Source organism: Gymnoscopelus microlampas, assembly GCF_963454915.1.
Source record: "Gymnoscopelus microlampas genome assembly, chromosome: 7".
Taxonomy (NCBI): domain Eukaryota; kingdom Metazoa; phylum Chordata; class Actinopteri; order Myctophiformes; family Myctophidae; genus Gymnoscopelus; species Gymnoscopelus microlampas.
In genome coordinates, this window is record NC_139944.1 from 22,549,971 (window position 1) to 22,694,149 (window position 144,179).

The following is a 144,179-nucleotide window of genomic DNA, read 5'->3' on the forward strand; positions in this document are numbered from 1 at the left end:
CAGAAATAGCCTACTACAGTATCTACAAACACAACACGTGATACATTGTGAGTTTGTAGATTGGCTATTTTCTGTGACTTATGACTTATATTTTATTGATGATAAAGTCATGTAAACCAGCAGATATTACTGTCTTGGATTGGCAATTTTCTAATATATAAATATAAATCTGTAATTAGTAACTAAAGTTTTCAAATAATTGTAGTGGCTAAAAAAAATACTATATTTGCCTCTGAAATGTAGTAGAGTACATATACCGTACGTATACAGCATCGAAAAATGTAAACACCTAAGTAAAGTAAAAGTAAAAATTGTAGTATACTGTAGTAGTAACGTGAGTAACTGTACTTTTTATTTTCCACCTCTGTATCCCAGTCTTCTACATCCCATTCCCACTGCTGGGTCTATACTGTATCTGTGACCTCATACCCCCCCAGCCCCAACGCCCCAAATTTCACAAGGTCCTAGTTTCTTAAATTATGGGTTGGGAACCCAATATGGGTCGCATGTCTCCTTCTGGCGGGTCTCTCCGAGAGAGAAGCAATATTTTTTGATAAGCCTGCATCTTGCGGTGAGAGACTTCTACTCGCTTGGTTCTTGGACTGATAATTAGTGTTAGACTATCCAATCATCTCAGAGTCTTCCCTCCACACATTCACATCCTCCTGTCTGCTTTCCCAGACAGTCTTGTTAACATGTCTACCACACTCACAGCCTCAGCCAGTGGGGGAAATAATAAACACATTACTGCCTCCAGTTGCATTCAATCATAGCTGCTTTGTGGCATGCTGCTTGTTGTTGACTTCAATGACTCTCATCAAGTAATTATTTACTTTCTTACTATACTTTTTTCTTTATCCCTTTACACTTTATTGGACATCTGACAAAATTCTGAGAGTAGTTTTGGGGGTCTAATGGGGGTAATGGGGAGAACAACACATGGTTGCTGAATAGCTGAGGGCCTTTCTAGTTTGTTTGGCAAAACAAGCTGGTAATTAAGTCTAACCTGCAAATTGCTCCGTTTTCAAAATAGCATGGCTTAGTCAAGAGTTACTTTCTAGGTAACAGATCACAGGCGCACACAAAGAAAGGAGGGAAAATGCAGGAGTTAGATTTCCATTTGCTGATATAGATTGCATGTATCGATAGATAGACCTTTATTGACCCCTGTGGGGAAATTCAAGTGTCATACAGTAGCAGTACCACAGTAGACAACACAGGACAGGTACAGGTAAGAACTAAGAAAAACAATAAAAGTAAAAATGCAATAAAGATCAAAATACAAATAGACTTTAAGTCTGATCGAGCCAACTGCATTGGAACTGACTGGGTTAGCTTAATGAATAAACGTTTAATGAATACAAAATAGGCGTACTGTTAATAGCAAAGCATTTACAGCCATTATCTTTAATAAACAAAACATTACTGGAATAAATGTATGGAGTATGTTGTTAATACACTATAACTAGCACATGTGCATTGGTTGGAGGTGGCCTCCCTACTCTTCCACAGAGACATTAAAGGAGTAGTTCACCCAAAACATTACTCATTTTCTATCAATTACACACCCCATGAAGCCTTGAATTCATGGAGATTTTTTATGTTTTTGTCACATTCCTGAGCCAATAATTTGATGACCGGCAGAGACTCAAAGAGTCTCCTATTGGCCGATGACCCAATCATCAAATTATTGCCTCAAAAAACAAAAAAATATCCATAAATTCAAGGCTTCATGGGGTGTGTAATTGTTAGAAAATAAGTCTTGGGTGAAGTTTTTGAGTGAACTACTCCTTTAAGACCATGGTGTCAGGTAGGACACATTGGCTGACAAGTAGTACTGCCTGAAGCTCATAAGTGCAACATATCCCCTGGCCAAGAAGGAATTGCCTTTTATCTGAGTGGTAGAAATGTGGTCTGCCATGCAGGGGAGACCCGGGTTCGAATCCTGATTTAAATGTTACAGTTTGTAGCAGGCACTGTCATAATACAGTACAGTAGGCTATCACAACCGTGCAACCAGTAGATTTATTATAATATTGTATTGTATGATATTCTCTTCCCAACTGGCTACTGTATGTTAGTCACAGACTTGTCACTTGGTGATTTAAGTGAGCTTAGGATCTTTAGCACAGCATGAGCACCATAAATCTGTCATTCTAAAGTTGTGTGACTGAAATCTTCATGCGCTGAGCAGCACTGCCACCGGTTGGTAAAGGATGACATCTTGTGGCCAAAGAGAGCATAGCGGCTAACATTGTCGTCTCCTAAAGCAGTTTCTCAAACCTTTTCACGGGAAGGACCCCCAAATTAGTATTTGGCCACGGACCCCCATCTGAAAATATTGTATACCAGGGACCCAATACAAGATTAGTGTTGTCAAAAAATATTCCAAGTTTAAAAAAATAAATACAGTACTTGCTGAAAATAGCAGATCTACAAGCTCACAATGCGTTGCATCGCGCCGCGTTGTATATCTTTTGTTGAACGCTATTTTCAAATAGCTGATATTCTTTTAAAGATCGTCTATTTTCAAATAGCCAATGTATGTATAGGCCTACTGTAGGGTTGAAGTGTTTTTTTACGCTATATTAACTAACTTGCTGGGGAGCCCCTGGACCCACTCAAGGACCCCTGGGGGTCCCCGGACCCTACTTTGAGAACTACTAAGTCACGAGACACCTGCTGCTTGCAACTAAGTAAATGTGGGTTTAGTCATTCATAAACCTTCCCTCTCTCCCACAGCGCTGTCCAATCAATATCATAATGTGCATTCCCAACCTCCTGTGCACGAAAAGTCAATCAAAGCCCATTATGCATCAAAACGCCAAATCAAAATATTTGACCAAATGCTGTAGTGACCAGTGGTGCAACACATACTATGAATTTGGCAGGCTAAAATGAACATTTCTATTATTATAATATATTCTAATAAGTGACGTTAATGTCTCCCTTCCAATGTCCTTTCAGAAGTATTGCTTATTTATCCTGCGTTCATAAAATCGCTCAAATCTAAAAATTTCAAACATGCATACACAAATCTTGTATACTGTATGCCAGTGGTTCTCAACCCTTTCTAGATCAGGGCTCACTTGAAAATCTCAAAGGTGTTCATGGCCCACCCACCCCAGATGTGTGGACTGTGTGCATTTTCAGAGCATTTTTAGTTTCTTTAATGCTCAAACAATCGATTCTTGTGTTCTGGCTTGGATCAATAGAGCTAATGTAGTATACTTTACGTTCCTAGGTATCACAAAGAAAAACAAAATGTTCAAGTTTTTTTTTAACATTATCTTTTTCATATCAATTTCATAAATAAAGTGTTTTGACAATTATTTGGGGGCCCACTTGCAATATCCTCACGGCCCACCGGTTGGGAATCGCTGAACCTAAACTAACTTTATAAAGAAAAAAGAAAAAGAAACCCAAACTCCACCTCCAACCACCAGCCACCATGTGACCCAGACAGGGTGGGGCTGTGGGTGCACTTGTTCCTGAGTGTCCAACTTCTCTACTCTCTGGACCAGGAGGCCAAGGTTCGAGAGGAGGGAGAGGTGTTTAACCTGTCCACAGTCATGGCATACCAACACAAACTGGCAGAGAAACTCACTATCCTCAATGACCGAGGCAAAGGGGTGCTGATACGCATGAACTACATAAAGAAGGTGAGGGAGAAAAGAGGTTTTCTTTTTTTTTACAAAGACAACTGACGCTAGAAAGACAGAGGAGAAATAAGGAACTGAATGTGTGTTGACTGTGTCATGTGTCTTCATCTGACACTGTTTCTGGTTCATATCCTTGCGGAAGCCATGTACCTCCATATTTCAACTTTCTTTATATATATATTCTTTCCTAAACGAATGCCATATTTCACCAAGAGTGTCACACAAACGTAGTGAAAATTGCAGATCTACAAGCTCACAATGTGTCACAGGCTATTTTTACTGTTTTGAAATGCTTTAAAATAATAGGTTTCCACCTGACAGCAACATGGATAGGCCAGGAGATTTCAATGGCTATGATATATAAGATAAGATAATGAAGATAAAAAAAGTACAACGATTTTAAGGAATCACTATTTCAAAACTATGAGCTGCTGGAAGACCTGTGCAGATGTAACTGAAAGAAAACAAGTTTGTTCCACCTGTACAGTACTGTAATGCTGAGAGCAATGCCAGGACAATGGCCAACAAATTAAAACAGTCCTTGAAAGGCATGAATACGAACCGCCTCAGAACTGCATACAAATAATACAAACACACACTAATAGGCTTGAGACAAAATATGTTCCCTTCGGGTCAGCTACTGATATCCCCATGTCTTTTCATTATGAGACAACAGAACAAAGAATTGAAACTTTCTGTCACGTATACTTTTAGACAGTGGTGGAAAAAGTACTCAAATGTTTTACTTATTATTAAAAGTAGCAATACTGCAATGTAGAAGTACTTTGTTACAAACAAAAGTATTGCTATCAAAATGTACTTAAAGTCCCAAAAGTAAAAGTACTAAAATGTTTGAAAATAGCAGATCTAACGTTGCGATGGGAACGATGTACAAAAACGAATTTCACCCACTTTTTTACCTTTTAAACCTGTGATGTGACAATAAACCTGATTCTGATTCTGATTCTGATTCACAACAACGCGATGCAACGCGTTGTGAGCTATTTTCAAATAGCCTAGGTATAAAATAGGGCTAAAGTAGTTAATGTATGTTTTATAATGTAATAATTTATATATACAAAGTAACTAGTAACTAAAGTTTTAAAATCATTTTAGTGGAGTAGAAGTAAAAGTATAGACAATTGGAAATACTCCAGTAAAGTAAAAGTACCTCAACATTGTACACAAGTACAGTAATTGAGTAAATGTACTTAGTTACTTTACACCATTGCTTTTAGAATTTATTGTTCTGTATACTTTGTAAATTTCCATGTGGTTAGTGCAGTAATGCCTCCCCTCTCCATCTTAGCTCAGTTCACAACCAAAGAGGAAGTGCATACAGGAAGTCAGCCTGAACCGTCAGTCTATTTCAAAGATCATTTTGTCTGACATAACTGCTGTAGCACACTCATTGAGATGGGCAGGAAAATGTTTTCAGTTAATTTAACAGTGGAATTTGCAATTCATCTATTTGACTGTCAGTGGAGAGGGCAACATTGATAAGTGAGCAGGATTGATTTAGTGTGACATGCCATCCAATTCAGGAATTTATCTGCAGTAAGAGAGATGATGATGATGAAGAAAATAATTTAAAAACATAACCCCTCACCTCCCTATTCTGGGTATATTGGGGAACATTTGGTGAAAACTGGCCGACGCTTGGCGAAAATAGCCGATCTCCAAGATCGCAATGCGTCGCAAAGTGAGGTGTTGTGAGCTTGTAGATCTGCTATTTTTGGCAAAGAGATTTGGTAGAGGGAAAAAGGAGTACCAAGTTCAATGAAGTGTTATGTGGTTAAAATATAACGATTCCTGACATTTCATCTCCCCCTTTTCTTCATCTCTCAGACATGTACACACCCCAAGCTGCGTCCGTCCTTTCTGACAGACAAGACCCTGGAACCAGCTATCAAATATATCAACAAAAAATTCCCCACTGTCGATTACAGGGGAAACAGTGTAAGTATAGATAGAGCCAGCACAAAAGTTCTACTTTTTGAAAACCTGTTCAGCAAGTGCTCACTGTTCTCCCATGTTAAAGCTACAATCCGTTAGTTTTATGTCCGTTGTCTCCCTCTCCCAGTGGAGAGAGGTAAATGTAAAAGCAAAATTGCAATTGAGGTAATCTGAACTACTACAAGAATGATAGAGGTGCGTAAATGACACTGTCAAACAGTAGGTGCCCTACACTACACCAGGGTCTACATTTCTCAATGGAAGAGCTGGCAGACCACCTCCAGCCACTGCAGATGCACTAGGTATATTGCATTAACATACGCTACCATACAGATTGGTCAAAATAATATTTTATTCTTAAGTGAAAATATTCCATTGTATGTTACAGCAAGTGACAGTAAACAGTAGAAAGGTAGAAACATGTGAGAAGTCTGAGAACACTATCTTCAGCAATGTTGCAGGCACGTTCTACTTACAAAATATACTGCGGCACAGCACTCCGTTTATCATACCGCTATGTGAACTGTACTGTGCTGACCTTAACAGCAAAGCAATGCAGCGGGTCGTGCGGACAGCCAAGTGCATCAGTGGATGTGAGCTTACCTCCATCCAGGATACATACAGAAGTACTCAAATGTTTTACCTAAAGCCTCACTATGTAATTGACCATCAGGTCATTTTTTACCTGATGGTCAAGATTCAATTTATCCCCTATCACCCATTAATTTATTACATCTATGTGAAATGTACTTAGGTAGGATACTTTCCGCCGCTGGACTTATACGATGGACGTTGTGTCAGCAAAGCTTGCAGGCTTATCAAAGATCAGAGCCATAGAACCAAGGGCAGCAGATTGCTAAACAGCTACTTCCCCTGCAGGCAATCAGGCTTATGAACCAACAAGTCAGGAAAAAGAGAAGTAACCTAGGGAAACACTAATCCCTCCTGCCAAGGAAACTTGCACAGATACATGTTTATAACCGGCACACAGCACCTTCAAGTAGGCCTGTCACAATTATTACATAATCGTCTAATCGCAATTATTTGAGATAATCACAATTATTTTTGCATAATCGTCATAATAGTTCCCATGTTGAAAACATTTTACACATTTTTTAATATAAAAAAGAAGATCTACAAGCTTACACCGATGAATGAAGAAACCTGGGGCACTGATGGCCCAGTGGTTAAGGAGCATACCACAAATACATCTAATGCAGCCTGACAGCGAGAGTTCGATTCCTGAGTCAGATGACCTTTGCTGCGTGTCACTCCCTGTCTCTCTCTTCCTGTTTCCTAAATAAAGAAACCTTGAACCTTTGTTTGTGTTTATGAAATGTTTAGTAAAAGAAAGATCCTAAGTGATAACCTCCTGCCACATTGACTTAGTTATTACAGTAATGCAAAGCATGGTAGCTGCTTATCATAAAACCATCTGCCAGTGCAAATGGGACATGAAGTCATCTCCATGGTAAATAATAATGATTCATTATTCTGGATTATTGCAGCAACATCTGACCGGCATCCAGAGACAGAAGGCTGATGTGATGACAGCCACCACAAGCTACTATCAGTCTTTCCTGGATGTCATGGAGTTCAGAGTAATTATCATACATACTGCATAGTAAATACACATTCACAGTTTTCACACCTTATTTGAGCATGAAGCCTAATTTATACTTAGATTTGGCTTCCCGAAAACAACAGATCTACAAGCTTGTATATAATGCTACAGCGAATCTACAGGCTTGTATATCTGCTATTTTCGGTGTGCGACAGGATGCACAAGTAAGGATAAGGCATAAGACTCTGTGAATTCATTCATAGACACTCATTATCCATCCAGTTTCCCAAACGACATTTACATATAGAGTGGTTTATGCTAGTATTGGAAGATAATAGACTTGCGAACCACACCTCAACATCAGCTCAGGTATTGTGTTACACACTACATTCTGCATTTTCTGTCAGATGGAGTTCAAATAATTGGCCGAGACAGAATTGTTGTTGTGAGATAGAAACAAATATACAAGTGTTGGGAATCGATTATATGTTGAATAATAAGAATGCTAAAACTGTTAAAGTATAAGAATGCAGAGCCCAAACTTTTTTTTTTGTCACACGTTTCTGCAAATGCTTAATGCTATCTGTATTCTAATTGGCTTATCTACTGACTTCCCCTTCAGGACCATGTGTATGAGTTGCTCAATACCATAGATGCCTGCCAGTGCTTCTTTGACATCGTAAGTATATTATTATTATTGATCGGCTACTTTTCCGTGGCAATGTTTTGCTGTCATAGCATACATTTATACTCATATTTATATAAATACTCATATATAAATACCCACTGATGTCAGGACAGCAGAGTCACTGCCCATCTTTCGCCGCAGGCTGAAAACCCACCTCTTCAGGAAACACTACCCTTCCTCTTTGCCTGGCCTACTTGTTGTTAACTAGTTGTAGGAACTATTGTTGTATTGTTGTATTGGATCTATTAGCTCGTGCTCATTTGATTTGGCTATTTTATCTCATGTGTTTATGAAAGTAGATAGCTGATATATTGCACTTTTACCTTAGCGCTAGGTATACTCTTGGTTGCTTGTTTTTACAGGAAATGCACTTAAGACCTCTGGTGATTAGTAGTTTCGTTCCCTACCTATGTTGAATGCACTTATTGTAAGTCGCTTTGGATAAAAGCGTCTGCTAAATGACTGTAATGTAATGTAATGTAATATAAGTCTACAACTTTCACCTGAGGCTGTTTTGAAATATTGATTCTGATCACTGCCATGCAAATGGTTTATTCAATATTTAATAATAATTCAATTACATAGGCCTATACTTTACACTTCATAACCCACATAACAGCATTTCTAAAGGTAGGGTTCTGGACACAAAATGGCTCACACAAATACAGCATACACTACTTCTTGTTGTTCCTCAAAAGACAATAGTGTGTTTTAAACTACTACTACTAACCACAAGATCACAGATCTACAAACTCACAGTGCGTCACCAATGCGATGCGGTGCAAGCTTATATATCAGCTATTTTTGCTATTTTTTAAAATGACTGAACGTTTTTCACCTCTGACATGCCCATAATAGGGATCCCAGGGTTAAAGCAGCACTATGTAACTTTCCTCTTCTACCCCGGATTTGAACCTGGTTTCCTGCTTAAATGCAGTCATTTTTTTTTTTTACATAAATTGAATCTTGACCATGAGGTCAAACTTTGTGTCAGATCCTGTGTCTACACGAGACATGACCTTTGACACAATCTAAATGTCTCAATGGATGGACCAGTGGAAGGGAGACAAAATACAACCACCCCATTTGTATAAGTTATATTAACGTACTCTATCATACAGATTGGACAAAATGACATTAAAAAAAGTATGTACTGAACTGCACTATGTAAAAAAAGTTACATAGTGAGGCTTTAACGTGGTTAACAGACCTGGTTACCTGGGAGTAGGTCTGTCACAATTATTACATAATTATTACATAATTATGAGATCATCACAATTATTTTGCATAATCGTCTGTATGGTACTGGTCTTTGTCAGTCATTTCATTGTATATTGAAGTTATTTGTCACATCTGTGGATTTTTTGTTTAAAAAGCCTAAAAGGCATTAATTTGTATTTATACTGTATGTTCCAAATTTGTAAAGCCAAAAACACACAATTATTTGTATGACAATTAATCGTCAACAAAAATGTTCTACCTGAGATTAAAAATAAGGCCAAGACTGTTTGTCAAACCTCTGATCAAAATGCCAAAAGTGCATCTGCTTTTTAAATGTTGTCGTCAGACCGTCAACTTTGACTTCACCAAGAGCTACCTGGACCTGATCACCACCTACACCAGTGTGATCATCCTGCTGTCCCGCATCGATGACAGGAGGGCCCTGGTGGGCATGTACAACTGTGCCCACGAGATGACCAGTGGCAGCAGGTCAGCGAACAACACATTCTATTTCAGTGGTTCTCAAACTAGAAAAGTTTTAAAAAAGAAACTCTGAGAGTGTAAAAAAATTACCAAATGGACCCGTAAGGTAGTGGTTCTCAAACTTTTTCATGTCAAGGACCCCCAAATTGATATGTATTTGGCCGCGGACCCCCATCTTAAAATATTTTGGAAGCGTTTCAAAAAGCGTTCTTTTTGTTGTTTTATACTATCTGCGGATCGTTTCTCTTGGAATCAATGGAGCTTTTGTTACCCTGAGCTGTGTTTTCTTTTGCTGTTGTTTTTCCATCTTCAAATCCTATAATGCCATAAAAACAGCGCAGAATTCCTTTTTGTTACTGGCGCGGTACAGTAGTTCCGGGACAAACAGGAAACCGGTGCATTTCCGTCTCCATTTCCGTCCGGATGACGTAATTTTCAATAGAAAATATGTTTATAAAAGGCTTTCTGGGGTGAAATTCATGGAATGGGTGTTGTGAACCATTTGCCACTCACAAAAGATATACAATTTAACTTTATTTTTTTTGGAAAAGTTACCTAGTATTACTTAATTTTTTTTGCAATTATATATATTTTTTACAGCAGATCTACAAGCTCACAACACGTTGCTTTTAGATCGGCTATTTTCAAATAGTCAATGAATATCGGGCTCAAGTGGTTGAACTGAATTGAATTCAAAATTAACTCATTTTGCTGGGAATCCCCTGGTGCTCCCCCAAGGACCCCTAGGGGTTCCCGGACCCCACTTTGAGAACCAATGCCGTAAGGGATGAACCCTAACGGGGCCATTTGGTTACATTTGTACACTCTCAGACGTGTGAGGGTCCATTTTGGAAACCCCCTCAATGGACCCCACTTTGAGCCACTGAAAAAGAAGTATTCCATTTACATGACTGAAAACTGTTGACTGGATGACACAAGCCATCTTTTTCCTATTGACTGACTCTAATGTTTAATGTCTGTCGTATGAAGGTGTCGCTCACCAAAAATAGCCCATCTATATGCTCACAACGTATCTACGAGCTTGTAGATCGGCACTATCAGAAAACAAAGTATAAATCAGGCTTTAACCATAAAATTCCCCATCAATGAATAAGGGATGACATTTGATAAGCACAGCTGCCCAGCTTTGACAAGCATGTCATTCATCTGTCACAACCATAAAAGTTATGTCATCTGTCAATATGGCCAGTGATATTACTCCTGATTCGACACAGCTGTCTTCCAAAAATAATTAGAGTCCAATTGCAAAAGTGTCCTCACATTGCCTCGAGTCCTGCCACTCGTACCCTGTTTATTTATACTGCCCACTTCAATTTGACACGCAGTCAAAATATTTAGACATGAGTTTAAAAGTGTGTGACCAAGTGTCTCAGCTCTTGAGATGCTCTTAAGACTCAAGAAAAAACGTTTAAAGTCTCCAATAGGCACAGCAGCCATATTGGAAATATACTTCCTTCATAGGTGTTACAGTACCAATGATACTAATGAAGGTTCCATTCTGGTCAAACAGAGTCAGGGTGTCACACTTACAGTATAACAGTTTTTGTAAATACAATTCTATATATTGTATATATATATATTATATACTAACATGTACATGTGTCGAATCCAGTGATCCATCCTACCCACGGTTAGGCCAGATGTTTGTTGAGTATGAACACCCCTGGAAGAAACTCACTGAGGAGTATGGCCCTCACACAAGGGTGAGCCCAATTTACAATCTGTGTGTGTGCGTGCGTGTGTGCGTGAGTGCGTGCGTGTGTACTTCACGATGGGTGAGAGGAAGCTATTTTCCAAAAATGATGAACATTTTTGACACATCTTGAACAATCGTTAACATTCAGAAAGACTGATAAAAATAGGGACGGCAGGGTTAATGTGGTTAAGCAATTGATGCCGTTTCAATTACGGTGTTCTAAAATCCTTCTAAACATGTAGGATGTTCTCTGCTTTCATGACACCTCATACCGCACCGCACATATACTACTAGTAAAGACCACAGGACAATGAATAAATAAGTAAGTAGGGGTGCAACAGTTAATCGAACTAATCGGTTGAATGGATAAAAAAAAAGATTGGTAAAGACTAGCAGATCTATAGCTCACAATGCGTCAAATTACGATGTGTTGTGAGCCAGAGTTGTAGATTGCTTCTTTTTCTCTATTTTTGCACGACACTGTTAGCGTATAAAATAGAGCCTGCTAAGTGGTTAACTCATTCCCTGCCTAGAACGACTAAAACGACTTCTGTCCATAAGCCATGCCTGCCTAGAACGACTAAAACGACTTTTTAAATTTTTTAAAAAATAATATATATATATATATATTTTTTTTTTTTTTAAGTTTTTTTTTTTTTTTTTGACCCAAAGACCAAGGAGATATGATTTTTCGAAGATATAGACTCCCATCCACTTCCTTGTTAACTTAAAACTTAAAAATTCTGTATCTCGGCTCCTGAGTACTTTTTTTTTTCAATGAAAAATATGGCAGTGTTCAAACGCGGCCAGAAATAATTCTGGCAGTGAATGAGTTAATACACAAATCTGATGGGATTTTTTTGTGTAGATTCATTACTACAAAAAACATCAATAAAAATCAATTCAATAAATGTTTTGATTAATCAAAAAGTAATGGACAGAATAATCGCTAAGATAATCAATAGTTGCACCCTATACAGTATAAGTCATGCAGAATTTTACCTCCTGGATCATCACTATAATATAATGTCCCCCACACTTGTTGCACACCTATTCCCTCCACCTTCCCCCACCCCTCTCTGTCATCTATCCACTTACACTTACTGTACTGTCCACTTTTATCTTCATTACTGACCCCCCCCCCCCCCCCCCCACCTCTGTCAGTCAGTGACGGAGGCACTGCTCTCGCTGCTTAAGGTCTACCCACGCAGGAACCTGCCACCAGAGAACTGGCGCAACGCCCAGCTCCTCAGCCTGATGAGTGCCCCCGCCACCATGCTGGACCCCCTCCGCTGTGACACAGTGAGTGACCCACCCCACACATGCACGCGCACACATGCATGCATGCGCACACATGCATGCATGCGCACACATGTATGTATGCACACACACACACACACACACACACACACACACACACACACACACACACACACACACACACACACACACACACACACACACACACACACACACACACACACACACACACACACACACACACACACACACTTCTTTTTTAAGAAGCATATTTGTTATTTTTCCACAATAAAAATCGTCAGAGAAAAGGAACAGAGATGAGTGTGACTAGATTGAAGTTGTGTTTGAAGGCTGACAGTGACACAGTTTCCCATGGCCCAGTGCAGTGAATAGATTTAACTGCAGTCAGCAGTGCTGTCTTATTTATTTATCTCTACATCCTGTGCTGTGCTCCCAGTATTGTAATTTACAGCAGCAGACTGACAAACGGACCCATTTCTGCTCCTCGGGCCATCATCAAATGCTGATAAGAATCGTAAATTAAACAAGAACAAATGACATAAGTAATGTCATTGTGACTGGGATACCAAACCAGAATTGGCCATTGAGTAGAATGTAGCAAAGAGAGGCCATCAAAACACGCTGGTACAGATGAGATGACAGAAAATACGAAAGAGTGAAAAACAGTTAATGCAAAATATGGCAAAACCCAGCAAGTAAAAGTCCTAAGCTGAGCTCAACATCCGCTTGAAGGAGTGGCACTAATATGAATATCGAAATCTGTGACCGGCCCTCCAGAGCATGGAAAAGCAATAGTGGACGATGGGAATGGAAAGAAGCCCGTCCTTCAACCATTTGAACCAATCATCAAAAAGTAACGTGAAATACCCACATTCCAACGGGTAGATATAGGACTCGGGTTACCACAGGTATCCCAGTCAAAAAGCTAAAATGTCTTCTGTGAGTTTCTTAAGACTGTTTGCGGCGAGTCTGCACCCGTCCTTAGTAATGTTTGAAACTCACATGTTGCATTTCATACTCGTGATCACTTTCATGTTATTTAGGTTTGGACCCAAATGGACCCTTACGGATCCATTTGATTAAATGGAGCCAAATGGAACCATAATTCCTTAATTTAATTAACACTTTGGATTTTACTGTGTACAGGAGGGACGCACAGGGGAATGTCTCTCTCCGAGACCATGACTCCGACTCCGGCAAAAATAAATGTATTATTCACAGCTTAAAGAAGTACTCTTCATGTCGCACGGTGCCATGATTGCATCTTGAGTGATTATAAAACAAAGCTAATTTTAGTCTGATCTTGTTTCATGTTAGGTCAGACTTTGTGATAAGTCACTCACTCCGAGTCACAGCAAAGTGCAGCAAATGTAAAAGGCATGACAGAATGGACCGTAATGTATTATTATGGCTATATGATGTGGATTGACTTGTCACAAAAGCTAAGTTAATAAGTCTTACAGTATATCACTGATCCTTACTGTAGAATGGGTTAAATAAAGCGGACAAATACATTGGGCCGCTTTGGTTTTATAAAATTTGGCCAATTTTATTTCATTATTTAGGGTCAATGTGTCTAATGTTCTCCACAGATAGGCTGTGAATATCTGTCTATTGAGGTGATGGAACGCTGGATCATCTGTGAGTATCACCATTCACTTCACAAGCTAAATCATACGTTTTGAAAAATGTAAACCTTGTGTCCTTGTATCTGAACATACAGTAAGGACTGATAGTCTTCAATCCAACTTCAGTCAGACAACTCTATACTTTAGATAAATATATTTATTGAGCATACATATCTATAAGCATATTTTTGGGTCAAGGCTCTGTCTCAATTCATTCATTCCCTGTAAACATGAAGATAGAATAAATAAATGATCTGCAAAATATATATTAAAGGGAATGAAATAGCAAGATTCTCCCTAAGAGTCTGGGAATCATATAGAAAAAAGAGCCTACAGGTGGATGCTGGGGTGGTGGTAGGAGAGCAAAAAACTTAATATCCCACTCCAACCAGATGAAGTATGCATTTGACCTGATCAGGAGGTGGCACTGCTCTGAGTTGTCTGCCTGGTCTAGCTCTGCAGGCTTCGCATCATAAAATCACTATATTGAAACAAAGCCAGTTGAATTATTGACTGCGACAATACAGTATATTATATTGTCGCAGTCGGGTGTCCAAAACCTTACTTTTCAGGAAATGTAATACAAAATAAATCCACTGCATCCAATTCCAATGGATCCAACAAACTCTTGCTAATATCTTTGGTAAAATATTTACAAAACCCACAAACAGACTTTCACACTTTCAATCTGGCACTCCTATTTTGGGTGTGTCATTATAGGTGAAAACCTTCAAAAACTTGAAATATGTTTCTAGTTCTGGATGTGGCTTTTTGTTCCTTTCTGTCATTATTATTACTATTGTTGTTGTTGTACTTTTATATATATTTTTTATGTTGTATGGTGTCTATGTACAGAGAACCACAATCAATCAATCAATCAATCAATCAATCAATCACTTTGTGCAGTGGGATTCCTGCTGTGTCACAGCAGTCTAAATAGCAACTCAGCTGCCCAGGAGCTGTGGAAGATGGGTCTGAGGAGCGGTCTGTACCTCACCCTCATCAGGGACGAATTCCTCAACATACACAAGGCCACTGAGGATGTCTTTGATAACATGAAAGGGTATGTATGACATCAAACTGCTAATTGGACTAATCAATTTAGAAGATTATGAATACATAATAAATCATTTGATAATATCAATTAATCATCAATCCTCATGTCATCATAGGTGAAAAGCTTAAAAAGAAATAGTTAAAAGATCTACATTCTACAAGCTCACAAAGTGTCGCAAAGCAACCCGTTGTGAGGTTGTAGATCTACTATTTTAACTATTAGCATGACAACGAATTATGTAACAAAGTATAAAATAACGCTTAAGTGGTTAATTTATTGATATACTGTATACAAAAATATAAAAACAGGCTTCTCGATTAATCGAAAAGTAATCGATAGAATAATTGCTAAGAAATTAATTGATAGTTCCAGGCTGCAGCGCTAATGAGTTATAATGTATTACTATACCTACAGTACATGACAGTTCTGTTCAATATTAATTAACAACATTAACTACTTAAACCCTATATGGTTGAGTCCCTCAGGGCTTTATACTAGTGTCTTTTCTGTTTTCGCTCTACATTAAATATTCTACATTAAATAAAATAGCCAATCTACAAGCTCTCAACGTAGAGCTTGAAGATCTGCTATTTCCTGCAAAGGTTTTTCCAAGAATACGGATGCTGGGTTTTAAGTGGTAAAGACTGGGGTCCATATTTTGGGCATGTGGTTGTAGGTGAACATAAAAAACAACTTCAAAACAAATCATAAAAAAAAAAAAAAAGAATTTCAACATTTTCAAAAACAGCCGATCTCCAAGCTCACAAGGTGTCTCATTGTGAGCTTGTAAATCGCCAATTTTCGCTGTATGCAAGCGATTAGCAATTGCATACCCAGCACTCTGCACTGTAACGCTGTGACTTATTTCTACATTTGCATCAGATATGGAAAGCGAATAGCCGACATCAAGGAATGCAGGGAGTATGCCATAATCAACTGGTGAGTCTGGCAGAACATCCAGGAATCATTTGTGTGAGAAATAATTCCTGTTGAATATTTGCCTTGAAATGAGGTCTTTGAAGCACTTCAATCATGTCATTAACAGCGGGGCGACTCACAGAGACCGGAGACAGTATCTGAGAGGAGCCTTGACAGAGTTAGCTAAAGTTCTGGAGGATGAACCTGGCCTGCTGGGACCCAAGGTGATACAGAGAGGCCACAGAATTATAATTATAATAACAGTTTGGCTCTTTCATATCATGGCAAGGTACTGTACAACATTTCTGAGTAATGCCTAATTTCATGGCGAGATGTGAGTTGTTGTGAGCTTATAGACAGTTTTCCCCATGTGACAACATTGTACGAAGCAATTCCTTTGACTCAGTATGACCATTGATAGTAATCGTTTTACTTTGTTGTGAAGTAATTGTGATTGTACTAAAGTTGCAGAACATTTCTCTTTCCTTTTTGATCTGTGTGCCAACCCAATCCCTCCCAGGCCCTGTTTGTCCTCATGGCTCTGTCATTTTCCCGTGACGAAGTTCTATGGCTTGCCAGGCACTCCGAAAACATCCCCAAGACCAAGACCCCCGAGGACTACGTTGACAAGTAGGTCATAGGTGGGGAAACAGAACATCTGCCAACCGTAAGGCCCCTGACAGATAGCGTCATTGACACTCGTGTCATGCAAGGCCATAATTGCGCCGCAATTATTAATAATTTGAACCACGCTGCTCTGACCAGAATGGAACAAGGGAGGCACCATAACACACGCTATCGCAGGGGTTCCCAAACCTTTTAGCTTGAGAACCCAAAAGAGAAATGCGTTTTTTTTCCCGGGACCCAAACTTACAAAAATACATTCTGAATTAACCACTTAAGCCCTAATAAATAGTAAAAATAGCCACTATTTTCACTATTTTGTTTGTTTAAATGTATGGATTTTTAAAATATTTTAATATAATATTCTAGATTATTCGATTAATTGAAAAAGTCATTGATAGAATAATTGCTAAGAAGATAATTGCCGCCTTACAATACACCTCAAACTGTTTTAATGCAGCAACATCTAACAATGTGGTATCAATAAACCAAATACACAATGAGGCTTTATCGTACTTCAGCATGTACAGTGTGTATAATTGGAAGAGGATCGGTGAGGGTTGGTGGTGTTTCTGGTGTTTATTTGTTGATGATGTCATTTACCAGTCAGCTGGCAGAGCTGCTCTTCAACATGGTGAAGCTAAGTGGTCTGATGACCAAGCACCACTATGTGTTACAGCGTTACCACGTCCAGTACCTGGCCCAGTTTGATGCCTTGGTACTTAAAGACACCATCCAGGTAAGAGCAGATAACACAGTGTGTGTGTGTGTGGGTGTGTGCGCGCGTGCATGTGCGCGCGTGTGCGTGTGTGCGTGTGTGTGTGTGTGTGTGTGTGTGTGTACTTTTACCCTCACTGCTATCTGGTTTGTCTTTTTGTCACAGTTTTATGTGTTGTGAAACCTTTCAGGAAAAGTGGACAATGGTCCCTAGATCACTGGTTCTCAAAGTTGGGTCCGGGAACTACCAGGGGTCCTTGAGGCGGTTTCCAGGGGTACATTTAAGCCCTATAATATTTTTTGGCTATTCAAAAGATAACCGATCTACAAGCTAAAAACGTGCCGCGATGCGATGTGAGCTTGTTGACCTTGATTTGGTTGATTTATAAAAAACTTTTTTAAAGGTCTTCTCTTATGGCGGTCCCAGAAAAAAAATATTTATTGGAAGCTTTTCAGAGCCAAGTTCATTGGTCATAATTACATAAATTATTACATAAATTTATTACATAAAAAAACGGTTCAAGATAGAGACATGCTTACTAAATTATTATCGACAAACATAAAGTCACATAATCTTCCATTTGGCAACATGAACCTTGACCTTTGTGAAGTCAAGTTCAACACCAAGTACAACATTAATTGTGTGTGTGTGTGTGTGTGTGTGTGTGTGTGTGTGTGTGTGTGTGTGTGTGTGTGTGTATATTTGAGTGAGCGAGAGAGAGATGATGTTGACCATAGAGAAACAGATGTTAGTTATTCTAGATTCCTCTGTATTAATCAGCATATGAGTTTCGTCAGTCTTTCCCGGATAAAGACAGAACTTCAACAATTTAATTAGATACAGGAACTATGGCAACAGTTTATTTTATTGGATTTTTTTAATTGAATCTTTTCCTTGAAGAACATGCACGTCTGCCCGGAGGAAGAGTCCATCCTGACTAGTTCATTTGTCTCAACTATGTCTGCTCTCTCCATCAAGCAAGGTAAAACAACCACTAAGATGCTCTACACTCAGGGCCATATCTTGCACTATGCCTTGGCATTACCCGCTATCCATTAATTATGCACAAGGCAGCTGGCACTGTCCCCAAACGGTATCTTACAGCCGTGCTACCCACTATACATTATGCCAACTATACATTATTTGCGCCTGGAGATGTGGCCGTGGACGTGTTGTTGCGCTATCCCTAAAATTGCTATCTTGCCCATACACGTATGGGAAAGCCCATATAGCGTTTTTTCACACCACCCCGCTATTCCTTATCATCCGTTTGGTTGTTTACAAGAGCGCCCGCCTGCAATGGAAATGTCCAGGCGCACATTGGGCATGCATGATCCCAGAGCCAATCTGAAAGACAAATTATGTGGCATTTCAAATACATTATTCCTTCAATAAACCTATGAAATAAAATACTAGTTTACCGCAGTGTCTTAGAAATGCGGTAAAATAGTCTCTGGGAATCTCTGTGATTAAAATGTTCCTATAATCAGCAGAAGTGAGTGTCAATTCCTTGTGTTAATTGTGTTTATATTTCAGTCTATTCGAGACAATGATTTATGCTGCGCAATGCCATTCGCTCCAAAGCACAAACTTCAGTTTGATTAATCCATTACACAGGAAATAAAGAACGGATTGCAATAAAATAACATTCTCTATAATCAGTAACATGTGGGTGATACTTATGTGTAACACATATGGTTGCATTCAAAGGCAATCAAAGGCTAGAGCTTATGATGCAAACGTTAGGATTTGTCCGGTATCTCATTGTGGCTGAAGAGTTTTCACACTGCGGCACTTCTGAATTAAGTGAATGTGAATGCGATTGTCATTACAATTTTACTGCAATCCAAAGTGTATGACTGTGTTTTTATCAGCAGTTGCCAGTTAAGCTTATCAAAGACAAATAAAATGTGGTTTGATCTGCGTTTGCTATAACCACACCAGACCATTCAGTTTAATTAAACCAGTACACAAGCGATTGCTGTAATTTAAAAATAACCAGCAATGTGAGTGATAATTCTGTGTATCAAATAATATTTTATTCCAAGGCAATCAATGGCAGACTGCCTCTTCCATGGGCAGAAAGGCAGAGAGCGTAAGATAGTCCTCGCTGATTGGTTGTATTAATGGATCACCCAAACCACACCTACGCATGTAAGGTGTAGCGCAGCCTGCGCAGGTGTTTTAGGGATAAGGCTGGAGTCGCAAGACAGCAACTCGGCCACGGGAACGCCCCTTGTGCAATGCTAAATCCCCAAAATAATAGTGGGTAGCACTGGGGGCAAAATAGGGCCCTCAGTGTACATCCATTGTTTTCTTTTCTGTCAAACAAGCAAAATACAGTACAACATGTTGAATAAATATGAGTTGCAATGCAGTCTGTAACATTCATTTCAATAACATGGATGGCTTTACATTTCTCACCACAGTTGAAAGAAAGGAGGTGTTTGACTTCTCTGCACTTAGATTGGATTGGCTGAGATTACAGGTACAGTTTATTGTACAGTATAAAAGTGTCACTAAATAGTTAGCAATGTTCATTTTCTTAAATTGTCACCATTCATTCAGAGTGGGTTATGACAATGGCATTATTATTAAGACAGGGGAAAGCAAATAACAGGATGTATCATCAAAATGCACAGTAAAATCCCCAAAGTGTATTTATGTATTTGTATCTCTTAGACTGCACAAATGGAACCAAATGGAAACGTAGGTCCATTTGGTTCCATTTGTACACAGAGTTAAATCATTTTCACAGTGTCATTGTTTGTCACCTTGTACCAGGCTTACACAAGCATAAACAAGGCTCCTCTGGCGCTGAAAGAGTACCCTGACCTGGCCAAGGTGATGAACCTGACTCAGTTTCACACCAGGATGGTGGACAATGTGGAAGAGATGCTGGCAGAGGTCTCAGACCTATCCATACTGTGGTCAGTTCTCCTTCTGGTCTATTTAGAGATGATCCTCTGTACGTTATTGTACTGTACAGTACTGCAATGCATTGGTTCTCAACGTGTGTGGGATCTGGGAACCCCAGGGGTCCTTGAGGGGTTTCCAGGGGGTCCCCAGCTAAATGATAGATTGTTAGGATTCAAATCGAGACGAAAAAGGCTGAGATCACTGCTATATTGTACTGTGCTGTACTGTACTGTACTGTACTGTACTGTTCTTTGACTGATTGATTTAATATTGTATTAGACAGAAATGCAAACAAGACAAGTACAGTCAAACACTTACTGTAGTCTAAAAGGATCACACAAAAAAGTCCAGTGGACTTGTTTCCATTGAAAATAACCTCCTAGAATATCATGTCATCTAGTATGCCGCTGCGTATGAAGTTGACTTGAACTGTTTACTCCTCCATCTTAGTTTCTACCCACGGGTGTTTGAGAAGATGTTCATGCTCTGTAACGGCGAGGCCAGCATGAAACGCTACCTCATGGCCTTTCCAATGGTCTGCTCCCACTTCAACCGCAGCGGACACCCTCTCTGCCCAGAGGAGGTCAGTATTGAGACACCACACATACATTTGTGGAAATAGGAGGGTCCCTCCTGGCAGCACTTCTGCCTCACAATCTGGTTTATAACACATTCCTGTCAACTGAATGAGCATGTCACAACAGCTGCACAGCACATTAATAGGTTTTAATACGTTTTTGAGCAAGTCACTCGCTTGTTTACAGCTTAAAGCAAGGACCTTAGTAGAATTACATGATTATTGCTGTCATATAGTATATGATCTATCTCTCTTTGTGCAGTGCTGTCATACAGTATAATAGCAGAGATTTGGGAGTTGATCAGTTGAGTATTTAAAATGTTTTGCCAAGCTTTGTGAAAAGCAGCTGTACTCATCACGGGTATGGGAGTCTTACAAAGACATGTCCCCTCAATAACCATGGGAATAGTAAGACACCGATAACTAAAAAATAATTCACATGAAGTGGAGTAGCTCACAGAAGGAAAAACAATTTGAAAACGTCTAAATTTAACTAATGTGGGAGACATCTCTCTGCGTGTTGTCTCACTGTGTGTGTGTGTGTGTGTGTGTGTGTGTGTGTGTGTGTGTGTGTGTGTGTGTGTGTGTGTGTGTGTGTGTGCGTGCGTGCGCGCACACGTGAGTGCATGCGAGTGCGTGTGTGTGTGTTTCTACAGTACATACACACATTTATGTCTACATACTTGCGCGTGCGTATATGTACACACGTGGAGTCACAAACACAATCTCATATACAGTGTGTATATATGTATTTATGTGTCCAGAAAGAGGCCATTCAGAAGAAGAGTCTGCGTCTGTGTGTGACATTCCTGGAGCACATCGCCAAGGTGACCTGCAGTGTCATCTTAGAGATATGTGCTGAGCAGTGCAACCTCAATGACCAGGTGAAGTTTGACTCCATCACTATTACGGCTGCCAGACCCATATATCGTTTGGGCCGATATTATTGTTATTGTTTTTACAACATCAGTAATAAGTATCGGCAACTATGCAGCCGGTGTATCCCTACATTTTATCCACTTTCACCCCGACACCCCTACAGTATTTTGGGCATGTCATTATAGCCAAATTCTTTCAAAAGTTTTTAAAGATTTTCAAAAATGGCAGGTCTACAAGCTCACAACCTGTTTGTGACGTGTTATGACCTTTTTTATAGGTTTATTTGCTTATAAATTAACTACTTGAACCCCAGCATCCAACTTGTGGGGGAACATTGGCCAAAAATAGCCACAACTTGTCACAACACAAGCTTTATTTTTTGTGAAAACTAAAGATATTTGGTGTAGACAGAAAGAAGTGGTCCAAGTAGTGCCAAGTCAGGATTACTACTAGAGTACTAGGTCTAGAGGGTTTAAATGGTCAAATAATCAAATGTAGTTTCTCAAATTGAAAAGAAAAGTGCACTTTTTGCCAAAAATATAATTCGATACATCAGTAGTCTAGGTAACTTGGGAACGGCATCGGATCAAAAAATCTAATTACTGTCAGATTGAGACTGACTCTGCCAAGAAGAACCCTACCTCCAATTAACTAGTCACAGCTTGGCTCCATTACCTTTAGACATACTGTAGCAGAAAGTTTGAATCAAATGATGTTAAGGCTTATAATCACGAGGGCGGTACAACAAGCTGTTGTTTTTTCCAATTCCCAGTGGAAAGTATGACTAGTGGTTTACTTTTGAAGTGTCAAAGAAAAACTCCCAACCGTTGTCTTTCAACATCTTACCAAATATTTACTCCCACTTGAACTAATTCATTCTCGCTCTCTCTCGCAAAGCAAAAGAACAAACATGTGTGCTTTTGCTGTTAGAAAACATAAGAATATAAAAAACTAGCAGCAATTTATCAAATGTATTTTACGGTATCTGCTCTTCTCTGTCTATCTCTGCCGCCGTCCCTCTCTGCGTGACAACCCATTAGTTGCTTCCCAAACACTGTGCCGAGACCATCAGCAGGGCCCGCAATAAGAAGCAAAAGAAGCCAGTACCTAAGAAAGGGGAGGTGCAGAAAGAGAAGCCAGGAGCCGAGAGCCTGAGGAAAGACCGAGCTGTTGTCACCAAGTCAGTTTTCATTGATTCTTCTCTCCTTGATTTATGCTTTGTATGCCACACGTTGTGAGCTTGAAGATAAGCTATTTTCGTCACCGCTGCAAAACGAAGTTAAGCATTTTAGTTCAGAATTAAGCATTTCACGATCACCATCTCTTTCTCTTCTTGTCCCTCTATCTTAACATAGTATTACATAACACAGCCTGTTCTTGCCACGTGCTCATGTTCACTTTGGTGGATTAATCTGCAATTCGGGTGGCAAGATCAAGACAATTATTGTTTGGTGGCTGTCTTTTTGTGAACTTCTTGACATAAGTTTAATCTTGTTAAAGGATACATTTGTTATTTTTAAAGCTATTCCATACATATCAAGTGTTTGCTATAATTATGAAAAATAACTGTGTAGGCTAGGGCATAATTTCATTTATTGACTGTACTGAACATATTTACTAGCATAATATATGATATTGAGATCAATATCAGCCTCCAATGCAATCGTTTAATTGCTTAGAAGTGCCAGAAATAGTCAGATCCCCAGCAATTTTTCTGTGCAATCTCCTTCAAACCATTATGGATTTCAGGTCCCTCTGGTAACAAAGTCATCCAGGATGATAATACCTTCATCTATCAGGTACAAAGTGTTTCAAACGGCATCTGAAATAGCCTCATAAAACTGGAGCAGATCACTTCAACGTATGGGCTAGTATATGCTGAAGTGATATGCCTTCTAGGAATTGAGAAAGCTAAAATGTCTCCTGGGACCTACTGTAAGTGGGTGGGGGTGGGAAATCGTGTCAGAAGCCAGTGCTCGAAAAATCCTCACATAAAAGAGGTCCTGTGCCTGGGGGAAGATTTTACAGTACAGTATGTTGGTGTTCCTCTTATTTTGGGTGTGCCCTGAATATAACTGTGTAGCTCCTTAATTAGCTTTGATCCTCGTTCCCGTCTCTCTTAATTCCTGTCGCCAGGCTCATTTAAGACTCTTTAAGATGTTTTTCTGTTACTCGTCAAAATGTTTGTGACACAATTTGTCTGAGAACAGTGCAGTCACTGTCAATGTCAAAATATTTGTTCCCAGTTCCGAAAGAGTCTTATTCTCTCTCTCCCCCCTCTCCCTCTCTCCCCCTCTCTTTCTCTCGTGTCCCAGTATGGACAAGATGCATCATAACCTGACAGAGATGTGCACCGCCTTCAGCTTCTGCAGTGACTTCATCGTTTTTGATCACATCGTTGTTCCCACTGAATTCCTGATATCTCATCTGGAGTTGCGCCTTTCTGAGTAGGTGCTATATGTTCAAGAAACGGCCAACAGTTTGAGGAGGTGGCCATTGAGCAGGGATGGGGGTTACTAAACCAGAATTCAAAGTTGAAAATACTGTTTTGTAAGGAAGTGGAAAAGTAACAGAAAAGTAACTGTTAAAGTGCATTGTCCAAAATGGAACACTCCATGTTAGTAGTACGCATAACTGTCCTTCCATACATACATGTATGTTGGTGTACTGTATGTGTATGGGTGTATATACACAAGCTGACAACTTTCAACGCGTCAAGCAACTTGTCGGATCGTTATACCTATTGTCAGAAGTATGGCACTTGGAGGCCAGACTATGACATCAGTAGTACTGTGAGGCCAGCATGGTGTGTGTATGTCTGTATAAGTGCCCATTGCCAGACATTGCACGTGCAAAATATGGCATAACGTACTTGGAGGACAGTCTATAAGGTCAGCACTGTGCTCGGTACCCAGTGCTGCTCAGGTTATTGCGTGATAGTTTAAAGCCAGTCTATGATGACTCACCTATGACATCCATCAGTACTGTGACTTATGTGTGCGTCTGTCTATCACAACCCGTTGCCCGGCAATGTGCAGGCGAAATAGGCACAAAGTACATTGAGGTCGCTCTGTGGGGGGTTATCACACTGAGGCATTGTTGCTAAAGGCGCCGACACTTCAGAAACGCCTGGCGAAACAACACATCAGGAAAAACAGCATGGTGCGCCTGTGGAGCGGGCCTGCGTGCATAACCGGGTGATCAAATGATTAATCACCTTGAAACAAAAATTGTTTCAAGCAGATGTCTTGCTGTTGCTGTGCTACTGTGGGATGGATAAGTATTTGAATAATAATGGGGTGACCTTGAATTATACAATGATAGTTCATCATAATTAAATGCCGCTAATATTAACTAGCTTTTGTCTGCACCAGTTCTTACCACATCTACCAGCATCAAAACAGAAAGGACCGCTACATACAGACATGCACTCTGTCTGTCTGTCTGTCTGTCTGTCTGTCTGACCGTCCATCGAATTCCTCAGCACAATTTCTTAACAAGCCTGTCTGCTTGAGAAACGTGTGAACACTACTTTGGCGTCCGATTGCCCGGTTGTTTTGCAGCCACTCAGAAAACGAGAGGAGATCTGCCATGTCACGCCACTGCTCTGCGTCATCTCAATTGTATTTAGATTAGGGGCTTGGTACCAGGGCAACTTAATGTTTCCGTGCACATGTGCTCTGCGTAGGCTCCGTGTCTCAGTTGATGATTATCTCCCCAGTCCCCCTTAAATTAGGGCCCCTGAGTGGCAGACAACTTACTATAATGGTTCCCTTCCCAGACACATTTGTAAATACAGTTAGAAAGACAACTGTAGGTCAGAAGAACGACAGTGAGAGAGAGACAGAGACAGAGACAGAGAGTGTGTGTGTGGGTGTGTGTGTGTGTGTGTGTGTGTGTGTGTGTGTGTGTGTGTGTGTGTGTGTGTGTGTGTGTGTGTGTGTGTGTGTGTGTGTGTGTGTGTGTGTGTGTGTGTGTGTGGGATATAAAACACAGTGAGTCCCCTACAGCAGTGAATGTGACGAATGCCACCACGCTACGATGGCTCGTTTAGCCCCGTTTTAAGGCAGCAACATCTGTCCGGGCCAATTTGCCCCCGAGCCGTGAGCTAAGCAGAAGTGACGTGGTTTGAATGTCATTCCTAGGATCATCGTGAGAATGGCCAAGATCAGCCAGACCACCCAGGAGATAAAGCGTCCTTCAGACCTCCTGGCGGCGGTCAGGGCCTACATGAGCAGCCTACAGAGCCTGTCCAGCTACATGAACGTAGACGTCAGCAGGCTGCTGAGGAGCGTCCTTCTGCAGCAGACCCAGCCGCTGGACTCGCAGGGAGCAGTGACCATCACAACCCTCTACACCAACTGGTGCGTGCATTATGTCAAGGTTTTCCCAAACTTTTCTGGCCGCGACCCCCCAAAAATAATCATATTTGAACTGAAGACCCCCCCACCCTTGAAAGTGTAGGTTTCATAGATAAATATTGTGAAAACAACTGATCTACAAGCTCATAAAGCCTCGCTGTGCGAGGTGTTGTGAGCTTGTAGATCAGCTGTTTTCACAATGTTTGCCTCTTTCTTACGTAATATTTGACAATTTGGCCAATTTGGTATTAAAAAGGTCTTAAAAGTCATTAAAAACTTAAGAAATGTGCAGATACCCTGTATGCATTTGTACTGTATGTTGGTTTGTTTACTGTTGAGTGAGAAAACAATGTTGCACATTAAGCTAATCATCATGGGACCCCCCAAAATAATTTGGGGACCACCAGTTTGGGAACCACTGCATTATGTGATGCATACTTACTGTATGAGATCTTTACTGGCATATGCTCGCTGTCAGGTGGAAACCTTGCTGTCACTAAGTCAGTCCAAAACCGATACTTTTCAGGAAATGGAAAAATCTATAAGCTCACAATGCATTGCATGCCGATGCATTGTGAACTTGATGGACAAAGATGGAATATAGACTGGCCGACAGTGACGATATACGGTACACATGTTCTCTGAAGGTTAAGCATGTATTGTACCTCCCCAGGTACCTGGAGGGGCTTCTGCGTCAGGCTAGCACTTCCCTCATCGCCCACTGTCCCAGCAGGCACTGCTTCGTCAACCACACTACCGAAAATGAGCAGAACTTCAGTGCAGAAGAGTACTCCGACATAACAGGTCAGCATTGGCGGAGTGCCAATTATCCATCATTTACCAAGTGTCACTTGGTTAATGTGAAAACAACCCCTGCTTTGTAAAAATACAACCCATTACAATCACAGTTAATTGCAATAGAGATAATTATTTCCCTCTCATCGTCACCTTTGTCTTTCTCTTTCCTGCAGTATAGAGCATGGCCAGTTTGTGGTGCCACAAATAGAAAGCCCATACATTTTTCCCATAGATTCACGAAAATATTTATATTAATTATTTTAAGCCTGAACCATGACCATAAAACATTTGATTCTGTGTCAAAAAAATATTTGAATATTTAATGATATTATATACTATATTTAATAAATACCCTTTTTGGGCTTTCTATCTGTGGAACCACAAAATGGCCACCACTGCTATGCTCTATACGACACAACGATTAATTCCACACACAGTATGTCACTAGTGATTGCCCCACGTTCCCCAAGTAGGTCGGCAACTGCGTCAGATAACAGTCATCAAAGATATGCAAAGCCTAGTGTCCATAGCAACAGCTGTAATCTTTGGAATTTTGATGTTGCCACGCACACTAGCTAGCAATGTTTTTGACTTGATGTCCAATGCTATTGTAGTATTGAGTTACAGGGTATGACCATATAAAGTATCAAAGAACTTTGGCTGGTTGTACATACTATAGATCATCAGAGCAGTGCTGTTATGGAGAAAATATGTACCTGCAACTTTTTCTTTAGATATTTTTGGGGCTTTTTTTGATCATGCCCAGTGAAGAGAGACAGGAAACAGGGAGAGAGAGAGTCTCCAACTTTGGTTGTTTTATCTTCTTTTTCTTTTAAAAAATATATATTTTGGGGCCTTTATTGATATAATAGTGCACAGTGAAGAGAGACAGGAGACAGAGAGAGAGAGAGAGAGAGAGTTGAGGAGTGAGAGCAAGGGTCCGCCAGGCTCGGGAATTGAATCCGGGACTCGTCAGGCATCAGAGCCTATGTGGCTCTGATGTGGCTCCTCAAATTAACCCATTCAATCCGAGAACGCATCTCTGTCATTTTAGATTTCTTTGGCTATTCAAAAATAGCAGATATACAAGCTCATAACGTGACCCTATGAGCTTGTAGATCTGCTATTTTTGAAAAAGAAATTGTGAAAATGTGTGCAAATCTTTGAATATATATTTGTAACTCAAATCTTTGCATGTGGGGGTCCCTGGAACAACATATTTTGAGATGGGGGGCTCCGTGGACAAATATCATTTTGGGTGGTCCTTGACATGAAAAAGTTTGAGAACCACTGGTATTACAGCAACATAAGTAAAAAATAAATTAAAAAAACCTGTTAGGATTCAGAAGACATTTGTAGAATCCCCAGAAGCAAAGATTTGAGTAAAAAAAATATATACATGCAAAGATTTGCACTACTAGTATGAGCTTAAATATCTGCTATTTTTGGATAGCCCAAAGTATAAAATAATGGCAAAAAAATGACAGTATGCGTTCCCGGATTGAATGGGTTAACAGAATATTTCATGAATTCTAGGACTTTTCAGTTTGAAAAGTTTGAAAACTAAATTTGAAACGGCATGGGTGTCAAATCAAAAGAGAAAATGTATCATTCTAGTCGTGCATGAAAAGGAGTTATTTGCAGACACTTAGTTTTCAAGTAACAGTAGCAACAATAGTACTCCAATGATAATTCGCAAGCTTCGTAGCTATACCAGAGCAGTGGTTCTCAAACGTTTTTGTGCCAAGGACCCCCAAATTGATATACATTTGGCCGCGGACCCCCATCTGAAAATGTTTTGTGCCAGGGAGGGACCCCCAGAAGAGAAGATTTACCATTTTAAAAAATGCATATCTATTTTTGAATAGCCAACGTATAAATGGATAAAGAGTTAAAAAAAAAAATGATTGTGATGCTATGTTAACTACTTTGGCTGGGGACCCCCTGGAACCCCCCTGGGGGTCCCCAGACCCCACTTTGAGAACCACCGTACTAGAGCACTCATGCAGTTTCAGTTCACTAGTTTGACGACACACGACGAGGACCATTATCACTCATGGGAAAGTTGAGGTCATTATCGTTCTTCATTCTACCCACAGCTATGACAATGTTTGGGAGAATGTAAACTTCGTCTCATCACATCCTTATACTCCACCTCCTATTATTTCATCACCATTAGTTATTGTTTCTCACCACCTACACTCTTCCGCTTGCGGGAACTGGTGACCTCCAGCTGTATAACTGTAGCTAACAATGTTGTACTATTGAGTCACTCGCACACAGACGTTGGTATTACTTGCGAGGACAGTAGCTATTTCTAGTTATAAATGGGTTAGGGGCTTCTTTTTTTTACTTAACACTAACCCTAACCCCAACCCCTAAGCCTAAATCTAACCACAAACCTCATCCTAACCCCACCCCCTAAACCTAGCCCCTAAATGCCTAATCCTCACCCTGAGCCCAACCTGAATTTCAGCCTAATTGTAATAAGCATTGGCTCAAAGAAAACTTTGTTGCAAACATGGTCCTTTAAAGTTTGATTTGTCAAGTTCCATTATTATATACTTGTCATCTGGCCCTCATGAGTATAGCAACACTACGCACGCACACACAGTCACACACACACACACACACACACACACACACACACACACACACACACACACACACACACACACACACACACACACACACACACACACACACACACACACACACACACACACACACACACACACACACACACACACACACACACACACAGAGAGAGAGTCATACTTTTAAGTATTCATAGACATGCAGGGTACCTTAGGGATCATTCCACCTCCATGGACTCCCACAGATTTTCAACATCATTGTCTCTATTTATTTCAATGTTCTCTGTCCCTCCCTCCTTCACGATGACTCACTCTTAGGTCCACCGTATCCAATTTTAACCACTTAAGCCTCTACACTTTAGTAAACTCTGATTTGGCTCTGTACTTGGACTGCTTTTTACGTCTATGCCAAATCTCTTCGCCAAAAATAGCCGATCTACAGTTGCGTTGTGAGCTTGTAGATCGGCTATTTTTGGCTAATCTCCCAGAATACGGATGCTGGGGTTCAAGTGGTTAAACACGCACACTCATAACCCATACCAGGGTTCCATTTGCCTCTGCTTTTGATAGCCCCCCCCTGGTCATTAATTGTTATCAACGGTAGGGACATACCATTAAATACATGCATTTCCTTTTGGGAAATGTAGATTATTTGATATGTAGGCTGTGTTTGATAATAATTGAAATATATGTTAACCGCATTAACCCTGGTATCCATATGATTTTTTAAATTAAAAAAGCAGATCTACAAGCTCACAGTGCATCACAATGCTAGCTTCTCAAGTTCTGTACTTAAGTACAATTATGAGGTACTGGAGTATTTCCAATTTGCAATACTTTTACTTCTACGCCATTACATCTCTATTGGACTTTTACTCCACTACAATTATTTGAAAACTTTAGTTACTATTTGCTTTGTAGATTTTGATTATTATTACAAACCACTTCAGCCCTACAGTATATACATTTCGTCCATTTGAAAATAGCCGATCTACAAGCTCTCAATGCATCGCGATGCGACGCATTGTGAGCTTGTAGATCTGCAATTTTCAAAAGCTTTTTAGACATGTCATACATTTGAAAAATTGTGAAATGGGACATTCTGTATAATTAGTACTTTCTACTTTTGGTACTTTAAGTACATTTTGATTCCAATACTTTTGTACTTTTACTCAAGTAAATTTAGAATTCCGGACTTTTACCTGTAACAGAGTACTTCTACATTGCAGTATTGATACTTTTACTTAAGTAAAACATTTGAGTATTTTTTTCCACCACTGATTGTGTGACATGTTACTGTGTTGTGAACAGAGCTCCAGGCCCTGGCTGAGCTCATTGGTCCATACGGGCTGAAGTTTCTGAGTGAGAACCTCATGTGGCACATCACCTCTCAAGTCAGCGAGTTGAAGGTATGACGCAATGCACTGTTTCTCAATGTCTGGATCGGAGCCCACCAGGTGTCCAAACGGACCCTTGCAGGTCTGTAACCCTTGAGTGTATAAACGGAACCATATTTTTTATCTTTGGGACCCCAAATCGAAATGATCGGTGTTTACTTAACTCTGAGCGTTACAGGCCCATAAGGGTCTATTTGGACAATTTAAAAACCTTAACATGGGAGGGCCGTTAGCAGCACAGACGAACGTAGGACCAATTAGTCTCGCCCGGACCACCAGAGGGACAATAAGTTCCAGATTGCGGCTTTAAATGCACACTACATATTTTGCTGTGTAGATTAATTCACCTCCAGAAAGGAGATCTATTCATCCAGAATAACATGAAGACAGACACACACCGGTCACTTCTCTAATATCCCTCCATTAGTGCTTCCAAATGTGGCGATTCTTTCATCTATCTCTCTCTTCTGCTTGGACCATCAGAAACTGGTGAGTGAGAACATGGATGTGTTGGTGCAGATGAAAAGCAACTTTGATAAGCCAGCAGAGATGGCCAACCTTAAAAGAAGACTACCAGGTAAGAGATGATGGGAGAGGGGGAGGTAGGTTTAAGGAGTACGAGTTGATAAAAAAAAAGGGGAAAAGGGAAAAAAAGAGTTTTCATTGTGATACCAATAAATAACAACTTAATAACAACTTACTACGTTAGTTCCACTGATCCAAGCCAGAACACAATCGATTGATCATTCAAATAAACATGCTCTGAAAAATGCACGCAGCCCACCCACCCGACCACTTAACATGGCAGCCATCCGAATGGTTGCCGTCTTTAGTGGTCAGATGGGTGGGCCGCAAAGGCTTTCAAGATTTTCAAGTGGGCCTCGCCTCATCCAGACAAGGTTGAGAACCACTGGTCTACACACCCCTCCCTAAGACCAACAAGTGCCATGTTTTGAGCTTGTAGATCTTGCTATTTGTGGCGTGTGAAGCCATCGTATGTCAAAGTATAAATCAGGCTAGAGGAAGCAGCTGATAATGCACTGCAGGAGAGCTGATAACGCACTGCGGGAGGGAGAGCAGAAGGCATAGGAGACCACATAGTCAAATCCTCTTCTGTGTTGAACCCGTTTGGGTCCCATTTTTACACTCTCAGAGTTAAATTAACACTGAGGATTTTCCTGTGTAATTGTGGATGAGTAAAGGGGGGAGATACAGACTGCTGTAAGTGAATCACTCCAAACACAACGCATTATCAGCTAATTGATTTTCATGTACAATACACACCTAAGGGCTATCTCACTGACCTGGGTTTATGGTGCTTGAAAGCTTTGATACCCACACTCTTTGATATCCACTCTCTGAGCGATTATGTTTTTGTGTAGACATGTGACTGAAATGGACAGTACAGTGGTGGAGTACATTTACTAAAGTACTTAAGGCATTTTCAATACTTTTACTTCTACTCCACTACATCTCAGAGGCTAATATTGTACATTCCTCCTCTACAAATATTTGACAACTTTATAGAACTAGTAACTGCACAAAGTGTGTGCTGCTATATCTCTCCATTAATGAATTGCCATCTGGTTGTTTGTAGTCCTCAGAGAGGGATTATAGACCTTCATGGTAGGTTGCCGGCAGATTGCAGATATAAAACAATATAAATCACGAAGCAGACAAATTACACACCATGTTCAAATTGGTGTATGCTGCAGCCATTATGGTCAGAATTAGGATGCAATCTAGAACAGTGACACAATAGTGCCTGATTTAGACTTGGTAGCGCGCTGTCGCACAATGAAAATAGCTGACTTACAAGCGGGTGCAATTTTCGGTGCACAACACCGGCACGGTAAATTACAGACAGTCTTTGCTCGTACAGCAGTAAAGCAGCACAGCACATTCCACACAACTGATGTCAATGAAGTTTCCCATTCTCTCTTTTGTTTAGTTTTTATAATCAGGAAATGATATGGATTTGTTGTGACAGCGGGGTGCTGTATTTGTCATCTCATCCTGCCACTGCATGGCCTCCACGCTTTTGAAAGGTTTATTATGGGTTAACAGTATAATCAAATCCCCAGGGCACTTATGCTAGAACTGTTCTGTACAACTTATAGAAACTTTGATCCCATTATGTCAGAAGAGCGTAGCCTTGCACGTCACCAGCACAGAGAGCCAAGAGGGAACCCCAAAATAGTATTCTTTGTTCAAAATCCCTTTTTGTAAGATGACAAATTGTTGACACAGCAACAGCCTGGTGCAGCAGTTACTGAAGGAGACAGCATTGAGGACTAAATGCCTAATTTATACTTTGCCATACAGCCGTGTCCCTCGCCTAAATGTACAAGCTCAAAAAACATTGCGTCACGTGTGAGTTTGTAGATCAGCTATTTTCGCCACAACACAACACACTCATTCAAACTCTCTACTGCAGGGTTTTGTGCCTTGCTCAAGGGTACTTGTTTGAATCCTTACAGCAGTGGCTCTCAAAGTGGAGTCCAGGGACCCTCAGGGTTCCTTGAGGGAGTTCCAAATGGACCGTTACAGGTCTGTAACTCTTAGAGTGTACAAATGGAACCAAATGGATCCGTAACATTTGTACACTCTCAGAGTTATGGGGGCCCTTGAAATTAAAATGTTTGAGAACCACTGCCTTAGAGATATGGGGCCTGACTTCAATCTTTCTCCTCTCCATCTCCTGTGTAGGTGGAGAGAATGTGCTGAAAAGGATGACTATCATAGGGGTGATCCTCTCCTTCAGACAAATGGCACAGGATGGCCTGAAAGAAGTAAGGGACCGTCCAACAAGCTGCACCACAAAAATGAAAACTCTTAACTTGGCTGCCAGCTTTTTTAATTTTTTCCTACAGTAGGCTGCCAGACTTTTTCAATGAGAAAAAAAAGCACTTAGGAGCCGAGATACATCATTTTTAAGTTTTAAGGTACAAGGAAGTGGATGGGAGTCTAAATCTTCGGTAAATCATATCTCCTTGGTCTTTGGGTTTAAAAAAAAAAAAAAAAAAACTTATTTTGAAAACATTTTTTTTTTGAAAGAACGCAGATCTGCGTACTTGGCAGCGAACAGGCTTTTGCGCAAATGAACGCAGATCTGCGTTCTTGGCAGCCAATGTGTTAAAAGGAACAGACTATACTAAGACGTTTTATTAGATTAATCACATAACATTTCCCTTGTTGCTTTTCAACTGGAAATGACAACCAAAACCAGCACAGTGTGACAACATTACTGATAATGTTCTCTCACAATAACAGCAGATTAGCTAACCTCTGTACTACAAAACACTTAATCTACCCAGACTTTACACTTAATCTACCACATACTGTACTGTACTGACAGTCCCTGTAGGTCAGAATATGCGTTAATGGTTAACTATTCTTAAAATAATTAACATATTTCATACTGTATGTTTCTCATAACATAGTGTAGTAGGAGAGGGCAATTATAATGTGTGTGTATAATGGTACTACCGTAAATATAATTAATAAGTTAATAATGTATTTCACGTCACGTGAAAGCTTGGCCATTCAGATCCGGATGTCACGTTTCTGATGTCCACCCACCCACCCACCCATGCACCGCCCACCCATAAGCCCATTTTAGTATAAAATGAAGGCATACAAGTCTTACAAGTCAGGGTTCCTTTTATAAATAACAAATTCTCAGATGTCCTTACCTAATGGGGGCTATTCTAAAAGGTCAATTATGGTCTGTGGTCCTCACTTGTTCCCAGTTATTCTACTAGTCCTCTTTAACCTCATACATTTCCATAAATGATTGTTACTCTGTCTAAAAGCCTCCATGTACAGTAATAGCTTTCTAATACTTTACTTTAGCTTGATTAGAATTGTCCTTGGTACTGTACATGCTATATTGTATCTTGAAATGTTCCCACTGATTCTCTGCTCTCTGTTCCTATATTTAGACCCTACACAAGCACTGCCCTTACCTCATGGGGCCCATCGAAAGCTTGAGGGACTTTCTGTCCCCTGAAACTGACATCAAGGTAAATCATCATGATAATTTGTCATGTCATGGACTGCTATTTGAAACTGGAATACAGATGTGAGTCACTGTCTGTGTGTTTGTTTATGTTTCCTTAATTTCTTGTGCCCGCTGCCAGTAGGCCACGGAAGTACCTCTGCATATTTATATTTATATGTTAAAATATAAAACTAATTTCATAATGGAAGTGAATGGCAGTCGGATCGAACTTAGACCTTGCCCACATATAAGTCTGAGATTTGTCACACTCACACACACACAAAAAAGATTGATGCAAAATCAAATGTCCTTTGCATGTAATCTAAATAAGGATAAGTGGAACATGATCTATTTAGTGCACAATAAAAGAACCTGAAGGACATCACATTATTGTGAGTGCTGGTAATCCCTCTGACTGTAAAATTACTTTTTTAGACCACGCACCCAGTAAAAAATAATAGAAGAAACTGGAATAGTGCTTAAGTTAAATTATTAGGTCCTCCGTACGCTCACAATGTTCCCTGTAGTTTTGCCACTTATATTCACAGTGCGGAAGAATCTACAGTATTTCCCCCCACTATATTCGGCATGTAGGGCATACCAATCTTTTTGTATTAATCACAATGTATATTTACATTAGTGAGTTTGACCCTTTGGGAATCATCACGTCATCGGAGATTGCAATCCTGTAGTATGAGTACCAGAATGTTTTGTATTATTTTACTATAATAGAGTAGTGCACTATTTCTTTTCGGTATAGCATGCTCAGAGATGGAGCGAACCTCAATGATCTTACCGTACAATCAATTGTGACTACTTATCTTCCACTGGAACGCTCAGCCCCCCCCAGCTCGCTTACGTCTGGCCCTTAAGAGTGAGGCATGACAGCCGTGCCACAGGCCAGGCCAGGATAACCCCAAAGACGTCACCAGACCCCTCATGCCTGCGTGAGAGCCTCTGAACGCCCGCTGCAGCTCTGCAGTCAAAACCACATCAACCAACATTCCGCGCTGTGCATGTAACCAGAAATAGGGCAATACCAAGAAATGACTCTCAAGTTGCAGACGCACCGAAGATTTAGTGTCATCGCTTCAAGAGATTATGACACAACATTTCTTTGCAATATTAATGCAGTTGTATCTTTGCGTTATGTATTTTTTTCTTTTTTTCTATGGTTTTGCTTGTTCTGAGCTTCATAATCCGAATGTGAAACAGCTTTAAATACTGTAGCTTGTTGTTGTTTTTGCTTGAACTTGCAGGACACACTGAAAGTCTTTGAGTTGGCTTCTGCTGCAGGGTTTCCATGCGACATTGACCCAGCCCTGTGTGCGGCGATGGCCAGCATGCGCACAGGTACGTCGCACGCCACCAACACAAAGTTAAACCGCTATTGCTATAAATCATGTGAACTCTTTAAATTAAATTACATTTCACTGAAAGACAGCACGAGTGTCCGATGTTGTGTGCTGAAGTTGGCGTTTTTTTAAGGCTATTTTCAGTATAAATCTGTGCAAATCAGGCTTACCTTTGAAAACCTACAGACAACACATCACTGGATGAGGAGTACAAGCTGTCCTATTTGCTGCTCGTCTACATCGCTGTGTCGCTGCCAGTCCTGGCCTTGGATGACAACTCTGTCTACAGTCATGTCCATGGAGGTGGGCCATCATTTGTTCATTCATCCATTTATGCTTTCATCAGGCTAGTAAGCCTTTTCTACAGCCCAGAGCACCACAAGGTCATGGGTTCAATCCCAGGCACCGCCAACTCAGCGTATGAGTAGCACGGCTTGGGTGAGGCAAGCCGCGCGGGAAGTACTGGGAGCTGATGGTAGGAGTGGCGCTCCACCTCAGCATTCCATCTCCCAGGGGTCTAGCGTATTGCGAAACGGGGATAGCCTCGCGCTCTGGCTGATACCGACAATAAGTCTCTCCCACCTAATTACTTACTTACATTCATACTATTCATTCATTATCTTATACATATTTGGGTATATTCTAGCTGGCAACAATTATTAGTTTCCAAAGACGCCAATTGCTGACTACTACCTCCTGAAGCCATTACTGTATACTGTATGTCAATAACGGGGTAAAACCCAAACACCTACTACATCCTACAAGTTTACTGGCATGTATCATACTTTCCTGTCTGACTGACGTGGTCCTGAGCAAAGTATGTTTGCCTAATGAGAACCATGTTTCTGCCGAGGGGATTTGTGTTTACAGATAACTCTGCCTGACGTGCATCAATACAGTTACTTTTGGCACGTGGCCCTGTTGACCCTCATTACTTGGCTCAAAGCCTGGACCAAAACCTTAAGAGAATTAAACAGCAAGAGATCTTTATCAAGGCCGAGTGGCGGTGTTTGTCTCCGCTTATTTTCTCTGTCTCTATTTTCCATTGACATGTTTAAAGGAGATAGACCATATAAGCTTGAGGAAATGGTGAGTTTCCTGTTGAGGGCTGCGCTTCATTATGGCCTATTATTTGTTCTCCATTGCACGATGGCTTTGCTTGCCGACAAATAATAATAATGATAATCCTATATTAAAATTGGCTAATGGGTGGGCGATGGGTGGGCGGTGGACGGACGGACAACATGCACTTATGTATGTTATGACACAAACAGAAACCGTTGCCTAACAACGCAGATTTGCACATGTCCCATTGCAGCTACACCCTCAGACATAATAGCTAGTAGTCGCTTCTTTTGTATATATATATATATATAACTAAGAACTCCGGTCATTATGGTTACTACTGTATAATTGCCTAATGGATACACACTGTCAAATGCACACATATGGAGATCCACATATATTAAGTGAAATGCACAAATTGGTGGTGCAACGTGAGTGTGAGGGCCGCATAGCGGCCCAAACCTCTAGTAGTAATATAATAATAATTGCAGAGATAATAACCGATCTTAAAGCTAACAGCATGTTGCGTATCTTGAAGATCTATTATTTTCGCTAAATGACACAGTTTAACTACTTTCAACCTAGTGTCCCTATTTTGGACATTTCATTATATTTTCCCTAAAATAATCCCACATTTTCTAAAATAGTGAAAATAGCACAAGCTCCCAACGCCTCACGATGCGAGCTGTTATTGACAATTGACAATTTAATTTGGTTCTATTCTACATTCTGTGCTTGTTTTTGGTCTGTTCTGTTCTGTTCTGTTCTCTGGTCCATTGTTGCACTTCTTGAGGTGTGTGTCTCTCTACTCAACAGGCCACAACAACAACATCCACTGTTTAGCTACGGCCGTAAACCAGCTGGCCGCTGCCATGTTCACCAATCAGAACAAGAACATAGAGCAGCACCTCAAAGAGTTCCTCCTGGTGAGTCTCACATACTGTACAGTAGAGTATAGCTTCCTACAACTGCAGTACATGATGTTCCTCATCTAAATTCTAAAAAGAGGCAGCTACATTTTGTGCCCTCAGAAATAAACAAGAAATTATATTTGATAATGAGATGAGTGATTTCCATGGGAAATCATATAGCACGTGGAGTCAAAACCAAACACGTAATACTTTATTTGTTCACAAAAACACAGACACATACTGTACATAGACGCGCGCGCGCACACATACACGCACGCACGCACGCGGGGCAATACTATATACGGCTCCTATACTTTCATGTTTACTTATGTCAGCATTCTTGTCCAACGACATTGTCAAGAAACATGCCACCCTACAGTATACCCCATTAAAATAGGTGCACGGTACGTAAATCTTTCAATTTGTTTTTAACTTGCTGTTGCTGTTCCGTATAGCTGGCTTCCTCCACTCTGCTTCAGCTGGGACAGAATGAGGACAGAATGGAGATCAAGAACCGAGACTCTGTGTATCTGCTCCTACACATGGTAAGCTCTGCTCCACAACACCATACACAACAACCGTACTGCTAGAAAGACGCTTATTCACCTACTTACTGGAGCCTGTTGCACTGTAAATTTTACTCTGAGAGTGTACAAATGGATCTAAATGGTTAATAAAAAAATAAAAAAAATGTAATTCACAGTTAAATTAACAGAGGATTTTACTATGTACTGTCAGGCTTACCACATAGTAAAAATCCTGTGTGCTGTGGGTCCCCTTTTATGTTCGCAAAGTTAAATTAACAGTCATGAAATTTGCTGTTCACGGTTAATTAACAATCATGTTGTGGGAGATTTAACTTACAATTATACATAATTTGTTTCTATTGTTATCAAGTTACACCTACCTAACTCACTCTTTATACTTAATTGCATTGTAGATTGTGGAGGAGTCGCCGTTCTTGAGCCAAGACATGCTGGAGAAGTGTTTCCCCTATGTTCTTCTGCGTAACGCATACAGGGAGGTCTTCAAGACCTTTGTCATAACTCTTGGCTAACAGTTGGGCTTTTGTCATTACTACCATTTACGTTTGTATATGATTTATTTTTTCTAGGAAGGGCTTCTGATGGCCATGCAGGTTTTTATTTTTAGTCTTACGTTCATGCAGTTACATGTAATATAGGTACTGTAGGTAGACAGTTTATTGATCTCGGGAGGACAAGGGTCCATGCGGCAGCACAAAAAGAATAAAAATCATAGTATACATGGTATACAACACAGGATATCACATACATAACAAGAAAATAAAGCTATGAGCCACTTAATAATGTACAAATTAATCACAACCATAAATCATTCATTTATAAGTTACTGTTGGCCACTGAGCAGCCACAGTGGAGCAAATTGGGGTCACCCTTTAAATGTCAAGGGAGGGGATGACATTCATCATTTACCCTCCCTCGCCCCCGAATGTGTGGTGAAATGAGCCTCCGCTTTAAGTGCTAGTTTGTTGTGGATCATATTGCTGCTGTTACCGTAAAGCTCCAATCCAGAACTTTTTTCTCTTTAATGAATAGAACATTATTTTAACCAATCCGCATGGTAGAGTATGTTAATAATTTACCATAGTACATCTGCAGAGGTTGGAGGTAGTCTCCCTACTCTTCCGTTGAGAAGTGTTATAACCTGGTGTCGGGTAGTACTGCCTATAGCTCATAAGCACAATATCTCCCCTAACCAAGCAGGGATCCCTTAATGGAAGAGTGGTTTTGGCCTTGAAAAACGTGGAATCCCGGGTAGGATATGAAAGTTATGGATTGCTGATTAAATTTGCCTGAGATAAAATGAAATAAAAATTGCAAACATAGTCATTATCAAACTGTTGGCTGGTACCTACTTACTGTTACCATCCTCTGGACTGTGAACATCTACACAGTATTGGCAATCATTTACAATGTAATTAGTTCACAGAAAATTACACAAATGCAAGGTTGGAGTCCTGTAAGTCACTCTTACAGGACACCCTAGTAGTCGAGTAATTAAGAGTGCCACAAATTGACTAGGAGAGCAGGTAGACATAAAACTAAATATCCATCTAAATAACATACTGTTGCGTATGTGAACAAGTAAACAACAAATACATCTATCTATTAACATAACTAACATTTAACATAGGTAAATAGGCAACAAGTGCAGATGCAAAAGAAATAAGGATGGGGGTGAGAAGGAGCCTGAAGAGATGAGTTTTCAGACGGCGGCAGAGGTTGCCACACATTTTTGGAAATTAACCATTGTCTTGTATTCAAAGATGTATTATTTTCTAACATTCTTTAAAAATAATTCTCTGAATAAAGAGCTTTAATTAGTCTGATGTTGTCTTCTGTATTGCACTCAATGTAACTACTTAAACCCTATATACTGTGTTGACCAGGGTGGGTGCTATAATTGGTCCCCTCCTTTTTTCCCTCTACACTAAATCTCGCAAAACGTTGTGAGCTTGTAAATCGGCCAATTTCAGCAATCGTCTGCCTATTCTCATCGAATGGTCGCCCATTATGACATGCCCAGAATAGGGACGCCAGGGTTCATGTTGTTACTATCCAGCCATGGTCTACAGTGTTTACAGTCATTCCCAATCTGGCCAGTTCCACCCACCCAAATCCATCATCTTTACAACCCCCTTTCTTTAACACATCTATACATGAAGTTCCTCTTTGCTAATTTCAGTCCCTTTTATTTTGCAGCCAACCCTGTTCCCACCCAGCCTCCTTCCTTCCTCCCCTCTCCTCCTCTCCTCTCCCCTCCTCTGCTTCCACCCTATTCCCCATTTATAACCCTTTGTGGCTGGTTGCCACACTGGAGATATGGCTGTGGAGATCACTTTTGTGTATGTGTGAGTGGGGGAGGAGGTACGGTAGTAGTTAAGGGTCTGAGAGTGTCCCTGGCACTGTCTTTTGGTTTGAGCAATAATGGCTTCACAGGGACATTACAGTACAATCATGTTCAATTTTATTTGTATATCCATCTCTCTACCTACTGTACAGTACTCTGCAGAGCCGTCTTGTCTGTATCCGTTTACCTTCTCATTCACTCACTCAGTTCTTCCTCCACTGTGCATGTGGAGGCCTTACATCCAATTTATACTTGGTTGTGCATTAAATAGCAGATGTACAAGCTCACGTTGTGAGCTTGTACATCTGCTATGTTTGGTGCACAACACCGGCGCGCAATCGAGTAAATCGGGGCTTTATCCTGAGCTGTTATGTCCTGCACCGCAGTGGATCACAGCTCTGTCCCGAGACACTGCACACATATCTAATGGTGGAAACTCTGGTCCCAATATAAAGGCCCCTGCTGAATGCACTGGTGACGCAGAAAGCTCTCCTGCCGAGTGCCGGGGATTCTGAGCACTAGGAGCGGTGACACACACTCACACTGTCACACACACGCATACACATACTGTACACACATGCACAGTCAGGGTCACCAGCAGAGTGAGGAGCCAGAGGCCGTGACACCAACTCCAAACACACGTAGAGTGTGCAGAACCGTCATACTAGTCCGGAGACACTGAGGACCACAATGGGACGGTAAGACCTTTCATAATATTTACCTTTTCTTATTACAGATAATTTACAATCCAAAAATGACATCTCTCGGCGCCTGGACGGCTCAGCGATTTAGTGCACAGACCATATATGCTCCTTGGCGCCATGTGGACCCGAGTTTGAGTCTTATCACGCATGTCTCTCCTCTCTATGCTCTTGGTTTCCTGTCTCTCTACTCTCTCTGTACTATCTGAAGAATAACGTATATAAATTCTGACAAAATATTATATATATATATATATATACATATATATATATATATATATATATATATATATATATATATACATATATAAAATAAGTAGCTAGCTGTGGCTCTTATTGTCGGCCATATATGTCACTGTAATCTTTCTTTTCTAGGCACTCCAAGTCGCTTTACAGAAACAAGATACAGTAAAAACTACTTTATTAGGAAGAACTAGTTAAAAAAAGGTTTTAAAAAAACTATAAACTATAGATAAAACTATAAAAGAAAGGTAAACAAAAGGGGGGGGGTGTTATGTAGGGAATGCGTATACAGAATTGAATCCCTAATTAGCTTGATTAAAGCCGACGTACTTGATTTCCTTCTCTTACAATTTAAGTTTAGAAACTGCAGGGGGCACAGCATTGGGACTGTGGCAGCTTAGGGTAAGAGCAAATTATTATCAAATTATTGTGACAATATTGTGCTATAATGTTTTGGGGGAGGCAGATGGCTGCCCACCCAGAGCCTGGCTCTGCTCGAGGTTTCTTCCCGTTAACCCTATAATTTTGGCTGACCAGAATCCCCATGGGCTCTATCTATACTAGGCCCACTCCTTTTCACCAAATCTCTCTACTGAAAATAACCGATATATAAGCTTGGCTGTGTCGCGTTGTGAGCTATTTTCACCGAACGTTCACCCAAGAAAAGGGACGCTAAGGTTCATGTGGTTAAGAGGGAGTTTTTGTCTTGCCGCTCTATCGCCAAACATTGGCTCTCTGCTCTACATGTGAATTGTCTTGAGACAACTTGTGGTTTGGCAGGCAATACAATAAAATGTAATTGAAGATTAGATTAGATAAGATTAGATTTTATTGTCCCAGAAGTATATGTTTTCTCATTGAATTGATTTTAAATGGAAAAGTTTTGTCTTGAGGTGCAATTTACATCCAATATCGCCAAAGCAAATGTGATCGTCCAAATCATTTTAACCACATGAATGTACATAGGCGGACATTCTGCTAAAATAGCAGATTCGTAAGTTCGCAATGGGACACAAGCGTGTAGATCAGCTATTCTTGATGTAGAGGGAAAAAAGGACGGGACCAAGTATAGACCCCTGGGGGACCACAATCAACAAAGTATATAGAGGTTATTAAGATGTTAACTTCATATTCCCACATGGGTCCTTGTGACCCTTTGATAAGATTTATTGTGTCATAAGTCAGACATGGCTTTCTGAAGTAAATATCTTGGGGAGAGTCATAGCTGACCTCAGGTCAGTTACTGGATAGAGAAAGCTCAGTGGGTATTAAGTTAATCATCCGAGACGGAGGACATGAAGTGTGTATGTTGACATGACGGATCTGCAGTTTAGGGCACTCGTTCTCAAAGTGGGGTCTGGGGACCCACAGGGGTCCTTGAAGCGGTTCCAGGTGGTCCCCAGCAAAAATAATTAATATAGCATAAAAATCTGTTGAACGACTAACCATATATACATGGGCTATTTGAAAATATTTTCAGATGGGGTTCCGCGGCCAAATACATGTATTCATTTGGGAGTTGTTCACATGAAAACGTTTGAGATCCACTGGTATAGGGTGTGTGTGACGGGCATGGCCAACAAAGAAATAGGCCCATTTTTAATTCCTCTTGGGATTCCATCTGTCTTTAATGGCAGTGAAATCAATGGGGAATTATACTGTAAGTACAGTACCATTGGTATATTCTCTGACAAAACCTTTGTTTTACTGCATTTTAATTATCTTTCTATTTAAAAACAATGTGGATCTTGGCCTTAATGTGGCCAGTCTGTGACGTCAGTCGGCTGTGATGTATCCATGATGCTTATAACTTGACGTTTGGGCAAGGTTTGAGCCTGCTTTATTAATCAGATTAAAGTCATACATTTCAAAACGTAATGTGGAAACTTCTGTGGCATCAAGAAATTGATTGGCCCAGTGTTTGCTAGATTAATTAATTATTGCCTTTCCGAGTTCACTTTGATTTCAACTCTTGTTTTTAGTGTTTTATTGCTTTTAATTTTAACTATTTGCTTATCCGAGTTTTTTCCTAATAAAGTTATTCTCTTTTTTCCCCATCTCCCCCTGGCCCCCCCCCCCACACACACGTAGACTTTGAGTACTTAGAAAAGCGCTATATACATTCCAGGTATTATTATATTCCAGGTATTAACAACTCTGGAGACACACACACACAGACATACAGATAGACCTTCTTATAGATAGCTAGACTCCTGCAGAGCCACATCGCAAAGGTATCTGCACACCTTTTTTTTGCAGGTGCAGTGGAGAAAATCAGTGTATATAACACATATATAACACATTTTAATGCACAGTGATTTTGCAGTGCAGTGTCGCATTGATTCTCCAAGACAATTGCAATTATATTTCTGTACAAATGTCCATTGGTGGCACAGATCGCTGCGGTGGGCGGAAAAACAGCTTTAACGCGAGCAACAACATTTGTATGCTGCAATGTCAACTAATCTAAGCTTTTGCAGTACATGGTGCCATGTCAAAGAGCATGGGAGTATGAGAGTCAGCCTGACCCAGTGGCCAAAGCCAGACAAGCAAGCAGGGGGACAGCAGGGAGTGGGCAGGGGCTTTCCCAAGCCATGCTGCAGCACCGCTCTCACAGCCCTCTATAAAAAGACTAATGAATTTAGGACCTGCAAACTGTAAAAGTTGTTAGGGGACAATCATTGTTGTCTCCTCTGATCTTGTGTGCATACTTTTCTTATACCACATGAGCCCTGTTCTGGGCATGTCATAATAGGCGAAAGAACATTTTCGTCTAAATCTTGTGAGCCCGTAGATCGGCTATTTCGGACGAAGAGATTTGGTGTACAGGGAAAAAAGGAGAAGGCCAAGTATGGTTCTGTGGGGGAACCCGGTCAATTAAGTGTTCATGGGCTGGCAGCTGTTGCTATTATAACGTTGATAGTGTAACATGCTGTTGCGTGTGGCCATGACATATCATGTATCATTCATTCAATCACTGACTCAATCATTCACTAAACACCACTGTCTCTCCTCTCACTCAGGCTGGCACACCTGCAGCTGATCTGTAATTGCTGCCGCCCCAATCAAGGCACTATAAAACCAGCCAGCTTCAGTCTTTCTACAGACACAGACCCAGCAACACACCAGTTCCCACATCCTCCTTTGTTTGGCTATAAAGCCTTTTCTTTAAGTTAGTTTGTTACTTTAGTTTGGCCTGGAGATGGCCGGCAGTTCCCTGTTTTCGCTTAGTTTTTAGTTTAGTATTGCTATTTTGTTAGGTAGGGAGGGGGGAGCAGCTTCGGCGTCCCTATAGGGGGTGGCCTGGTCCCCCCTCCATTCTATTTAGTTTTGCCGGCATCTCCAGGCCTCCTTTTGGTTCATTCATTCAGTTTGGTAAGGTATTTCTCATATTGTTTGTTTCCTTATTTCCACTGTGGGAATTAATAAAGAACATTTAAATTTTTCCAAATTGTTTGGTGTCCAATTTATGTTGGGGTCTCCACTTCGAGCCATTGCTTTATTGTAGTACTGTGTGGAGACCGTAACATAATGGGGGCTCGTCAAAACTATTTTTTTTTTCTCTAGTTGAGTAAGTTGAACTTTGTTGGTGTGCACATTTGATTTGAAGGTTTGGATTTATTTTGTCCACCTTCATTAAAATTCATTGAATTAGTTTGGGCTATATTTTGTTTGCAAAGTATATCAGTTGCATCAGCATTAAGTTAATTTGACTTAAGACTACTGAGTTTCGGATACATTTGTTTGCTAAGTATATCAGTTGCATCAGCATTAAGTTAATTTAGCTTATGACTACTGAGTTTCGGATACATTTGTTTGCAAAGTATATCAGTTGCATCAGCATTAAGTTAATTTGGCTTATGACTACTGAGTTTCTGATAGATTTGTTATTTGCATTGGTAGACCCAAGTTTGTACACACCACTTTATTAAGACACCACTTTTGCTGAGTGTTGTGTTGGGCAGTGTTTTTCACTTGCTGGTTCTGTGTCTCATCAAGCATTGGCTTTTTGACTAATTTGTATTTTGTTTCAAGCGTTTTGTGGTTTAGGCCAATATTGCTTTTTTGCAATTTTTCCGCTTGTTTTTGTCGCTTTGCGATTAAAGTTTCAATACAGAAAGGTTAAAAGTAAAACTTCAAAATGGAGTTTAAGCTGGAAGACTTTGTCAAACAGCCTTCCCTTGAAGCATTTAGAAAATGTACCAAGGATAATTTAATTTCTATTGCTGATCACTACAAGGTCACGGTCTCAAAGACCCAAGCGAAGAAAACTGTAAAGCATGAATTGCATACTGCATTGTTTGAGCAAGGCATGTTGCCAGATCCTGGTATAGCCGCTTCACCAGCAAAACAGGCTGCTCCTGATCAGAGTATTAGGAGGTTGGAATTGGAGCTAGAGCTGCGCCGAATAGAATTGCGGGACAAGGACAATGAGAGGACAGCCAAGCTTAAAGAGCAGGAGTTGAGGTTTAAGCAGATGGAGTTGGAAGAGCAGACTAAAAAGGAAATCCGCCTAAAAGAGTTAGAGCTAAACCAGCCCTCTCCACAACATTCAAGTGGTACCAAATCTGATTTTGATGTTAACAAATGCATTCGAATGATTCCTCCATTTAATGTTAAAAATGTGGATAATTACTTCGTTCTGTTTGAGCGCACGGCTGATGCCTTGAAATGGCCCAAAAAGTTTTGGCCATTATTACTGCAATGCGTGTTAACTGGGAAAGCCCAGGAGGCATATGCATCTTTGTCACCAGGTGACAGTCTAGATTATGACAAGGTCAAGGCTGCAGTGCTCAGAGCATTTGAATTGGTTCCTGAAGCCTATAGGCAAAAGTTTCGCCGGTACAAGAAGTCAGACAGTCACACATTTGCAGAGTTTGGTCGGGAGAAGGAGGCTTTGTTTGACCGCTGGTGTCAGTCATCAAAGGTCACAGAGTTTGATCAGTTGCGTGAGCTCCTCCTACTAGAGGAGTTTAGGAATTGTTTACCAGATAGGATTGCAACCTATGTTAATGAGCAAAAGGCTTCTACTCTCTCAGATGCAACTGTCCTTGCGGACGAGTATGTGCTCACCCACAAGGACAGTTTTGATAAGACTCATTTGTCCTCGGATCGAAGTTCTTATTCTTCCTCATGGCGTAAACCTAACTTTTCTCACTCAGACAATGTTTCTCCAAAAACTTCTGTCCCATTTGCTAAACGGGAGGTTGAGGAGAAGCCAGATAAGTCAGATAGTGGGGAGGGGGTTAAGGAAAGACCAACTTGTAGCTATTGCAAAAAACTTGGTCATACCATAAACAAATGCTACACTCTCAAAAACAAGTCTCAACCACCTAAAGCGGTTGTGTTGATTAAAAGTGAGTCTCCGTTGCCTTCTGTTTCAGAAGAGCCGGTGCGTGTTCCTGACCCTGACTTTCAGCCATTTCTAATGAAAGGTTTTGTCTCTCTGACAGAGGGAGACCCAAAAGTACCTGTTAGTATCATCAGGGACACTGCGTCCAATCAGTCTGTAATTCTAGAGCATGTGTTGCCATTTTCAGAAAAGTCTGCAGCTAAATCAGTGTTGGTGAGGGGGTTTGATATGCAGTATGTAGGTCTGCCACTCCATAACATTTATCTTGACTCAGATTTGGTCAAGGGGTGTGTTAAGGTGGGGCTGCGTGCGCAACTCCCAATCGAGGGGGTGACTCTTCTCTTGGGCAATGATTTGGCTGGTGGGAAATTGCTCATTAATCCGGAGGTAATTGCTGTTCCTCTGCCAGAAAACTCAGACGATTTGGCGTTAAAATTTCCAAAAGTCTTTTCAGTCTGTGCTGTGACGCGGGCAATGGCCGAGCGTCAGAAACTGGATGCTGAGGTGGAACTGTCTGACAGTTTTCTGGTTGACTGTTCAGCTTCTCCACCTGCCTCTCCGGAGGCCCCTGCCAATTCTTTTGTTTTGCCTAAGCTTGATTCGAAGGTATGCATGTCGCGTGAACAGCTAGTTGCCGATCAAAAACGGGATGCGACCCTAGCTCCTCTCTTTGAATGTGTCATTTCAGGAGAGGAGTTAGAAGATTTGTCAACTGGGGTTTTCCTCAAAAACGACGTGCTCATGCGTAAGTGGACACCTCCGCAGCTGTCTACCCATGAGGGTTGGGGGGTGGTGGAACAGATAGTTATCCCTCAAACATACCGAAGTGAAATCTTGAAACTAGCTCACGATAACCCACTTTCTGGTCACCTTGGGATTAATAAGACTTTTGATCGTATCTTGCGGTACTTTTTCTGGCCAGGGCTTAAAGGTGACGTGCGTCACCATTGCAAAACATGTCATGTATGCCAGGTTGCTAAGAGTCAATTCATCGCTCCATATCCACTTTACCCGATTCCAGTTATTGGTGAACCGTTTGAGCGCGTGCAAATTGACTGTGTTGGGCCTTTGCCTCGCACCAAGAGTGGTAACAAATTCCTCTTAACTATCATGTGCACGGCGACTCGTTTTCCAGAGGCCATTCCTTTGCGTTCGATTACAGCTCCAGCTGTTGTTAAGGCCTTGGTCAAGTTTTTCTCTGTGTTCGGTCTACCCAAAATTGTACAGTCTGATCAAGGAACTAACTTCATGTCACGGGTTTTTGCGCAAGTTATGAAACAACTTAACATCACCCATGTGTGTTCAAGTGCTTACCACCCAGAAAGTCAGGGAGCCATCGAACGTTTCCATAGGACATTGAAGTCTATGTTGCGTACCTACTGCTTTGAATTCGACAGGGACTGGGACGAGGGTGTCCATCTCCTCCTCTTTGCCGCTCGTGAGGTGGTACAAGAGTCCCTCGGCTTTAGTCCCGCCGAACTGGTCTTTGCACATACAGTGAGAGGGCCCCTTAGACTTTTGCAGGAAAAGTGGCTGGGTGATAGCAAGCCTCAAAATCTACTCGACTATGTCTCAAAATTCCGTTTCAAACTTCTCCGCGCTTGTGAATTGGCAAAACAAAACATGACCGTTGCACAGGGTAAAATGAAGAGATGGTTTGATAAAGATGCAAAAAGCAGGAGTTTTAGTCCTGGTGATAAGGTTCTGGTTTTACTGCCCATTCCCGGCTCTGCTTTGCAGGCACGATATAGTGGCCCTTACCTGGTCAAGAAGAAGGTGGGCGACCGAGACTACATCATTGACACCCCTGAACGTCGACGGCATAGTCGGCTGTGTCATATTAACATGTTGAAGCCTTATTTTGACAGGGAGTCTCAGTCTGTTTCCACCCCTACTGACGGTGCAGAGGTCAGTGTGGCACCGGAGCTGTCCAGTGGTGATAAGGTAACTCTGGCACTGTCTAGCGACGCCAGTGTTCCTCTTCCTGAATCTCAGGACGATCAAGATGATATTGTAGGTATATCCAGTGATGTCGTTCATGGGCGACTTAAAAACTCAGAAATGCTTTCTAACCTTAATGATTGTCTTCCGCATTTGGTTCAGTGTCAGCGTGAGGATGTGATCGGTTTAATTGGCTCTAATCTAACTCTCTTCTCAGATGTGCCGACTCGCACACATGTGTTGCAGCATGATATTGATGTTAATGATTCTCTGCCAATTAAACAACACGCATATCGCGTTAATCCTGAAAAAAGGCTTCGTCTCCAAAAACAGGTGAACTACATGTTGGAAAACGGCATAGCTGTACCTAGCACAAGTGCTTGGAGTTCACCCTGTCTTTTGGCTATGAAATCTGATGGCTCGGATCGGTTTTGCACCGACTATCGAAAGGTGAACGGGGTCACAAAACCTGACTGTTATCCTCTACCTAGGATAGATGACTGTGTAGATAATGTTGGCCGTGCCAAGTACGTTACAAAACTCGACCTACTAAAAGGTTATTGGCAGGTGCCGTTAACACCTAGGGCTCAAGCTATATCTGCCTTTGTGACCCCTGACGCTTTTCTAGAGTACACCGTAATGCCATTTGGTGTTCGAAACGCTCCAGCAACGTTTCAGCGTTTAGTCAACACAGTTCTGTCGGGTTTATCGGGCTGCGAGGCTTATTTGGACGACATTGTCGTTTATTCCAAAACATGGGAGGAACACATTGAACAGCTTCGTACAGTCTTTGGCAGGTTGAGTGAGGCCAATCTCACTTTAAATCTAGCCAAGTGTGAGTTTGGGCAGGCTACAGTGACGTACCTCGGCAAAATTGTGGGTCGGGGTCAAGTTAAGCCTGTCCATTCTAAAGTTGAAGCAATCCTCTCGTTTCCTCCTCCTGTCACTCGCCGTGGTCTAATGCGGTATTTAGGAATGGCAGGATACTATAGAAGTTTCTGTAAGAACTTTTCCGCCGTCGCAGCCCCATTAACCGACTTGTTGAGCCCAAAAGTGCGTTACAAATGGTCTCCGAGCTGTCAGCATTCCTTTGATAGTGTAAAAGCCTTGTTAACTAATGCTCCAGTTCTTGCTGCACCCATGTTCGAGCGGCCATTTAAACTTGCTGTGGATGCGAGTGATGCGGGGGCGGGTGCGGTCCTACTCCAGGATGGAGATGATGGGCTTGAGCACCCGGTCTCGTATTACTCAAAGAAATTCAATCGCCATCAACGTGTGTATTCCACAATTGAGAAGGAAGCGCTCGCGCTTATTTTGGCTCTAAAGCATTTCGAGGTTTATGTAGGCTCTTCTAGCGAGCCTACGCTCGTGTATACTGATCACAACCCTCTCGTTTTCCTGAACCAGATGCGGAACACAAACAGAAGGTTAATGAGGTGGTCTATTTTCATGCAGTATTTCAATGTGGAGGTTAGGCATATCCGTGGCAAGGATAATGTCCTGGCCGACACACTGTCACGGTGTTTTTCTGATTGCTGAATGACCTTACGTTGCACTCCCGGTATTCGCCATCATAGGGTGGGGGTGTTGCGTGTGGCCATGACATATCATGTATCATTCATTCAATCACTGACTCAATCATTCACTAAACACCACTGTCTCTCCTCTCACTCAGGCTGGCACACCTGCAGCTGATCTGTAATTGCTGCCGCCCCAATCAAGGCACTATAAAACCAGCCAGCTTCAGTCTTTCTACAGACACAGACCCAGCAACACACCAGTTCCCACATCCTCCTTTGTTTGGCTATAAAGCCTTTTCTTTAAGTTAGTTTGTTACTTTAGTTTGGCCTGGAGATGGCCGGCAGTTCCCTGTTTTCGCTTAGTTTTTAGTTTAGTATTGCTATTTTGTTAGGTAGGGAGGGGGGAGCAGCTTCGGCGTCCCTATAGGGGGTGGCCTGGTCCCCCCTCCATTCTATTTAGTTTTGCCGGCATCTCCAGGCCTCCTTTTGGTTCATTCATTCAGTTTGGTAAGGTATTTCTCATATTGTTTGTTTCCTTATTTCCACTGTGGGAATTAATAAAGAACATTTAAATTTTTCCAAATTGTTTGGTGTCCAATTTATGTTGGGGTCTCCACTTCGAGCCATTGCTTTATTGTAGTACTGTGTGGAGACCGTAACACATGCAGACACTGCTTGTTTCCTTGTTTCATGCTCATAGTATATGTTTTGTGTATGATCTCACTCGTCATCTCAACCGACAAATAAAAATAGAAGAAGAGGAAGAAGAGGAAGAGGAAGAGGAAGAATAATTCAACAATTTTCAAAACAAAAATCTACAAGCTGTGAGCTTATAGAGTTAACAGCTAGGATATTTTTGGAACGTTTTTGAATAGGGCTTATGGGTAAAAAACGATGCTATTGGACTGCCATTCATGAAGGTACACCTGCAGCATTTAGATCCTATAATAATTTTTGCACAAACACGTTACAACCAGGCTGTAAACAGGTTGAAACCTATTAAAAACCCTTCCTCTCCCTCCAAAAACAAATTTGAGGTGTGCAAGTGTTTTCTGCTCAAGCCCCCACCCTCAAATTTTCTGTGCACAGGCAGCCACTGCCCAGCGCAACTGTTGTCAGGCTGCAGAGCTGTTGCGGGTGGCTTTCGAGGACAAGGGTTGTTTATATATTTTGGTTCGGGTGTCTTTGGCAATTCAGAGTGAAAGGCTTTCTCTGTCGCCCCCCCACCCCCCGATTCACGTCGGCAGTGGAAAATTCTCATTCGGGGTTTAGAGTACACAGTGCCTGAAAGCATAGCAGTCATCACTTCATCAGTGAGGTCAGCTCACTCACACTTCAGAGACGTGGTTTACGCATATACACAAACACTCAAAGACAAAGACCCACAGAGGCAGGCACACACACACACACACACACACACACACACACACACACACACACACACACACACACACACACACACACACACACACACACACACACACACACACACACACACACACACACACACACACACTCTCTCTCTCTCTCTCTTTAGGCCTGCCTAACCAATCAGAGTGAAGTGGAGTGGGTCCCTCTAGAAGTGGGTGGGAGAGCTGTTGAAACAGAAGTCTGTCTCAGGATACAGTGTGAGTGGTTGTGAGAACTTTTCTGTTCACTGCTCCTCTACAGAAGTTTTTCTTTTTCAAGTTTCTCCTTCCTTAGTTTGTCCTGCTGTTGAACTGGGTCTCTACGAGGGTATTACTGCAGCTTGGATTCCGGATGGCTGAGCTGGTGCGCGTCCGTAAGAAACGGCTACAGGTTCCCATCTCTAGGTAAGACAGCCAGTGTGCTGGAAAGTTGGATAAACTACTACAGGGTGATTTAACCACTTAAACCCTATATACTACAGTACTTTGTCGAACAACAAATACCATGAATAGCCAATCAATCTACAAGCTTGTAGATAAAACAAATTCAATTCTTCGATTTTGATTACCCCCAAAATAGGGACGTGGTCGAGTACACTGACCATATTGATATGACCACCTGAGCACAGATTTTAAAAAAGTATTAAAAAAAAGGTTAAGCCTGCTGCAGTTCAGCCTTAAGTTAACACAAGGGTCATGATGTTTATTTGGACTTAACCACTTAAACCCCATATGAGTAAAAAGAGTCCCTCAGGGCTCAATACTAGTGTATTTCCTGTTTTCTGTTAACGCGCTGCAACGCGTTGTGAGCTTGTAGATCTGCTATTTTCTGCGAAAGCTTTCCCCACAATACCGATGCTGGGGTTAAGTGGTTAAAGGGAGATTCTATCCATTATTATCCTCTAATTGTCTACCTCAAAACTCTATAACTCAGTAAGAACAGAGGCACTACTGGAAACTACTCTGTTGTACGACATAAATCAGACTTTACTTAACCGTTGCTTCACCTCTGGCTCTGCAGTGTGATGAACAAGCACTTGTTAACTCCAGATTCTTGTGTGAACACTTGTCATTACTCACCCTCTTGCTTTATCTATGTATGCCGTGGGAGAGAGGTGCTGCAGAGACAACATGTGGTTTTGTTTTGGTTAATATGCTTATCAGTCAGGTTGCAGAATGACATGAGTTGCATGCTCTTGTGCTAGGTTTGGCAGACCCCTCACAAATTAACCACTTATACCCTAGATACTTCACTGACTGGGGTCCCCCCAAGGCACTGGCGTCCCCAGGGATCTATACCCCCTCCTTTTTCCCTCTACACCAAAATCTAATTGCCGAAAATAGCTGATCTATAAGCTCACAATGTGTTGCAATGCAGAGTGGCTATTTTCGCCAAATGTTTGCCTAATCTTGCCAAATAATTGCCTATTAGGACATGCCCAGTCATAATTATTTAATTTCCATTATTTTCAATCTTCTTCCTAGAAGCCATACTTTGGAAAAAGTATTTGTTATAAATGAATACTTTGCATTGACAAGTGCCATGCTAAACTGCTTTGTCACCCTTATGCATGTCATCACCTTCCTCTTCCCCCCTCAAACCGCCCCTTTCAAATACCACATAACATTCAGCTCATATACTGTACAGCAGTGGTTCTCAGTGTGGGGTTTGGGGACCCCAGCGGTCCTTGAGGGGCTTCCAGGGGGTCCCCAGCAACATGAGGAACAGTTTAATTTCACAATTATTTCGCAGGATAGAAGCTAGCCAAGTGAGAGAATGTGTAAGAATGACTATTCATTATGTTTCACTCCCTCTACTGTATTCTCCCTACCTATAGTAGACAGTAGTAGATGTACTAAATCTAATCTCACAAAATTATTTTCAAATGGGATTCCTCTGTCAAATACGTATCAATTTGGGGGTCCTTGACAGAACAACTGCTGTACTGCATATAAAGGAGAAGGTATGCATAGTACATTATGCATGTCTGTGCCAATTTTACCTATCCTGTGTCTGCCACTATTAATACACATTACAGTAAGTGCTCTTAACAGTAATTATATCCTTAATGATACTCCTAAACTGTGGTTACTGTAGCTGCGAAGCAAAGAGGACTGTGCTATCTGAGAGATTATTCAAGATTTAAAAAAAACAGAGCTGTGGCATTCTGATGCATGCTATTTTTATGACTCAACAGCTTTTGAAGGCCTTTGCCAGCGCGATAAACACTTGAAACAAGCTGTGAGCCTCTCATCGCCAGGAGTTGTCTGCTTGTGATTTGAACAGCCGCAATGGTCAATGGTCAGCACGCATTATGGGCAGTGAACATTCAACATTTGAGTTCCAAAGACTTGACGTAACGCAATTGACAAATACTGCAGAAATACTACTAATGAGTCTCTATATCAACAGTCACAAAACTAAACAGTTACACAAACTTTAGGAATTCTTACGAGCTGATTTCGGCAATTGTTAGTAACTTTGCAAACTGTATTGTGGTATGCACTTGCTTCTTATTTATTACTGAGATTGCAAAGATATAGGGAATCAAATAACATATCTCTGCTTATTCCACCAGTTCTATATTAGAAAATGATTAAAGGCTGCAGTTGACTGGGTTATAAATGTTTATGCACATTTATATTTAAAGCTGTTATTACATTAGCTCATACATCAGGAAAAGTCTGGGTGGTCCAAGTGCGGAGGGCCAAACAAGGACCCTGGTTTTGGTACCGTATTTCCTAATCCCTGTACGTTACTACCTGTTTAGCCTTATTTTCACAATTGTCTATTCTTAGTTGTAACTCTTGTTTTCTGTATCTGTCCTGTGTTTAATACTGCCATACTGGCCATGACAACTTAATTTCCCTCGAGGGATCGATAAAGGTCTATCAGAACACTTTCACATTCTTCACCAAAGCCCACTGAAACCAAATTAGGTTACATAAGCCCCTGACCATGGGAAGTTTTCCTCTCATGAAATATTTGGCACTAACGATGCCCTTTTGCCATTGGCTTTCTTTGGACAGTTTGGCATTTAAATCACTTCCAAATTAACTGTGTTCCCGTTAGTGGGGCGTTTTCAACCTGTTGTCAAAGCACTTTCTTGGACCACATTTCCTCAGCAGCTGTGATCCAACTCACTGGGCTAACTCATAAACATTGAAGCGCTTTCATTTATTTAATCAAGTAGAGTTGAGAAAGCTCATGTCGCACACAGACCCTGTTTTGTTCATGGCGACCTTTTTTTCCATCTGTAGCTACAGTATAACACTTAGCGCTGTAAAAGTTATGATTTCATCAGATGATTTTCACACCCATCATTATAATTTTACACAAGGAAAGCCGTGTTTAATGAAAACGATTGCTGACCCTATTTGTGCTCTGTGTTCTATGAAGGTCAATGGTACTTGTTTAGATATATTCTGGGAATGCTCTCCAGTGGCCAGACTCTGGGAGATGGTGGCTTCTAACCTCTCCGAGATGTTTGAGATTACAGTGCCTCACTTGCCTGTTAAAATGATCTTTCCAACCTGGGCTTGACACTGTTCAAAAACCGAGCACTATTAGCCTGGCTTACAGAAGCAGAAAAATGTATACCAACGTGCTGCAAGCTCAACACAGTGCATTTAGGTTGTAGATCAGCAATCTTTGGTGAAGATATTTAGAGCCCTTGGGAATCCGGTTAACTAAGTATGGGGCCTTTGGGAATCAGGTCAACTAACTATAGTAGGGTTTAAGTGGTTGAGTTGGATGTGTTTTTTTTTCTTTCTTACTGTTACCATAATTTTGTGCAACGATTGTGTGCATTGCTATTCATTTTGAGAATGACTGTCTGTTTTTACATTGCTAAATTCATGTCATGAAACAAACGTCAATAAAGAAAAATATTTTTTTACGCACCAAAACACTTGAGTAACCTATAACCATTTTCGCTAAGGCAGTGCTTTCCCTAATTGTTTTTTGAGTAGATTGCCCAACATTGTAGTAGTGCATTCAAATGGATATTATTTTAAATCATGAATGTGTGTTCCAGGCTGAGGAGTATGGTAAAGCAACTGGAAGAGAAAGATGTCGACTTTGAGGAGATCAAAAAGAATTTGGATTTCACGGCATCATTACTTGAGGCAGTTTACCTTGACGGAACAAGGTAAGAGTATATGAACAGGTATTAACAACGTCTAGTATATTATGATTATGGACCTGTGCTAGCTCCTTGTACTGTGTATTTCAATTAAATGCTTGCTATAATGTTTACTATTTTAACAGCAAACATATCTGCCATGGGGAATTTAACTACAGTCACCATTTGTCATATTTTTCATGGTGATTGATGTGTTATTGTATAGCTAGGACCCATTCATTATTTAACACATTCAGTCCTGTCAATGTAAAAAGAAAAAAAAATGTTTGATGTTTACAACCGATATGAGCAAAGTAAAGTAATTTCCTTCTCGACAGCTAAAGGTCACACAATCATAGCTGATTATTTAAAGAGAAAATAACACTGCCTAAAATACTGTATGTGAAAAAGTTTTGGGAACACTCAACATTACAGTATGCACATGCATACACAAACTATATTACACAAATGTACAAAAAGTAATCTAAGTTACTGAAGTCATACAATATTAAGGTGTGAATTATAAACTTCATATTCCAAGGTTACCCATATATTTTTCTCAGTTTTTCTCAGTTTTGAGCACCTCAACATGTCAATCCTTGTCTTAGTGTCTTTGCTTCTGTCTTCATTCCCTCCATCAGTGTCATTAGTGCCTTTATGAAGATTTGTTTCTGCATGACTGGGACAGTGGCTGTGCCACACTCAAAGCCAGTGCCTTTCCTATGTGTTGTTCTAGAATCTAGATTGAAGAGGGTTTACTTTCAATGCTGATAAATTCTTAATACAGTACTTGCACAAATTCTTTGTGTACTGCGTTTCTGCATGTTGGCTTCCAGGCTCTGTGGGTGACTTCTTTTCTCACCTATACCTGCAACCCTGTTTTCACTTTGCTGAAATGCTGGCAAATGAGTGGTATACTCTATGTGATATGTTATCTTCTATCGTTGATTTGATCTCTGATCTTGTCAACGATAGAAGATGGAACCAGTAAATGGCCGCCACTGCTATGCCCTATAGCCAATTTTCTGGTTCCACTCCAAAATAGTCAATGCATTTTCCCCAATGACATTTCCAAAAAATATTTATATCAATTCATTTAAGCATAGAATCAAGCCATCCAGGGTCCTGGTGAATCATGACCATAACAAAATTGTGATTTTATTCAAAAAGGTTTTTTCACAGAATCAAAGTTTTATGGCCATGATTCACCAGGACCCTGGATGGCTTGATTCTAGACTTAAAATAATTTATATAAATATTTTTGGAAATGTCAATGGGAAAAATGCATTGACTATTTTGGAGTGGAACCAGAGAATGGCCGCCACTGCTATGACCTATATCTAGTGCTGGCAAGATGACGGGAAGCTTCATAGTATTTTTCCCGGCTTTGATATGGTGGCTGTACCCCGACTGTTCCGCCAACAATTAAAACACGGGCACACCGCCGCTGTACTGCCTATGCCAGCCTGTTTTTAGCTGGCAATATACTGCCATTGTAGTGTAAACATTGCGACAGTGAGTCCGTGTGTGTGTGTGTGTGTGTGTGTGTGTGTGTGTGTGTGTGTGTGTGTGTGTGTGTGTGTGTGTGTGTGTGTGTGTGTGTGTGTGTGTGTGTCTTCACAGACAGTCCCTAGACTCTGAGGATGACCTTCAGCAGCTCCACAAGGACGGTGTACCCTCAGAAGTCACCGACTGGCTGGCTTCCACCTTCACTCAGAGAGCCCGTCGGCCCGCACGCCGCTCAGATGAGAAGCCCAAGTTCCGCAGCATCGTGCACGCAGTGCAGGCTGGGATATTTGTGGAAAGGTCGCACTTTCTATTTCACTTTCATTCTATTTTTGTCTCTTTGCTGAATCAAATTGGAGTAATGGTGATAAAAAAGCTACTTTATTAGGCCAGTTGTTAGTGTTTATGAGTCTATCACAATGCAGTTACTGTAGGCCAGTGATTCTCAACCGTTTTTAATTTCAAGGACCCCCAGTTTGATATGCATTAGGTCACAGACCCCCATACGATTTCTATCTCTGGGACCGGAATCTACACTGTAAAAGTCTCAGAGTTAAAGACTCGTAAGTGTCCATTTGGTTCCTAACTATCAATCATTTAGCCCCCCTCAACGACCCCTGGGGGTCCTCTGAACCCACGTTGAGAACCACAGCTATAGGCTGTAAACATCATCAGGCATATCATTAATGGATATAGTCTCTAGGGTATAACAGAGCATAAATAGCAGAATAGCCACGTTATATATAAATTAGTATCAAGTATAAATACACCACTGTGAAGATTGAATGATTTCCACGTCTATACTGTAACTGGATCATCCATTTGCGTCTCTCTCAAAGCCACAGAACAGACTGCCAGTGAAAACTGAGCACCATCATGTAAAACATTAGCCTCCTTTCCTCTGTAAAATATCCTGCCCAGGGGGGAGGACAGGTCCGTCCACGGGAGGATTTATATAAACAGCTCCTGAGGCTAGCTCGCTGCACAGTGTCACCATATGAACTGGAGCTGAACTGAATATAAACATCTCATCATTATTCCAGGATGTTCAAGAGGGCCTACACTGCAGCGGTGCCAGACCAACCTGAGGTTGTCGTAAACTGCCTCAGGGTAAGTGATCATCAATATCAATCTAGCCTTACTCTTTGCATGTTACGCTATAAATTGGATGCCACAAAAGGAATTGTATATAGTCCAGGCAGGTATATATTTTACGTTTCCTACCCATAGTAACCAGTGGTGAACAATTGTTATCAACCCCCAGTATTCCTGGTCAAATATTACTCAATTCAATTCAATTCAATTTCAATTCAATTTTATTAAAGTGTCAAATCACAACAAGTTGTCTCAAGACACTTTACATGTAGAGAAGAGACCCGACAGTCCCACCCTGAGCAAGCAATTTTGCGACAGTGGCAACGAAAAACTCCCCCTTAACTGGAATAAACGTCAGGCAGACCCTAGGCTCTAGGGTGGGGGCCTTCTGCCTCGACCGTGTCGGGGGGGGGGAAGAAGAGAGAGAGAGAGAGAGAGAGACAGAGGAGAGACAGAAAGAGATACAAGTAGTAACAATAACAATAGTAGCAAAAATATAATAGTGTAAGATAGTATATAATAATATACGTAATATAGTACAACAATAATGTGTATGCAGTATAAACTCAACTACTAATTGAAAACTTAGTAGTTGAGTAAGTGAAAGCTGCTCTGTCAAATACTTGAGTTAAAGTACTGGTGTACTTGCGCGCCCAGAGGGAGTGCAGTGCATGGCATCGAGTCAGTCGGATACCCCAGCCTAAGCTTGATTTGGCAAATTCCCCACACCAGTCGAATTCCCCACACCTGCCATTTGATTAGTTAGTCAGTCCACTTTCCATAGACAGTTTGCACTTTAGACATTCTCCACACATTCTCCACAGACGTTTATCACTGCACAAGGACTTTTCCATATGGGCACAAAAGTGGCACAGACAGACAGCGGGTATAACGGGGGCACGCATTCCCTATATGCATCGTTCCCAAGTAGGCTGGTACCCAACGGGCACCGGTCTACTATTTGAAATGGAAAGTGGATAATTCATATTCATATTTTTTCCCTTCCTAAACATGTGCTGGAGTCAAAAGTACAATATTTGTCTTTGAAATCTAGGCTAGTGGAGTGAAAGTCATAAGCATCCAAAAATTCAAACACTCAAGTAAAGTACAGATACTCAAGTAAATGTACTCTTCGTTACTGTCCACCACTACTGATACAGTAACACAACTTCTCTCTCTCTCTCGCTCTCTCTCTAGGATGTTGACCGTTGGAACTTTGATGTGTTTGCTCTGAACTCCGCCAGCTCTGGCCACTCTCTGCAAGCGCTGTTCTTCGAGCTGATCATCAGATATGGGCTGAACAGCCGCTTCAAGGTCAATATACTTCGGTTTTCATACTACTGTATGTACAGTAATATCTGATATAGGCAAACATAATGCACAGATTTCTTCCTGCCCACCACCAACACGGAGACTAGGGGTTTGAATCCTCTGCGGTGCCTCAGGCTTAGTGGGGCATCCAAATGAAAACAATTGGTGGGGGGATGCCGGGCGGGGAGGGTGTTCTTTGTTGCTGCACTAGTGGCTACAACAGGTTGGTCAAGGGCGCCTGTCAGAAGGCTGTTGAGCTGTGAGGAATACGATGTTCTTGGATGTCCTCCTGGTGAAGCTCCTCACTGGCAGGTGAAAAGAAACGTCAGGTGATTCCATGTGTATCGGAAGAGGCATGTGGTTTCAATACCGACACTAGAACTAACCAGTCGCAAGACCAACTAGTAGGGGTCAGCAGTGATACGATTACGATTAGTGTGTGGGGAAAGAACTAAATTGGGGGGAAAGGGGAAAAACGAAAAAATAAATAAATACAATTTACACTCAGGTTTCTACTATGTATTTTGTAGATCCCCATTTCCTGTCTAACAGAGTTCCTATCTGCGTTGGAGAGAGGCTACTGTAAACACAACAATTCTTACCACAGTCACATCCATGCTGCTGATGTCACTCAGACGTTACATTGCCTGCTCCTACGCACCGGACTAGTGGTACAGTACAGAGCACTGAGCACATCACTCATATTTTTTTTTTAAATGGAGATACAAGGTTTCTGCCTGATATAATTGAACTATCAGTTTGGTGGCCCTAAACCTGCTTCTCAGATAGAGAAGTGAGGACTTGCTGTCACTACAACAGATTGTAAACAAACCATTTACACTACATATTATAACCCTAATTGAAAACAGGCAGTCCTTGTATTTGATTGTTTTCATGTCTAAATAGCACTGGCTAACAGAGCTGGAGGTGATGGCGGCCCTGTTTGCTGCGGCCATCCATGACTATGAGCACACAGGAACCACAAACAACTTCCATATTCACACAAAGTAAGTACTGTTATATTATATTATTATATTTTCATATGAACTCCATCCACTTACTGTATACTGTGTATATACAGTACTACAAGTACTAGCTATGTCAGATCCTGGGGCTGGAGTTTAGGAGGGGTGACCTTTGTTTATACAGTGGGAGAAATTCAGTGCAAGCTTCATTCAGCTGGTGGCTGCTCAGATGAGATGACACCATTTCCTTCTACTCACTCTGTGTCTCATTGGTGGGTTATGGACAGTTCAACGAATGCCATCATCAATGGGGATTTCCAGCAAATGGAAACTACAGCCTTTCTCTTCCTGGAAAGTTAGCGTGCTAAAATAGAAGCCATTAGTAAAAATGTTGTAGTAGTAGTAGTAAATCATGTAGTAGGCAGGTTTCTAAAGAACAGGAGAACTGTTGCGCCTTTTCTTGTCCTTTTGGTGAAGATTAGCTGCAGGTGCGGTGGTCTCGAAAAACATAAAGGTAAACTGACAGAAGGAGACTCGCTCACTGCATGGAGGTTAAGGAAAAACTCCTTAGACAAGACTTAAAGAAAAAACATTTTCTTTATTTTGAGATGCCCATAATGTGCTCGGTGCTCAATGGATTAAAAAGCAAACGTTTCTGTCCTCCCAGGACCTTCGTCAGTGCTATAATAGGCAGGTTTCTGAAATATCCACAGCCCCCCTGAGTCCCACCCAACATTCCCTTCTGACAGGTGCCACCCCAGCCCATAGGAATACGCGCAATGACAAATATCACCCTCCCCACCCGGCTTCCCCCCCCCACGGGCCAATTGTTTTCGTATAGACGCTTGACAAAGCCGGAACACCATGGTGGGCAGGCCCTTTACCACTGTACCGCCCCAGAGCGCCCATAAAGATCATTACTGAGGACCAATTGTATAAAGATAGGTTGAAAATGTGGGAAGTACTTAAGAAACGGCAGAGAGACATGGACAAAATGAAATATCCCAATATGATATTATTATTTTTCTTAAGTGATTAGACTCTGACCTCTAATGACATTCCTGGGGTAGGGTTTTGTGCTGTTTTTCACTGTGAGAACTTTCACTTTCTCACGCATTTGCACTGAATGTAATGGACACTTTATTTGTTTTATGACGAGATATGGTGAGACACATATGAAGCACTGATTGTAATGGACACTTTATTTGTTTTTATGGCGGGATACGGTGAGACACTCAAGAGGCACTGATTGTAATGGACACTTTATTTAACAGGTTTTACTTTTGACAGGTATACCGCTGCTCTGTATTGTTGATGCTTCTTCTGTATATAAAATACCAGACAATATCTAGGCTCATATCAATATAATATCGATATATTGCCCAGACCTAAGTTAACATTCTTTTCAAGAAGCATAACTTTTTCCCTTACTCTGTGTACAGCTATTTTTAACAGATCTTGGCCACTAGGGCTGTTTTGTGTGTGGTTTGGTTATAATAATCGCTAATTGGAAAGCTTTTCATAATGTACTTTGCTCCCCATTGTAAGAATCCTAATGAAGCAGATTATGCAAATGAGAGTAGACTGGAAGCTTGATAGTAAAATTAGGTCATTATCAAGCCTCAACTGAGTAATTAACACTCAAAAGTCCTCAGCTTTAATCATCTGCTACTATTCATTAATGTTAAATTAATTTATGAAAGACCTACAGTAATAGGTTGGAATACTCCCTGCAGCCTTTCTACTACCGTCTTTCACTCTCATTACTAGAGGCATTCTCCCTCAGCCGACCCTCTCCATACACTTTACTATTTTATGATTTGTATACACTGTACATTGGGGGTGTGCCGATACATCGTCCCGCCACATATATCGCAATACGTTTTCGTGACGAAAAAATATCGTTTCGATATTGTTTTTTGTTTTTTTTGCAATCCTGCTACCATAATTGACGAGCCCACTCATGGAGTGCACATGATTGCATGTTGAGGGTCTCCAAGCAGACACATGGCCCAAATAACTCAACATTTTCCATTAAAATTCCTCAATATTCTGCCTGTGTCCATACCTGCTTCCCATACCGTTACTGTACTTGCAGGATGTACAATTAACATGAAACGCGTATGCCCCAATACTTATGCAAATCACTTCCGCAGGCAGTGCAACGTAACAATGATCATCAGCTTTTGGACAGATCTACAAGCTAACAACGCGTCGACGCGCTGTTGCCTTGTAGATCAGATCGAGATCAGCAGGCAACAGCCCCTCCCCCTCAGATCTACAAGCTGTCGATGCGCTGTTGCCTTGTAGATCAGATCTACTGCAAGCAGCCCCTCCCCCTGCAGATCACACAGGGCAGAGTGACAACCACGAGCGAGTGAGGGAGAGAAAGCTACACCATCTTTTGGACAACAGATGTACAAGCGTCAGAAAGACACGCAGGGACATTGAGAGAGGGAGGGATAGAAAGACAGAGAGACAACACGAAACTTCTCCTCTACAGCGGTCACAGCCGCGAGTAGGGAGAGAAAGACAGAGAGAGACAGCAGACAGACAGGGGGAGAGAGAGAGAGAGAGACACGACACAAAACTTTGCGCGCAGCCATGGGACCACGCAGAAAAACTATGCTGGGCAAACGATACACACAACTCTGTCTGTGAACACATTAATTAATAAGATGTATGATGATTCATTATATTATTATATGATTATTATATAATGATTATACGTGCCCCATAATTATTATAAGATCATATATATCTTAAAAATATAATAATCATATGATATAATTAATCATCATATAAGTTATTGATACTCATAAAAGAATACTAAAAACTATCATAAAAGAAGAATCGTGCTAAATATCGTCTATCGTTATACAGCTTAAAAATATAGTGATAATATATTTTTCAATATCGCCCACCCGTACGCCCATTCATTCACAACAAACAATATATTGCCAATTTTCGCTAATATGTGAGTACACATATATATATATGTGTATATATATGTGTGTGTGTGTGTGTGTGTGTGTGTGTGTGTGTGTGTGTGTGTGTGTGTATATATATATATACACACACACACACACACTGTGTCTGTGTACATATATATGTGTGTGTAGAGAGAGAGAGAGAGAGACAGACGGAGAGATCCAGTAAAGTACAAATGCCTCAAATAGTGCAGTACTTGAGTACATGTACTTATTAACTCACCTCTGTAATTTAATTCATGAATCCCAGGATCCATTCTCTTTTGGACTCCTCTTAGGACATGATTAGGTCTCCTACAGACTACGATAGGCTACTTTACAGGTCACACTTGGACCATTGATATGCAGGCATAGGCAGCTTTAGCTTGCTAAAAGGTGCGAATGGGCCAGCCAATGTATCACTGCAGTAACGTGGCCGGCGGCTGTGTCTATTGTTGTCGGAGCAGAATCATTTTTTATGGCAAATCTTCACTGACCGGGCCATGGCCCCACTGGCCCTCCTGATGCTACGCCAGTAATCGGCGCTGCCAAGTGGGCGCTACGTGGGCGTGGGCGTGGGCGCTAGATGTGAGGCCCACGCCAGCGGGCCAAACTTCTAGTAATAATAATGCAAAAACGGAAGTATTTGTTTGCATTTTCTTTTTTTCCCACTTTATTTCCCCCCCATATATTGTATATATAATAAAAAAGTGCCATATATCGTATCGTATCGATGTCGTGAGCCCAATATCGTATCGTATCGTATCATGAAATTAGTGTATCGGCACACCCCTACTGTACATCCTTCTCACTCTCATTATCTCTTTCCCCCTCTCCCACCAACACTTTACCTTAGATTTCCCCGATCAATCGATGCCTGTGATTATCCGATAGATCGATAGATTGATAGATAGATAATCACAAGCATTCGTTGTTCCCTGTGATTGGATACCAAGGGCCATGACGAACGGTGGTTATCACATTTGACTATCACATATATAGTTACTGAAGGCAATGCCAGATGATCATTTCCATTTTGATCACTGGATGTAAACTTTATAGACATGACGTACAGCCAGACTTTGATGTGAATATGTCACGCTCTCTCTTAGGTCAGAGTTTGCGATGATCTACAATGACCGGTCGGTACAAGAGAGCCATCATTTGAGTGCAGCGTTCCGCCTGCTGCAGGATGACCAACTGAACATTTTCATCAACCTGACTCGAGAGGAATGGATGTAAGATGAAAAAGCTCTTGTCATCTAGTTTCACTTCTTGCTGCTAATTTGTAAATCAAAATGGTGGTTCTACCCGTAAATTAGAATGCATATTATCACTGTTGGGCAGAAACCTTGTACAGTATCTCCATATTTTATCTTTTTATGTCTTCTCATAAATGAATGCCCTATTTTATGCTTTGTCGTATTACTACTATCTAATATAGTAATGTAGATCTTACTAATCCCGTGGGGGAAATTCAGTTTCAGCTTCACCTAGCTGATGGCTGCTCAGGTGGTCATATGGAGCGCTCAGGCAGGAGCAGGTCCATGGGACCTTCTGTTTCCCAGGCAGCCTCTCTACCCGTTCAGCTATGGCCGCCCCCATCGAATCACACATTGAGGGGTCTCTAAACAGAGCCAAAAACGATTTCACTGACACCCATAGGGGGCATTACAAATACTACTAATTACTGTAATTGGCTTAAAACATTTCTAGTTATCCCATTTGACCCAGCAGTGGCTGTTGAGTCAAAAGTCAATGATGACAACTAAACAATGATTACTGTGTACATGGTGAGCATTTCATTTCATATTGCACACCATATGCACTCCTGCCACTTCCATCAGCAGAAAAAATAAGAAATACAATTAATTGTCCCTCAAAACTATATAAATAAATCATAAGAATGATGAGCTCAACCTTACAGTATGCATCACATAACTGCCATGTTGCGTTTCTTGTCCCACCCTAGTTGGTAGTACTCATGGCTGCCAATTCCCACCTGGTGCCGTGTGGGAGTCCCTGCTGCTCCAGATCATATTGAACTACACGCGTCGCAATTCTGGGAAATTGCAAAGTGTGGTTGCGCCGACGCCGGTCGCGGCCGCCGGGGCACAAGGAATACGTCGGGAGAAATACCGTCGGAGGCAGCGCTACGTGCCATTCGGTGTCAATCAATCGGATCCCGCGCTCGTGACACGTGCGGTTTTGATTTTAGGAAATAAGCCCCTCCCACTAAAGAAATAGGCCCCTACCATAAATGTGACGGGGCAATTACGTTGTCACTTCACTCCTGAGATCACTTGTATTTCATTTTGAGGGGATTGATCCCCCCAAAAATCATGTTTTTGCATCAAGCGGTTTATGTTTTGCGCATTTGTGCCGCCCCCTATGGATCAAAGTGGAAATGCTTATGGGGATTCGTTGAGTGAACCACCATTGACATGTGATTCAAATTTGGGATGGACCAGACGTTCTGTTCGTGATTTTTGGCGTTTTTTGTAAAACAGGCCCCTCCCATTAAATTTGGAAGCCAATTACCGACGAACGGTATGGACTATCAAAATTCCGCTTGGACGTGTTTATCGCATGGGTCCAGAGATCATGTGTACTGATTTTTGTGAGATTTGGATAAAATATGTTAGAGGAGGAGCTAAAAGTGTGTTTTGAAGAAAATTCAAAATGGCGGAAAATCTATCCAGATGCAAATGGGCGTGGTCTATATGGGGAGTTGCGTCATTACCCAAGAAATCCAGGGGTAAAGATTTTTTTTTATTTACGACCTACGGTTCAAGAGTTATAGGCCAAAACGTAAAGTGGGCTGTTATAGCGCCACCATGAGGCCGACTGGTGTAATTATTCTTTTAATAATTTCGCACTGAATTATGAACCTTCCCTCCAAGTCTTGTAACTCTAGCCTTTACAGTTTCTGAGAAAAAAATACTTGAATTTGACTGTTTTCATTTTCCCATTAAAGTGGATGGGGACATTTAATGCACTAATAAATCAATATCTATTAAACTATACAACCTATCTCTTAGCAAAGAGTCATCGCAAACTCTGACCGTTAGGGCAACCACACTAATTACTGCTAACTTGCATAACGTCTTCAGACTAGGACTTAAGTCTAATATGTACAGGACACTACGTTCCTCCAAAGAGAAGGATATGATCTCCCACCATGCAACAACACATCCTATACATCCTATGTCCTATGCGGACATATAGGATGTATAGTTCAATATTCTTCCAGGTGTAGGTCTCTGGATTGAATTTCCACAGATCATTGAAGGTCTGAAGTAAGGTGCTGCCACCAAATATGTACAGCTCTCCGTTGTACGCAAAAGCTGAATGACCCTTTTGTTCCTCTGGAAAAATCTGTGAAGGAGTGCTAAGCCAGCAGTTGGTCTCTGTGTCAAACACATTGATATTGTTGTAGTGGTCCTGTAGAGTGCCATGATGAAACAGGTGCCTGAGTTCCTCTGGATGTTAAGCACCAGACCATTGTAATAGTGTCCAACGTGTAGATGTCATTGTGTCTGTTTGGCATGGTGAATCCTCCATAGATATACATGACCTTACCCAAGACACAGGCTGAGTGGAGGTACCTCGCCTTTGGAACAGTCCCGGAAAGATTAGGCTTGAACCATCTGTGGGTGTCAACATCAAATGCATAAAGCATGTTGCAATGCTCCCCTTTTACTTAAAGGAGGAGTTCACCCAAAAAAGTACTTATTTTCAATCAATTGCACACCCCATGAAGCCTTGATTTCATGGATTTATTTTTGTTTTCGTGGCATTCTTAAGACAATAATTTGATGACCGGGTGTGTATCCGGTAGGAGACACAAATAATCTACTTTGTGTCTCCTACCGGATACATTAGCCGGTAGGAGACGGGAATCAAATTATTGTCTCAGGAATGCCACAAAACCAAAAATAAATCCATGAATTCAAGGCTTCATGGGGTGTGCAATTGATAGAAAATAAGTCATTTTTTGGGTGAACTCCTCCTTTAAGTACCCCCCAGAAGTAGATGACATCTTCTATCAACAAAGCTGTGTGGCCCCAGCACATGGAAGGAACCTCAAGGGGACGTTCACCTCTGCCAGTTGTTACTGGGGGCAACTTCGTCCAGCGTAAAGACACTGAGTTGAAGATATGCATCTCAATCTCAATGTCTAAGTACACCTTGTGTAGCACTTCTACAGCAGCATTATTCCACCTCTGGTCCTCCCTCCTTCAGATGCATTGTCCATCGCAACATGCCACAAACCAAGGACAACCGACTTAACTCAAATCAACTCTTGCTATAAACAAATGGAGTGCACTATACCTTATACCGGTAGAGTAGCACAAACGTTATTTGAAGCCTGGCCAGTCTGTTAATCAGCTATTAACAAATACTTCATCTCCACTTCAAAGTCGTGTTAATGATCTATAACCTGCCGGCAGGCAGGTGGACCACGGCCACATCACTATGACTCAGACATAACCATAAACAAACCCGACATGGCCATATACTGTATAGGCAGGACCATGGCCACGTCACTATGACTCAGACATAACCATAAACAAACTTGATACGCCCCTATATAGACAGGACCATGGCCACGACACTATAACTCAGACGTATAAACAACACAGACAGACACGTACAACGGGTACTCTGACAAAGCTCCCGTCACTAAGTGAGGTCAAGGGACCCTCTGGGTTACTTGTGAGGGAGTTCCAAATAGACCCTTACATGTCTCTAATTCAGAGAGTATACAAATACACTGTACCAGTTCTAACAGTGTGATGGAACTGATTCTGGTTCCTCAATGTTGGATCCGGTTCCTCCGATTCCGGATCCCAACTCTAGTAGTAGCCTTTTTTGTTATTCAGCAACAATATTGCATAGCAAGTAACCCATTTTTAACTAAATGAGACAAAGGACTAGTCAGCTTCTGATTAATGGCCTTTATTGGCCATGTTAATAGAGGGTTCTAGACAAGAAAGACAATGTTTTACACAAAATATTGTACATTTTGTGGTAAAGCTTTGCAGAAGCCTGCAGAAAAATGTTTACAGATCTATGTTACCATGGTAACAAGAAAGCCCATCAGGAAATCTTAAAAAGGTTTATTATGTCTTTTGAGTCTTGCTGCCAGTCATCTGTGACATTGTACACAGTACCACTGTGCTCCCCCGACCCATTATCTCAGATCAACAAGTAATGTGTGTGTGTGTGTGTGTGTGTGTGTGTGTGTGTGTGTGTGTGTGTGTGTGTGTGTGTGTGTGTGTGTGTGTGTGTGTGTGTGTGTGTGTGTGTGTGTGTGGACAGGGAGTTGCGATCGCTGGTTATAGAGATGGTGCTTGCCACAGACATGTCTTCTCACCTCCTCCAAGTTAAAGCCATGAAGTCCTATCTACAACAACAAGAACGGTAATGTTAGTATACCCGGCTGATCTGTGCATTTCTGTTCTGATGTTGAATGAAAGTATATTGGATAGGTATATTATGGGTTCGATACCAATTATAATGGTACATTGTGCGTTTATATTGCGCCTTTATTTAAAGAGCTTTACAGTGCGCATTACAGACATTTCAAAGTTTCCAAGATCCTGCCATTGGCACTTCAGTGGAACAACAGTGGATAGTCCAAGCCTTGTCATGAAGGAAGGATGGCATTTGCCAGGTGTGAATTGGTCCCAGGTGCGAATTGGCATGGGGGGGGGGGCTTTAAAGGGAAAGATCAGGAAAAGTGAAGAGAATTGTGAAAAGGGCAGATGTCATGTCTGTATATATCAACCATTCACACACACAGAATACACCGATGGCGGTGGAAACCATGCAAGGCACCAAACTGCTCATCGGCAGCAATTAGGGGTTCAGTGTCTTGCAACTGCCCAGACATCACCATGTTGGAGATAGGTTAGCCTGGATTCTGTGTTGTCTTTCCAACCTTGAGGCAAAATGCACCATAACAAACAATCCCTAAAAGCTGGCTGTGACCTGCTAAGTACAACTGAAGTGTACATCAATAGGATTTGATAAATGTATGCTCTTCCTCAATAGAATTGACAAGCCAAAGGCTCTGTCCTTATTGCTGCATACGGCTGACATCAGTCATCCATCCAAGCCCTGGGGGTTGCACTCTCGTTGGACCAAAGCTCTGATGGAAGAGTTCTTCAGACAGGTAGGACCACTGAGTGTGTTTTGTCATATTTTCTCGGCTATGTTCGGTCCAGTTCTCCTCAATTCTGTACTTCTGTACCTTTTCTAATACAAGGGTGTGTGTGTGTGTGTGTGTGTGTGTGTGTGTGTGTGTGTGTGTGTGTGTGTGTGTGTGTGTGTGTGTGTGTGTGTGTGTGTGTGTGTGTGTGTGTGTGTGTGTGTGTGTGTGTGTGTGTGTGTGTGTGTGTGTGGGGAGCTAATCTCACAAGTACTTCCACTATTTTTTGTTTAATAATGAAGGTCAATGGGGAGTCAATCGTCACAGATGTGTCATAGGCGACAGGCTGGCCACTTATGCACATTGGAGCCACCACTTGGTTTCAATTTGGATATGAACAGCCACATAAATAGCTTTTTAACCACTTTCAACCTGGTGTACTTATTTTGGTTATGTCATAGGCTGCTACATTCTTAAAATAAATTGTCAGAAATGTTTACATTTTCAAAAATAGCTAAAATAGCAGATCTTCTATTTTTGCTATTCGTCGTATAACAAATTATACAGGGCTTAAGAGGTTAATTGGCCGCGAGTAAGTAAAGTGGGAGCCTGAGTGATCGTGACATTTGCTTATTAGTGCTTCTTTAGAGGTGAGTCATATTAACTTGTGAGGGCGTTAATGAAATTATGAAATGACATATTTTCCATTTCATGAGCTTGAAAGAAAACTGAATAGTTCCTGTGGTGTGAGGTGGGTACTGTACAGACACTGTGAAAGGAAATCAAATAGCTCCTGTGGTGTGAGGTGCTGTTGTACAGACACTCTGAAAGGAAATGGATCTGCTCCTGTGGTGTGAGGTACAGTACAGAGAGTCTGGTAAAATACATACAATATCTGTCAAAGAAGAGAGGCTGAGTTGGGTTCATTTGTCACTGAATGCGATTTATTGTATATTATACAATACTGAGTCGAAATGGATTCAAGTCCTGCCATAACTCGTCAAGTTGTCATTCTCTGGTCTGATTCCTTTCCTGTCCATTGTTACTGTACATCTGTAGTACAGTTATTGTACATCAAAGGGGGGGGGGTGCCTCTACAATATCCAAATGGAGAATGATTGAGTTAAAACAACCTTTGAAAACCAATAACCATTATTTAATCCCTATTTTGGGAATGTCCTTATAGGCGAAGATTTTTTCAAGTTCTTATGTGAGCTTGTAGATCGGCTATTATCGCTATTCATCGTACGACAAAGTATGTAAGGCTTAGTAGTTAAGGTGTCTTCTCTCTCCCTTTGTGTCTTTGTGAGGGCGATAGAGAGGCAGAACTGGGCCTTCCCTACTCTCCTCTGTGCGATCGCAATAGCACCCTCATAGCTGAATCACAGATAGGTATGTCTCCCTTACAATGCTTCACAAATTCCAGTCACACTGATTTGTTATGTAACAAAACACTGTATGCTTATTTTAATGCTTTTGTGACAAAGTCTAAAACAGCAAATCTCATTTTTATACCTTGCAATACCGTATGTTATTTTCTCTTTTAGGGTTCATTGATTTCATCGTGGATCCTACATTCTCTCTGTTAACAGACATGGCTGAGAAGATAGTTATACCCCTGGTAGAAGAGAACCCGGGTCCACCTGACCCCTGCAATAGACACAGGTTACCAGCAACCCTCATATTGCAGGGATCTTTAAAGTGTGTTTAAGATAGTCTCGTGTTGCCAGACAATTGGAGATCAATGTCTACAGACACGTCTGGTGACATCTAAATTCAATGTAATACTTTCTAGAACAGGTACGCCTACTGCTTTAAAACAACTTCTGTCACTGCCTCAATATGAAGGACCGTCGTGAAGTCTTTGCATTGGTTCTGAATCGTTTCCACCTAGTATTAGCAACTATGTTGAATATAAATGTCAAAAACATATTGGTAGGTGGAAATCTCTGATCATCTGGCAACGGGAGACTATGTTATGACATAGTTATTGACATGGGAGCCATGCCGTTGTTAGACACAATCTTGTTAGAATGCGTTTTGTCATATTCATTATCCAATTATATTGAGTTATCAATTCCCTTTACGAGCTTATTGACCAATGTCAAAATAATGCAGAAAATAGGATAACAACTAGGATTGTTATTGTGAAATTAATTAGACCTTAACAGTATTATAGCTGGTTTGGACAATGAATTCCAAGATAAATTAAATTAACACCAGTAACCAAGACCGGAATGTCTTTTTCTAAGTAAATATCTGACAAATATCTATAATGTTTCCCCAGTAATCTTTGGAAGGAGAGCTCCAGAGGCCTACAGTGGAGTCTGGCTCACATCACAGCTGAACTGGTCAGTTTCCGCTCCACATGGACACGGCACACTGAAGACAACAAGTTAAAATGGAAGGAAAGTGGCTCCAATGGTATGATACATACAGTATGTACTGTATATGTATTATTTATCAGTAAATCATACTCAGTGTGTGTGTGAATACTGTACTGTGTTATTTGTCTTAAAAAAAACATGTATGGTACCAATCTGCTCATCTGGAGCAGTTAAGGTTTCAGTGTCTTGCTCAAGGACATTTCGACACTAACCCAGGAGGAGCCAGGGATCTAGCAAGGAACCCACCTGCAATTTAACCACGAGTTCTTGTGTCCCTAATCTGGACATGTCATAATAGGCAAACATTCTGAGAAAATAGGCGAACGTTTGGCGAAAATAGCAGAATAGGATAGGCTATTTTTGGCGTAACAAAAGTACACAATAATGCTACAGGTAGTTCAAGTTATTATATCAGTTATATCCATGGTTAATCCATGCCTCAGGCTTTTGCTGATTTCAAAATGTATCATCAGGCTTCTGTTGGTTTGAGACGCTTCTGGTGTGCTATTTTTAGCTGCCTTCATGCGTTCTGACTGATCTGAGTGAATAAGCGTGATATTATCTGTTGTTAGCAGAGAATGAGCAGCTTAATCTCAAAATGTTTGATTGATTTGGCAGGGGCTAAAGCCTCTTAGCCCTATGATTGCTCTGATTCTCTTGTATTTGCCATCTGCATTCATCCTTCTAGCAATCACACAGAGACAAACAGTCAGAGATAACGTTTCCTTTGCCGCTTGACTCATACAATCCCTTTCCCCCCAATGTTCTTTCTTCTCCAGGTTTCTCAGATCCCACCTACACAACAGAACCGACATCCAGACAAGAGAGGCTGTCAGGGGCATGTCCACAAGCCCTAACTAATGATATGAAGCAGTAGACACCGTAGGGCTTTTGGTTGTTTTCATGAAGCCTTTGTTGAATTCGATAGAGAATATCCAGAGGTCAACTAAGGTTAACATGGATCCACTGTGTGTGTGCACTGCACAATAATTAATGATGCCTTCTGATGACATGGTTGTGGAGGGTGGTTAAATGTGCTGAGAGAGAGAGAGAGAGATAGCGTTTGAGTGTGTGTGCGCGTGTGCGGGTGTGTGTGTATGCTCGCGTGTGTGTGTGCGTGCGTGTGTGTGTGTGCATGTGTTCACACATAAGGCGAAGATATTTTTTATGCGGCGAAGTTACATACAAACTTACAAAGTCAACGCACAGACGCGAATTGACGTGACACTGCATCGGCAGCACAAATGAGGCAAACCGATTAAATGACTTAATGCGTCTTCACTCAAGTTGAAAAATATCTCAACTTGAGCAAAGTTTGCTTCACCACTGAGGCGACATGAAAAAATATCTTCTCCTGTGTGAACGCACTTCCAGAGAGAAGAGAGAAAGAAGAAAAAAAAGTAGCCTACTGTAGGAGGAGGGGTGGTTGAAGGTTTCAATCCTATTCACAAGGCAGAACGCTGCCATCATAGTCATGTCTTCATGTCTTATGTGATGTAGAATATTTACTATGGTAATTTAAGTACAAAGTCTACATGCTGGCCATGTTGTACTGTAGTTGTTATGTAATTTAATTTACCACCTGATCAAACCTAAGTAACATTTTACCCATTGTACATCAGTTATTTAATCATATATTAAATGTTTAAATGAAAAAGATTTTCAAATTGTACTCTATATGACACTAGTATACAGTACACCTGCACTAAGGCTGGCCTTATTACTGTAGGATGTGGCATTTTATAGAATTTTATCAGTTTTAGTTTTATGTAAGCAGATTTATATTGCAACATACTGTAACAAGAAAAGTAACTAGATCTGCTAAATAAATGTCATCTTTATTCATAATCTATGTTATTGTTCACACCCTGAGTGAATTACAAGTGCCTTCTGTGTATCATTTGTATTCACTGAAGTGTGAAGCATGACCATTGAGTAAATGTTTATGTCTACAGTGCCAGGATTATTCCTCAGAGCAAGGTCCATTATACATGTGCTATAGTACGTCCTGTAACACACCATATACCAGTGGCGGAGCCAGAACGTCTTCATCTCTTTTATACGACCCATGAAAGCCTCATACATGCAGCGAATGACGTACGATTTAAAGACATTTGGAGAGAGTTGAATAACCTCTTGAAATGACATATGTATGTGTTTACACCTTTTAGGTTAAATATTAGCTACAATAGGCTTTGCGATGGATAACTTCTCTAAACGATTTTTCATAGATAGGCTTTTAAGCATATCAGTGTGCCACTGCCACTCAGACAGGCTAGAGGCTATATATCCAACTACATAATGCCTTTTACGACTTCAATCAAAATGCAACAGGCAATAAAAAGTACACATGGTAAGAAAAAAACACTAAAACAATAACAAGCTAATTCAAGAAGTTTTTTTTTCAGCTTCAGTGATTACAATCCATACATAATTACAAATCACATGGATGGACCCTTTCAAAGTTCTTCCATGCCAAAAGTGTCAGTTCCAGGTAGGAAAGAGGCCGACACAGTGAAACACTTTTGGCAGTAGTTTTTTTCCAGATTTTATCTCCTTGTGTAATGAAGATAAAACAAGGTTAGAAAGAAATAGATAGGCCTGTGAATCTAACGATTCTCGATTAGATTCCGATTCTTGGAGTCACGATTCAATTAAAAATCTATTTTTCCGATTCAAAACAATGTGATGTGTGACCAATACATTGCATACAGGCCTCAGTTATTAGCAACGTCAGGGCTTGCAACAAACGTGGAAAAACAGTGTATATATTTTTATACTCACCAAGCTCACCCTATATACAGAGCCTATATGGGGGCCAAAAAACACACAGCCACGGCCGTTTAACAGCTCCTAGCCATAACCGGGGTGTACAGAACTGTGTGTGTGTTAACACACCACTGCATAATGTTGACTCAACTATATAGCTCTTAGCGTATATGGGGGCAAGCCACACAGTAAAAAAGCCATATCTGCCATAAACGTGGAAATATTGTTATACTTCCACAGTGACATCTAAATTTATGCAAGCCCTCCCTATAGCGTCGCTACATGGGGGCAAAACACAGGAATCCAACACTCATGCTCGTTTGTAAGCTCTTAGCCTTATATGAGGCGAAGACAGAACTATGTACGTATACACACACCACTGTGTAAGACAGGCTCTCACTCCACTTGTGTATTAGCCTGTGGCCTTATACAAGGAGGATAAAACAGGACTGTATAGTGTGATTGTGACCTGAATATGTACGGTCCCACGCTAGGTCGAGAAGGCTCAGACCAGTTTGTGTGGAACGCACAAGGTTAACGCAAAGCACACCTTTGGTCGGATCACTCGCTATGGCTAGAGGAATCTCATAACCTGCTCACCCGGAGCGCACAAGTTCGCGGTGTAACTACAGTATATGGCACAGCCACGAGGAGAAAACACGCAAGCATGCATAACACGCACGCATAACACGCACGCACACAACACGTGTGTCTCAACTCGGGGAAAAAACTGCAAGCCACCTAAGATAACAACACACAGTTTCCCATAACTTGTCACAGGAAGCAAAAACGGGAGGGTTTCGGTAAACAGAGACAATATTAAGGACAATAAAACACTCCGTGCCGCAATACAGGGTTGACCAGACCGTGCATTGACCACTTGTTTGTATACGGGTAACTGCAAACAAATGGCAAACTCCTAAACGAGACGGAACAAAGCCAGAATCGAGCAGAGTCGACAACAGAAGCACTCAAAAAGGAGGGGCTAGCCCCGCCAAGAACACACCAAGCGAAACATATTTGCAGAGTTCCAGAGTCCACCTTCATCATGCTCGCACCGAGTAAAGGAAGAGGAAGAAGTGTGTGCCGCGTAGGTATTTAGGCAGCACCACCTCCGGCCGCAGTACCCCCCCCCCCCCCCCCGGCCGCGGGGGGATAAATCATATTGGAGTGTTCCAATATAGCGCTACATAACCATTGTAAGCCCTCAAAACTGTGAATGAGGTAGAGTTCCCACCCAGCCAATCATGTGACACACACAACAATACAACAGTCATTCCTGTCACAATCCTTTCTCAGCAGCCACCCACAAAGCATGGATTCACATAAGCCTTCAATTACATTGCCAAAAAGATAGTGAACATGATTCATTGCCACTCAGACTTTGGGACAGAGCAATACGTCGCTGTTGGGTGGAAATAGCGAATATCCCCCAAAAATAATCTGTGTTACCAATGGATTTATGGATCAAATGTAGTTATTTAGTCAAAAGCTATATGAGCTTGTATATATTTTTGTTACTTTTATGCGACACTCTTGTACAATGAATTAGTAGGGCATTCAACATAAAAATAATAATATGGAGATATAAGGTTTCTGCCCGACAGCGACCAATAGTCTGAATAGCACAGACAATGACCGGTAGGAACAGCAGAGCAGACCTACCTTCCGTTGTCTTCTTCTAGACTTTGTCTTCTTATTTCTGACTTCTTCAATTGTGTACGTGATGGCCAGGGTTGGATTTTGGAACCCGTGGGCCGCTGGGCTACACTCATTTGAGGATATGGACTGATCTGTAAATTCCATCTCCTCAGGTCCTGTAACAGATGTAAATATTGTTACCGTTTATGTAATTGTTATATCTTATCAGGGGTTTGAGGAGGCTCAAACCTCTATAGCACCAAATATCCAGTATACTTCTGGAGATTTTGTGCATACTGTAGTTCTCGGGCAGAAAAGTGTAAAGGAGTAAAGGAGAAAAACTTTGGAACTCTTTGCCCACGGATCTAAATTGAGACACTTTCTCTTAAACACTATTTTATACTTGGGCTATTTAACAATAGCCAATCTACAAGCCCACAACACGTTGCAATGCGACGCGTTGTTGTGAGTTTGTAGATTTTCACAAGATTTGGAAAAGATATTGAGCAATTGTGAATATATACCTGTGCAATTTATAAAGTATTTAGTAGCCAGTTTAATAGAGTATCCTACTTACCAACAATCATCATCTTCATCATCATCCTTATTTTGGTGTGGTAGATCAAAAAGTTTCAATAGGGACCCTGACCTGAGAAGGTGGTAAAATAAGTCAAACATTGCAAAGGTATCATGATCTTCATATACCACAAAACTTGGCCTTTTCCCTGAACCTGTTGTTTCACTTTGATTTTATTATGGTGTTAGCTAGGGTATATTATCTATGTCAGCTGGTTTGGAAGAAAAACGAGATTGAATTAATCAGTGTGGCAGTAATTCTCTAAGTGGGTTCTGGGGACCCCAGGGGTCCTTGAGTGGGTTCCAGGGGATTCCCAGCAAAAATTGTGAATAATCATAAAAAGCAGTTTAACCACTTTAACCCTTTTATACATTGATTATTTGAAAATAGCCGATATACGCAACATGTTGTGAGCTTGTATTTTCAAAAAATATTGAAAGAAATCTTGAAACATTTTTTAAACATTTTAACACAAATCTTGTATGGGGGTCCCTGGCACACAATATTTTCAGTGAATATATACATATTAATTTGGGGGTCCTTTGAGAAAGTATGAAAACCACTGGTGTAAGGAACCTGCCAACATGGTAATAGCTGTATTTTCGAGCACAATCCGGCCGAAGCAGCATGAGTTAGTGAGATTGTGCTGACTGACAGGACAGTAGTGTCTGCTTTATTGCCAATAAAAGCTCAGACTGCAGTAGTGACCCATTTCCAAACTGCTCAGTCTCCTTTAAATCACTATAAGTGTCACCTAATAAGATAACCTCTTGCATTATCAAACTCCTCCTGGCTGAGGACAATTATACTTTTTTTTTCTTCAACAGGGGGTCTGGGACCCCTAGGCGGTCCTCCTCAGAGTTACTACAAAGGGGCCGCCAAATCTTTGTGTGATAGGACTTTATTGTATTTTATACTACATTAAAAGTCTGAAAATACATAGCCTATGAACATGATTCCAACATAGAAAAGATAATGTGTAAACAAACAAAGAAAAACATTAATTTACACAACACTGATGATGATAGTGCTGTTAAATGAAGCCATCTATATGAAATCTATGAAAAAGTTTAATATGAAACACCATTTTAGCTGACAAAATTGGAACTAGAAAACTATCAAATTGAAGCTGATAAATGATTAAGGAAATTGGCAACCCACCTGAAAATGAAGGACTATTTTTAAGAATAAGAAGGCCTCTTATTAAAGAGCTGGAGAGATATTAGCCTCAGAATAGGCCTATTTAACCGTTAAACAAAAAGTTTTGTTTTAACCTAAAATATATCACTTACACGACCTTTATTTTATTTTTATGCGGTGAATGACATCTCAGCGAGCGTGCAGGTCTGTTTATAGTCTTATCTCGTGTAAAAGTGGAGATTTTACTAAACCTTCAAAGGGATACCAGCGGTAAGTGTAATAAGTGTAATAAGGAACTGTACATTTACTCAAGTACTATACTTAAGTACAATTTTGAGGTATTTTTATTTAGTGGAGTATTTCCAATTTTCAATACTTTTACTTCTACTCCACTACATCTCAGAGGCAAAATATGGTACTTTTACTCCACTACAATTATCTGAAAACTTTAGTTAGGCGCTGGTTGCTTTGCAGATACATTACATTAACCATTTTACTCCTATTTTATACATAAAATAGCCTATCTACAAGCTCTCAATGTAACAGAGTATTTTTATATTGTGGTATCGCTACTTTTACTTAAGTAAAATATCTGAGTACTTCTTCCACCACTGATTGATACGCAACAGTCGCAGCGGCAGCCAGCATTCTGGGACACACAGCGCGAGCGAGAACTTCCCTCAAAAAAATGCATTGAGAGTTCTAAAGCCCGATTCACAACAATAACCGACAATTTAGCAGACTAAATTGCAAAGCAAAAAATGCCTAAGACATGTTCTCAAATGCAAATTACATTTCAAATTCACACGTAAAGTTACGTAATGTAACACGTTTTGAAATGGATACTTTACTAACCACTTCGACTTCAACACTGTAGTCAAATCTCCTCCTCCATTAATGCAGTAGGCTTCATTTCATTAATTAATCTGCGTCATAATAAAATTGGTGGCGCGCGGTGCGGTGCAGTGTGGGGCTGGGGCAGCAACCTGCTGTTTTGAAAGAGCCCATGTGTGAGGTAGGAACTTTTTACAGTCTATGGGTAGGAAGGGCAGGCATTCAGTGGTGGAATAACTTATTTTTTACTTAAGTAAAAGTGTAACATGCCGCCCTGTCATCGTACAGTTAAACGATGGACTCACACAAACAGTCTTCAGGCGTGCTGTATTTCCAATGAATAGTTTATTAGTACGTGGTTGTTTGTTTCAGAGTTCTCTGGCTGCGCGCCAACTGGGAGCTTCACCGTTCCCCGCACACACACAGTAAAAGTAAATCTGCCGAATCCGATCCTACTTCCTGTGTCCCTTTATATTCGGTTCTTAAGTCTGACGTAATTTTGTAGTCCGATGTCACGTCCGGGTCCAAAAGGCACCAGCGCCGTCCACTCTTCATTGTAAACAACATGTTGGAACCCGTAAATCTTTTTACAATAACCTCCTTTTTCAGAAATGAACCATTGAGGGTTAATAAGGGTCTTAATGCTAATATCATAGAAGTACAAAGTATATATTTATTATTATGATTTAACATTATTATTATTAACATTAAAACACTTGGACCCGGAAGTTATTCTAGCGGGGCGCAAGCCTGGCTCCAGCCCGTGAATCGCTAGCCACGCCCATTAAAAAATATGTTCAGGCGTGAAACGAAATGCAAATTCAGGCTGAGTGTCAGGCTATAATCAGTCCGCTTCCACAGGTAATAATGTAGGCTGGGCAACACACATTACAAAAGTATCAACACTACAATGTAGATATACTCTATTACAAGTAGAAGTCCCGTATTAAACTTTTTGTAAAAGTACAAAGTACTGCATGCATGTACTTAACAGTAAAAGTATTCATTATGAAGAATGTCCCATTTCACAATTTTCAAATGTTGAAATTGTATCAAAATCTTTTGAAAATAGCAGATGTACAAGCTCACAATGTGTTGCATTGCTACACATTGTGAGCTTGTAGATCGGCTATTTTCAAATGGCCGAAATGTATAGGGCTGAAGTGGTTAATGTATGTTTTGTAATCAAAATCTACAAAGTAACTAGTAACTAGTAGTCAAATAATTGTAGTGGAGTAAAATGCACAATATTTGCCTCTGAGAAGACTGAGAAGTGGAGTAGAAGTAAAAGCACTGAAAACGTTAAATACTCAAGTAAAGTAAAAATGCCTCAACCTTTTACTTAAGTACAGTACTTGAGTAGATGTAGTTACTTTACACCACTGGGCATATGCATGATGTTCTATATGACATAATTATCATGCCTGATAATATGAAATGATCATCATAACTAGACCGGTAACCCCCCCCCCCCTTTCCAGCTTGAATGTGGGAGTTTGCATTGACATTTGACAAGCATTTCTTTCTCCTTTCAGGTTCTTTCAGGTTATGATGACTTCACTTAATTTGTTTTCTGAAGTGATGCATTTTAAATGCAATTAATGTGTGTCAACATCTTGTGTTTCCGAGATCAACAAATCAGTAGTGTGTTATCTTCTTATATCTTCATATCTTCATCTACACCTGCTTGCACCATGGTGGCCTGATAGAAAAAAAAAATCTACAAGCCAAAAGGTCAGAGGCGTTATTCCCGCAGGTACATTATCAGATCTATATAGCTGTGTGTGCTCCTAATTCATAATGATATACTTTTGAACTTCTGGGCGCTGTTGTTGCCCCTGGCTGTAAGCTATAATGACTTCTCTTACTCCCCAGCAGGAGGGGCTACAGAGTAGCTCTCCAGGTCACTTCTCCAGAGTGAACTCCTCTCAATTATAGTAGCATACCTTACAGTTATAAGAATTTAGGTGCGAAGTAGGTGTGAAAGTGAAAAGTGAAAAATTCAATCTATGCCATCATCATCACTCTTCTCAAGAAAAGATATTCTTCAAAACAGAATTGTCACAAACACACACGCACACGCACACAAAACTGTTGTCAGGACTTCACCTTAGGGTTTAGTTCTGCTTAGAAACCATCGTACATACAGTACATGCATTCCACTGCACTGTTTATACTGTTAACATAATCACATTGTAAAACATGAAGAAGCTCCTAGACTACTTTTAACCACGTGAACCCTAGCCTTCCTGTTCTGGGCATAACATAATAGGCGAACGTTCAGCAAAAATAGCAGATCTTCAAGCTCACAGCGAAAATATTTGGTGTAGAACGGAAAAAAGGAATGGACCTTGGTCAACTAAGTATATAGGGTTCATGTGGTTAAAAGGTAAATGTCTATTAGACAGCTACATTCAATTATGGACTCAAAACGGTATCACAAGACTGAAAGATCTTATATTGATGGTATATTCGCCTCCTTTGATTTGTTATGTAGTAAATGTAATCTGCCTCAAACGCACTTCTTCACATTCTTAAAATATCAGCTTATGACCATCTATCCAGTCAATTAGTTACGTCCCTAAAATGGCCTGGTAAGGGGACTTAGGGGTGTTAGCTTAACAGAGGAGCAATGGATAGAGGCGCAGGAGAGTGTGCATTCAGCAAGGCATGGTCTTACACAGTTCAAGTTGTTGTATCGTCTTCATCTCTCAAGGGTCAAACTCTCCAGAATATATCCTGATGTGGACCCCCTGTGCGAGAGTTGTAAGCAACTCCGGGGCACATGTTCTGGACTGGTTATGCCCAAATTTGTCTAATTTCTGGAACTCTATTTTTAATCAGAAATTTTGGGAAGCGAGGTAGAACCTGGCCCAGTGATGGCTATATTTGGGGTGGCGGGGAGAAAACAGCCCTCTTATAGGACCCAAGTCCACAGTTGCTAGATTTGTAAGTCTCCTCTTGGCACAAATGTTGATTTTATTGAACTGGAAACAGGCCCAGGCTCCCACGTTCACTATGTTGATAGAGACATTATGCAACACCTTAAATTAGAAAACACATTACAGGGTTCCACAGAAACATTTTATAAGACTTGGCAGCCCTTTATTGATTATGTAGAAGCCAGGCAATAAGTATCATCCTCATTGCATTTTTCCCCCTCTGCTACAGTGAGTGATGTCTCCACTTGTTCACCACGTGCACAGAAGCGGCTTCTGTACTTTGTACATTTGTATTTTATTTTGTCTCTTCCTGTATATTGTCTGAGTATTAGGTGGGGGGCTTGTTTTATGTTTCAGTATTTGTGTATCTGTGTTAATGATCATTTAAAAATAGATTTCATACTGTTACTATTATCTGTGTATCTTTGCATGTTCTGAATTACGGCAAAAATCTAATAAGCAGATTGAAAAAGAAAAAGGTTTATGTCTCTCAGATATAGGATACTGTACACTGCTGCAGTATTACAAAATGTATTTGGGGAAAACGGGGCCCTTTTATGAAATATGAATGTGATTTTATGCCCATGCCTCCTGGTCCACTGAATAATTTATGGTTATGGAGGCTATTTTAAGAGAATAGTCGAAGTCTACCTCAATAGTACACATGAGTAATGGTACAATAATGTGTCAGCCAGAGTCCTTTCACTGGATGTTTTCAATCCTCCTCCTGGCTATCCTTTTCCAAAATATATCTCAATAGAACCTATCTCTCTGTATGTTATCTGAAAAATGGTTTTATGGATATTGAAATGCTCCATGTATACGCAGTAAAATCCTTTGGTAATGTATCCATTTGTAACTCATTTGTGTGTAACCCATGTGTTGGGTACACACTCACAGTTAAATTAACAGTCAGGATTGTACAGTGTACTGGATTGGGTTTCCCAAAAACATCTCAGTTCTAAGAACACATCTGTTCACTTAAAGGGGGTGTACTGTAAGTGACATTTCTTTGTAAAAAAAAAAAGGAAAGAAAAGAAAACCTGAAGTTAAAGCTCTACATTCCAATAGTAATCATTGATGTAGAATGTTTGTTCATTTAACAGGGGTCTGTCTCCCTGTCTCTCCAGCTACATCAGAAAATACATTTTCAGGTTGGGATAACAATTTTATCCAATCAGGAGAGAGAACCCTACAGAGATAATAAGGTAATTTACCATATAATTTGCCGTATTGTCTGTTTACTAAAGAGCTGGAGAGATGCAGGGGAGAACTCTGCTACTGAACAAACACTATAGCAATGATTGCTATCAGATCGCTATTTAACACAACATTCTTTCACTTAAACCCCCTTTGAGGTATATGCAATCTACAGGCTTGTAGATCTTCTATTTTCGATGCGCAATACCACCGTACAGTGGTGTGTAAATTAACCATCACAGATGAGCTTAACACCCTTGTTGAAGACAGCCTCCAGCCTGCTCCTCCCTGCACAGTCAAGGTGATGGTTTTCTAAAAATAGATGAGTGACTCTCTGGGACTATTTACCGAACATGGTGTCAATGAAAACATTAAAGCGGGGCCTAGACACTAGAAATAAATAAATAAAGAACCTTAAAGAAAGAAGAAAGAAAGAAAGAAGGAAGGATCTGTGCAAAGGAACACTGCCAATTTAAATATTTTTATTGTATCAAACAAATTTAGATTACAGATGTAACCATTAATCAATTCAAGTAAAGTTGAACTAAAATAACCCAGATGTATTTCCTACTGTACATTGATTACCATTCAAAACAGAACAAACATTCTCTATAAATACGCCACAAAAGAACAGACGAAATCACACAGGAATGCTGTTATTTTGTTCATAGTGAACAATAAACTATAAATGTAAGTCTTTATTGGCAGCTAGGATTTTAATTGTTTGTGTTGTGGCAGACAAAAAACTAGAAAACCTTCAAAAATAATTGAATTAACCTGAAGGCGGACTTGTCCATTAATTATTTTCTCTAGTTTTGCAAGGATTGTCTCATAACCACATAATAACACTTCAGTGATACAAATGATGGGAATATAATGTAAAAACAGTTAACATGAGTTTACAATGACAGCTTGTCGGACTTACAAAATTATAATTTAAGGAAAATAATTAAAATTTGTGTCTATTATTTATAGTATTTCAAAAACTGATTTATTTATTTATTTAATTTATTTTACACAATTAATTATTTAAACCGTATATACTTTTTTGACTGGGATCTACTTGGTCCCCTTTTTTCTCTTTGCCAAAAATAGCTGATCTACAGTCCCACAGTGCATCACATTGTGACGTGTTGTGAGCTTGTAGATCTGCAATCTTCGTCAAATGTTTGCCTTTTCTCGCCAGAAGTTCACCTATTATGACATGCCCAGAATATAGGGATGCTAGGGTTCATGTCGTTAAACTATTTCTCATTGAAAATGAAGCACCGTAGGGTCCTGGTCTTAGAGAGGACTGTTACTGTAAACCCAGTGCTGTGTGTAATGTAGGTGACCTTTCATAACCAGGACAACATTTCCAAAAAAGCATACTAGAGTTATAGGTGGCTGAAATATCTAATGTATACACCTTTTTTTGTATCAGATATTTTAAAATATAGAAAACAAATCTATTACAATTGTACAACCATCCCTTTGCTTGCGAAGTTTGACACATTAAGTGTAGAAACCTTCACGTTGACGCGAAGGTGCAGCTAAGGCCTGACTGTAGAGAACTATAGATACCCTGATGTTCCTGTACCTATAAAGAACAGTGGTTCTTCAGTCACTACATTTGGCTGGTTCAGATTGAACTGCGTTGTGGTGTACTGAAGACTTTTTTATTTCCCCGTCCGCAGACCAGAGTGCTTTTTCTTCTGTCTGACTCACACTCGATGCTGTTGCCACTGCCACTGCTGTGTCTGTAATGACAAATGACAAATGGAGAAAGGTGCAGGGTGAGGAAACAGCAATTTAACAAATCTGTCCAGATTGGCACAGCGTCATAGAGAAAATAGACGAAAGAAAGACCCCCCCCCCAGCCCACCCAGAGTCTACATGGTTCTTACTCAAGGTATCTTCCCGTTAAAGGGTAGTATTTCTTTGCCACTGTCGGCAAGTGCTTGCTCTACATGTAAAATCTCTTTACTTGTTATTTGGCAATAGAATAAAATGTAACTGAATAAAATAGATGTTTAAAAGCTGTTTGAAACCATGTTTGAAGGATCACGTTGAGAGCAGATCATTTGAAAGGAAACTCAAATCTTTTGAACACACTAATGCAGGGCTCAGTGGAATGTCCTGTCCCAGCCTCTGCCATCTTTCCACTTTCACATGTGGAAGCCTCCCAGGGCATTTCAGTCATTGCAGTGCTCTGTGAAGTGCAGATGAAAGCCCTCCGTAGATGTTTGTTGACTTGCCATGATTACACAAGGCCAAGTCAAGCATTTCAGCTATTTAACTGGCCTTAATAAATGTAGCATGGTGAAATAATGACTGGTCCCTTGTGGGTTTGGGCCATGAAGTGAATATGGATGTATACTGTACAGGATTTCTCTGCTTAATCATGTTGTATATACTGTACCTGCTTGAGTACTATTTTGTTGTGACGAGGACTCTGCTACCATGGGGAAGTTGGAACATCCCACCTCCTCTTTGGAGAGGGGGCACTCCAGTCCGCCTGATGCTTCTAAAAGGCTCTCCCGTGAAAACTCTGTTGGAGGTCAGGCGAGGAGAGGCAGAAAGACAGAAAAATAATTAGAGTGACAGTGAGAGTGATAGATAGTATAGAGAGACAGACACAGAGATAGACTGAGGAAGAATGAATGATGATAACATCAAAGGCAAAGACACCCTGAGGAAGGCTGTGCCGATATACGCTCTGGACCAGAGCTATGCCGATATGCACTAGACTTAACTAGTGTGTATTTTTAATCATGTAGCCCACTGATTATAGGCTTTTTATTTATTTTTTAGTTAAATTGTTTTCCACTTTCTTTCCCCCGTAGGCAAAGCCACCCAGTCACCAAGTGTTCCACTATTCCACGACTTTCCTGTTTTAATGTATTGACCGATCCAGCCCACTCCATCTCATCAATCGATTCCATTTGACATTTATAGACATACGGTATGTTACTTTCATGCTGAAGCTGGTCTACAAATGAAACCACGGTTGACCAGACGGGTGTTAATGACCATTGATTGCTGTTCCCCTAGCTTGCCGTTTGCTCTTTTTGTGTGGATCAGAGAAGTTAATTTGTAGCCCTGCCGTTGCAACCTTTAAGTAAACAACAACACAGCCTTCATCCCGTGACCCTGCACTCAAAGGGGCTGTGTGGCTTTCTCAGAAGCTGTCGCTGGCTTTGTTCAAGGAAATTGCATAAAATTAAACAGTGCCCACAGTTAATGTACAGTACAGAAACAATACAGTACAGTGCAGAAACAGTACAGACACAGTACAGCACAGAAACAGTACAGTACAGTGCAGAAACAGTACAGAAACAGTACAGCACAGAAACAGTACAGTACAGCAAGCGTTGGAGATGACCACGTTATGGTCTCCATCTTCAGGAGGAGCACTAAAGGGAATCACTTGGCCAGAGCCGTGATGCTGAGCTGTGTGTTTTTGTTGCTAAATGTAATGAATCTGTCAGGGACGAGTGAGAGAAAGTGCCAAGGTGGCACTTTGTTGGCCCGTTTAAGCATCTCCTTGTCAGCATTCCCATTTTCACTCCTTTACTCGTCTTTCCCTCGTCTTTTCTTCAACTCCTTTTATCAATGCTGATCCTCCTCTGTCCCGACCCCATTACATTACATTATACATGCTTGCATGCCCTCTATTCTTTTTCATCCTTCCTCCCTCTCTCTCCGTCTCCTCCTCTTTTTGCCTTTTGTCTCTTTTTTCCACGATCTAAATAGTCCCTTTGTGTTATGAAACATTTTAAAGTGTTGATTGATCCAAAAAAGTCTAGCTGAAAAATATTCCCCGGAGAAAAGATAGTTTTTCAAACAAAATTCAAAATGCCTTATGCCTTATTAATAATGCAATGCTGTTGAAAAGTTCAGTAAGATTTTAATGACTTCGGATAAAATGTAAACAAACGCTACATCTAAAATTAGAGCCAATTAACGGAAAAATTGTCTATGTTTATGATATATGACCAAAGCTACGAAAAGACACATTTATTGATGCTGGTATAGTCCTTTAATCCCCCCCCCCTCCCCCTCTCTCTCTCTCTCTCTCTCTCTCCCCCCCCTCTCTCTCTCTCTCTCTCTCTCTCTCTCCTCATGCACTTTCCGTTTTCATCTCTCAGAGGCTGCTGCAGTGACCTCCTTATGTGTCATCTAGCATCCTTCTCCATCACTCCCTCTCCTCTGTAAAGTCCTTCAATCTCCACCTCTCACACACACCTCTGCATCCCCCTATATCCATCCCTCCTTCCTCAAACGCTTGTCTCCACTTCATAGTTCTATGTCCCCCTTTCTCTCCTCGCCCCTGTTTTCTCAATTTAGATCTAGATCTAGATCTAGATTGTGTCTGTCCTGCATTATCTCTTACATTTTATTTCAGCAAGCCCTGAAGTCTATGAGTCGACAAAACCCCAACCCCCCACCCCCCGGAACAGCCTCCTACAAAGCCTCAGGGAACCTCAGCCAACCTTGATAATGTTTTAAAGCCCCTTAAGACATATCTATTATGTATGTATAGTGTGTATGGGTTATTTAATGTTATTCTTACTTTTTGTATTATTGTAAATCACCTAACTCAATGGTTCCCAACCTTTTCTGGATTTTCTGGACAATCTCAGAAGACATGACTTTTTTGCATATATTGCTTTGCCAATTATTTGGGGGCCCACTTGCAATATACTCACGGACCACCAGTGGACCTTGGGAATAGCTAAACTCATTATTTTATGTGGTGCTACAGTATATAATGGAACTGGAAGGCTTGTTTTTACTCAGGGTCATATCTATACCTGCAACCCCAGCTTCCCTCCCTCTCCTTCACCTTTCCTCCATTCATTTTATCCTTCCCATCTCAGTGTCCCCAGCTCAGTGTCCACCCTGAGATCGGGAGGTCGGGGTTCAATCCCCCGGCCAGGTCATACCAAAGATTATAAAAATGGTTCCCAATGCCTCCCTGCTTGGCACTCAAGGGTTGTACCCTGCGACATACTAGTGTCATGTGCCCACAGGTGTACTTGTACATCAAGCTGCCTTCATGCTACAGAAGCACCTGATTCGGAATCCTATCAATGCATTGAATGACCATCATTCAATGCAATCAGACCATTGAATGGGCAAAGTAGGCGACATACTGACCTAGCTACCCACGATTTATCAGACCATTCATTGGGTGTTATCAGGACATACTGACCTACCGACGGAGATGACTTATATAAAGTTAAGTTTCGGTTTCGGACCATTTCTGAGGCGCGCAGTCTCAAGCGAACTGGAGCCACGTGAGGCACCACCGAGCGAGCTAAAGCGAGTGAGTTGCCGTGCCGAATGTTGCGACGTTCGCTTGAGCCTACTCAGCGCCGTCCGAGTAATCATGTTGTGGGGACTGCTCTGCCTCCGGGTAGGTCAGAATCTCCTGATTACCCCAATGAATGGTCTGATAAATCGCGGGTAGGTCAGTATGTCACCTACTTTGCCCATTCAATGGCCTGATAAAACATGATAATGTCCCATTCAATGCATTGATGGCATTCGAAGCCGGTCCCAGAAGCAGGGGACATGGCTCTGGCCCTATGGGCCACATGGCTCGGGAACCGTTGGATCCCAAGGGTACTTACTTACTGCTACTTCTCCCTCAGAGAGTATACGTACCCTCCATTTGGCAGCGCAGCTTCTCAAAGGCCTCTGCGGTGTCCTCGTCGTCGTGCGGGAGCTCCTCCCCAGCGGGGACGGAGTCGGGACTGGGCCGGTCGGACAGGCAGCTCTCTGAGGAGCACTCGTCCCCGGCTCCCTGCTGCTGCCTGTACAGGTGGTGCTCTACCATGAACTGCAGCTCTGAAGGAGGAGGGGGGAGAGCGAAGAATTCAGGCCCGATAGGTCAAAGAAGTACCTCCAATCTAAATGAATGTTTTACACCGGTGATTCTAAACCTTTTTCCATTTCTAGGACCCCCAGCTGTTTGATAAGATGTTTTATCTTTGGGACCCAAATCTACACTGCGTATTTCTGTGTTATTTTAACTCTGAGGGTGTACAAATGGAACCGAATGGACCTGTAAGGGTCGGGTCTATTTGCACACTCATGTTGTTAATGTAAAGCGTCCTTGGGTTTTTGAAAGGCGCCATATAAATTCAAGTTATTATTATTGTCTACGCCAGGCCGAAGGCGTGGCCGGGACTATGTTTTGCACCCTGTCTGTCCATCCGTGTGTATCTCTCTAGTCATGTGATCAAGACGGATCTGTCACATTTTTCATGTTTCATCCTTTCATCCTAAAATTGGCTTCCAAAGTTTGCAGGAGTGCTCAGTTTTGAACAAAATGTCTCAAATCATGAACGCAGCGTGCAATTGCTGTGAAACTTTACACATTTTTCAAATCAGCTTAATGGTGGCGCTATAACAGGCTGATTCACGTTTTGTATAACTGAACAGATCGGAGTGAAACTTTGCACGCACACTTCCTGGAAGGCTATGGAAAAACCTCTGCCCTAAAGTTTTCACATCGGCCACCAGGAGGCCGATTTTTGCCGAACATTTTTTTTTATATTACTTTGATATTACACATTATCTCTATAGTCATGTGATCAACACAAATCTGTCATGTTTTTCATATTCCATCCTGATTGGCTAAGATTGGCATGTAAAGTTTGGAGGAGTGGCTTGTTTTGAACAAAATGCCTCAAGTTATGAAAGCAGCGTCCGATTGCCGTGACACTTTGCAGCACATTCCCACTAGGCCGGTGACACTATAACATTGTCGTGTTATAGCGTCACCAGGAGGCAGATTTTTTCTAAACACATTTTTTTGCTATTACTCCTACAGATTTTGTCCAAACATCACGCAAATCGGTTCACATTATCTCTATAGTCTAAAACATTGCTGGCCCACAATAACCTACCTGACCTCGCGTAGACCTTTGCTCCGAGGAGCATTGTTTTCTAGTTATTATTATCATATTGGTCCATTTGGACCCCTGGTGGTCCCTGGACCGGACGTTGAGAACCAGTGTTTCATACTTATTAAAATATTGAATTGTAATTGTATAATGAAAGTCAATGGGGCTCTGATCGGGCAGAAACCTTGCCCACATTTGGAGTCATACATCTTAGATATGCCTAAATTGTAGCTGAAATTGATGCTCAGATCCTAAATTTGTTTGTCATCCTGTCATTATGACAGGTGCTTTTAAATTCATAGTTCATAGTTAGAAATCCTGTTATCCTGTGTATCCAGTGGTACCTACAATCCAAGACGAAATTAACCATCTTTGCTACAATGCTGCCTGTCTCCTACCTCAATAAAGCGGCAATGGCTAGAGGCTATGCTGATACATCAGAGTGTTGTGAATAGGACAGACATGAGCAAATAATTAGTGTCTCTCTGACAGGTTTGTTGTTGCCCCTTCTGACAGCTGAAATGTGAACAGAATTTAAATTCCAATTCAATTCTCTCAGACAAAGCCACTAAAATGCAGCAAACATTGTAGTGAAGCAACCTCAGTAAAAAGGTGGAATCTACAGTACATATACAGTACAGCAATGTCACCCGTGTAGTGCAATATATTCAATGGTGGAAGATGTACTCTGATTTTACTCTGTTTTTACTCAAGTTAAATAAAAATACTCTGTTACAAGTACAAGTCCTCTAATCAAAATTGTACTTGAGTAAAAGTAAAAAAGCATAGGCATGAAGATGTGCTTAAAGATGTAGGCTACTTAAAGTAAAAGCCTTAAAAAAACAAGCTCTTGTAGATTGCTTATTTTCGAGTAGACAGAGTATAAAATAGGGTTTAATTGGCAGTCTTCTTCTTTTTCTTTCAGCTTTTCCCTTCAGGGGTCGCCACAGCGAATCATCTGCCTCCATCTCACCCTGTCCTCTGCCTCCTCTTCTCTCACACCAAATAACTTCATGTCCTCTTTCACTACATCCATAAATCTCCTATTTGGTCTTCCTCTAGACCTCCTGCCTGGCAGTTCCAACCTCAGCATCCTACTTATATACTGTACTCGCTATCCCTCCTCTGTACATGTCCAAACCATCTCATGTCTGGCCTCTCTGGCTTTATCTCCAAAACATCTAACATGCGCTGTCCCTCTGATATACTAGTTCCTGATCCTATCCATCCTTGTTACTCCCAGAGAGAACCTCAACATTTTAATCTACAAAGTAATTAGTAAATAATAATTGTAGTGAGTAAGTAGAATATTTACATCAGAGATGTAGTGGAGTAGAAGTACAGTATAAAGTATCAAAAACGTACATACTCAAGGAAATTAGAAATACCTCACAATTGTGCTAAACTACAGTACTTGAGTAAATGTATAGTTACTTTCCACCGATGGTTATGTTACACTAGTGCAGTGACCAGTTGGGGTGCCCTGTTCAGAACACATTCCCGTTCAGAGTGGGTCAGTTATGGAGAACTGCTCATCCGGTCGACTCCACACTCGACACTGCACTTCCTTGGGAATCTGACTAAGCAATACACCCGCAAACCAAGAAGTTGATCGGATGAGCGGTTCTCGAGATGCAAAAGATATGCATACTGTACGTACATACTGTACATACATACATACATACATACATACATACATACATACATACATACATACATACATACATACAGTACAAAGATTCCTGGTATTTATAGATAGATGAGGTGCATAGTGTGATGAAGAATGTGTTTTTTGCTGTTAAATATAACAGAAGCTTTAGTGTATGTTGTGTCTTTGTCGTGTGTATACAGCAGAGCACTGTGTTCTGTTGAGGCAACTGTACAGCAAGGTCAAAATTGGTAACAACATTTGATAAGATGTGTTTCTCTGGGACACCAATCTACACTGTAAAGTCCCAGAGTTAAATTAACTCTCAGAGTTACAGACATTTGTCACAGTTCACAGTCACAGTTCAATTGGTTCCTAACTATGTATAATTTAGCTGGGAGGCCTTGGAACCCCCTCAAGGACACCTGGTGGTCTAGAGACCCCATGTTGAGAATCTGTGCTAACTAAACAATCTACTGAGATACACTGGGACTCATTTGGGGTGGTAAGATGAGCTCAGTGCTGATTTGTGCATCACAAATATCTTAATATAATAAAAAATGTTAATTCATAATATAAGTAGTAAGCGGGCAATTGAATTCCCATGAAAATGGTAGCTCTCACCTTTCATGGTAGGTGTTCCTTTCTGCCCTTTCCTCCGCTGTCGAGGGGAATTCAACAAAGCTGCCTGCAAAACACAGATAAAGCTCAGTTCAGCATGTGAGCACTGAAAAACAGTGATATGCCCCACAGAACTGGAACCAAATTGTTTAGAATCCTATTTTGACCATTATTTCCCCTTCCCGTGGCTCTGCAAGACTCTAGCCCCATGAGGGGTTGTGTGTGTGTGTGTGTGTGTGTGTGTGTGTGTGTGTGTGTGTGTGTGTGTGTGTGTGTGTGTGTGTGTGTGTGTGTGTGTGTGTGTGTGTGTGTGTGTGTGTGTGTTTGTGTGTGTGCGTGCGCGCCTGCGTGTGCGTGTGTCAGGAAGAGAAAATGTCCACAGAAGTGCCTCCACTAATTATTTTTCACTTTATGAAATATTTAACTTTAGTTGTAATGAAGTCCAATTTGAAGTGATTCGTTATAGACAACTTACATCACAGGCTGCCCAAATTAAGTCTGAGATCCACATTGGAGTTTCATGTGGATCCCAAGATCCACGATTCAATTAGTTTCCTCCCAAATGTTGTCATACCAATACCCACTTATTCTAATACCTTGTCACTGCTAACTGTAACAGTTGGTCCTAGGGAGAGCACATACAATCATGTGTCTCCTCCAAACGCGTAACATCAAGTCTGTTTCTTTTCACCTGACGGTAAGGAGTTTGAATGGGAGGACGAAACGCAATGCTAGGTCCACTGTGCCCTGATTAACATGTAGGAGTCGCTACTGCAGCGACAGAGATCATCCTCTTAGCCTGACTTCCATCCCATGAACACGGGCGATTGTTCATTATGGACGCTCGGCCAAGCCAGAGGCAGCACGACGGATTCAAACCCCTAATCTCCGAAGTGGTGGGCAAGAACCTTTACCTCTGTGCCCCCCGGGAGCCCGAATTAAATGATTTAGAACCTTAGAATTGTAGATCGTGATTACCTTGTATAGCTGGTTTGGGAGACGATCTTCATCTATTTCTGTAAGAGACGTAAAGAAAAGGTTGAGAGTTATTGGGTGAGCTGTCTGTTACACAATGTGATGACAATAATCGTCTGTGTCAAATGCATTCACTCACACATGTGAATGTTCACATGTCCGTGCATGGACACATGCGTGGATGTCATGATACGTTCTGTATGTACTCTATGTTTTAAAAAGGACAGTTGAGCTCAGCCATTTGGGTGTCTATGCAACTAGATTGCTGGTAAGAGTTCAACAGGGCAGAGTAGAGTGGATATAAGGTGACCTCAGACCAGATGGCATATATGTCAGTGCCAAGATGGAACCCCCACTTGGCCAGAGGATAATTGATTGATTATTGGATTGATTTGATTTTTATTAAGATTCATACAACATCTCATGAAAGCATGAGGCAATAAAAAATACAGAGCATAGCACTTTTTTAAGCAAAAATATAATTCCAAAGTGGTGAAAAAAAACAAAACACAAGGAAATAAATAACTCTAAAATAACAAAATACAGATAAAAAAAACTCTAATCTTACATTTAATCAAAACCAATTTGCCTAAGAAATAATTAAATAGATCCAAAACAACCCGGCGTCCTACAGTACCTGACACCGGGGTCTAAATTGATCAGTGGGTCAGTTCTGCAGTCTGTGGTTTGGATACTCATGGTTCTAGTATATCTAATGGGTACACATACACATACTAATCACTTGCAACTTCGACTGAAAAAACAGATTATGTATCATTGTGGTCAATATGTGTAACGTGATCCTGTGTTCAGTCTGGAATGTGTGTGTGTGTGTGTGTGTGTTTTGAGAAACAAAACAGTCGATTACAATGGATTCGTTAAATGTGATCAATAGTGTATTTGTTGAACCAGCATCCAACTCTGTGCGCTCAGCCTGAACTTTTTTCTAGGACACCACCTTGTTGCTTGGCAACAAGGTGGTACCAGGGAGTCAATGTGCATGCACACACTCAAAATGCATATTCATTATCATCTCTCCACACCAAACACAATCTGAGAGGGGTGTAAAACCTGTTGTATTTCATTTTAACGGCAGCATTCGTTTTAATTCTATGAGCTCACAATGACGCTTCAAGCTCAGAATTTGTTTTTGTTTTTTGTAACTGATTTTTTATTATTCTCCAGGTAGAAAATTCAACAAAAATGGCACATACACAGAAAAGAAAAAGTAAAGGAAAAGAAAAAGTAAAGTAAAGACAAACAAATAAACATTAAAATTGTGTTGAGGTGGGCGTTACAGTATATCACAAGGATTGTGAAATAACATAACTATCTTCTTTGGTAGGTGGTGTGACCTGTAGCCATTTCTGGGTGATGGCTTTCTTACAATTTTGATTTTATACAGATATAAGTCCTGGCTCATGAGTTCGAAAGGGATTTTTTTTGTACGCATCCATGAATAAATTGACCAGATTAAGTTCAATACCCTCTATCTGTTTGATTTCTTTATTAAAATAATCCCTGACCTGGAAATATCGGAAAAAGTCATCTTACCCAACAATATAGGCATCTGATATGACTAAAGGATGCACAATTGTGTCTTCTGAATAATGTACAATAAGCTGTTGTGCCATTTGATGCTCAATGCCTATATCGCTTATCCAGATTGGATGTTTTAAACTCACTTTTTAATTATTTTCAACCTTGGCATGATACTGTACATAAGGGTTTCAAATGTGTCAGTAAATGGCCCACTTCTGGATTGCATTTCAAGCATAAGTGGAAGCAGCCCATAGGGCTATAAATATGTCCTGTAGATGGACAACCGTTAAATGGTTTGTATGGGAGCTCTGGCAGTGGGCCAGGAGGGTTTTACCTTATAGGGTCACACCATACAATATCTGAAAGGCACAGTATGCTGTAATGGATAGATGCTATGAAGAATCATCTACCCAAAGTTCCAGAGTTAATAATAATTAAGCAATTATTTAAGTAATTAAGCAATTAATTCAGTAATAAATCTGAGGATTAACCAAAACCAAAAGAGCCCTCTGGTCTGAGAACGAGTCAGAACATTGCTGGTGCTACAGTAGCTTTGAACCTCTCTGTTACATCTCAAACCACAGGATTATGATTGGATTGGATTCAAACAGAAAATTAAATCTGTATCCGATGCAGTATAGCTGATATATCTGATATATTTATAAGTGGCTAATTATGAGAAAAGAAGATCATTCTGGCATCAAATGAGAATGTGAGAATGTTGTTAATTGAGTTCAGCATTCAGTTCCAGGTCACTGTATTCAGCCAAACCTTTAACAGAGTTAACCATTCCTGTCTTGTCAGTCATGTTTGTATTATCTCAAGAACCCCAGGAAGACTATTTGTTGCATTGGGCCAGCTAATAGGAATCCTAAATAAACTGTGTAACATTGGCAGGGGGCAAGATGACCTTCCCCTTTATTAGCACAAAAAACTCACACCTCATTCCCAGCCACCCACCCTCCAATTAAATTTGAACAAATTGAACACTGATGTGTCCACTGTCGTGTTTAACCACTTAAACTCTGTACTTAGTTGAACAGAGTCCCCCAAGGCTCTATACTAGTCCCTCTCCTGTTTTAGCTCTACACTAAATATCTTCACTGGAAATAGACAATCTACAAGCTCACAACGCGTCGCAAGCTTGTAGATCGGCTACTGTATTTTCACTGAAAAATCGCCCCAGAATAGGTACGCTATGGTTCAAGTGGCTAATGGTGCAGATATGACCTTGAATTAGTGAGTGAAAAAAACAACCCAGCATATTTCACCTGCCTTATAGTCGCTGGATAGAAATCTTGTATACCGTCCAAAACTGTTCATTTTCAGGGAATGGAGAAAAAAAAACTCTTGTGTTTTCATTGTGATACCAATAAATAATTTTCATTGGTTCAATATTTATAAAACCCACAATTAAGTATCACAATCACATCCTATAATACATTGCTAAACCCAAAACCCAAAAACAAACCCTGCCACTGTGTGGGAATAAACACAAAAACAACATATCAATGTCACTAACAACACACGCCACAACGCGCAGAATGACTACGCGCAGTCTGTAGGCCACTTCACACTGCTCAGCACACATCTGCCCCCTCGCAGCATAATTAATTGCGGCCAACACAAACTCACAACATTACGGTCGGCCATGTTGTTCCTTAGCGTCATCGCCGACCACCGCCCAGCGAGACCCAAACCGCGAGGCGGACCAAATTTCGTGTACACCATTTGTGTTACCTTTTATTTCCTCCGAGGTGGAAACTGGAAAGACTAGTGATGCGAGGTTAGTTCCCTTTAGCTCTCAGCACGCTGTGTGTGTGTGTGTGTGTGAGTGTGAGTGTGAGTGTGAGTGTGAGTGTGAGTGTGAGTGTGAGTGTGAGTGTGTGTGTGTGTGTGTGTGTGTGTGTGTGTGTGGACTACTGCACGCTTTTGTGGGTCTTTGCGAAATCCCGAAGTGGAGTTTATTGGTCATTGGAACGGTGATGCACGTCACCCCTTTGTCAAGTGGGTATTTTCAAACCCTGGAATGGATTTAGGGGATCATCAGAGTGTTTGTGTTGGAGCGCCTCAGTGCGGCTGCAGAGTTCATGTGCAACCTCTTGCATGCGATGTTTCGCGGGGGTCCAAAAGGGTCCGCGATGTTTGGCGGGGGTCCCGACACTCCCAGGGGACCCGGGGGTCCCCCATATTGAATATCAGTGTTGCCACATTTGCGCCAGAAACAAGCAAACACCTTCATGAAAAAAAAAAAAACAGCCGAAGGGGTCCGCCATGTTCCAGGGGGGTCCCAACACTCCCAGGGGGTCCGCGGACCACCAGGGGATCCGCGGACCCCCACGTAAAAAAAATATATAAACATTTTTTTCAATTTTTTTTTTTTTTTTTTGAACTTTTGGAAAGTTCTATCCCACCATTTTGGTACCCCAAAATAAGCGCGCCATCACAGCCCTAGAGCCCCGTGCGCGGCTGGGGTCGAGGGGGGCGTAGCCCCCCGAGACTCTAGTTAATTTACAAAAAAAAACATGAAAGGTTGAAATTCTGAGATACAAGCTTTCTGCCCGACAGCAGCGTTATGAAAAGACATCCAGAAAGAATAACATAAAGTGATGTGCTATAGCAGCTCTGGCTCTGTTGTCAAATTTGATTGCTGTGTTATTAACATCTGTCCAGACCAGACACAGTAAAAAACAGATGCCTCCTAGAAATATTTGATAAGTGATGTATCACTGGAATAACTTGTGTAATATTATTTCAGAGAAAAACACAGACATAAACAAGATTAGGCTATGCACCATGTTATACAGATTGTACAGAAAAAAAGCAGATAGCATCTGTAAATTCTGCCTTGCCATATTTTCTTGTACTTACAACAACGGACCATAGACATCTGTTTTCTCTGCCACGTTATCTTGTTTTATACTCTTTCTTCTAACAAAAGTTTCCTCTCAAAAATGTAATTATCGGAACATTGCATCTGCTGACAAGTTCTGCTGTGTGTGTGTTTTTTTTACCACAGCAGTGAACTGTACAGCATGGAATCTCATGGGACACCTGTATACATAGCAAACATTTCTGACAATATCTGAGCTCACAACGCATCGTGAGCTGGTAGAACTGCTATTTTTGGCAAATATGTGAACAAAATTATAATAAAATCAAATTAAATACATTTAAATGTAATGACAGCAGGTTGAAAGTGGTTAAAATATTTTTGGTTGGTTATAGAATTTGGTAAATTGGTAAATGAGTGTTTGATATAGTAAATAAATAAAAAATATTAATAACCTTTTGTATTGATGTATATATTGCAATACTAATGTGTGGTTGTCATAAAATTCCAAGACACACTTGGACTTGTCTCACGGCACAACAGTGTGCCTCGGGACACATTTTGAGAAACACTGGGGTAGGATATTGTCATTTGTAACTTTCCTTTTTACTGCCTTTCTCACTCATTCAAAATTAATCATTTTGTGCCCTTGTTATTTTCTAGGTCCTTAGTAGCCTATCCCAAAACGAGGAAGTATAGTTCCATTACAGTGGACTTTGTTTAACTTTTCTCACTCAGCATTACTTTATTACATATAAATGTCAAATAATGAATCATGTGATGACAGTGTTTTGTCTCAATCAGTAACGCACACATCTCCTGTAACAAACTATTTGTGACAGTTTGTTTTCCGGAAGAGCTCATTCTTTCTTCCTCTATTAGTCTCTCTCTCTCTCTCTCTCTCTCTCTCTCTCTCTCTCTCTCTCTCTCTCTCTCTCTCTCTCTCTCTCTCTCTCTCTCTCGCTCTCTCTCTCTCTCTGTCACTCTTCCACTTCCTCCCTCCCCATCTATCTCTCTCTTCCCTCTTTTGCTTAATTTATACACAGTCACAAGACAAACTAAAGTCTAAATCAGGCTTTTCCCTAGTTAGTGCATCATAAACATCTCCCCTCTGAACAACACGACTGTCTGTGTCAGAGGGAAGGTTTGAATCAGGGACCTGATTCTGTTCTGTCTGCATGTTGCTTTTGCATGTATGCCTCTATGGTGATTACCCCTGTGATGTTCTGTCAGGACTCACAGTGCTATTCCGCAGAGCCTTAAATAATGCAGGAGTCAGTATGATGTGGGGCACACCAGCAATGCTGCACCAATACAGACCTTGTATTTTCTCATAATTTACCCCTCCTCTGAAGAACCCCCCATCCCACCCCCAGCTCTTCTGTCTCTGGCATCTGTTTCAAATCTCTGTCTCTATACTATATTTCCATCTCAGTCGGTTTCAGTCTATCTGCTTCGTGTCTTTGTCGAAGCAAATCAAATGCTCTCCTCCCTTAACCACATAAATCCTACGTTGACTGGGGTTCCCCAGGGGTCTATACTTGGCCCCCCTCCTTTTTTCCCTTACACCAAAAAATAGCAGATAGGCCTATACAAGATCACAATGTCTTGCAAAGTGACGCATTGTTAACTAAGATCTGCTATTTTCACAGAATGTTCGCCTGTTATAACATGCCCAGAATAGGGTCGCTAGGGTTCATGTGGTTAATGGTAAATAGATTGCATTGCCTTTTGACCACTCAAAGCGCTTTACAATGTATGCCTCAAATTCACCCATTACCCAAAACATTTTAGGAAATGCAAAAAAACAAAGGATATTTGCTTGAGACCCATAAAGATGGGTCTGCAACCCAAAAATGGGTCCTGACCCATGGGAATTACGACTGTAAGCAGCCATGCAAGGTGCCAACACTGTTTTTAAGAAACTGTTAGGGCTTCATTATCTTCCTCAAGGATACTGACGCACAATGCCAGTGTGTGCAGGGATCAAACTGGGAACATCATTCCTCCTGGGGCTCTTGTTCTCCCTGCTCCTACAGATCATCTCCTTTTGTTTTTTGTTCAACATTTCTCACTTGTTTTTATTATATTTTTTGCACAGTCCTGTCTCTCTCTTATCTACCAGCGTTTTGTGTTTTGTCTGTCGTTCCTCCTCTTGGCGTCCTCGCCCATGTCTCCATTCTCTCTCTCCACTAATGCCTAATTTATACTCCAGAGAGAAGTCCTTGAGCCTGACTCATACTTGGCACGGGACACCATAGTACGACTATATGAATCAGGCTTAAGGATTTCTCTCCCTACTCGATTTTATTCATGAGACAATCTGTTCCTTTCTTTTGCTTCCTCCACCCCACTAGTGACTGAGGGGGGGAACCATATACTGTAGAAAGATGCATGCCTCAATTGGGCCTAAAAAGCAGAGGATTTTTATTAATGTTTTTTGCATTACAATGGGAGTTTATTCATTATAATTAATAATTACTTGTTCCAAGTCTCTGAAGGAACTATTATATTTAGACTCAGAAGTTCTCAAACTGGAACATGATGAGCTAATACTGTAAATCTGCTATATTATTTGTATGTTCGCCTAATATGACATGTCCAGAATAGGGATGTCAGGGTTCATGTGATTTAAACATTTGGGCATTGGAAAAGCAAAAACATAGGCTTCTGTGCCCCACCATCCACATGATATGATAAGTAGCCCCTTCCCTAATAGTGACCCGCCCCCACCTCAAAATGTCTGTCACTGTATCACCAATGCACATGACCTAATCTTACGCCTTATTTTCCCCATATCATTTCACCCTCACAAGTGCAAATCTCCCAAGTTACAAAGATGTTTGCTCCCATTTCTATTTTGTGTCTGAGCTCTACGGATGGCCAAGACAGTTGGTCCATCCAACCACTACACCCAAACAAGATATTTCTCAAACTACTGAATGGATAGCTCAGTGGCCTTGTGGTTAGAGTGTCCACCCTGAGATTGGGATGTCAGGGTTTCGATTCCCTGGCCGGGTCATAAAGACGTATAGAGATGGGACCCAATGCCTCCTTGCTTGGCACTCAGCATCAAGGGTTGGATTGCAACATACTAGCAACATGCATGTCCAGGGGTTGTAATTGTACATCATGGCTGGGGGATGTACATCAAGCCGACCTCACACTACATAAATAGGAGATAAGGTCATTACACACCGGCGATTTTGCGAATATACGCAAAATTCGGACTCGGTCCAAATAAATAAAAGACGTTTTTTTGCTCCGCGAAACTGATGTGGAAGCTTGCATTGACTTTATACGTTTAAAAAAAACAACATATTATTCGCATGAAAAAATCTCCCCCGGTGTGTAAGGCTCCTGGCACTGCCCTATGGGTCACATGGCTCGCAAGGCTTACTACTGACTGGATTGCCAGTCAGCTGGCTAAGCTATGCTCCCCTGAGGATGTACTCTAGTGCAGTGGTTCTCAAACTTAATCATGTCAAGGACCCCCAAATTGATATGAAGGCCCCTATCTGAAAATAGTTTGTGACAGGGACCCCCAAAAGAGAAGATTTGTGTTAACAAAATATATATTTTCAAAAATGTTATGTTATGTTAAAACATATGGATAAAGGGGTTACAATGATTGTTGTACACATTTTGCCGAGGACCCCCTGAAACCCTCCCCCCCACTTGTAAAAAATATCCACTTGTACACAAGCTATAACAAAATTGAATGGGCAGATTGCCATGAACTCGATTGATTTTAGTTACAAATGGCTTTTCCTCTAGCGCCACTGTCGAGGAATTCTGGATCAGTAATTGACGAGGCAAGAGTCTGAGATGCTATTTCAAGGTGGTGGTGGTGGTGGTTGTGCTTTAATTACGTAATATCATGGCGAGAAGTACATTAGACACACAGATCGGTGGTAAAGCACTTCTGCCACGTACAGAAGGGATCAGACCTAGTTATACTGGCGATAAGAAAGAAACCTTTTGTGTCATTAGGAACAAGCAAGCTGTAGCCTACCCAAAACAATAGATACCAGGCCTGTCCCATGGCATCATGTCTCTTATTATGCAAAATATCACAACATATCATAAGGCATCTCTCTCTCTCTCCCTCTCTCCTCTCTCTCTCTCTCTCTCTCTCTCTCTCTCTCTCTCTCTCTCTCTCTCTCTCTCTCTCTCTCTCTCTCTCTCTCTCTCTCTCTCTCTCCCCCTCTCTCTCTCACACACGCAAAATACACACGCACGCACACACTATAAATTATAGGTTTACAGGTGTATAAAAAACGACTTTTTTTGTACATGGTCCCATCATTTGTAGTTTTCAGGAAAGGGAGGAAAGAAACTCTCTCTCTCTCTCTCTCTCTCTCTCTCTCTCTCTCTCTCTCTCTCTCTCTCTCTCTCTCTCTCTCTCTCTCTCTCTCTCTCTCTCTCTCTACCCCAAGTTTCCCTTCCTTTTTGTTGTTGCAGTAACTGCAATTGAGAAGTAGGCCAGAAGAAATGTGCAAAGTGAGCTCCCTGCTGGCTAACTCCTACCACTATGTGCGCAGTAAAATCATCAGCATTACATTAACCCTCGAGAAATGTACACTCCGTACACTCTCGAGATTTTACTGCATAGTGGTGCACACCCACACATACTGTACATACAGTACTAGTACTATAGAGTACAGTGAGTGTGACAGGTAAGGAGGCAGAGGGAGACCGTGAGAGGTGTAGGAGGATGGGACAGAGGGGAGGAAAGGACGAATGGAAAATCATTTTAGTTGACTGCAATCAAAATAAAAAACAAGGCTTTACAAAAAACTATAACAAACCAAAACTAAAACGAACAAAAATCATAGAAAGTGTCCTCAGTTTTAGTCCAAAAAAGGGCAGATCTACAAACTCTACAAACTAGATCTGCTATTTTTGCTATTTTTCTGACCTTGTTGAATATTGCCCCTGTATCTTGCCCCTGTGTTGTATTTATATACAAATTACAAAAAAAGAACCAAAACTAACATTAGTAATAAAAGTAATAAAAACTAAAACTGAAACTAAAGTGTCAGACCCACTTTAAAAACGAATCAAAACTAAACTGAAATTAAAAACCAAAAGTCAAAACGAAATAAAAATGTAAAACTGATGAAACATTTATTATAAAATAAACTACTAACTACACAGGATATTATAACCTTGGTACAGTAGGTAAAGGAGGGAAGGACGAAGAAAGGCAGGGTGGGAGCCAAGGAGCCTGTAAGGCTGACTCACAGTGTTGGATAAATCTCTGGAGGAGTGCTGTTGTGTTTGATCACTGAGTTCCCATGAGATGAGATGCACTGGGCTGTGTTTTATTTATTTATCTTCTCCCTCTCTTGTAGCTATGGCAAGACTTCCGCAGGAGGGTTTAGTTTAGTGCTTAAGCAAGTGGGGAGACTGCGTCACAGATCTTATGACATAGAATTAAGGAATTGTGTAATTCTAAGATTTGGGTTAATTACTGTACATGGCTCGAGCTTGCTTTTGTGTGCGAGTGTATATGCCTGGTGGATTTAAGGACTTTGGTGATTTATTTTCATCTCTGGAAGGGTTTCTGAAGGCCATTCAACAGACATCCCACCCTCTGCTGCAGTATTGCGCCTCCCAAATCGCACTGTGTGCATGCGTGTGTGCATGTGTGGTGCATGCGTGCGTGCGCGCGCGCACACGTGTGTGCGTGCGTGTGTGAGTTATTGTGTGTTTCAAGTACTTCACCTGGTGATGACTGATCGCTGGAAGCTACCAAGGTTGCAGGTGTGGGTCGGCGTCTCCTTATCTACAAAAGAAGGAAGTAGAGGCAGAAGTAGTGTTATAGTACTTACTGTATGATGTTTATCTGTCAGCTGCTCGATGTTAAGCATACCACATACACCATGGACCTAATGCATTCAAATTCATCTTGCCACATCTCATGTCATCCTCATCACATCTCCATCTCTCACTGTGACACTTAACCTTCACTTGATGTTCAAGTGCTGGTATTTCTAAAACTACAGGAGCAAAAACAAAAGAAGAAAGAAGAAATAGTGATTACACTTAAATCAGAGTGGTGTTAATAAATTGCTTATTTTATGTAAATCGATATTTTTTATATCGATTAAACTGATTAGTTTGATTAACTTTATGCATTGGTTTATCTATTGATTTATTGATTTAATTGTATATACTTTTTTCAATATAAACTACCTTGGATACTACCAAGGTTGCAGGTGTGGGTCGGCGTCTCCTTATCTACAAAAGAAGGAAGTAGACATGTATTGTTACAGTACTTGTATGCCTATCTATTGGCTCAGTGTACTAACACATGCTGTACCGCATAGACTAGAGTACACAAGCTTGCAACGCAATGCGTTAAAATTGATCTTGTTTCATCTCATGTCATCATCTCCTTGTTCCATCTCTCCCGCACAACCTGTTATATACCGTCACACACACTTAACCTTCACTTGATCTTCAAATATATGCTGATGTTTCTAAAACAACGGGAGCCAAACATTATAGTGATCATACTTCTGTTCAACAGAGAGTTTGGCCTGCATTTCACAGAGGAGCTTATTTTTGTCATTTTGTCATCTTGTCAGGGTGCCCCTGATTCCACGCATCCTTAAAATTCAGACCTGAAACCAATAAACTGTTATTTCAGTGTGGTCTTAATAAAACATTTATGTAAGAAGTGCTGTGGTGAACCATTACTTTTTGTTTGCCCACAGGATGATGAATACATTTCCTTTTCACAGCTACAGTACATAAACTGAAACTGGAATGTAAATAAACAGCCATTTGCATGCAAAAAATGCACACACACACACACACACACACACACACACACACACACACACACACACACACACACACACACACACACACACACACACACACACACACACACACACACACACACACACACACACACACACACACACACACACACACACACACACACACACACACACAGACAGACACCCCCCCCCCAGCATAGCTGGACCTAGCTGACAGGATTGCTTACTAATGCTAAATGTCATGTGTGCTCTGGTCCTCCATGCATCATTCTAAAAGCTGCTCACGTAATTAGGAAGCAGCCTCATCCTCTGTGACAGCCAAGCGCAATGCAAAATACTCATATCATTGTGCGCTATGAGAATAACAATGAGGGCAACACCGTTCATTGTTTCCATGCTGCAAATTAAAGGTGTTTTTAAATGTCAATATTGGTAGTAAAGTGTGTATCTGTTCAGTTTACAAATGACATTGAAGGTGTATAATGGGGGGGGGGGGAGCCGTTATGATGCAAATGACAACATCATTCAATGGTTTAAAAATGAATGATATTATTCGTGAGGTGACTGAGGTCTTAATGAGAAAATATAAACACTGTGTGCGTCTTCAGGTATATCCATACAGTATATCCATTCATATTCATCTTTCAAGCACAAAATAATAGGGGGGAGATTCTAAAACAAAATGCATGCACAGCGTAAGGTGGAAGTTTATCAATATCAAGGTCAAACTATGACTATTTCTTATTTAGTGCTGATGTAGACAAAGGTTTCTGTTGGTTTCTGGACGCTTGCCTAAAAAATGCCGCTTCAGTTCATCTGCAAGATTTCCTTCACTTCCTTCTGTACACTGTCCTTCTCACCTTGCTTATTGTTTGTCTCTACCAAGGGCGATGGACTGCCGACTCCACTTAGAAAACAGAAAAGAAAAACAACATACAAGAAAGGTGCACCTTCTCAAGGAGAGATATAGAAGGAGAGTTTCATGAGCACTGAAAGGGGAAAAAACACCCCTTGCATTTCTTGTCTACAAAAAGAAAAAAGTTAGAGAAGAAAATGAATAATAGACAGTTCTGAGGCCGTATAGGCTACTATACAGTATAATGCTACTAAACTACCATGACTGACATATTTCACTGGCTTTCAATTCAAGCTAGAGCAGGTTTTAAATTGCTTCTGTTAACCTATAAAATCCTACATGGGCTTTAACTCCATCACACCCTAGCTAGTGGATCTCCTCTCTCTCTGCTCTAACCCGCCTCGGCTTCTAAGGTCTTCAGGAGCTGAACAATCCTTAACAAGTTAAAATAAATAAGCAGTTAGTAGGGCATTCGCTTTTTGATAGCCTGTTCATAGCTTTAAATTAGGGTTAGGATTGTCACTTAACTACTACAGTAGATGAGAGTTGGAATTATGCCTAATTTATGCTACGTCATACAATGGCGCTGCGGACCGAACATAGGCGATCATTAGCTTGTGAAGCGTTGTGAGCTTATAGATGGCAACTTATAGATCGGCCATTTTCAGCTATTTCGGCTCTACTTGTCTACCCCACACACACACTCTTGGTGCAGTTGGGCAATTAGTCAGGTCTTATCTGGTACCCTCCATGAACACCTTGCTGTATCTCATCACTGCATTTTGTCTCCCCTCTCTGTGTGAGTGTGCAGTAATGTCTAAAGTGAGTGTTGTTTTATTATAGAATCTAGGTCATGTGAACCCCTACAGTACATCCCAGGCTGCAGTCCTACTGATGGTCCTGCAAGTTCCCTTTCCACTATTAACCACATGAACCCTATAGGCAAGTATAGACCCCTGGGGGATCACGGTCAATGAAGTAGCCTATAGGGTTAAAGTGGTATAATGGCTTTCCACACCAAGCACTTTAACTACTGTATGTAGTTCAGTTCAGTTCATCGTCGTTATAGTTGTGGTGTGGACTCGCACATCCACTTGAGTTTTTCAACGATTTTTAAAACAATCGTTATAGTTATATGGTGTGGACAGTCCATTAAATGTGGCTGTGTCCTCAACTCGCACGCACGCACGCACGCACGCACGCACGCACGCACGCACGCACGCACGCACGCACGCACACACACACACACACACACACACACACACACACACACACACACACACACACACACACACACACACACACACACACACACACACACACACACACACACACACACACACACACACACACACACACACACACACACACACACACACACACACACACATGCTAGGCCTGTATTCATACTTTGGATCCAAGACAGCACACTAATTGAATGAGCATTTTTGCTATCTTTGAAAAGGCTCGACATACAGAGGTAAGTGCATGAAGAATGACATGTACGGGGGGAAAAAATAAGCATTCAGTATTGTGTTATCTCACCGATAGTGCCTAATTGGGTATTCAGACTAGAAGAAGCTTTGTTTCCTTTCAGCACTGCAGCCAGGATGAACGATAGGAGGCCTCTGTGAATGTTAATTATGTTGTTGGTGTTGTTGTTGTAGCATACAGCGTATTGGATTGCTATGAATATAAATTGGGATAAATCATTTGGGATATGTATAATACTGTATAATGATGCTGAAATACAGTGTGTGTGTATGCATGTTTATGTCGTAAGTTCTCGTAACTACTTGAACCCTATATTCTGGGGAAAACTTTTGCCGGAAATAGCCGGCCTACAAGCTCACAACGCGTCCCGTAGCGACACATTGTGAGCTTGTAGATCAGCTATTTTCTGGTGCAAAGAGGGGCTAGTATAGAACCCTGGGACACCGGTCAACTAAGTACATAGGGGTTGAGTGAATTTTAAAAGCTCTTAATTAAAACCATATCTTTCCAATTCAGCCCATATTGTTGCATCAATCAACCATAGGACAGTTAATCAATTCGGTTCATCCCAAGATCATACAACTACACAAACCAAAAACACAAAATATAAGTATGACTTTCCATTAGAAGCAAAGAACCAGCTCTCCCACTTCCTGTGGCAGGCACAACACCCCCTCAACAGCCCAGATGTAATTGAAATAGGGTTTGAGTGGCTAAGCAGCCATGCCTACGTTTAGTGTCTCAGTTCCGGCAAGTGCGTCACTCAGCCTCAATGATCCATAGCTGTGCAGAACTGATTCATTGTTATTCTCGACACCATGGAAGCAGCACCCTGATCCTCCGTCCTCTCACTCACACACATACCACTGCCCCCGGAGCCTTCACAATGCCAGCCTACGCTCCGTTTAAAATGCAGCTCAGCCTCTTCTGCCAACAAAATACAAAAAGGCCCTTCTCCTTAAGAGCGGTGGGCAGGCAGCGTCTTTGAATGTCTACTGATATTATGTGTGGCATATGGGGAATGTGCAAGAATGAAGCAATACGCATAGCTCCGTATAGTGCCGAACGACGCCTCTTAGCTGTTCTACAATCACTGTAGACCGTGGCCTCGAGTGGCTTTTTGCTTTAATAAAATATGCTGACATGAAAATTATACACATATCCCAATTAAAACTGTTTTTTTAATATCAATTTCACACAAGAATAACTTGAAAGTAGGTCTGACTGTCTGCACAGTCAGTATTAAGCAACTGCATGGCCTATTTTCTAAAATGTTATTAGAAACAGTTTTTGTAAATCAAAATTCCCAACAAAGTTTGACATTTTGAAACACTTTTATGTGTTTCACTGTGTATGCGCTTTATGTGGTCACAGGTGTGTGTTTATAGAGTGATTTTTTGAAGGTTTGAACACGGCTCAGGTAAAGGACTGTCCTTTTTATCAATGTTTTATAGGTTGGAAATAATAGGTTGCCCAACCTCGCCTTGATTATATGTGATCATATTTTGCTGAAAGGCATGTGCAAGCTAACATACCTTTTAGCTATTATGTAGATTAGAAATGCACGATCAAACTGCAGAAGTTTACACAACGCTAGTGTTATTTCCTCATTGGATTTCTAAGGTGCAGGCAGCCTATACAGCATGAAGCTATCAGGCAAAGAAGGACATGCTGTGCTCAACAGCGCAGAAATCAGTCTCCCTTGTGTAGTAATCAGTGGGCCAATTATTCCCCCTGTAAAAAAGAAAAAATGGAAAATGAAAAAAGAAAAGTCGATCCATCTCTGTCTTGCGATTTCTCATCTTTCATCATGTCACATGAAATAGGATCTTGGTACCGTATGGGCTAATATCAGCACACAGCCATTATAAATCTCCTCATGGAATCTTTTCCCATTCAACAGTTCTTTTCCCATACTGAAGCATGAATTATCCACAGGGCTTTGAACTGGACTTGAACTGGACTTTTCTTGTGACCTTCTCTCTGTGTCTCTGTCTCTCTCCTCACTGCAAAATCCTGAGAAGGGTCCATGTCTACACTTTCAGAGTTAAATTGACACTCAGGACTTTACAGTGCGGTCACACATTAAATTGGGAAGGGATTTCCTATAGTCTCTTAATGTCTCAGTTCAGTCTTACAACTACGCCTCCCTGTCTCGTTCACACAGTATCTCTGTCTTTCACTCTATATCTCACTCTCCTTCCCCTGTTATGTCCTCAGTGATATGGCTCTCAATTGTCCTTTCTCTCACCGACTCCAAATGCATTGGATGGGGGGCGGGTGTCAGATATTGATTTGACACATGAGTTGTAATTTAATCGCTTGAGGTTAATGGATCGGTGGACATGCTCACTCATACACACAGAACTCAAAAAGAGCTAAATCTCAGAAGGACGACACGAGAACGTGAGGCTCAGTGGTGATCAAAGCCACAGCATCTATCTTGTATAAGCCCTGGGATTGTGAGCTTACAGATCTGTTTTTTTCTTATTAACCATATTCTCTGTTACTCTATGTCTGTGAGCTGTAACAACATCAAGGGAGCGATTTCCTATCGTTAAAATGAGGAGGCTTTTAAAGTTGAAAGAAGTACTAGGGACACATCAGTGGAATACAGATGAAATGACAATAAAATGTCCAAATGGAATATAATGTCTAAAGGTGTACAATTTATCCCTGAGAAGTGAGCACAGCTTCGTCTCTTCTCCATTCAAGCCATATTTTCAGAACTGGATTGCCTTAATTTACAGCATATGCATATCTCTTGTTCTATAATCAAGTCCACTCTGAAAATTGTTTGTTGGAAAATGGCCTCCCTGAGGCGACAGGGCCTAATTGTCATGGTCACGTTGAAGCACACTTTGGACGTGACTGAAAGAGGGGGGGTTGTCTCGGGTGTGAAATGTCTTTATTAGAGGAATACTATTCCCTCTAAATGTCACAGTCCATCATCCTAACTACACAGTAAAATCCTTAGAGTTAAAATGGATCCAAATTGGGTCAACTGGGGAAGCATCTTTGATGGAGGGTGTAGGAGCCATATTTGACTTCCATGTAAAGTCTCGTGTTTTCATTATTCAAGTATTATTTACATTTGTTGTCATGGGCACTGAACTGAAAATATCGGTGGTGGGCGTGTTCAGTGTAGCTGAGGAGCTTATAATTAGTGACGGGTGGTATTCACCTGTTCACTTGTGGGGGATTTGGACAAAGAGAGGGGGTGAGAGTGACATTTTCTGTTGGCTGCTAATGCTTCACGTTTGCACGTTATGATAGTTTGCTGGGAACTGTTGTATTTTTAAGTGTTTTGTGGACATATTAAATGGTCAAACGCAAAGACATTGGACTGGACCTGAATTATTTTTGTGCACGTCATAAAGTGTTTTAGTTTAGCTCCTCGTGGCTTTTTTGGACTGCCTATTTATAGCTGCAATTGGGAGGGGGTACTTATTTTCCTGCACACTACACCGTCATGGTCCAGAGATTACATGACTTTAAATTGGTAGCAAAGGGTACAGTAAAGCTTTGAATAAAAACGACAGAAAATGGGAGTAGCAGTTGTTCTCGATACACTTGATTGCTCAGCGACCCTAAGTGCAGTCAAGTCCCTCCCTCCAACCCTTGCAAGATAAGAAGAGCTGAATGAATCACTGTGAAGGTATCAGGCATCCAGTAATATGTTAAACTGGGCGAGTCTGTCAGCGAAAAACAGCAATGTCTGTTATTAATCAACCAACCCAGAGTGTCAGTAAGGTCACTGCATCTATCCAGTACACCCAGTGTGCTTATAAGCACATGTGGATTTATAACAGAATGTTGTGTTAAAGGACAAGCATATCAATGCAGGGTGGAAAGAGTACTTTTTTATGTATATATCCACAGGTTGTCAAGTAAGGACATTTTGCCTTAGCCTCCCCTATTTCTTTGATAGCGTGCAGATTAACAGAGTACTTTTTGGCTGGGCCAGAAATAGCTGGGCCTGCCCAATAACTGCGTCTGAGAGTGACCTGTCTAACTGACTGCTAAGTCAACTGATAAAATGACACAGTTTTCTATTACATCATCAGGGGCCATTTAGAGCGGCTCCACAGTCCTCAATAGGCTCTATGCACAGCAGCCACATTGGAAAGAAATTGGGCCTCTTCCTTACTTCCTTCATAGGTGTTACCAATGATACTAATGAAGGCTATGCTCCATTCTGGTCTAACAGAGTCATGGTACTGATATTGTGCTTATTGGCTCACTGGAAAGACTCTTTTCAACTGAAAAGCTCTCTAGATTTTCATACACAGTCCAGCCTACATTAGGTTCTGGTCTAGTCTTGTTGTGGATAAGTGGCTGTTTCTTCCAGTGTGGGTCACACCTCAAGAGAGAGTGTTTTGATGGACATGGAGTCCTCCCTAGAGGCTGATGCACCCTGATGGGAAGTGTCAAAACTCAGAGATTACTGAAGCATGGGTGAGGGCCCCTAGCTGGGAGTGTACTTGCAGCATCTGTACGTACATGCATTCACACACAAACACCTCCGTCTCTCCCTCTCGCTCTCTCTCCCTCTCCCTCTCCCTCTCCCTCTCCCTCTCTGGCGCTACCTGACTGTCTGGCTCCCACAGTGTACAAACATAACAACATGCATACACAAATACACCCAGCATAGCAGATCTACAAGCTTGCAACGTGTCACAGCGTGACGTATTGTGAGCTGGTAGATCGACTATCTTTGGTGTGCGACAGCATTTCACAACTAAGTAAGCCTATATGAATCAAGCCTAAATCTAACATTTTTATAACCCTAAAACAACCATTTTTCTTGTGGTTCCACACATTGTCTATTTCTCATATTCTACTATACTTGTGGTATACACAAACACACACACACACACACACACACACACACACACACACACACACACACACACACACACACACACACACACACACACACACACACACACACACACACACACACACACACACACACTTGCGCTCTTGCAAACAAAAGCATGTCATCCAGGCTTGGTGGTGGGTCACAGTGGTCTTACAATTAAAATTAGGTCAAAGGTCCAAGGTGGCAGCCTGACAGGTGGCTCAGCCACTTAGTGCATAGACCATATGCTCCTTGTGAGTCACATGGACCCGAGTTTGGATCCAACTCCCATGGTGTCTCGCATGTCTCCCCTCTCTCTGCCCTAGGTGTACTGTCTCGCTACATCTAAACAGGAGAGCCAAAAAAAGAATAAATTGGGGCAAACTCCCGGTCGGCCAGCGGCCAGGCCTTGGTCACGCTTTTTTCAGGCTGAGAGCTGAGAACTCCCTTGTGTCTGAGACTCTTCAGACACAGGGGTAAATAGAATTTCTTCTTTTATGCAGGTAAAAGGGAAGCTGTCTGCTGCTGTGGAGGAACAGGTCAACACTGGGCTGGACGCACGGACCTCTGAGGAATGCAGCATGCTTGTCAGCCAACAAAGACAGAGAGAGAGAGTGAGAGACACAGAAGAAACCATGCAGGGCATATGAGACATTAAGCACGCACGCACGCACGCACGCACGCACAGGCAATTATGCAAATATACATATGCCCACCAACTCACCCAAACACCACAGTCACTTCACATCAACACACTCCCATACCTTCTTATATATTATATATATAATTATATACAGGGACCTAATAACTATTACAAGAGAGCACACTGACAAGCTCCAAATCCTAACCAAGTCACACTAACAAGCTTCAAGCCTCACCAGCACTGTCACTTGCTCACATTTAGCGGTCTAGTAGTTAATGTCAGGGACATTTATTTTTGGAAGGCCCTGCAGAGGGACAAAGAAGGACACCTTGACCACCATATTCTCTCTGCTGAGAATCAGATGTAGGTCATAAAGGTAAAAAGGAAAATGGATCTAAGATTGCATACACATATATTGTCTTTGATGTGAATGAGTTCTGGGGCACACAGCCATTTTTTTATGAGAAAGACGAGACTAATGTTTCACCAACAGGTGTATTGATCAGAGCATACAAAGTACATGCCCCACCAATGAGACACTGTTATCTATGAGGGACTAGTATTTGAACCTGTCATTCAAGCCTTGTCCGTTGTGGACTCTGTTGAAGACACGAGGAAGACGAATATGAGTCGAAACATTAGTCTAGTCCAGTGGTTCTCAACCTTTTCGGGATCAGGGCTCACTTGAAAATGTAAAAAGCTGTCACAGCCCATGATCAATCAATCGATTGTGTTCCAGGTTGGATCAATATACTTCCTATTTATCACAATGAAAACTCATGAGTTTTTTTTTTTTTTACATTATGTTTTTTATGTTGATGTTATGTTACCAGTTGCAATATCCTCACGGGCCACCAGTTGGCCCCCGGTCCACAGGTTGAGAACCAACAACAACCCATTTCTGAGAGGCACCGGTTCATCAGCTGAAGCAGGTTAATGGGGATACTCATGTACTGACTGACATTGAGAAAAGAGACAGGAACAGTGTGAGAGAGGATGACATGCAGTAAAGAGCCTCTAGTTGGATTAGAACATGTGCCACATGCTGCAGCAGAAAGGACTAAATAACCTTATTTATGTGGCATGCAGTCTTACCAGGTGAGCCACCCCCACTCACATTTCTGTTTAATCGTTACCAATCAGGGGGAAATTAAGCGTGTATTGAAGCTATGAGTATAAGGATGATTACCCATCGATGTTCTACATTGATGTGTAATAAAGGGAATAACACAAATAATACTTGAATCCATTAAGACCGGCAACGCATCTGCATCATTTTAAGATTTCTTTGGCTAAAAATAGTAGATCTGCATTTTTTTTTTAAATCGTGAAAAATGTGTGCAGATCTTTGAATATACAGTATATGTTTTAAAGCAAACATTTTAAACTCCGACCTGTGCCTCTAGGGGTCCCTGGAACAACATATTTTGAGATGGGGGTCTGTGGCCAAATACATTTCATTTTGGGGGTCCTTGACATGGAAAAGTTGGAGCACCACTGATATAGCAACATACTGTTAGGATTTAGAAAACATTTTTAGATATATATTTGGTCGCGGACCCCCATCGCAAAATGTTTTCTTCCAGGGACCCCCAGAAGCAAAGATTTGAGTTACAAATGTTTGCTTTAAAAATATATGCATTAAAATATTTGCACACATTTTCAAGACTTTTCAAAAATAGCAGATCTACAAGCTCATAGCGTGGCACTCTGTGCCGCACTATGAACTTGTATATCATCTGCTATTTTTGAATAGCCAAAGAAATCTAAAATGACACAGATGTGTTCCCGGATTGAATGGTTTTTCAACGTTTATTAGGGCCTTTTATAAATCATGCATGTTTGCAGCATGCTATCCAATGTGTTCTAATAAGTTCAAGGGTTATATAGAACTGGTCAGCAAACCCAGCCCTACACATTACATATTCATGATGTCCTGTGTCTAACATCTGTTTCTCTCATTGACCACAGGCTATATGCAATTATATCTACTATCTACTGACTAGAAACTAGAGAGCCTTTAATGGCCCTATAATGGATTATATAATAAACGTACAACAAACATAATGATATATGATGAAAATAAATCATATGCAACTGCTCAATGGGACTGGAATGGAAGTCATTTTACTTAATCAAGTTTCTACATGTGTGGTGAAGCAGTTACTGAATTTACTGAGGTGCATTTATGAGGTGAAATATTTACAGTTACATATATATAGGGTCATTGTGCCCATGGGCAGTGTGTAGTGAATCATCTCTGTTAAAAGACAAATCCTCCATCACCTTAACCTTGTACACACACCAGTACCCTCACCAACCACCTGTGTTCAATGTGTAACCTTTAAGTCCTGAAAAACCCAACCCTAATTTAACGCTGGATGAAGAGTCTTTATTACATGTTCAAATTCCCTATTTGATATGACTTTTGTGGTCTGTCTGTCTGTCTGTCTGTCTGTCTGTATGTCTGTGATGCAAAACAAATTTACAGTGAAAAACCTAATATTCACTGTTCCTCTGAGACAGAAAGTGCTAGTATCCTTGAGAAAAAGTAGAGCAAGAGACAGAGAGAGAGAGAGAGAGAGAGAGAGAGAGCGAGAGAGAGAGAGAGAGAGAGAGAGAGAGAGAGAGAGAGAGAGAGAGAGAGAGAGAGAGAGAGATAAACTACATAAAGTTCAAGTTGTGGCATGCACGCGGTGTCTGTCTGTGGCAGGTGCACAGATACCGTATGCCCATATGGACTGGACATTCGTGGCGCGTTCTCAACCCTGGCAACGACAGCCAGCCTGATAACATTATGCTTTGCGCCGCATTATCAGGTCAGGTGGCGGGTGCCCAGATATGCCCAAATATGCAAATGCACAAACCAGCATTGTTAGCCACCGGTTTCTGTTGTGTTTGATGTCTCATACCCATGAGAGAGCCCCGACATAGAGAGATTATTGAGAGAGAGAAAGAGAGAGAGGCATTAATAGGCACAAATGAGATGGATGGATGGATACTGGATGGATGTGTGTGTGTGTGTGTGTGTGTGTGTGTGTGTGTGTGTGTGTGTGTGTGTGTGTGTGTGTGTGTGTGTGTGTGTGTGTGTGTGTGTGTGTGTGTGTGTGTGTGTGTGTGTGTGTGTGTGTGTGTGTGTGTGTGTGTGCGTGCGAGCGAGCGCGTGTGCGTGTGTGTGCGTGTGTGTGAGTTGAGAGACAGACAGACAGAGAGATGATACAGAATCTTTCATAATGAATGGTATGTCCTATTCATAGTATCCTGAGAAAGGGGAATTAATGGGACATGTCCCTCATCGCAGGCCCTTACACACCCAAGCTGTTCACTCACAGCTGTCTTCAGAGCACCTACTGGGAGGTGCTTTTTTTGCTCCATGTCAAGATGTGACACTGGATATATTAAGCCTACCTAGGTGTGATATGACAATACTTTTTACTGAATACCTATATATAAAATACAGTATATATCAATGATGTGACAATAATTTAGGGAAGGTGTTCAGAAGATATTTGCAAACATTTTTTCATATGGACATGGTCGCTGTCGGGCAGAAGTCTTCTACCCAATTATTTCACCTCTTCGTTTTTTTCATGTCGAGCAAAAGTTGTGAAAATAGCTGACCTGTGGGTTTTATAAATATTAACAATGAAAAGTATTAACAGGAGCTTGTGACTTAATAATAACTACATTGTTGGGTCCATTGGAACAAAAGTTATTTTGTCCATTTCCTGAAAAGAAACGTTTTTTGGACATACAAGGTTTCCACCCGACAGCGACAATGTGATGACCAAGGAAATATAGAGGCATTCCTTGTTCACTCAGCTAGAACGGTGTTCAGTATGTATAGTACAATATTACGATAGTAACCCAAATCCCAGTCTCCAGTCTCATGTCATGGTATCGATATTATTAATCTATCACCAAGCCCCGCTACAAGGATCTTAAAACACTGCACCCAATGCAGCTTTGGATATCTTGAATCATTGCTATAGTTTGCCTACTACAGCACCTGTGTTATTAAGTGGCTTAGTCCTCCTATAATTAAATCTATTAATCTTGAATTTTTACCAAGCCCTCATAGTAGGCTCATACTGCAGTTCATTAATAGACTGGACACAGTTCTACAGCCTACATTTTTGATGCCATCTAATTTGACCTTGAATATGTAGAGTAGACGGCACATCAGTTTTTTGTGTGTCTCTGCAACTCATGTAAGCGGCGTCCTTGCAGTCAGTCAGTCATTCCAGTCAATCAAAACAACAACATATCACTGGGGGTTCTAATTCCAGTGTTCCACGTGTCTCTAAGATACTGTGACTAGGAAAATAAAAATTCCATTCTGTTCAGTCATTTCAGAGCTGCTGCAACAAGGGTCTTGTCAATTAATTAAAATGAGAGAGAATAATAAATGCAAGACCTTGAATACTCTGGGGAAGCAGCTTTTCAGAAGAAGACAAGAGCATACTGCACTGTATTACCTGCAGAACAGCCAAAACAGTGAGATTTATTTTATTGCACTTCTGGTTGCCCCCAGCCATGTCTGACTCTGCTGATGTTTTGTGTCTATTTAGCAGGTGGTGTGTTTTTTAACAAACACACATGGGAGGAGAAAACAATTGTTGCCCCAATACCTTAATTTCCTGTTAAAATCTCAGAGTTGTCTTACTTTTTCTTTCTTTCTTTTTTCTTTTTTTGCTTTCAAGGAGATTTAAATGGAATGCTTCCACCCACCTTCACCCTCTCTATAAGAAACTCACCTCTGCACTTATTTCACTGACACCGACAGTAGCCATCATGGACCTAAAGGTCCCACAAAACAATAAACCCATCTCATCACAATAACCTCTTCCTCCATCCTCTCCTCTTTAATTCCCTTGCCACCTCCAGCCTCCTCCTCCTCCTTCTCCTCCTCCCCATCTCCCTCTTCTTACCTGTTCGGCAGCCTCCGGGTCCAGGTGGGTGTCCAGGAGGGGAACGGTGAACTGAATCTTCCTCGGGCTGCCGGTTTCCATGGTGGCACTGTCCCTCAGCGACTAGAGAGAGGAGGAGGTCCCGTGGGATAGCAGAGTATCAGCCAGGAGGGTCCGTAGGGAAGGGAGGAGAGGGAGGTTCAGTGACGGCGGCTGAAACAAGCAGATAAAAACGGGGCTTTTGGTCCTAGTTCTCCCCTGGGTGTAAACGAGGAGTATGCTGGTTTCTATCTAGCCTTTTCTTTTCTACTGATTTAAATTGTTTTCCTAACTCACTTTTCCCTAATGACCTTTTTTCTTGCTCTTTTTCTATCTCTTTCTGTTTTTTCTTTTCTTTTTCTTTTCTTCTTTCTTTCTCAAATCCTGAGCACCTGCCGGTGTGACAGCCTCTCGTTCTTCAGTGTAGCCTCACGCTCTATCTCTGCGTATCTGCCGGCTCTCAGTGCTGCTGAAGCAAGGGCATTCTGCACTTAGGAACCACCTCCCTGACTCTCATTGGCTGTACCCACCTCGCTCTCAGACTATAAGTCCCACCCCGCCACCCCCTTCTTTATCTCTGTTGGCTGTCTGAGCCTCCCCCCTCCTCACCACAGAGGGTTGAGTGAGGCTAAGACATGTGTGCATCTATGTACACATGCACACTTATGTATTAAATGCACGCACATACGCAGTCCATTACACATACACCGGTCACGCACTACAAGTTATGCAATTCACTGGTGCAGGATAACTTTTGAGTCATAGAGACAAATATAGTGTATTGCCATGTTTTATTGATGTTGAGGATATTGCGGAGAAAAGAGTGACAAGGTGAAGATGAAGCTGTGAAATGACAACAGCAGGGCTGTATTCATCTGTCCTGAATGAATAGACTCGGCTGACAGCTGAGTGTCCTATAGCTGTCAGCCTGCCACTATCCACTTTTATTGATCTCCTCAGTGCCTGAAAATCCCTAAACCACTGGGCTCTGATACCTGACACCGTGCCGTGACACACGGGCGGTTTTTAATTACAAAACATATTATTTGGACTTAGAGCATCCTGACAGTCAATATCTCAAAATCGTTGATGATTCTGTAGTCTGCTGTTATGGAAGCTGATCTCAGATTTAAATGTTGTGTTCCGCTTGGCTTTTGTGTTTAATTCATTAAGCGGTTTGATTAAACATGAAAGACTTACATTGTATCATTGTCATTAGTACACAATGTTACACTTCCTGCAGGAGGAATACAGCAGCCAGCAGCCAAGATACAGAACTTACACCATGCAAGGCAGAACGATCTGATTACAGTATACTGTAGTAAGGTAATAAATACATAGGCATCTAAAACCTCATATTGTCTTAACTAAATGTTTTCTTGGCAAGGTGCAAAGGCTTCTATAACAATAATTGTGTAACTTAGCAATAAAACTACGAAAAATAATCAAAATAAAATCCATTTACATTAGGTGCCAGCGATTAATATTGCAGCTCACACCTTTGCCAGCCTTCTGATTGGTCCCTGACTGACTAACCGGTAGGCTCTTTCTGCCTTGTTCTGCCCTGGTTCCGCCTTATGGTTGTTTATGTGGAATGTGCTAAAACATTTCAAAACATCACTTATTGCCCAGTCACTACACCACACCTGAGATGTTCCTTTTTACTGAGACCAAGTTTAAAATAAGAATTGAATACACTGAACATCAATACGAAGCAACTGAAAAACCCATTATTTCAATGGATGGAGAGAAAGGATTTTTGACACAGCAACCAAAGGGTGCGAAGAGGGCCACAACCACGAGCGGGACTTGACAAAGGATCAATTACTTACAGTACCTCAAAATAAATCAATAAGAGTGGAAGAAACATAATATTTTGTTGTTATATTCCATTGCTCAGAAATGGTGATTCTAGATTGCAGTGAAATACACTGGCTGGTAAACAACCTCCATGATTTAATTTGGAATCCAAATGTTTTTTTCAGTGAGACCATTATGTTGTCCTGGCATAATTATGCAAAAGGATTATGTAAACAAAAGCGCTTAGTGCTGGTCTGATAGGTACAGTCAGGTATGTGTATATTTAGGCATGCGCGCGCACACACACACACACACACACACACACACACACACACACACACACACACACACACACACACACACACACACACACACACACACACACACACACACACACACACACACACACACACACACACACACACACACGCACGCACACACGCACGCACACACACACGCACGCACACTTTAGGCTTTATTGTATTCATATTTTGGATTGTGTGTGTGTATATATTGGGTGTTAATAAAAATGCCAATCAATGGTAAAGGGGTTAGGGTTATATATGCATTTATATAGCACCTTTCTCCAAAGTGCTTTACAGTGTATTTCACATTCACCCATTTGCACACCAACAGTGGAAACAATACAAGACACCAACCTGCTAACCAGCTGCAGCATCACTTACTGTAGTAATAGGTACTTATAACATACGTGCAAGCATGCATACACACCCCCACACACCCCCACACACACACACACACACACACACACACAAAAGGCAATTCAACCACTTTCAACCTGGCGTCCCTATTTTTCCCTGTTTGTCACTTGGAGGCACCCCATAGTCACGTAAGACACACACACACACATAAAACAAAAGCCTGTGGAATATTTCCAAGCTAGTCTCAGATCTCTCAGCAGTCAACAGACATCGATGAGACAGTAAGCTAGATATTGTGAGCTAGCTTTGAAAGCCTCTTATGAAGTTGAATGGAAGGCTTTCCAAAAACTACAGTGTAATATGCAACACAAATGTATACAGTTTATGTGTGTGTGTGTGTGTGTGTGTGTGTGTGTGTGTGTGTGTGTGTGTGTGTGCGTGTGTGTGTGTGTGTGTGTGTGTGTGTGTGTGTGTGTGTGTGTGTGTGTGTGTGGGGGGGGGGGGGGGGGGGTTGGTGGTAATGCATTTACATACCACCTCGCACTACATAGACTGTCACCGGCAAATGCGCTATTCCTAACATTACCTGTCAGCAGAGCCGATGTCAGAGGACAGATGAGAGGGGAATATGGATAGGTTTCTTAAGAGAACAAATTACAACAAAAGTGAGGCTTCATAGTGATTGCTCTATTATGGATTCAGCTGGAGTGGTGCTGCTGCCCCGTGGACGTGGTAAACCTGATCTACAGGGAAAAGTGGTTTAATGCAGCTATGGTGCCAAACAATTAGCCAGGATACAAGTGCAAAGACATTGAATATTTTAAGAGATTGAAATCACTAAATGAAAGAGAGTGAACGTATGCTTTCTGTTGTGTGTTCATTTGAATGTTGTGGTATCCATCATCATCTTATAATAATAATAATAATAATAATAATAATAATAATAATAGAAATAATCATTATAATGTTACAAATACTGTAGTTGTAGTAGGGCCTATTATACTGGTATCCTACTATAATTCTAGTAACCTGACGGTGGGTGGATGGGGTCCTGGGTCTCCGATCAAACTGCGCATGTGTCGTGTTGCCAGGTTTCGCGAGAGAAACAAGCAACGAGGTCTATGAAAACGAGGCCAAACCAAACGAACCCTATACCACCAACATTGGCCCTACAGCGCTTACAGTACGCCGACATGGCAACACCGAGACCCCGCCCACTCTCTGACTGTCTACAATTCCAAGCAACGAGGTCTATGAAAACGAGGCCAAACCAAACGAACCCTATACCACCAACATTGGCCCTACAGCGCTTACAGTACGCCGACATGGCAACACCGAGACCCCGCCCACTCTCTGACTGTCTACAATTCCACACGCCGCGGCCGCCATTGAAATCAGCAGCTCGCTCGCTTCACACAGCTCACGCACAGTTACCTCCTAAATGCTGAAATAAGCACACATTTCGAACCAATGTGGTAATATTCTCACACAAACAAGCCCAACTTACATTTCTGTCCATTACAAATGTCACAAGACACGAAGGAGACGAGGCAGCGGCCCCGCGGAAGTCGCGGCCTAGCGCAAGCATAAGCCTCGCCTGGGAGTGGGGCCTTTACCCCAACATCGCCGCGCCGCCCGACGGATGTCGGCGCGCTGCCACCCGCGACGTCCCGCGCCATGTAAACAAACGTACCGGTTGTTGCTAATACTGTCTAAAGCATGTATGTGAATGCTTATGTCCAATACTGTGTTGCCGTTAGTTGGGTTTAAGCCAACAGCTGCCTATAATGGGCCGTCAGTGTGGAGCTAAGCCACGGGTAGCGTTAGCATGCGGCTAACGTTAATGTTACACAACGCAGCTGTCGTCACTCAAACGGCTACGTTAAACATCTTATCAACAACCTGTATGAACGTTAGTGTGGTCAATGTCATCAATGCTAACTAATTAGCCCGTTGAACAGTGTTATTTTGGGGACTTTGGTGGGTTTCTGTGACACAATGTCACGATGTAGCAACTCACAGTGTTATGTCACACGCAATTGAATAGCTTAGCACTTCCGGTCGTTCCTTCACAATAAAGGTTGCAATCAATTGAAAATAGCCCATCTACAAGCTCTCAATGCGTCGCGATGCGTTGTGAAAATAGGGAGATGGGGAGAGAGAGAGAGAGAGGGACGGAGAGAATACTCAAATACCTTGAACAAAAATACTTCAGAGTACTCAACATGAGTAAAAATACTTAAAAGTACTGAAAAGTTGAAAAAAAAGAGTAAAAATACTTAAAGATTGATGAAAACACTACAAATACCTAAAAGTTGATAAAAACACTACAAATACCTAAAAGTTGATAAAAACAGTAAAAATACTTAAAAATCTGTAAAAAAAACTTTAAAGCTAATAAAGTCATTAAAAACACTTTCAAGTAAATACATTGAGTAACAATACTTACTTAACTACTACTACAAATACTCTTTTAGTACCGCCTCTTTTAGTACCGCCTCAATACCAGCTTCAATGCATTACTGAAATTACATTTATATGAAATACATCACAACACCCTCCTATAATATTAAAACAAACAGCCGAAGGGGTCCTCCATGTTCCACAGGGGTGCGCGGGCCCCCAGGGGGTCCGGGGACACCCAGGAAAATAAAAAAGAAATGTTGAATCTTTTTCTTTTTTCTTTTTCACTTTTGGAATTTTTTGTCCCACGCTTTTGGTACCCCAAAATAGGGGGGCGCCACGACGGGGCGCGCGCGGGGGAGAAACCGCGCGACAGGACGTGCATTAACCCCAACTTTGCAACTACTTTCGCCTGCGCCCTTCACCGGGTATGGTCTAGTGTTTAATAAAAGCAATAAAGTATGCCATAAATATAAGGTGTTACTGTGAATGGGGTGCTGTGGATGAAGAGATTATGTATAGGGGTGACCTGGGCCCAAAACGTTTGAATGTTAATATGCACATTAACACAAGATACATGTATTTTATCTAGTCCAGTGTGTTAATGGGCTACTCTATAACAATAAATTGTCCATGTGACGTTATCATACAACATACGGTAATAATGCATAGTAATTCTGTCATAAATAACACTACCTTATCAGAAGAGACTCTGGTCCACTGGATGTCTGGAGCAAGACTGGGTTTTCTAATACACTGACCCATGACAGTTTGCTGGCTTTCTGGACTCTTCTCTGGGTTGGAGAAACAAAACTGGACGATGTGGATGGTGCAGCCTCTCTCTGGGAGGATAGTTGTCCTTGTCTACTTAGTTGACAGTTGGGTGATGGTTCGATGAACGGGGAGAGGGAGAGGTGGAGGGAGGTTGTGTGTGAGGTCAGACCAGAGATGCTCAGCGCACGCGTACAAGAGAGAGAGAGGGAGAGAGAAAGTGAGTTTTGATTTTGATATTTTGACACAATGTAACATACATACATTGGCCCACCACAATCAAAAGGATAAAATAAATGCAACAAAGCCAGTAGCTTACTTCCATTGCGGTCCTTTTACGTATGTGTGAATTATGTAGTGAGGAGTGAATGGATGAGTGTGTGTGTTTGTGAGAGTGTGTGTGTGAACATGTGCATGCAGTTTTAGGAGCGCAGCTTCTGTTTTAGGAGAAAACACAAAGCACGGGGGAATAAAGCCATTGCAGCTGGACTTAACATGCTCTACCATATTGGTTAAAATAACATTTTACTCGTTCAAATCAGGCCCGGCTTGTAGCTTTATAACACTCAAGAGTATTTTTGCAGTGCACCACCCTCAATTCTAGATCCTTGTTTACAGCAGAATGTGAGGTTGAGGTTATTTGTGAATAATTTCCTTTCAGGCAATCACCTAGTATACTCCCCTGAAATCATGAGTTATGTGTGGGCTGCTCTTTGAAGATTTTTAGCATTTGTTCCGGTATGCAGACAATATTCTACACACACACACACACACACACACACACACACACACACACACACACACACACACACACACACACACACACACACACACACAATCTCTCTCATAAACAGATGACAGGTGTTGTCGACAACGACCAATCATAAATCAGGCTACAGAGGATGTTACACAGACAACGCAGCGTGTTGCAATCTGCAGAATAACAACACATTTCTATGGGGCAGCGGATGAAGAACTCTTCATGATGTGAAAATAAAATCCACTAAGCTACATCTACATGCACTTTCTATTTAGTCATGCAGAAGAGCAAGGCTCTGCAGTATAACCTTGGAAGTCTCATTGCGTCATGTTCTGTTTCTTCTTTCTTTTTTCACCATGTGTACGACAGTGATTCTCAAACCTTTTCTTGTCAAGGACCCCCAAATCAATATTTATTTGGCCGCAGACCCCCATTTGAAAATGTGTTGTGCCAGTGAGTGACCCCATACAATATTTGTGTTGTGAAAAAAGATTTCAAAAATATTCCAAATATATAAATATACATTTAAAAATTGCCAATGTCTAGGGTTAATAAGTGGTTAAAACTGATTTTGCTACTATTTTAGCTCATTTTGCTGGGGACCCCCGGGGAGCCCCCTAAGAACTTGGGTCCCTGGACCGCACTTTGAGAACCACTGTTGCACAGTACACAGCAAAGATCCTTAGTGTTCATTTAACTGTGAGAATATAAAAATGGATGGCTCCATATGGGTCAACTGGGTTATTTGTGTTATGTAACAATTAAAGCATGTTTTGTGTGACAAATTGTGCTGTGTCATCATGTTCTGAGACCACCCTGTGTATACAGTATGTAGCCCAAGATGGCCATTGGACAAAATACCAGACAATGGCTGTGACAGAGGAGTGAGAGGGAAAAGGGTAGTCAGCACATCCGCTGTGCCACTGCACCCATAAAGGTCTATTCAATTCCAGAGGGTTTTACTATGTAGGTCGATCTATCTATCTATCTATCTATCTATCAATGATGTGACAGAGGAGAAATTGAAGATACAGTAAAGGCGTCTTTTAAAAAGATCGAAAGATTTTGACAAATTCAGAAAACGTTTTGAAGAGAAAAAAAGTAAAATTACATTTTGATGAAATACATTTACTAAAGTAACATTTTGAACATAGGATTTTTACCTGTTACAGATCATTTCTACATTGTGGCATTGCTACTTTTACTTGAGTAAAAACAAAAATGGAGTGTTTGATGTGCTTCTTCCACAGCACTGCCTGTGACTCCCTGCAGGCTCCCCAGTTCATAAAATTCAGATGAGATGAGCGCTGCTTTATTTCCAGCTGTGCTAATTAGAGGCCAAGGAATGACAGCAGCAACAAAACGAGGCACCTGATCTCTCCCTCTTGCTTTCTCCCTGTCTTTCTCTGTATTATCCTTGCCAGGAGATCATGTTGTTAGCAGCCCATGGACCACAATTCTCAATTTTACAAAGATTGCTAAAAGGATAACAAAAAAGTAGTCCTGTGTATTATTTTTCAAATCCATGTTTTAAATGACAACTATGTAATTTAAAAAAATATATCATAATCACAGAGCAATCATCCCTCCTGGCTATGGGATACATGTCCCGCGAGGCTATGGACCAGCACTAGCCAATCGGGCGCCTGTCTGTCTTGGCTTATGGGATATATACCGCAAACTAGCTAATTACACTTACACTAATTACACTAAAAACACTCCTGTCCCGCCGACTTATGGGATCTACTGGTACTAGCCAATGTTAGTTTGACACCAAAATATGCATTGATCAGTGTGCCCCCAAACCCCGAAAATATCACAAGAGTTTTAAAGTCTGCGCACATTCACCTCAGTCCGAGCTGTCTGAGTTGAATGTGTGAAGTCGATCAGATGATTCTGTTCTCCAGAACCATCCCGTTCCAAAGGGGCATGTGTTCCGACATGCGTCACACTAGCATTAATAAAGTGTAATATACGGTATATCTCTAAATAGATACAGGAGGAAAGGTTGCGCTGTCTGGAGTTTGCATATCAAGTAGGTTGAAGTGACACGACCAAAGACCTTAAAGGACTTGACAAGAGCCGTTGCTGTGGAAACGGCAATTGGTCTCAGCTCGTTGCCTTGATGATCTGTTCAGGTTTATAGAGTAGCAAGCCACAGTTCTGGGGAATTCTGTTGCAAGTGGTTGGAAGTGTCAAGTCAGCTTGTTATGAATCTTTGGTCTGAACTAGGCAGAGTCAGAGAAACATGCATGCCTTGCCAGCAATAGGCTGCAGAAACAGGATAAAGCGCTGAGAGTACTGTAAATGTATGTTGCCATCTTTTAATTAGCGCACTTGGTGTTGTGTAATTACACCACACACTAAGTCAAACAACCACTATAGACCTACTGTATGTTACCTCATAAATGAATTACCAGAGAAGAACAATATTATAATAAGTAGGACAAAGTCACTTGTACTTCCATAAAACCATGCGATGCACACTGCTGCTGTGTGTTCCATGGTCCATAGGGACAAGTGACGAGGTTCAGCTGCTTGCTTGCTGTACTTATGCCTATGAATTCATTGCAGGTGTTTTTTTATGCTTGCAAGAAACAACTAAGACCTGTTTATTTAACTATCCATTTTTTATCTTTCTGTTATTCACCCCTGGATCCTCATCTATTTATGTTTTATCCAAACACAACGCTAAGACCTAATGTAGAATATAATTCTATCCTCGCCTATCCTGCAGAATCGCTCTTAAACTCTGTGGTGTCACGTGTGTGTGTGTGTGTGTGTGTGTGTGTGTGTGTGTGTGTGTGTGTGTGTGAGAGAGAGCATGTGCAGTTCATATATTAGAAAAAAAGATGAGAGGTTGAACGATGCCTTTGTGTACCTTTACGCTTTCTTCCTTTATGTTTAAGATCTATATGTTATACTGTGCGATAATGTGTATTGTATGTGATATACATGTTTATAACATGTCCAATAACAGCAACTCTTGACTACCTTGTACCTTGTGTAAGTTCAGTGCAAAGTGTGCGCAAGCATGCACACGCACATGCACACACACACGCACGCACGCACACACACACACACACACACACACACACACTTCTCTGTCTTCTCTGTGTGTGTGTGTGTGTGTGTGTGTGTGTGTGTGTGTGTGTGTGTGTGTGTGTGTGTGTGTGTGTGTGTGTGTGTGTATGCTCGTGCGTGTGTCGTAATGTATTATCTCCCTGATCTCTCAGAGGAACATGTAGTTAAGTGTGTCAGAATGAATTTAGATGAAAGGATGCAGGCTGATCATGAGTCTTCTATGCTCCACAATAAGACATGATCACAGTCTTAGGATGCTGTAGCTGACAGCATCTGCTGATGCATCTGTAATGCATTGATGATTACTCTCCTAATGGGTTTTCTACCTATACTGTCATAAACACTGAAAATTATAATTACTTAAACATACAGTTGACCGAGTGCAAAAGGAAAAAATAAAGTGAAAAAGCCCAGATAAGAGTAACAGAATCAATCCTTTGATGATGACACTACACACTGAGAGCACTATTTAGAGTTAGAAGATCTATGATGCAATGTTGTTTAAGGTCTGAAGCGCAATTGCGTTGGGGCTGTGTGCAACTCCAATTTTGCTAGCTAGACGGCTAGTTTATCTGGACGCAAAGTAAGGCACAAGGTGCAAAGGGGTTATATTTAGTCTCTTAATTAGTCATGGGTGTGTTTTAGGCATAACATGAAGTACAGTAGTAGCCTGGTAAACCCCCCTCCCTCCGTAAATCTCATTTGCATTTGATTTCAGGAAGGAGGTCTGGGATTGCGCAGGGAGTAAAGCCAAAGATTGTTAATTTAGCAAGATACGCAATCTCCGGTTTACTTCCCGTTTCTGCGTGACGTAGGTGGACACCTTTTTAGGAGACAGGAAGCAAGATGGAGTCTATTGATTCCAATGGAAGAGTCAACGTGAGCACAGCTTCTGAACCATTCCTTAGCTCCATGGATACTGAACTAAATATTGGACCCAATCATCACAAGACACACAATATGTACAAGATTTTCATACTAAAATGGCTTTTTTTAGACACAAATTAGGAGAAAATCTACTTTGTTATCGACCTTTCTCTATCCCATCAACACACTCTCGCGAGATTTGGGAAGATATCTGAAGAGTCCATCTGCAGTCTGACGGACGAGACATAGAGGGCTCTGTCCCTTATTTTTTAACTCTATGCTCTGTCCCAATAAGATGTTCTAAAAACTGATTAACTGAGATTATATATGTGAATATAGTACGTGAAAATCATTATGGACATATTAAAAATTAAATAAAATGTGTATTCCAATGCTCAATAATATAATGTTCCATTATTAACTGTCTTGGTTGATGGGGTATGATTTGGAAATCATAACATTTTGCTAAACATAACATTCATAACATTTTGCTAAACATAACATTCATGCTAATTTTCTAAACATACTATGGTCTATAGTGGTAGAATATATACCTTATAAATAAGGGCCTTTTATTTATAAGGTATATATAATATTTTATATATATATATATGGTTAACATTGAGCAGAAACAGGAGCACATCTAGCATAAGACTGAATAATGTGTGTTTGTAGTGGGAATTTCATAGGTTTCTTAAAAGCATCTTTTCCAATAACAGTTTACTTTCCAACATGTAAAGCATTTATTTTCTTTAATGAAGAAAATACACAAATACACATCCATATGACGTTGTCAGCCAGGGAGAGGGGAGGGGGAGGGTGGTGGGGTGGTTGGGGGAGAAGACAACCATTAGTCAGGGGATATTAGCAGAATATTTTCCAATCTTGGAATAAATTCCTTACCAAAAAAAAACTTCACCAATGTGTTTACAAAGGTGTCTAGTAACACATCACAACTTTATTGAAATTCAGTATCCCTAGGAGAATTTTTGACAGCTCCTTAAAGTTGGAGTACCCACCATAACCTTGGTTAAAAACAAACAAAAAAAAAACCCCAAATTTAATTCTGTTTTAAGTAGCGTGTGAGGGGTCAAACTAGGGTGTTTTTATGATTCTGAATCCATTGCAATCATTTGTTTTGCACCAAAACCACTCCTTGGGCTAAAAACGGCCATAGCCATGTATACTTTTTGTGTAAAAAGCCCATTGAGATTGGGCCGTTTTTAGCCCAAGGAGTGGTTTTGGTGCAAAACAAATGGTTGCAATGGATTCAGAATCATAAAAACACCCTAGTTTGACACCTCACATGCTACTTAAAACAGAATTAAATTTGGATTTTTTTTGGGGGATTTCTTTTTAACCAAGGTTATGGTGGGTACTCCAACTTTAAGGAGCTGTCAAAAAAATTTTTTGGTAAGGAATTTATTCCAAGACTTTTTTAATATCCCCTGACTACATGCCTACTTAGGAGACCATTAAGTGGATTTGTGTACTACTTCGCCTCTAGTGGCTCCAATGGAGAATGCGTATCTTGCTAAATTAACAATCTTTGGTAAAGCTGCCCGAACACTGCGTGTTCGAACCAATCAGCGGCTGCTAGGGGCGGGATCATCCAATCACCTGCCTAGTAGCTTGAAAAAAAGAAAAACCGTCTGTCATCGATTCTGCTACCGGAGTCTCAGATGGAAGTAGGCTGTGAAAGAAATGTGTGTCGCAAGCTTCTTCCATTTGACGGTGTCAGGTCAGTACAGTAGACCAATCAGAGTGTCTTCTCCCATTCTCTTTATAGAGCTTTTGTTATTTAAATAGTGGATTTGGCAGTTGGAGGAGACGCAAAACGAAACTGATCTGCTTGTGCGCAAATCTCCACCAGGAGGCATGACTCAATAATGACCCAATAATATCAAAAGCATTGTCTGTCTGTCTTTCTATCCTCGTTACTCTCTCAGGGTTGCCCTTATTTACACTTATTTAAAAACAAAATTCAGGAGGCTCAGAAAAAGATCAAATCTCACTGAATATATATGTAAAATTGTTGCATAACATTAACCACTAGACCCAAGCATCCATATTCTGGGGGGAACATTAGCCAAAAATAGCAGATGCTCATCTAAAAGAGATTTGGTGTAGACAGAAAAAAAGAGGTCCAAGTACAGAGATAGCTCAGGTCTAGAGGGTTTAAGTGTTTACAACCTGTATTACAGTATAGTATATGAATATGAGCTGTTTGAACTCGTAAGATGTGTGTCATTCATTGATTCCCAAAAATAACCACAAAGTGTCAACTCAATGAGGGACACGTCTTTTAGTTTCCAAATAAGGAACGATTCCGTATTTCAAGGGACGGTTGGCAATCCTATGCTCTCTATCTGTCTCACTCGCTCTGTAAAACATAGGCAAACATAGCAATTCTTGAAGCACAGTGAGGCAGAATGCCCTGGCTGCTGGTTCGGGAATCTGGTTTGGCTTTTCACAATACAGATTGAAAAAAGTAAATCTGATCCAAGATCAGAGTGAGTGAAGAACATCATAGATGGATGTGCTGAAGTTTACACATACAGTAAGCATTACGCTGCTGTACGCTCTTAGACTACACAAACTTGTATCAGAACTGCCCCAGTCCATCAAACCTCTGATACCCCAGAGACACACAGTGACTGAGGTTGAAGTTGAACTCACAGACCAGCATTGCTTTTACAAGTACAAATATCGATACAGCAGATTGACACAGCATATTGTGTCATTTTGTGTCTACTTTGTACAGTGTTTTATATATGTTGATGATATTGTATGCTGGTGTTATTTTTATGATGAATTGAATACATAGGACCACAATGGAAACAAGTCCCCAGTACTTTTTTGTTTTATCCTTTTAGCTCAAAGGTCTGACTGTACCTTGTGCAGTATTCAATCAATCAAATTGTTATAGCTATACACACTGATGACTTTATACGTTGTTTCCATGCTGATGAAACGTAATGTTACAGCCGTTCTCAGTTATAAAGTCAGAAGACCAATGCAGCAGCGACAGACTCACCTTAACTCCAGGTGTTCTTGGATCTAATGGTGTTTTCTAATTCTATGACAGGATTCCCAGGGTTGTTATACTGTACCTCTTGAGGCAGAGTAAACGGTGTCTAATCATGAGAAGAAAATGTCATGAGAAAAAATACAAAGTCCATTCTTTCTCTCCTTGAGAGAGTGAGTGAGTGAGTGAGTGAGTGAGTGAGCGAGCGAGCGAGCGAGCGTGCGTGCGTGCGTGCGTGCGTGCGTGCGTGCGTGCGTGCGTGCCTTAAGATTACATGATCAAGCACAAAATATTCTTCGACATGCTGGTGTTAACATTTTATGTGGAAGCTTACAGCAACTAATTAAAAAGAAAGTCATACATCCATTACCATCAATTACCATTTCATATTCAAACACATCCCTACTTTACATGGACAGTGTAATAATATGGCCTTGAGCTTATGTTTCATGTTGGCCTGTTATTTTTGTGTACCAGTGGAATATTGAATACTCCATTACTCAATACTGGCTAGTAGTTCACTCAACACAGCATTGAATGATGAAGAGTTACTCAATTATACTGACAATGCCTTTTGTGTCCCTGATTGCTCCATCATATCAGTCAGTCAGCAGTTGCCTCACATGCAGAGCCAATAGCAGTCTGTGTGTGAAAGACAAGCTCCTGATAAGCTCTTCACAGAAGCTTGTAGATACTGTAGATTATGTGTATGTATTATCTTGCATAGTCAGTGTGTCCTATTTGAGTTTTATTTGAGTTAGATGTTTAAAGTAGGCACCACACTGGTTATCACACACACACACACACACACACACACACACACACACACACACACACACACACACACACACACACACACACACACACACACACACACACACACACACACACACAATTTGTGGTTTAATTCTTCAGCATGTAGAAAAGCATGTTTTCAATTTCCATTTCCCATCATCATACAATAGTTTTTACCTTATTATTTCTGATCTGAAATCCATCATCGGCTACCTTGTGTTTTCCCTTGGCCAGATACTGTATCTGTTTCATAAACAGAGGAAAGTAATAAGCAGGAGGTTGAGGTAGTCATAAAAATAAGTCAAACACCAAAATCACCAACAGTGTGTCATCTTGTGTAACAGATGTAACAATGGAATGGTTGTGTGTAGATGAGAGAGCATCAATGGATGTATGTTTTTTTACTTATGGTAATGTCATATATGTTGTGCCCACGATTTAGTAATGTATCAGAACAAGTTGTGTGTGTTGTGGGTTGTGGGCATGACTTAATGAAGGTGTGGGCATGAATCCATGTAGGATCCATCTGTAGGCCTATGTTGTGGCCATGAGGTATGAATTCAGGCTTTTAGCTTGATAGCCTTCATTTGGACACAAGCCACCAATGTGAAAATGGAAATGATAAACGCTATATTTCGTTTTAACAAATTCATAGTTCCGATGGCCCATTTGCTCTGAAAATATACTCTCTGGGTGGAATGTGAGAATAGTCACTATAGACTAAGCCTTAGTGTCAACACATGGCCCGAGGGCCGTAACCAGCCATTGGAACATCCGATTCCGGCCTGAGGTCCTCAAAGGAAAAAGAAACAATCCCCCCAAATAAATCTTAATTAAAAAAGGTTATGTTAATAGTTTTGAGGCAAAATAGAATTTGATTCCAATAAATGGCAGTTCATATTTGAATACATAGGCCCTACCTGCAATCACATTCCATGTATGCAGGTATGTATACAAATAGTAGCCTAAATATTAAATGTTTATGTTAAGTTAGCATGCTATAAACTAAAGGAAGCCATTGTTCTTGTGTACAAGAAAAATTATCTTGTTTGAAAAATAAACCTGCCTAACGATGATGTCACTGGTAGGCGGGTTTCTGAAGTGTCCACAGCCCGCCTATGAGACACAGAGCGAGAAAGTGGTACAATTTTATCATGAGCATTATTGAGGACCAATTATATGAAGAAAGGTTGAAAATGGGTGAAGTCGTCCTTTAAGTGTTGAATGTCAGATAATTGTAACCTCATTGTAACCTCACCTTACACCAGAATGACAAATACAGCTGTAAAAAAGTCATCATTTTGTAAGGAACATATTTGTGTTGCGAAGCAAGGACACAGGCTTTTCTAGCCTAGCAAATAGCCTATTTATTGTTAAACCATCTCTCATGTTTACCAATTCATACAGTTTTAACATAGCCTAATTCAGCAACAGCATGTGTTTGTGTCTCAACTCAAGTTTCAATTAAATTGTCCAATGTCTGGCCTCACTGGCCTTTCACTCACTTTATCAAAGTCAGTATGTACCTCTAGAAAAAAAAATGCTGTCCACCTCTAAAGGCCTTGTTCAGACTGGCAGCCAAATCTGATTTCCTGTTATGATGCAGTCTGATAAAGGCTAAGGAATGTGATTCAAATCTGATATGCAAAAATATGTTTCCATGTGTTTTTTTTTCTTTCTGCTCAGACTTCATAAAACCAATCTTATGTGGGGTGCCAGTGTGAACAGGCCTAAAGAGCTCTAGCAAGTAGGCTAGGCCAATTCCACAATTAAGCCCAATTAGCCGCATTAGGAAGGTTGCCAATTAACATTAATTAGCGTATGAAATATAACGCTAAAAGCTAAAAAGTAGGCTACTCCTGGTTACATAAACATAAGGCTGTTTCACAACTACAAACATTAGGAACACCACCTACTTGTTGCATGAAGGCCCACATACACAGGAATACAAAGGCACACCGAACTTCAAAGGCACAACGTGAAGCTGAACAGTGACACCTGTCTCCATTCTCATTCCATACGCCATAAGGATTATTACCCACAATGCCCTGCAATATAAATCGTAGTCTTTCTTTCTTAAAGATTGTGTGTTGAGTGCTTATACCTCTATGGTTGAGTGGTGGTTCTCAAAGTGGGTGAGTTCCACTTCCAAATGGACCCCTGTAACTAGTAAACATGAAACATTTTCATTTATACACTCTCAGAATTACAGGGGTCCTTGAAAGTAAAACGTTTGAGAACCGTGTTGACAGATTATTAGCATTCGTGCTCTTCTTTTGGTTCAAACTTCCAAGTCAGAGGAGAGTGTCTGTTTAACTTTGTCCAGCAGATGGCGCCAGTGGCATGTCAGATTCCTCTTTTGGGAGAGAGCAGCACATTCTCCCAGCACAGACCTTCCCACAAGCCAGACTACAGGCCAGGACAGGAGACACAGAGGGCAGCTCTCTGTGGATGACAGGGGGCATGCTGATGTTCAGTGGTGGAGGAGGTACTCATATGTTTTACTAAGTAAAAGTAGCAATACCTCAACATGAAAAATACTCTGTTACAAGTAAAAGGCCTGCATTGAAAATTGTACTTCAGTAAACGTAGGCCTACAAACAAATTGCCATAAAAATATACGTACAGTAACAAAAGTTAAAGTACACAAGTTTTCTTAATTTTGTCAAACTCTTTTGAAAATAGCAACATGCTCACATGCGCCGCCATGCGACACGTTGTGAGCTTATAGATCGGCTATTTTCAAAAAAGCCAAAGTAACTAGTAACTAAAGCTGTCAAATAATTTGTAGTGGAGTAGAAGAGTACAATATTCGCCTCTGAGATGTAGTGGAGTAGAAGTATTAAGTATCAAAACATGGAAAGATTCAAGTAAGATAAAAATATATCTCAAAATTGAACTTGAAGTACAGTACTTGAGTAAATGTACTTAGTTACCTTCCACCACTGTTGGTGTTGTCATCTGGACTGGCGTTAGCGGTGGCAGATGAAGGCAGAAACTCTGGTTGAACTGTGCTGCAGGTTACTCCCACACTCCTGAACACATTGGTGACTCCAGACAACACATCACCACATCTGCACATAAACATGCATGCATTACTTTTTTTTCCATTTTTTTTCTCCACAATTTTGTAACCCTTTTTCACCCGGTGCCAATTTTTCTGTGATCCTGGGTGCTACACTCCCCCCACCAGCCTAGGGAGCCCAGGGCCGAGCTCATGCCTCCTTCAAGGGTGCATGAGAGCCAACTGACCTTTTTGTCACCTGACAGGGGGGAGTTTCCCCGGTAGGACGTAGCGCATGGAAGGAACACGTTATTCCAACCAGTTCCCTTCCCCTCCATCAGGTGCCCTGGCTGTCATGGGGGAGGCGGTATAGCGGCCAGGATTACTACATGTTTTGTGAGGGTATTAACTACTCTAGGAGACATGGGGAACACATGCGAACTCCGCACAGAGTAGGCCCTTTCGCCAACCCCACCTAGGGTATTGGTGCTGATGACGCGGAGGAGAAGACACGCCCCCAGTGCCCACAGCGTCCCCGGCGGGAATCAAACCCAGGACCTTCTAGCTGTGAGGCGACAGCGCTACCGACTGTGCCAGGGCTGGGCGCCACTGTGCCCCTAAAAACATGATCTGAATAAAAAGATTTTTGGGCACAAGTATTGTTCTACAGTATCTATTAAATGTCAGCCTACATTTACATTAGTAAAGTTTCAAAAACACTGAAGAAGCCAATTAATGGTGATTATGGATATGGTTTTGTTCCAAACTATTTTGGTGACATCCCACAAGTTTCAGTAAGGCAGCACTACTATTTTATACTTCGGTGTCACGTGAAAATAGTGAAAACAACGTGTGATTTGCTAGATTTAGCTATTTTCACTATGAAAATTATCTTAAATAGACCATACCCGGTCGACGCATCCGTGGGGGGATATGCGCACATGATCTGGCAACCCGGGAGGCGACATTGTTTGACACATAAACACTAATAAGAAGCTGAGATTTGATGAAATTGAAAAACGGGCTTCACAGTTGCGTTCAGATGGTAATGGTCAATGGCTGTGTGCAAAATCAGAGCAATTGGTCCAGCCAGTGAGGAGAACCGGGTGGTGACACCACTACAGAGGGACACCACTACAGACGGACAGACAGAGGTTACTAGAATTATAGTAGGATGTTGAACAATTCTGGAAAATATTAGAAAATGGTTGCCTATAATGACATGCCCAAAACATAGGGATGCCAGGTTGAAAGTGGTTAAAAATAACTTCTAAGGTAAAGACAAAAAAACAAAACAAGTTTAGCACTTCACCTGTGTGTGTGGAAGTCAGAATGACAGTGTACGTGCACAGAGGCAACCGTGCACGTGTCTGTCACCTGCCACACGTGGAGGTCGTGGACACCCTGGACTCCAGGGACACTCATGATCCTCTGTTCCAGGTCAGACACACACACCTGTGGAGGACTGGCCTGCAGCAACACTAGACCATACCTGTACACCTGAGGATTAGGGGTGCAAGTGCAACAGTTAATACAACTAATCGGCCCTATTACAGCCCTATTCATCATTACACATTTCAATATGACCGTGTCCTGACAAATCAATAAAACAAATTAATTAATAACTTTTTTATCAATCTGAATTTTTGGTTTTGTAATTAAAAGTACCTTGAAGGAATTTCAGGTATACATCAGTGATTCTAAACCATTTTTTTCATTTCAAGGACCCCCCGTTGGATATGCATTAGGCCACAGACCCCACTTGATAAAAAAAACAATGTACAATTTAACATTGAGTGTGCAAATGGAACCTAATGGTTGCATTTGTACCTTGTCTGATGTACAGAACTGTAAGGGCTAGTTATAACCATCCATCATTTAGCCTGGGACCCTCTGGAACCCCCTCAAGGACCCCAGGGGGTCCCCCGGCATCACGTTGAGAACCAGCGCTATGCATCCAGTAACACCTCACCTGTGGCAGAGCTGCAGCCAGCAGCATTATTACAGCCAGCAGGGAGAAAGCAGGATCCAGGTAAACGATCCAAAACCTGTGCAGAGCCTGTGGTGTGACCAGAAGCTGCACCAGACCGTTGGTCAGGGCGAGAATGGAGCTGAAGAGATGTAGCATGGCAGTAATGAGGGATGAGAAGAAGCAACCTCGCATCTGAGGAGCCTGTGGCACAGGATCCTCTGTTTGTTGATATGAAAAACAAACATGAACGTTGTCAGATGTGAGTTGCAGCCAATGGTGGAACAAGCATTCTGAATCTTTACCTAATTAGCAATACTACAATATTAAAATACTTGGTAAAAGGCCTGTATTCAACATTTTACTTTATTAAAAGTAATTAAAACTATTTGCGTGAAAATATACTTAAAATATACTACAAACGCCTTGTGATGCGATGCGACGCATAGTGAACTTGTAGATCTGCTATTTTTGAATAGATTAAGTATAAAATAGGGCTTAATATTTTAATACAAAATGAGGCTTAATTGGTATTGTAAATGATAATCTAAATACAAAGTACCTTGTATTGCTTGTTTGTGCACATTGATCATTTAAGCAGCTTAACATATTGACTTTACCATCACGAGGGTATGGGGTCATCTCCCCCATCCCGACCCCTCCAGGACTGCCGTCCAGCGGCCGCCCCCACCTTAGTCCCAGCAGCACCGTCATGTTATGGACCAGACTGACGGCCCCTACCACGACCAGATGAAATGGCTGCCATGCAGGGCGGGGCTGCAAGACGTGGCTGAAGATCTCTGGACATACCAAGACACAGAGAGAGGCCAGGAGGAGAGCTGCGATGAAAGCCCCCACCGGTTGAGTCCTCGCTTGGCTATACAACAGTCCACAGGAGGACGCGTGCAGGATGTGTGATGATGAGGGGGAGGGGGAGGAAAGAGGGCTCAGTGAAGGGTCAGTAGGCAGATTTTCATTTGGACCGGGATGGTGGGGAAGTGGCTCTGTGATAGGCTGATCATTTGGACCCAGATGTTGGGGAGGTGGCTCTGTGATAGGCTGATCATTTTGACCGGGAGGGTGGGGAAGTGGCTCTGCGATAGGCTGATCATTTGGACCAGGATGTTGGGGAGGTGGCTCTGTGATAGGCTGATCATTTGGACAGGGATGTTGTGGAAGTGGCTCTGTGATAGGCTGGTTGCCCGGTGTAGGTTTGGTGGATGATTCCACGGAGGGTGAAGGGTGAGGAGGGGAAGGTGTGGTGGAAGGAGTGAATCCATTTGGCACAGATGGAAGGGAGTCAGGAGGGGATGCAGGCGAGGCATCTTCTGTGCCACTGCTGCCTGTGGGTCGAGGCAGAGACAGGGCCATGTGCACAAGGATGAAGAGTGTGTTGAAACCATCCACCAGGTTGATGATGGAGTTGCAGAGTTGACTGATGGCGAGCTCACATAGCAGCAGCAGGAGCGTGACAGCCATCAAGCACATGTGCATTGCACGATACAGCCTGTGTGGCCTCATACCAGCAGCTATAGGGGGACATAGACACACAGATGACACCGTTGTCGTTCAAGCTGGACTTGTTCATTTGGGTCCGTATTTACACTCTCATATTTAACCACATGAAGCCTATTCTGGCCAAAAATATCTCTAAGCTCTAAAAGCATGTTGATCAGCTATTTTCTGCAAAGGTATTTGGTGGAGAGGGAAAAAATGAGGGGGCCTAGTTAGTACAGATCACTGGGGAACTCCTGTCGACGAAGTATGTCTGTCTGTCTGTGTCTGTCTGTCTGTCTGTCTGTCTGTCTGTCTGTCTGTCTGTCTGTGCGTGCGTGCGTGCGTGTGGGGCCAGCAGCAGCTAATTCATACCCAGCACAGCACTATGCCAAAATAAGTCAATTCAAATATTCCATTCATAATGTCAGCTAAAGTGTGTTTTGAACTAACTTTACAGTTCCAGTCGAGAAGCCAGTACAAATTCAGCAGCATTTTAAAATCTAGCCTACACTTTAAATTAATAGCCTAGGTCAAAGCACCATAGGGATAACCTATTGAGTTTATTAGGATCCCCATTAGCTGATGCATGACATCAGCTAATCTTCCTGGGGTCTACACATGACATGAAAACATAACAAAAAGACATTTAAAACTCAAACGCAATAGCCAGAACAAACTGAAATGTTACCAAATGAATCAAATCAAAGTTGCAGTAAAGTAGAGCTGTCCATAACACTGTATTATTACCAGATTTTTAAAAGATTTTGACATTACCCCAGAGAAGCGGACGATCTCGGCCAAGAATTCAAACTGGTTTTAGTCTGTTGACTCATTGACGTTTATGGCCATCCCACTAATCCCAGCACCCTAGGTGAGATACCCCCCCCCCCCCCCCCCCCCCCGCCTCTCTCTCTCTCTCTCTCTCTCTCTCTCACACCCACCCACCAGACACCCTTTGAGTATTGCTGTCATGAGGGCGGATTCAAATAATCTTTATCCCTATGTGAATTCAACCAGAAATGCTGTAAGAATACAGTTGAAGCCCCTTTTAGCAATTCCACATGAACTGAGGCAGTTTCAGGTATATTCAAGATTAGACTACATAACTACACCATGTCTTAATGTCAGTGGGTGAAAGAAAACTATAGGTTTTCACAGCATTGGGCTGCCTATAACAAGCTCAGATGTTCATCTAATCTACCAATTCAACAATGAACAATTCAGATTAATAAAATCTGTATTCATTGTCACCAGGTTCCTTTAAAAGTTATTTTTCGTCACCAATGTTTCTGTATTTTTAAGCAGCGAAACTGCATTGTCCAAGGGACATTCCAAAACATGGGAAAATAGCCACCTTATCTTTCATTCAGCTATCACATACATTGTAGCTGGTTTCTTCAGTAAGTTTGTATGCCAGCTGCAGGAATGTCAAGGTCAAGGACCATACAGGCCTAATAGCTACAGTAATAGTCCATCCATAACGTTTGTAGGGTGAATGTATAAATCTGAAAGTTGTTATATGATATTGCAATGATCTGTGGATTTAATCAGACACAACAACATCTGTTGATAGGAAATGCTTTATTTAGTGGTCACACACAAATCATAGCCTTTCTGTCTAGAAGTGCCACTTCCTCTGACACAGCCTGTGACACCAGTCTCCAAATCCACAATTAAGACATGTCAGGTGGGTCCAAAAAGATGTGTTACAGATAGACAAGCTGCTGGGTGTCAAGTAATGCCTGATTTATACTTAGCTGTGTAGTGGTGTTGCACATCTACAACAGCCCTCTACAAGCTCACAATGTGTCGCAGTGCAAGGCATTATGAGCTTATAGATCTGTTATTTTTGGTGCACTCACGCACAACTACTGTAGTATGTATAACTCAGGGCCCAGTTGGATTGGACTAGTGATGATGGTAAATGATAGAGACAAGAGCTTCATTATGCACTGTACAGTATGATTTATTTGTTAACATTTTGGTCTCTCCAGGGTTGGCTGAAGCTGCTGTGTGACCTCCTGTCATAGCAGTGATGCATGGGGTGCTGGGCTATTTCTTGCCAAATCTCTGTGGTACAGCCATGCTCCAGATCGGTCCAGGGACATTCTCCCCGTCCCGGGACTGTATCCGCTCTGCTGGGGCTCCTACCGGGACTCTGGAGCCACGGCCAAACCTGAGAAAGATAAAGAGGGAACAGGTTTTCATACACAAGAAAGTACCTGCTCAGACCATTTTCTTTTCTATTTGTTTGAATATTGTATCTATGTCACTGCTACGACGGATCCATTTGGTTCCATTTGTGCACTCTCTGAGTTAAATAAGCACTGAGGATTTTAGAGTGTACATTCGGTTCCAATACAGTTTAGATCAGTGATTCTCCATCTTTTTAATTTCAAGCAGCACCAGTTTGATATGCATCAGAGCCACAAATCCCCATTTGATACCATTTTGTTTAAATCTCTAGGACCCCAATCTACACTGTCAAATCTTCGGTGCTCATTTAACTCTGAGAGTGAACAAATTGTTCACACTCCAACCAGAAACAGTGTTTTATGTAACCAAAACAGACAAGACTCTTTTTGATAGTTTTCCCCCTCAAGGCAAAGCACAAGGTCAAGATGATCAAATTCAGGCCATATTTATGGCCAATTTAGTCATGACTCATGAGTCATCTTAAAACATGGACATCACATGGACATAATGTTTACAAATGTAGTCGTGAGGCACTTTGTGTCTTTTAAAATTTCAGATATGACAAACTGTTGCAAATGACTACTGCTGACTCATGCTCTCTGCCAGTATACTGTATGCTGACAGGATACTCATTGATACACCAAAGATCTCACAATCCTGTTCTCATCAAGCCAGGGTTATTAACCACTTCCTACCGGCTGGTGTAGACATTTCTTGTAATTTCAAGAATGTTAAAAATGTCCAAAATAGCTAAAATAGCTGATCTACAAGTACAGAATGCGCTGCAATGTGAGCTTATGTAGATCAGCCATTTTCACTGTTCATCGTATAATGAAGTACTGTATATAGAGCGCGTGCGTGCGTGTGCAGACCTCTGAGGCTGATGAAACTGGAGGATGGAGTTCCTGGTATTTCTCTGAGATCCCAGCAGGAGGGAATGCAGCACCGAGCTCAACAGACGATCATCAAACTTGTTATCTCTGATTTCACTCCCCTGACACGCACAGACACACACACACACACACACACACACACACACACACATACACACACACACACACACACACACACACACACACACACACACACACACACACACACACACACACACACACACACACACACACACACACACACACACACGCACACACACGGATACAAGAACAGTGCACACATACATGCAGAAGGACACATTACCAATCATCTACCAAGTATAGACTGTAGTGTCATGGCTTATCAGCTTAATATTTATAATGAGTTGTAAGTTAATTGTATCTTCCCTGTGCTGTTACAACTCAAAACAAGCATTCTGTATAATGGAATGAATTCTCTTCCACTTAAAGCTGCACTATGTCATTTTCCGCTTCTACCCCGGATTTGAACCCAGTTATCTGCGCAAGTGCCGACATTTTTTACAATTGAGCTAATACAGCCTGCCTGCTTGCTCAGAGGATAAATTGAACTTGACCATCAGGTCAAAATTTGTGTCAGATCCTGTGTCTAGGTGAGACATAACCTTTGACACAATCTAAATGTGTCAAAGGATACAACCACCCCAATTGCAAAAGATATATTGTATTAACAAACTCTACCATACAGATTTGACAAAATTCTAATTTATTCATTCTAACAAAGTTACATAGTGCTGCTTTAAGCCTGAAATTATGCTTTGTCATGTGGCGGAAATAGCCCATCTACGAAGTGTTTTCCTAATTGCACTGAATTTTCACTTATAATGACATCCCCAAAATAGGTGTTTATGTAGTTAAAATAATGGGCGGGGAAAAGCAGATATTGCATTTTCAGAGGGTTTGCAAAAGGCTGCGGGGTGTGACCTCTATCCAGTCTGTAAAATATTATTATGATGATGACGTTGATGATGATGATGATTATCATTGTAAGTAGCCTACATAAAGTTACATTTTAAGGATTTCAGTATACAGCCGTCACAGAAATATTCGCAAATTTCAATCTGTCCTCGTCATTATGCAGAAAATAGTGCAAAGCTTGTGGGGTTTGGGTTGGATACACCCCCCATAGCTGATTTCAATCTGAATGTTTTATCAGGACCCTAAATATGCATACTGCTATCCTGCATGAGAGCCCCCAGAAGATATATGACAGAACATTTCAAAGCGTTGCACAAACAGACTCCTCTGATGCTGGCACATCCTCTATTTGTGTAGGGATATAAGCAGACAGACAATATTCAAGTACGTCTTATCTTGAGACAGACTGAGACTGTTTCCAGCAGCAAATTAATTCAAACAGCTGTCTGCCCTAGATATTTTTGTCTTTTTTTGGCAGATGCTTTTTTTGTTTTTATTCTGAACTGAACCGACTTGACTCTTTTCAAACCAATGCTGTATATCGCTAGGGACATATCAAAGGACCAAAGCATCAGACGGCAGTTGACAATCAACGCACAGCAAAATATGGGAAGATGGGCAGGAGGGTAATCTTTGCTGCTGCGCTATAGGGACTATAGGCACTGCTCTACGTCCTCCCAGTGGGGGCTCCTCACTGGCAGGTAAGGGTAGCAGTGGAAAAAACACAGAAATGTGTGCGGAGGGTAAATTGGCATAATGACTAAATGGTAATGGTAAAAATGATAATACCAATAACAAAAGATTTTGTAAATACGATTCTCATGTAACAAAGCTATGATTGTTATAAAGCATGATGAATATTTTTGATTGCTTGTAAATAGAATAGTACAGTGTTATAAGCTGATTATAATGCATTGTGGATGAATAGATTGTATGTTCCTATTTATATGTTTATAATGTATTTTAGTTTACTTCAGTTATTTGGTAAAAAAAAAAAAAAAAAGTAGAGAAGATAGAACAGTTAGAATGGAAAGGTACAAGGTCGTAGGAAGTGAAACTCTTATTACAGATTGAGTGCTGTGTTCTCTCACCAGGCCCAGCAGGTAGTCGGCAGTGTTCTCCTCCGAGCTTCCTAGCAGGATGCCACGGCTGTCCAGTCCTCCCTGTTCCTGCAGAGCCTGGCTGACACCGGCCACAGCCAGGAGGACAGCGAGGAGCGTCATCGCTGCAGTCGTATCCATGCTGTTGGAGTGCAGAGAAGGTCAGACTGACGCTGGTGAAAGCTCAGAGAGCGGTAGGTAGATGGTTGGTCAACTGGATCCAAACGTTCAGGAGGACGATGGT

At 41.3% G+C, this 144,179-nt stretch overlaps 4 protein-coding genes across 5 annotated transcripts; 2 read left to right on the forward strand and 2 right to left on the reverse strand.

The window, feature by feature from the left end:
- Positions 1-3,452: 3,452 nt before the first annotated feature.
- Positions 3,453-40,745, forward strand: nckap1l (NCK associated protein 1 like). Its single transcript, XM_084061621.1, has 31 exons — positions 3,453-3,662; positions 5,511-5,621; positions 7,127-7,219; positions 7,805-7,861; positions 9,438-9,580; positions 11,208-11,298; positions 12,456-12,593; positions 14,165-14,213; positions 15,107-15,263; positions 16,140-16,196; positions 16,303-16,399; positions 16,696-16,805; positions 17,406-17,538; positions 18,418-18,499; positions 19,947-20,005; positions 20,302-20,447; positions 20,887-21,019; positions 21,778-21,897; positions 22,933-23,072; positions 24,208-24,339; positions 26,038-26,256; positions 26,927-27,057; positions 30,960-31,057; positions 31,529-31,622; positions 33,755-33,837; positions 34,990-35,070; positions 36,308-36,401; positions 36,590-36,706; positions 38,285-38,394; positions 38,835-38,924; positions 39,320-40,745. The coding sequence occupies exons 1-31, from the start codon at positions 3,573-3,575 to the stop codon at positions 39,434-39,436; spliced, it is 3,372 nt and encodes a 1,123-aa protein (XP_083917747.1). The 5' UTR covers positions 3,453-3,572; the 3' UTR covers positions 39,437-40,745.
- Positions 40,746-52,651: 11,906 nt separating this feature from the next.
- On the forward strand, positions 52,652-74,847 carry LOC311048292 (dual specificity calcium/calmodulin-dependent 3',5'-cyclic nucleotide phosphodiesterase 1B-like). 2 transcript variants are annotated; one of them, XM_084061463.1, is made up of 14 exons: positions 52,652-52,843; positions 56,476-56,589; positions 58,186-58,368; positions 59,112-59,178; positions 60,361-60,477; positions 61,005-61,145; positions 61,381-61,481; positions 65,521-65,646; positions 69,734-69,835; positions 70,469-70,589; positions 71,888-71,957; positions 72,113-72,230; positions 72,853-72,989; positions 73,732-74,847. In XM_084061463.1, exons 1-14 carry the CDS (start codon positions 52,791-52,793, stop codon positions 73,827-73,829), a joined length of 1,548 nt encoding a protein of 515 aa, XP_083917589.1. In that variant the 5' UTR covers positions 52,652-52,790; the 3' UTR covers positions 73,830-74,847. The 2 variants fall into 2 exon arrangements, with proteins under 2 accessions (XP_083917589.1, XP_083917588.1); XM_084061462.1 differs by having other exon boundaries at positions 71,876-71,957; positions 73,732-74,846.
- A 9,752-nt stretch (positions 74,848-84,599) lies between these two features.
- On the reverse strand, positions 84,600-118,598 carry LOC311048347 (protein phosphatase 1 regulatory subunit 1A-like). The gene is made up of 7 exons (XM_084061578.1): positions 118,153-118,598; positions 104,301-104,361; positions 94,199-94,236; positions 93,224-93,287; positions 89,708-89,890; positions 86,457-86,585; positions 84,600-85,794 (listed from the first exon to the last, which is right to left on the reverse strand). The coding sequence occupies exons 1-7, from the start codon at positions 118,231-118,233 to the stop codon at positions 85,655-85,657; spliced, it is 696 nt and encodes a 231-aa protein (XP_083917704.1). The 5' UTR covers positions 118,234-118,598; the 3' UTR covers positions 84,600-85,654.
- Positions 118,599-140,862: 22,264 nt separating this feature from the next.
- Positions 140,863-144,127, reverse strand: npffl (neuropeptide FF-amide peptide precursor like; the record flags this gene model as incomplete). The annotated part of the gene is made up of 3 exons (XM_084062627.1): positions 143,927-144,127; positions 141,879-142,000; positions 140,863-140,986 (listed from the first exon to the last, which is right to left on the reverse strand). Exons 1-3 carry the CDS (start codon positions 144,074-144,076, stop codon positions 140,863-140,865), a joined length of 396 nt encoding a protein of 131 aa, XP_083918753.1. The 5' UTR covers positions 144,077-144,127.
- Between the last annotated feature and the right edge of the window lie 52 nt (positions 144,128-144,179).

What these genes read in the sequence shown, in the direction of transcription:
- nckap1l (XM_084061621.1), top strand. Translation starts at nt 3,573, where the DNA reads ATGGCATACCAACACAAACTGGCAGAGAAACTCACTATCCTCAATGAC. An exon ending in TCGATTACAGGGGAAACAGT is followed by an intron (nt 5,622 to 7,126) that starts GTAAGTATAGAT and finishes GGATTATTGCAG; the next exon opens with CAACATCTGACCGGCATCCA. An exon ending in CTACAGTCATGTCCATGGAG is followed by an intron (nt 36,707 to 38,284) that starts GTGGGCCATCAT and finishes TCTACTCAACAG; the next exon opens with GCCACAACAACAACATCCAC.
- LOC311048292 (XM_084061462.1), top strand. Translation starts at nt 52,791, where the DNA reads ATGGCTGAGCTGGTGCGCGTCCGTAAGAAACGGCTACAGGTTCCCATC. An exon ending in TGGAAGAGTTCTTCAGACAG is followed by an intron (nt 70,590 to 71,875) that starts GTAGGACCACTG and finishes TGTCTTTGTGAG; the next exon opens with GGCGATAGAGAGGCAGAACT. An exon ending in GACCCCTGCAATAGACACAG is followed by an intron (nt 72,231 to 72,852) that starts GTTACCAGCAAC and finishes ATGTTTCCCCAG; the next exon opens with TAATCTTTGGAAGGAGAGCT.
- LOC311048347 (XM_084061578.1), bottom strand. Translation starts at nt 118,233, where the DNA reads ATGGAAACCGGCAGCCCGAGGAAGATTCAGTTCACCGTTCCCCTCCTG. An exon ending in CAGCGATCAGTCATCACCAG is followed by an intron (nt 94,237 to 104,300) that starts GTGAAGTACTTG and finishes CGTCTCTTACAG; the next exon opens with AAATAGATGAAGATCGTCTC. An exon ending in GCTGCGCTGCCAAATGGAGG is followed by an intron (nt 86,586 to 89,707) that starts GTACGTATACTC and finishes GACCTCCAACAG; the next exon opens with AGTTTTCACGGGAGAGCCTT.